General features: G+C 42.0%; 2 protein-coding genes across 9 annotated transcripts; one reads left to right on the top strand and one right to left on the bottom strand.

Moving 5' to 3' along the window:
- Positions 1 to 54169: 54169 nt before the first annotated feature.
- EXOC5 (exocyst complex component 5) lies at positions 54170 to 101693 on the bottom strand. 2 transcript variants are annotated; one of them, XM_050952595.1, is made up of 18 exons: positions 101561 to 101693; positions 90591 to 90685; positions 86866 to 86981; positions 83802 to 83996; positions 78140 to 78204; positions 77709 to 77737; positions 77442 to 77551; positions 77135 to 77179; positions 76872 to 77012; positions 75127 to 75209; positions 73706 to 73915; positions 71119 to 71266; positions 68597 to 68705; positions 66941 to 67061; positions 66265 to 66351; positions 63309 to 63417; positions 62479 to 62694; positions 54170 to 60595 (listed from the first exon to the last, which is right to left on the bottom strand). In XM_050952595.1, exons 2-18 carry the CDS (start codon positions 90667 to 90669, stop codon positions 60407 to 60409), a joined length of 2052 nt encoding a protein of 683 aa, XP_050808552.1. In that variant the 5' UTR covers positions 90670 to 90685; positions 101561 to 101693; the 3' UTR covers positions 54170 to 60406. The 2 variants fall into 2 exon arrangements, with proteins under 2 accessions (XP_050808552.1, XP_050808551.1); XM_050952594.1 differs by having other exon boundaries at positions 86866 to 87013; positions 101561 to 101675.
- Positions 101694 to 101957: 264 nt separating this feature from the next.
- Positions 101958 to 128105, top strand: AP5M1 (adaptor related protein complex 5 subunit mu 1). 7 transcript variants are annotated; one of them, XM_050952648.1, is made up of 9 exons: positions 101960 to 102031; positions 102152 to 102606; positions 108381 to 109020; positions 110598 to 110825; positions 111176 to 111315; positions 112142 to 112227; positions 112319 to 112434; positions 112547 to 112619; positions 127939 to 128105. In XM_050952648.1, the coding sequence occupies exons 2-8, from the start codon at positions 102539 to 102541 to the stop codon at positions 112589 to 112591; spliced, it is 1323 nt and encodes a 440-aa protein (XP_050808605.1). In that variant the 5' UTR covers positions 101960 to 102031; positions 102152 to 102538; the 3' UTR covers positions 112592 to 112619; positions 127939 to 128105. The 7 variants fall into 7 exon arrangements, with proteins under 7 accessions (XP_050808609.1, XP_050808605.1, XP_050808606.1 ...); XM_050952649.1 differs by lacking the exon at positions 127939 to 128105 and adding an exon at positions 113940 to 114035; XM_050952647.1 differs by lacking the exon at positions 112547 to 112619 and adding an exon at positions 112669 to 112765 and having other exon boundaries at positions 101962 to 102031.
- The last annotated feature ends 16074 nt before the right edge of the window (positions 128106 to 144179 follow it).

Here is a 144179-nt window from a genome sequence, read left to right as displayed (position 1 = left end):
CCATGAGGAAGGGTTTGAAGATGATGCCTCTTTCCAGGACAAAAAGAAAAAAAATGTCAAGAAGAAAGATGATATTTCAACAAGCAGCAGGAAAAAAATATGAAAAGGACACTGTCAAGTACCCATTGTGTAGTTTTCAATGTCTGTTTTTCATCCTTTGTTGTTCATAATACACTCTCAGAAGCTTGAAGTAATTTACCACCATTCTAGTTTTATTCTTTTCTACTTGGAAAATACTGAATCTTCCTCCTGTGTTTCAATACACTGACTTTAACAATCCTTTTTTTGTTTGTTATTTTCTTGTTTATCTGTCAGCATCATCAGTGACCCCAGCAAGATCATGCAATGGGGTTTGTGTCTTTTTGTGGGGTTTCACTGCCTGATATGGGGCTTTAATGCTGAAGAGCCACCTCTCCAGTAAAGCACTAATACACGTGTATAACTTTAAATGTGAGCAGTCACATTGACTTCAGTGGGGCTGTTCACATGCTTAAGTACTTTGCTGGATCAGGGTTTCTCTTTTCTTGTGCCTCTCTGTTCCATGCGGAGCAAAGGGCCTTCACCACTGTCTTTCCATCTTTGCTGGTCTCCCACTGCAGTCATAGCTTCTCCCCATGTCATTTTGATACCTCTCGATTCTGCTTCCATTGTGTGTGTCCATGTTATCCTTGGGCTACTTCATTGTGTCTTGCCCTGAAGGTTCCAGTCCAACACCTGTCTTATGTTATGTTACTTGGGTCTTTCCTCCATACATGTCCTTGCCATGTATATCTTCATTCCATAACTTCCTGTCCTTTAGGCTTCTGTTTCGTCCTCCTCCAGAGTTCTTCATTTGTGATTTTTTTCTGGCAATCTGATATTTATGATTTTCCTAAGGCAGATATTTATGCAAAATTGGAGTTTAGATAATAAGGTTTTAATAAGTCTCCAAACATTAGCACCATATAATGACTTTTCAATGGTTTTCAAGATTCAACGTTTAATTTGGAGTGCAAGATTCATATTTCTCCAGATCGCCCTCAGAGTTACAAATGCATGTCCAGCTTTCACTATTCTGGCTTTAATGTCTGTGTCTGTTCCACCTGTTGTACTTACAATGCTGCGAAGATATGCATAATATCGTACCTCTGCTACATCAGTCCCAACAGCGTTACTGGTGTTTCTTGTTGTGTGTTGATTGTCACAGTTTTAGTTTTCTCTATGTTGATTTTCAACCCTACTAACTGTGGCTAGGCCTGGAAATTATTTCTTTAGATTTGCATGTTCCCATGGGTACAGGATAGCAAGGTGATATCATCTACAAAGTCCCCCTCTAATTTCTGTGTGAAAATTCATTGTATGCCCCTTGGTTGTTCTATCATCTCTCGTTACCCAATCCACTACCAGTAAAAAGATCATGGGTGACACAAAACTTCCTTGTCTGCTGCCCATGGTAACCTGAAATATCTTAGTCGGTTCCGTGTTACGCATTACTTGGCATGTCATATATCCACAGAAGCTCTGAATGAAGATCACAGATTTCTGAGAGATTCTGTAGCAGCATAGCAACTTCCATAAAGCTGTTCTATCCACTGTATCAAAAGCTTTTTGGAAATCTATAAAATTCATATAAAATGGTGATGGCCATTTGATCAACAGTTCTATGTTGTCACGTAGGGTTATTATTTGATCTGTACATATTTTCTTCAGTCTGAACGCTGCCTGTTCTTCTTGTAACCTTGAATCTACTTCTTCCTTTGTTCTATCCAGAACAATATGTGTAAATACCTTTCTTGGAATAGACAGCAATTGAATGCCCCTTCAGTCTTTAAACTGACTGAGGTCTCCTTTCTTTGGTAGCTTCATTATATGAACCTTTTCCCACTCGTTTTATACTTTTTTCCTTTTCTGGACCAGGGCCTAGAAAAATAAAAATATTGTGAGGTCATCACTAAACACTGTTTATTTTGTGCTTAATTTCTGAGCTATTGAAAATTGAGGCAAAGATATTTGACAGCTACTACAGTACTCAGCAACCCCAGGTTGGGATTATCCATGTTGAGCAAGATTTACAAAGGTATTTATGCTCCTAAATATGCAGCAAGACACCTTTTAAATCCCACAAAGCATCTAAGCAGGTTGGGCACCTAACTCCAATTGGAAGTCATGGTAGGTAGGTGCCTAATTCACTTAGATGCTTTTGAAAAGCCCACTAGGTGCCCATTTGTATCTTTAGGAGCCTAAATACTTCTGTAAACATAGCCCAAAGGAATTATTTATACAGAAACAGTATTAGCTTTCCTTACTTATTTCTGTGAACTTTTTCAAAGAGACAATGACAATGTATAAACAACTCAAGATTTTGCCACTCATGGCTGGAGAAAAGCACTGAAGAGACCTGGGGCCACTGCTAGCCAAGAATGTCAATGTATCCCCATTCAGAAAGACCTGCCTAGCAGCTATCTTGAAATATACAATAGTCTAGCCAGTGCTTGAGAAGCCATCACGTAGCAAACTTTCTCACTAAGACCATGTCAACACTACCAAATTATGTCAACCTACATTATGTCAGCATATAACCACTGCATACATTGTTTGTGCGTGTGCATACTACACTTCTTGGGTCAGCTGTGCACGTCCTCACCAGGACTGCTTGAAGCAATGCAGGGTTCAGCATGGGGCATTGTGGGACAGCTCCTGGAAGCCAATAATAGTCGACATAAGTGATGCAGTATCTACACTGACATTGCGTTGACCTAACTACGTCAACTCTGAGTCTGTGCAGCTTGGGAAGGTGGCATTATTAAGTCAGCATAATGGGACAGCTATGTCCGTGAGAGTGAAATTTAAGTGTACAAAGTCGATGCAAGATATCTTGAGTTCAAACACTCCAATTACTCTGCTACAGCACCGGCTCTGGTTACGTTGGTGAATGGCCTCCTCTTAGCTATGGACTGAGGACAAATAGCAATACTAGTTCTCTTAGAGCTGACAGCAGTTTTTGATGGCTTGCAGTGTTGTTGGAACCATCTTGCTTCCAGGTTATTAGAGGGACAAGGTGAATGAAGTAATATCTTCGACAGGACCAACTTTCACCCACGGAAACTGGGCCGATATTACCTCACTGAACTTGTCTCTGCCATTTTTGACGCAGATGATCAGAGGGTGAGGCTCACTCGTTTCACAGACCTGATAGAGATGAGTGGAGTCATGCTAAGATGGCTTTGCTCATTCCTCTCAGATAGCTCCCAGGGGGTCACAACTAGCAGCTGTTCCTCCTCCCCAAGAGCTCTCACCTGTGGAGTCTCCCAAGGCTCAGCCCCATCTCCCCTTTTATTGAGAATCTATGTTAAATCTCTAAGAGAATCTACTTAGTGCCAGACGCCTGCCCAGACCACACCAGCATTCTGCTGCTATGCAGGAGCCCTGAACCAATTCTGGCTTTGCTTATAAGCAGAATTTTAAGTGGCACTAATCTTCAATGCCCTCTTTGGACTAGCCCCACTATGGCAGCCACTGCCCGTCAATACACAACCACATGCAAGATCAATGGGGACTCTGCAGCTGAGCAGACCTACGGTTAAATTCTCAGGAGCAAGGAGCTCTCAGAACAAGGCCCTCAGCTGCACAAGGCCGTCTACCAACGTCCTTCTGACCACTGAAATACGACAAGTTTAGGAAAAATAGCATCTTGTGTCCTGCGATCTGAGCATCCCCTATCCTGCTGTGTGGAGTGGAGTGCACTTATGCTTTACACAGTACCATGGGTATGCTCTGCCAATGCTTGCATAGACAACTAGAACTATCATACAATCACATGTCCACTCATTGACCACAATAAATCTAGCTAGTATCTATCCCCGCCAGCCACGGTGTTGCATCTGCAAAGATGCAGAAATCTGCATGCCCAAAACCAGACTAATCCATAGACTTCTCAAACCAAACTGAATCATTACAAGAGAAAAATGTCTTTTGGACATTACTTACTGAGGCAGCAGTTGCAGTGGTGACCTGGAAGTGAAAGGCCACTGGCATGATTGCCAGCACCAGCTTAGTCATATTTTATTTTCTTTCCTTTACCTTTCTTTTGCCTTCAGCCTTGTGGTCATGCCTCTCCTTCTTTTTACCCTACTACCCCTCTACCAGTCGTGCCAACCGTGGTTTGAGAATGATCAGTTACTGTGGGGGGTTTAAGTGCATTTCAGACTCATGGAAGATTCTAGTTTCTGTTAGATAGACACACACACACACACACACACACCTTCACATAATAGCTTGGAAATATCTGATTTTTTCAGCTATATGGTAATGTGCACTGTGCATTTGAGATTAGAACATGGCCCTAAGGTGACTATGCATTTCTCTGTTTTACTGCTGACAACGGAGAGCATATTTTTATTAGCTCTGCTTTTTAAAGTATTCGCTCCATTGTTTGGCTATTCAAGTTTTGGGCCAAATCTTCAAAGCTGGCCTTGAATTTTGATTCTTCAGTCACCATCTTTGGACCCACCGGCTCAATAGATGACTCCATGTTTTGTGCGTATCGGTGAAAGAATAATGGGGCTCTGAAATAGCTGAGGCTTCTGCACGCTGAAAATTTAAACTAATGAAGTTCAGGGCAACCAAACAACACTGTGGTTTTATGGCAAATGCTCATGATAGGCTTGATTAAGCCCATCACCGTTTCATTTGGGACTCACACCGATTTAATTCCTGTGCGAACAGTGTTTTGAAGATGTGAAGTGCTCAGCTCTGTGTGTGAACAAGAAAACATGTCGTTTCATTCTGCATTCAGGGAACACAAGATTTCCTCCCCTGCCCCTCCTTTTTGGAAGCAAGTTTACCACTGAAACCAATAGAGAAAATGCAAATGAGTGGACTGTTTATTAAGGCTGCAGGAGAGTAAGCACAAGCAGTTATTACCATGAGTGTTTCTATGAAAGTGGGAAATCTGTGTCTTTAAAGCGTATTTATTTAGCTAAAGAAAGTTTGCACAGCTTGTGGAGAAGGGGTCTGTAGGAAATTAAATTCCGATTTCACCTCTGCATCATTTCTACACCTGCCAATTCTCCCTGCCAGCTAGACTTCCTACCCACAGTGGCTCAGTCTCTTAGCGATGCCCACAAATGCTAGTGAGTAATCATTGTCCAACTACTTCTATTGCCTATCACCAGAAAAATATGCATTGAATGTGTTTCTGCACAAGATATTAGGTGCTGAACCCTCTACACCCACAAAGCTTCCACTGGCAAGAACAGGAGGGAGGATGGGTTTGAAACACCAACAGGAAGGTTTGTGTTGAACAATGAATGCAATTGCCCCAGGATGGGCTCAAGAGAGACAACGGTAATCACAGTTCGTTAGAACTCCTCCCACCACTTAGGAAATCACCACCGGCTGCTCCATAAAACGACAGTCCAAGCAGTGGTCCAGGCAGGTGAAAATGGGTGTTGGAGACTGTGACGCTGAAGATGTGACCATCCGCCAAACCAAAAGTGTGTTGAGCGCACAGCAGTGTCAAGCGGAGGTTATGAGTTCTTTGAACATAAGGAGGTTAGAATAACGGAAGGTAACAATAGACTTGCTCTACCTGAATGGGTTTGTGAGACTCACTCGAAGGCCCTTGGCACTACTGATTTGCATAAACTGTCATTTGCTTCTAAGAAATTTACTAAATATTGGCAACGTTTCAAAAATTATTTACTATTTACATTATGGTAGCACCTGGCAGTCCCAGCTGAAAGTGCTAGGCTCTGTACAAATCAGTGAGAGATGGGCCCTACCCAAAAGAGCTTAAAAGCTAAACAGACAAGACAGACGAAAGGTGGGAGGGGAGACAGGCACAGAACAGGAGTGACCTGCCAAAGGTCAAAAATCAAGTTAGTGGCAGAGTGAGGATTAGACCCCAGATATCCTGTGCAGTGTCCCAGCCACTAGCCCATGCTGCCTTTCTGAATTAGGTGGATTCATTATTTCTTCCTGCAGTTTGTGATTAGGTTCAACATTAAGAACAAGTCTTCAGATGAAAAATTCTATAATATTTTAAGACAAAACATTAACTTAAATGTGAAGGTCTTCTCACAACTCTACTGAATCCAGCTGGACCGCATTATACATATTCTTGTTTTATTAGCTTCAGTTTGATGTGTCTATGCATATCTCATTATTACATTGTATATACAAAGTCAATGAAACACAACCAGAATAGCATAATAATTTAATCTCCTCTCCAATTACATTTTGTTACAAATCTAAAAATAGAATCAATGGGTTAGACGGACCCACAAGGGTCTTCTACTCTAACCCCCTGTCATGATGTAGGATTCTGTGTGTGTAAGACATCCAATACAGATGGTTCCAGCCTCCTTTTGGAAACCTCCAGCAAAGAAGCTTCCACAATCTCCCGAGGCATCTGTCCCGTTGTCCTCCTGTTCTTACAGCTAGGAAGATTATGCTGTAGTGTAGTTTGAACCCATTGCCTCTTGTCCTGCCCTTTGCAGCAAAAGAAAACAACTTTTCTCTATCTTTTTTATGGTAGCCTTTCAAGTATTTGAGGACCACTATCATATCCCCCTCCAATCTCCTCTTTTCCAAACTAAACATACCCAGGTCCTTCAGCCTTTGCTCACATGGCTTTTTTGGGACCAAAACTGGACACAGTACTCCAGCTGAGGAGTAACCAGTGCTGAGTAGAGCAGTATTATCAGCTCCAGTGACTTGCATGCTATGCCTCCGTTAATGCAACCTAAAATTGCATTTGCTTTTTTGTCAACAGCATTGCGTTGCTGACTCATTATGAGGTTGTGATCCACCACAACTCCCAGATCCTTCTCAGCAGTGCTGTTGCCAAGCCAGATATCCCCCACTCTGTGTCTGTACTTTTGGGTTTCTTCTCTAACTGTAGCACCTTACATCATCTTTGTTGAATTTCATTTTGTTGTTTATAGCCCCTTTCTTCAAGATCCCTCTGAATTTTTGCTCTGTCCTCCCAGTTATTGGCAACCCTCCCAGCTTTGTGTCATCTACATACTTGATCAATGTGCTCGCCATACCTTCATCCAGGTCATTAATAAAGATGTTAAACAACCAGACCCAGAACAGATCCCAGCGGAACCCCACTTGAGACCTCACTCCAATCCAACATCATTCTATTAACAGTTACACTTATTTTGCCATTGTTTCATCAATTATGTATTCTCTTAATGGGAGTTCTGTCAAGCCCACATTTCTCCAGCTTACTTATCAGACTGTCCTGTGGGACTATGTCAAAAGCCTTGCTGAAGTCCAGGTATATTACATCCACTGTATTCCCCCATCCACCAAATCATTTACCTTGTCAAAAAAGGAAATTAAGCAGATTTGGTTACACCTTTAGCCTCCAAGTATTCACAATTTGAATGTTTCATACATTGCTCCAGTTGCTTCCAAGGTGGCAAAATTTGCAGATGATATAAAACTATTCAAGATAGTTAAGTCTCAGGCAGACTGTGAAGAGCTACAAAAGGATATGGCAAAAATGGGTGACTGGGCAACAAAAAGGCAGATGAAATTTAATGTTGATAAATGCAAAGTAATGCACATTGGAAAACATAATCCTAACTATAGATATACAATGATGGGGTTTAAATGAGCTGTTAAGAAAGAGATCTTGGAGTCATTGTGGATAGTTCTCTGAAATCATCCACTCTATGTGCAGCGGCAGTCAAAAAAGCAAACAGAATGTTGGGAATCATCAAGAAAGGGATAGATAATAAGACAGAAAATATCATATTGCCTCTATATAAATCCATGGTAGACCCACACCTTGAATAATGTGTATAGATGTGATCGTCCCATCTCAAAAAAGGTATATTGGAATTGGAAAAGGTTCAGAAAAGGGCAACAAAAATTATTAGGGGTATGGAACGGCTTCTGTATGAGGAGAGATTAATAAGACTGGGACATTTCAGCTTGGAAAAGAGGCAACTAAGAGGGGATATGATAGAGGTCTATAAAATCATAAGTGGTGTAAAGAAAGTAAATATGGAAGTGTTATTTACTCCTTCTCATAATACTAAAACAAGGGACCACCAAATGAAATTAATAGGTAGCAGGTTTAAATACAAGATTCATATGACGCAACATACCATCAACCTCTGGAACTCCTTGCCAGAGGGTGTTGTGAAGGCCAGTACTATAATGGGGTTCAAAAGGGAGCTAGATAGATTCATGGACGATAAGTCTATCAATGGCTATTAGCTAGGATGGGCAGGAATGATGTTCCTAGCCTCTGTTTGCCAGAAGCTGGGAATGGGTTACAGGGCATGGATCACTTGATGATTACCTGTTCTGTTCGTTCCCTTTGGGGCACCTGCCATTGGCCACTGTCAGAGGACAGGATACTGGGCTAGATGGACCTTTGGTCTGACCCAGTATGGCCGTTCTTATGTATCAAAGTCAGGCTGACTGGTCTACAGTTCCCCTGCATCTCCTCTCATCCCCCCCCCCCCACCAGCCCCGGCCTTTTTAAAAATGGACACTACATTCACCTTTCTCCAGTCTTCCGGGACTTCTCCTATCATCCATGAGTTTGTAAATATTTCTAGTGGCTCCGAGATTTATTCTGCTAATTCCTTCAATACCCTGGGGTGAATAGCACCAGGCCTCGCTGATTTGAATTCATTCAAATTGGTCATAAGATCTCTGACATGTTCTTTACTTATCGTAATCTACATCCCTTCCCCTTTATTGTCTGTGTTAACTTCACAAGGTGTCCAGTCACCTTATTTGGAAATAGGTATTAGCCTTATTTGGAAATAGGTATTCGACTTGTCTTATGTGCATTTGTACTGTGCAGTGTGTGTATGTACAAGATATGTGCACATCAATACTGACTCCTTTGCTGTTTGTGTTAGTGCTTATCAAGCGATTCATCTAGCTCCCTTCCACACACAGCAGTAGGTACAGTGGAGATAAATATTTAGCTCCAGGGACCAAGAACCAGCTAAATGTTCATAGATTCATGGTTTCCAAGCCAGAAGGGACCACTGTGATCATCCAGGCTGACCTCCTGACGACACAGAATCTAGAACTTGCCTAAAACAGGGGTAAGAGGTAAAATCTACAAAGTTGCAATAGAAAGGATGGGGCTGGCAGCGATTGACCATTAGCCTTTCATAATAATAACGCAAAACTCAGCAGCAGCACCTTGCACCTTCACATCTGAAAGAGCCCTATTTAATTCACTTTCTGTTATATTCCTAGCTGTTCGATTGCTCCTAAAACCCCTATGAAAGAAAGGCAATCTCAAGAAATTCTTTCTAGTATAAGTAATATAATGTTCTATAATACTTTTGGAGCAGTTGGGTCACTTTGCAGTGGCTTTGAGAGCGATTATTCTCATTAGTTATTGAGCCCCACAGGAACTATTGGATACGATACAGATTTTTAAAGGGTTTTGATATCTTGATGTGCAGGAGTGAATATCTGTGTTTCCATCTAATTAATACTATAGACCACATGCAAATCACTGTCCAGCTATAGACTTTCTACCTCCAGTTCAGTTAGTGATAACCACAGAAATGCTAAACCAAACAAATAAGAATTTACCCTGAAGTAATCAGCAGGTGCCACATCAACCAATCTTCCCTTCAGACAGACAGACACACAGAAAAGATAATGTGACATATTTAGCAAACTACCTTTCTATTCGGTTTCATTGCCATCTCAACAGAAAAAAAATAAAATGGGGTGGGGGCAGGAGGAGATAAAAATAGGAAAGTGTAACATTACAGTCCCTAAAGTCAGGCTTATTGATGTACAACGTAACAGGGAGCAAATCCAAGTATTTGGCCAAAGTCTGCACAGAGACAAACTCCAGCTCACGTCCCTTCCCCAAAACAATGTTTGATTAAGGGCATCGTAACCTGGCAAGAAAAACAAAGAGAGAAAGAAAGAAAGAACGAACCAGAAACTACTGGACATTTTAAAAACAGTCATCTAATTACATAGCCACCGCCTGGTGCTGGCAATAAATGCAAACAGCAACCTGATAGAGATAAATTATAAAGCAGATCTTTAGTCTTCTAAGAGTCCGGGCATTGTGGACAGCTGCTTGGCTGCCTGAGCCATATTTAATGAGATTTATGCACAAAATTGTTTGCACGTTTCAGCGATACATTTCACAATGGCTCTGAAAACAATTGGGTGTTGTGGGATAAGTACCTTTTACAGTATACCAAGGTCAAACCTTTTACTTGATGTACTTAACTAACCATGTAAAATATTGCATCAGCAAGCCTATGAGGCACTTAGAGATATATTCATATTTGCATAATGTCCTCTGTAAGTTAGTCTGCGGTCCTTAAGGGTGTTTAGAATAACTGCATGCAAGAATATACTTAATCCAATCTCATTTTAGCTTTTGCTCTTTTAAGATTTCAAAATTAATAAATCCTCCTGATACTTCAAATTACCATGAGCTTTTATAAGCATAACTTTGTAACTTTAACCCATTTATGAACATACCCTACAGGCATATGTACTAATGAATAAGAAATAACATTAGAAGTTTAAAGATGGTCTCTTTATGAAGTAATGTAAGAAAATCCTGTTAGCTGGATCAAGTACAAAAGTGTGATTTCTTAAAAATAGAAAATCCTTCACAAAATGACTTGTAATTACAATAACCAAAGGATAAAACGTAAGCACAGTTTAAGTATTATGCATTATTTAACTGGGTATGTGAAATATTTTTATGTATATGGATGAAAGCATGCAAATAGAAATCTGATGTAAACTGTGCTTCCATGACTACAGGATTTTTATTTATTTATTTATTATTGTACATGGCCCCTGCCAAGAATACAGATAGCATGAAGGATTTCAAGATACTTCATATACCACAGGGTCCTTGGAAGGTTCTGTAAATTGAAATGGGCTCTTCTCCCTGACAATCGTGCCATCTGAGGAGAGCAGGGGAACTCTTCTAGGTCAGAGAGTTTCCAAAATTTCTACAAGTTCTCCAGGATCCAAAGCTAAATAAATTGACTGGAGAATTTAAAAGGTGGTGATATAACAGGACAATACCAACAATAGTACATTTTAAATCTGTTGAAGGCAGTCCAAGGATGCATTATTGATTTAAGACAGTGATCCCCAAGCTATTGGTGAATCCCGTGCCTGGTAGCCTGCAAAATAAAATATCTTGGTAACCGAGCAGTGGGAAAGCAGGGAAGGGAGTTGGTCCATGAGGCTGACCGTGAGCCTAGAGAACCAATGGCTGAAGGGCATATAGAAACTACATGGGCATGAGAGGACAAGGGCCAGCTCATCCACTTACTAATACCAATGCCACATCCTTGGGTTTGGTCACTTTCTGCTCCAGGTTAGAGGTTGAATGACCAACTTACTGGCTCTTCTTCCTTCACCAAACTACCATTTATTATACCCACGGCATTTTGCACCTGGACCAACCTTAACCACCATTCTTCCAGGACAAATAGAATAAAAGGCTCTTACACAGCACTTTTCATCACTAGATCTTAAAGCACTTCTCAAAGGATGTCAGTAGGGGATTGTATTAGGTGTGGAACAGATCCTCAGGTGGTTTCAATCTGCAGAGTTCCTTTGAACCAATGGAACTATGATAACTTACAGCAGCTGAGCATCTGGTCCTTAAAGTTTATTACAACTACTAGGCTAACACTCCTTGTTTCCGAAGGAAGGGCAGCTCAACAATATGTCCCAGGCGATGCTGCATATATGAGTGCACGTTCCAGACCTGAAATGATTCATTCTTTTATTCCATGCTAGTCAAACCGGGCCAAAAGCTAAAAGTTTCCACTCATCCAATACTGACTTTCACAAGCATCTGCCCATGCCGCACAGAAGCAATCCCTCTGTAGAGTAAGCATAGATCCTTGGTAGTAGCCTACAGGTCAGTGATTCTGCCAGCTGTGGAGACACGAAAGCTCATGCTGAAATAAATTTGTTAGTCTCTAAGGTGCCACAAGTACTCTTGTTCTTTTTGTGGATACAGACTAACACGGCTGCTACTCTGAAACCTGCTATTCTTCAGAGAATGTTCTTCTACTGGTCACCACCCAGACATAGAGCCACATCCAGATCCTACATAGACCTTGAGAAAATGGGCTCTGCCCAGGGGAGCTCTGCAGAAGCAGGTGGGGCGAGTAGTTAAGTGGATTCATGGTTGTTAATGCAGTCGAGAGCTCTGCTTGTGGTTACTGGGTCCTCCTCTGTGGCTGTGGCTAAGTGTTGGCCCTGTATACAGTACATAGAGCACAAATCCCCCAGCCTTGCCACACCTCCCACTCCCCCATCCCTCACTGCTCACTGAGGGGAAGGGAGAGGTGCAGCAGGGCTGTGCACTCACTGGGCACTCTCCCAGGTTTCTGCTGTCTCCTCCATCTTTGCTGTGCTGCATTCAAGGCTTCCCATGGTTGCCAGGGGAGGGGCAAACAAGAATCGCCACCGTACCTGTGGCTCCAACAGATGGCAGCTGTGATGGGCTGACTTTACAGAACCTTTAAATAAGCCTATGGGTGTCCTGGGTTCCCCTCTGTTTCATAATAATCTCCTTTCCTTTAAAATAAGTGTCTGCATCTCAAGTCACTAATCTATGGCTGAGAGGTGGGGCAGAAGATGAAGTGAGGGGGCACAACAATGTTCAGAGCTGGAAATCATTTGCAGGTCACAGCAACAAGGAGTTCTATTGGCCCTACAAAACCCAGAAACTATGCTCTGTAATCTGGGCTGCCACCTATTTACAGGAGATGTTTCTACATAAGTAACAGATTGGGCATGGCCAGGGTAGTGAGGGGAAATCCTGGGCCTACAGACATCAGTGGAAAAATTCCTGTTGATTTCAGTGGGGCCAGGATTTCACCTGTGATGCTGAAATGTCATTGTGTACAACCGCCATAGCAGTCACTACTGCTGCCAGCCAGGAATAGTGGCTCACTCTAGTGCTCTTAAAAGTTGCCCTTATAAGTGACAGAGAGCAGGGCCATCCGTGAGAGCCAACCACTGGCACAGAAATGCTCCACTGAGGTCTAACAGCAGCTCCTTGGTGCCTCAAGGGGGGCATGAGCTAGACCCTGAGTGTGCAGTGACCTCCTCTTACTTCATAACAAGACATTGAATATCAGGATTGGAAGGGACCTCAGGAGGTATCTAGTCCAATCCCCTGCTCAGAGCAGGACCAATCCCCAGATAGATTTTTACCCCAGTTCCCTAAATAGCTCCCTTAAGGACTGAACTCACAACCCTGGGTTTATCAGGTCAATGCTCAAACCACTGAGCTAACCCCCGCAAGCATCATGGGCAGCAGCCCAGTTGGCAGCTCAGCTCTGCTCTCCGGCCAGCCCCATCTACACACTGGCAGGACTGAGACTAAAGCACAAAATTACTCTCGGATTCCTAGAATCTTGTTTAAAAATTCAAAAGTATGGAAAACTTGCAAGTGCAGTTCTGGGGCCTTCCTTTACTTCCAGGGTCTCTGAAGCTTGGTGAAGGCTGCTGGAAAGGGAAGGTCTAGGTGCTCTCCAAAAGCAAAGTTGGGAACAGAACCCAGATCTCCTGGTTCCTTAAATGCCTTAGCACAAGGTCATCCTTCCACTGCTGTAATTTTGCCAAGCAGCTTGGGAGGTGGGGAGGGGGGTGGGGATCACCACCAAATGTTAGGTACTGAGCTTTATAAAATGTGCTGATCAAAACGCATGGACAACACCACACACATGGTTACCTCAGGCAAATGACAGTTAATTCATTTGCACCCCTGTTGCCAAGATTCCTACCCCAGCCCTCTACCTCACCCTCAAAAAAGACTAAAAGCCATTTAACTCTCTCCAATCACCTCCCACAGACAAAAATCTGTATCTAAACAAATGATTTTTTCAGAATGCCTTTACGGTTAAAAAAAAAAGTTACTGTCCTAAAATGAGCAATGACCAAAAAATAAAGCGGGCATACAAAGGATTAGACGCATGTTAGAGTTTAAAGTTGAATACTCAAAGGGGAAAGGAAGAATGGATTTGTCAGAATATGAGTTGTGGTCTGTGTCCTGGCATCCCTTCATTGAACAGCTCCCTCACCAATTTCCCTTTCCATACCATGGCCATTAGCTCAAGGGCCCTCTGATTAGCAAGCAGACAGCAAGGCAGATTCCAAATTAGCCAAGGTTCAAACCATAAAATATTGTCTAGACTAGATCAGCCCTTTCAGTTACCTCTGGAAAAGAGCCGGGAGCCCAATAGAGGTTATGGACAACAGGAATCATGCCTCCAATGAGAAACATCCTAATGAAGCTTCCAAGTGACCTTTGAGTGCAGTCCCAAGAACAAGAATATTGCTGTAGTCCAACCTAGAGGTGACCAAGGTCTGGGGGAACTGTGGGGAGGCCCGTAGTGGAGAGAGGAACTTGCCCTTGTTTCCCCATGGAGGGGCTGGGACCTATGCCCAAACACTAAATGTCTCAATCATAATTGTGTGGTGTGACTACAGGGCAGAGATAAGGTTTCAGCTTAAAGAGAAACTTTCAATTATTATTAATAAAATAAAAAGAAATAATAATAAATAATAATAAATTAACCTTAAATGAGAATTTCCAAGATTTAGTATACTTGCTTTTGCAATGATTATAACACCTCTGTAATGTAGTTTTCCAAAATTGCATCTGTAAACTCCATTTTAATGTAGTTTTTGTGTGGGAATTTCTTTGGGGTTTGTTTCAATTAAAAATGTATATATGAACAAAATAAAGTCAAAAAGAATGTTAATGCAATATTTCTAAAGATCTGAAGTTATAAGGCATCAACCTCGAACCAATTTTTAACTTTAATTTTTAGGATCAGATTCACTCTGGTTGCTTTAACCCCCACTGGAACAGCACAAACAGACCAGATACATTAGTTTACAGCTGCTTTGTCTTATTACTGCAGAGTAAAACAGCTGGCATCTATACTCCTAGTTTCCCCTCGCTGCTGGTCTATCTGTTGAGTGGATCTGGGTGGCTTTAGAAAAGATAGGATTAATGGTATTTTTCCCTCATTATTTTTCACAAAGTTTATCTGTCAGGAAGACTTGCTTCTTTTCAAAATGGCCACCATCTCCCATTGTTCTCAATAGGTCTGATGCCACAGATGCCCTCAGGAAAGATGGCGGCCCTGTACGTTGTGAGCAGACTGGGACGCTCAGTCCCATATGACAAGCAGAAGCCCACGGCAGCAAATCTCAAAGCCCAAGTCTACTGACTCAGGTTCATGTTACAGTACTAAAAATAGCTGTGTAGACACAGACTGGAGCTCAGGCTGTGAAGCCCATGAGACAGATCCTTCTCAAAATTGTCACCATCTGAGGGTAGTTGTGCCTTCAATAATCCTTTTGAGAACAAGAGAAGATGGCAGACATTTAGAAATAAATCAGTTCTTTGTGGAATTCTCCGTAGCCAACCATTGGCATTCTTTTGTCTCTACTGAAGGAGAAACCTTCAGTTACGAAGAACAACAGGAAAAATACTATCAATTAAAAAAAAAAAATCAAGTATAGCCCCTAGAAAAGTTTTCAGTTAGGTTTAGCTATATGGGAAGTTTGAAGAGTCTGTGTAACTGGGATTATTAAGAGCAAAAAAAATGTCTGATGCAGAGAACTACAGTTCTTAAAGGACCAATTTTTAATTTAAATTCCCAAACGAATTAAAAGATTTACTTGTAAATTCTCAAAATATAATTCTGTACTTAAAAAATAAGTGCTGTAATTCTGGGGATGATACACTGTATTTTTCACATGTAACAGATTTTGAATCCTTGCTACAAGTGCAAGACTCAAATCAGCCTCAACTGCACAGTCACTACTGATGCCTCCATAATAAATTAAGGCAGAGATTTGCAAACCACCTAAGAGATTTTGATGAGCATTGTACGTCTATCTCAGTGGAAATTGTGCATCTAATTCTTCTAGGCAGCTTTGAAAACCTCCTGCTAACTTCTTTCCCCCGCTATACTTCCAAAAGTTTGTTAGACAATAAAGTACTGGAAAATAAAACCAAGCAGCAGAAAGATCATTTTACCAGAGCGATGAATGTCAGCAAGATAAAATAAAGAAGACAAGCTTAACTTACTAAGCAAACAACAAATAACCCATTTCTAAAATTGCCATCATGCATGTCCTGTGTATGCAGACCCACTAGTTAAATTATGTAACACTGCGAAGCTGTGTTTAAAAAGAAAAAGTTCAAATATGTATAGTACTTGGCCAGTGATGACAATGCTGCAAATAAATAATAATACACCTCTACCTCGATATAATGTGACCTGATATAACATGAATTTGGAAAAGCAGTGAGCTGGGGTGGTGGGGCTGTGCACTCTGGTGGATCAAAGCAAGTTCAATATAATGTAGTTTCACCTGTAATGCAATGAGATTTTTTGGCTCCTGAGGACAGTGTTATATTGAGGTAGAGGTGTATATGGAGATATACCTATCTGATAAAGCTGGAAGGGACCTTGAAAGGTCATCAAGTCCAGCCCCCTACCTTCATCAGCAGGACCAAGTACTGATTTTTGCCCCAGATCCCTAAGCGGCCCCCTCAAGGATTGAATTCACAACCCTGGGTTTAGGATGCCAGTGCTCAAACCGCTGAGCTATCCCTGCTCCTCAAAAGGTGAAGACCTATTGAATGTGGCCCAAGAAAGATATGTTTAAAAGAAGATGAAGAAAGGAAAGAAATGTATCTGATTTCAATGAACTGAAAGGCGGATGGAGATATTTCAAGTCTGATGCTCCTGTAGAGGATGTGAAGTTTGATGAAATTTAACACCCTAGTGCTGATTACGATAAATGCTCATTAGAGCCTATTTAGGTGGCAATAAGGAGCCATGTGACCTCAGGACGACCCTGTGCTCAAAGGCAGAAACATGCGGTGCCAGGAGCCACACCTTCCTGCAGAAGCAATTCAGCCCTTTTGCAGGGAAAGCAAATGACGAAGCTGGCTCAGTTCAGATACAAAACATCTTTTAACTCAATTACTGGTTTGCAAACACGGCTTGATTCCTGTCTGGGGAAATGGAGCCCAGATACTGTCAAGTCTGATAATGCAATGGAAAACAAAAAAAATGCCTTTCCCTTCTCCTGGCCCAGGTGATTCAGAAAAATACTCACAATCCCACATGGAGACGCAGGCAGCGTCTGCCTCCCAGGAGGAGCAGGCAACAAAGAGGTCTGGAATGTACTCTGCTCTACACCCATCACAGCACGTCATTTGAATATTGGATTTAGTGTTGTGCTTCCACAGATACAAAATTAGGCCGACAGAAGTCTGGATTCAGGCCCTTGCTCCATACTGCTAACTTGTAGACAGCCAGTAGCCAAAAGTATTTGGAACGGTAGTCTCTCTCCAGATGCTGCCATTCATTTCTGTGGGAAAAGGACCACTTACATCTAATTATAGTTCTGCTCAAATTAACAGGACAGAAATGACAGGGAAAAAAAAAAAACCCACACACGTTTCTGGACTAACTGGGAGACCTTTAGCCGAACAGCTTATGAAGTAGTTGGCTTTCAAACACACCAGCTTTTATGTAATTTAGAGTTCACATGATTCAACTGTGCAGTTTGGGCCATCAGCACTGAAAAACGATGGCGAAAGAGGAAGGGAGGGAAAGAGTCATATTAGAAAAAAATACCTCTTGCGCATGAAAAGACTTGTGAAATGTCTATGCAGTCAGCTAGGGTAATTATACTCCAGTTATGACCATCCTGCTATAAATCATTGTCTTCATTGCTGAAACATACAAAAGTGAAACAGCTTATATATTTATGATTTTTATATTACACACACACATATACACTCCTCTATTTGACATTACATATGTCTAGGGCCCTACCAAATTCACGTTCCATTTTGGTCAATTTCACAGTCATATGACTTTTTAAATTATACATCTCATGATTTTAGCTATTTAAATGTGAAATTTCACAGCGTTGTAATTGTAGGAGTCCTGACCCAAAAAGCAGTTGTGTGGGGGGAGGGCAGGGGGAATCACAAGGTTATTGTGTAACGAGGTGTAGTACTGCTACCCTTACTTCTCTGGTGCTGCTGGCAGCAGGGTTGTCTTCAGAGCTGAACAGCTGGAGATAGACAGAGCAGTCACCAGCAGCAGTACGGATGGCATGGTACAGTATTGCCACCCTTACTTCTGCGCTGCTGCTGCCAGGGCAATGCCTTCAGAGATGGGTGCCCTGACAACAGCAGTCACCAGCTCTGAAGGCAGTGCAGAAGTGAGAGTGGCAATACCACAACACTCCTAAAATAACCTTGTGACACCCCCCCTCAATTCCCTTTTGAGTCAGGACCCCCAGTTTGAGAAATGCTGGTCTCCCCAATGAAATCTGTATAGTGTAGGGTAAAAGCACACAAAAAGGCCAGATTTCACTGAGGGAAACCAGATTTCACAGCCCATGGCGCATTTTTCATGGCCATGAATTTGGTAGGGCCCTATGTGTGTGTGTGTATGTATATATAAATTTTATATATATATATTATACATACACACACACATATATATTATGGGCCTGATTCTCTTGTCATTTATACCAGTGGAATGCAGGAGTAATTCCACTAAAAGGCAATACTGGTCACATTGGTATGCAACAAATATATAACACGCATTCCTACACCCACCCACAGAGGATTTGCCATCCCAGATCACAGCAGTGAACCACCTAGTTCAATATCCTTCTGTGTGACAGAGGCCAATGCCAGATGCTTTAGCGAAGGGTGTAATGGAACATCATGGTGGTTAAGTATGCAGTAATCAGCTCACAGGCAAAGTTCCTTCCTAACTCCAGGCACTAAGTAATTGGCTTCATGCTTCCAGGCACAGAGTTGATGTTTGTCCTATCTAGTGTAAACGTAGGCATTCTTAGTAATATTAACGGGTATTAAAAAGCTCCTAAGCTTCAAAAATAGATTGTTGAGGTAAAATTCCACAGGCTAATTATGGGATGTGTAGAAATTATTTCATTTGTTTAAATTGGTTAATTTATTGGGTGCCTCCTTGTCCTTGTTTTAAAAGAAAGGGTGAAAAGCAGGAGTGAAATCCTGACTCCAAAGAAATGAATGGGAGTTTTGCCACAGACTTCAGTGGGACCAAGATAATCTCCTCAGGTCTCAACTGATCTTTCCTAGATCTCTATTGTCTCTCACCTTTCTCATGTCTTCTTCAGACCAAGAAGTTATAATCTTCCTAATAGCACTTTCCTGCAGAAACCTTTCCCTGCTATGATTCATTTTTGTTGCCTTTCTTTAGACGTTAGATATTTCTTGTATATCCTTTTGATATGTGGTGACCAGAAATGGACATCGTACTCCAGGTGAGAGTGTATCATTGATTTATGCAATAACATAATATTTTCACTTCTTTTCTTTAATATTACATTATACTTTGCTCTTTGGAGTGGTTTAAAATCACCACCAAGCAGTTGTTTTCACTGGGCTGTCCCATAGATATTTTTCTGGAGTAGTTACAGTTAACCTAAAACTCAGCAATGTGTATGAATAGTTCCTTCCAGTGTGCACTTGTCTACATATATTTTCATCTATTGCATTGCATGGTCGGTCGCCCAGGCTAGGCTCTTCTGAAGTTCCTCACAATCATCTCATGTGTGTGTCACACACACAGAGCAAATGACAAGATTTAATTAGAATCTTTAAGAAGTGTAATAAATGGAATAAATAATAAACAAATATTTCATGTGCCTTGATTATTGTTTTATACTGGCATTCTATTTGGCTTTGCATACAATTAATAGGCCATCTTAAGAGACCTCTTTTGATATTATGGGATACCTGCAACCACCTTAAATACATCCATTTGAGGAAAACTTAATGAAAGAGCATGTTGCTGATTTCCGACTGGTGTGTGGTTTTTGATTTGAGAACCTGACGTAACGCAGCTTTAATGACTATATTGCCTGTCCCAGATTCTGACTGGGCCCATGGAACTAAGGGCAACTTCAAAAATGGCTACCCACACATTGTAAAGTTGCCCACTCAACTGCATAAGTGCATGCGTAAAAGGCTGTGATGATGTGCATAAAACTAACATGCATCCTCTTCCTTGCACACACCAAGGAAGGCATGCAAAGTTATAGGCCAGGGTTGAAAACGTGGCCTTTAAAGTACGAAAAATTGTGGCTGGTTAAGGTAAGAAATATTTCCAGTTTGAAGCAAAAAACCTAAATGATTTAGGTCTCCATGATAGAATCATCGCATGATAGAATTATTCCTGGCTGCAAAGAAATCATGAAAAATCATGAATTGGGCTTAAATGCAGTTTCTCTACTAGTCCTGTCTTACCTTAAGGAAACTAAAGGCTATTTGCTTCTACTTCATTATTCAGAACACATAAAACATAGTGCTGCAGAACATTACGACTGTGTAAAAGCAATTTAAAAACAAACTGTGAAATCTAATGGACATGCATATTATTCCTTGCCAAGTGTCCAATCCAACCCCTATGAAATCAATGGGACTTTCCATGGCCATTGTTTTCCCAAGTCACTTAGTGCTTTTTAAAATCCCAACTTAGTCACTGCGGGCCTGTTTAAAATCACACTGAAGTCACAGGAAAGACTTCCATTGACTTTGATGGGTTTAGGACCAGGCCATTAGGTCCCTGTGCAGTGAAGCACTTAAGAAAATGCTTAACCTTAAGCATGTGAATAATCCCATTGAAGCCAACGAGGTCATTCACATGCTTAAAAGTTAAGCATGTGCCTAAGCGCTTTGCTGAATCAGCACCCTATAATCTTTGTGTAACGATACCTTCCACCCTACACTTCAGGGGGTTCCCTAGTTCAAGAGAACTCTTGCAGTTCATTTCATAACCTTTTCTTTTAAAGTTGAGGCTTAATCATTTCATCACTTTTTAATTCTCCAACGAGCAACATTTCTCTCACTGATGGCATTCAACCATTGTGCTTTGGAAAATATGAAGGAACAAGAGTTTTTTTTAGCAAGCTACAATTACCTGGTCCCAAGTTATTCTGTCAAAGAGCGTTGCTTTCTAGAAGATCTAAAAGTTCTGTCTAGTAGGAAACGTTAAATGTTGAATTATTACAATAATTAAACAGACAGTTACCAGTTTGTGACCAGCTGAGCCATCCCGTTCTTTCCCAGCAGCGACCTCCCTCCAGCCAAATATTAGGGTTATTGTCAATTCATTCCAAGAAGAAATGCCTGGAATAACACTGTCAAGAATGCTTTGTCTTGAGGGAATATAAATATGGAATGTGCTACAGAACAGATTTTTCATTTGAGACTCATTCCAAGAGCTGCAAAAATTACAACAAACAATTAGCACAATGTAGGTCAGACTACCCCAAGTCATTGCCTTTCACTCAACATGTTCTTCACAGCCAATTCTTTTAAAAATTCACTAGAACATCTTTTGATACTGCTTGGCATGAAATTTTTCCCCTAGTCTCTAATTTTTGGACACAGCATTTACCAATCTTACCATAAGCTCTTCTTTATCTCAGGAGGAAGGATGGTCTCAGCTGAGACTGAAGTGAACTGGGTTTGATTTCCACCACTATCATGGTTTTCTTGTGTGATTTTGCACGGCTCACTTAACCTCTTTTTGCCTCTGTTCCCCACCTGTAGATACTCCATCACTTGAGTCTTTAAATCAAGACTGGACATGTTTTGAAAGGATATGCTCTCATCCAACCAGAGGTTGTTGGACTGGATGCATGAATCACTGGGTGAAGTTCTATGGTCTGTGTTAAGCACCAGGTCAGACTAGACGATCACTGCGGTTCCTTCTGGCCTTGGAATCTACTAGTTTATTGTGACTGATCCTTGCCCAGGCCACTCCAGGAAGGGGGGGGGCTTCTTGTCCCTTCCTCTCCCCCAACATACAAGGCCCCAGTTATGATTTGACCCTCAGACAATTGTGACTAGCAAACGTATTTCTAGGAAATGCAGTTTGTTCACTGAGTATTTGCAAACCAGGAAAAAAAAAAAGCCTAAATTTTGCAGAATAAGCTCTGCAAATTGTTCACCCAGCTCCACTAAGCCTCGCTAAATTACCTCAAGGTGTCCCAGTTAAGCAGAATTACAATCCCCATTAAGTGGCACTCACTGCCATTAAGCATCGTTGGGTTTACCTAATTTCCCTTGTAGATGTCTGGATTAAGCGGTTTTTGCCAATTAAACCATCTCCTCTTTGAGAGTCTGCGGCATGGACTCTACTGTATGTAAAGCAATAAAATACATATATTTCAAACAGCAGGAAAAGCGGCTACCGCTGTGGAAATCAAAATATATTTTATCTGCTGCACCAAATCTCAGTATATGTGAGCTTTCAGGGAAAGTGCAGTACGTTTAATCAGTTACCATGTATGTAATAAAGCATTTGCTTTAAGATGGAATCAAATGGCTTTCTTAGCACTATGCCTAGTCTGAAAACACGCTTATGAAACAATGAAAACAGTCTTATGAAACAAATCACAGACAATGTTGGGAAAACGTCAGTTCACCAACCAAAAAAATAAAATAAATGAAAGAGAATCAACATCCAGAAACCTTGAAGCGAAGTTCCAAGACACTGTCCATCTCAATGGAAAATCCTAAGGCTGGTGAATTTGGCTGTTTTCAGCGTGGCGTTCAGCAAGCAATGCCTCTTTCATCGGACACTTAAAGCTCTAGAGTCACATCTGTTTGTGCCAGCGTGAGATTGGCACACTCCAGTCGGCGGATGAAAGCTGAAGTGATGGTGCCAAGCTGCCGGTAAAAGCACAGCTTTCAGGATTTTCCTCTCTTTACTGCAAGTATTCTAATACAGTGCCAAGCCAGAGAAGGCCTTGAACACACACAAGTTTCCTTGGCCTGGGGGGGAGTGGGGAGGGGGAAGAGGGCCACACATGAAAGCTGAATTGACGGTTAAGACTATTTTCTATTTGATGGTAATAGAACAGATCAAAATCATGGAGCCAATGCTGGCATTGAAGTCAATGGAAGTGGTACCATTGACCTAAATAGGGCCAATTCAATCCGACATGTTTATTAGCAGGCGTGGCTCCAGGCACCAGCTCACCAAGCGTGTCCCTGGGGCAGCAAGCCGCAGCGGGCAGCCTGCCAGTCGCCATGAGGGTGGCAGTCAGGCGGCTTTCAGCAGAATGCCTGCGGGAGGTTTCGGCGGCAATTTGGCGGCAGGTATGGGCAGACCTCCCACAGGCATGCCGCCGAATCCGCGTTACCAGCTGATCTCCCGCAGGCGCGCCACCGAAAGCCACCTGACTGTCATGCTTGGGGTAGCAAAATACATAAAGCCACTCCTGTTTATTAGTGGAGTCTAAGCAGAGGGTGCGTACATTTTCAAGAGTGAAGAGTGGTTTTGGGTGCCTCACTGTTTGGGGCCCAACTTGAGACACGTTCAAAGGGCCTGATTTTTAGAGTGTTGAGCATCCACACTTTAAAAATTAGTTCCCTTTAGCTTGTGGCAAGTTTGGCATCCACAAATTTAGGCCTTACTTAGGGTATGTCTACACTACGGGATTATACCGATTTTACAGAAACCGGTTTTTTAAAACAGATTATATAAAGTCAAGTGCACGTGGCCACACTAAGCACATTAATTTGGCGGTGTGCGTCCGTGTACCGAGGCTGGTGTCGATTTCTGGAGCATTGCACTGTGGGTAGCCATCCCATAGTTCCCGCAGTCTCTCCCGCCCTTGAAATTCTGGGTTGAGATTCCATTGCCTGATGGGGCAAAAAAACATTGTTATGGGTGGTTCTGGGTACAGACTCATCCCTCCTTCCGTGAAAGAAGCAGACAACCCTTTCGCGCCTTTTTTCCTGGGTAAACTGTGCAAACGCCATAGCACAGCAAGCATGGACCCTGCTGAGCTCAAGACAGCAATCGTGGACGTTGAAAACACCTCGCGCATTATCGTGCAGTCTATGCTGAACCAGGACCTGCAAAACCACGCTAGGAGGCAGCAGCTACAGCAGCGCGGCTACGACAGTGATGAGGACATGGACACAGAATTCTCTTAAACCATGGGCCCCTGAGCTTTGGAGGTCCTGCTGGTAATGGGACAGGTTCTAGCCATTGAACGCCGATTTTGGCCCCAGGAAACAAGCACAGACTGGTGGGACCGCATAGTTTTGCAAGTTTGGGACGATTCCCAGTGGCTGTGAAACTTTCGCATGCATAAGGGCTCTTTCATGGAACTTTGTGACTTGCTTTCCCCTGCCCTGAAACGCCATAATACCAAGATGAGAGCAGCCTTCACAGTTGAGAAGCAAGTGGCAATAGCCCTGTGGAAGCTTGCAATGCCAGACAGCTACCGGTCAGTCGGGAATCAATTTGGAGTGGGAAACTCTACTGTGGGGACTGCTGTGATGCAAGTAGCCAAAGCAATCATTAAGCTGCTGCTACGAAAGGTTGTGACTCTGGGAAATGTGCAGGTCATAGTGGATGGCTTTGCTGCAATGGGATTCCCTAACTGTGGGGGGGGGGCGATAGATGGAACCCATATCCCTATCTTGGCACTGGAGCACCAGGGCACCCAGTACATAAACCGCAAGGGGTACTTTTCAATGGTGCTGCAAGCAATGGTGGATCACAAGGGACATTTCACCAACATCCACATGGGATGGCCAGGAAGGGTTCATAACACTCGCGTCTTCAGGAACACTACTCTGTTTAAACGGCTGCAGCAAGGGAATTACTTCCCAGACCAGAAAATAACAGTTGGGGATGTTGAAATGCCTGTAGTTATCCTGGCACTCCCAGCCTACCCCTCGATGCCATGGCTCATGAAGCCATACACAGGCAGCCTGGACAGTGGTCAGGAGCTGTTCAACTACAGGCCGAGCAAGTGCAGAATGGCGGTAAAATGTGCATTTGGCCATTTAAAGGCACGCTGGCGTACATTACTGACTCGCTCAGACCTCAGCCAAACCAATGTCCCCTTCGTTATTGCTGCTTGCTGTGTGCTCCACAATCTGTGTGAGAATAAGGGGGAGACTTTTATGGCGGGGTGGGAGGCTGAGGCAAATCACCTGGCCTCTGATTACACGCAGCCAGACACGAGGGTGATTAGAAGAGCACACCAGGAAGCGGTGCGCATCAGAGAAGCTTTGAAAACGAGTTTCATCACGGGCCAGGGTACAGTGTGACTGCTGTGTTTGTTTCCCCTTGATGAACCCCAACACCCCCCCGATTGACTCATTCCCTGTAAACAACCCACCCTCCCCCTTCGATTACAGCTTGCTTAAGGAAATAAAGTCACTATCGTTTAAAAATCATGTATTCTTTATTAATTCATTATAAAAAGAGGGAGAGAACTGACAAGGTAGCCCGGGTGTGGTTTGGGAGGAGGATAGGAGGGAAGGAAAAGGCCACTAAAAAAATTTCCAAGTAATGACAGCCTTTTGGTTGTGCTGTCCACGGGGGTGGAGTGGGTGGGTGCACGAAGCCTCCCCCCACACATTCTTACACGTCTGGGTGAGGAGGATGTGGAACATGGTGAGGGTGGTTACACAGGGGCTGCAGCGGCACTCTGTGATCCTGCTGCTGTTCCTGAAGCTCCACCAGACGCCGGAGCATGTCAGTTTGATCACGCAGCAGCCCCAGCGTTGCGTCATGCCTCCTCTGATCTTCCTGCCTACACCTCTGATCTTCCTGCTGCCACCTCTCATCTTGAGCATCCCTCCTGTCCTCACGTTCACTGGCATCTTTCCTGTAATTTGATACCACATCTTTCCACTCATTCAGATGAGCTCTTTCATTGCGGGTCACTTCCATGATTTCAGAGAACATTTCGTCTTGCATCTTTTTTCCGCTGCCTTATCTGAGATAGCCTTCGGGATGGAGTAAAGAGGCTTGAAAAATGTGCAGCTGCATGAGGGAGGGAAAAAAGGGAGAGAAGTATTTAAAAAGATACATTTTACAGAACAATGGTTATACTCTTTCACGGTGAACAACACTATTTACCTTACATAGCACATGTGATTTCACTACAAGGTCGCATTTTGCATCTTAATATTGAATGCCTGTGACTCTGGTGTTAGAGATCTCACAGACGCAGGTCCAGGCAGCAGAATTCAGCTTGCATGCAGCCATGGCAAGCCATTGTCTTTCAGCTTCTGCAGGCTTCATATATCCAGTGCCCTCTTTACCAAATAGCAAGCAAAGCCCATTCAGTGCCGCTGCTTTTCTGTTAACATGCAGCAGCAGAAACCACGCTGCCACATCCAATTCTCTGGGATGATCGCTTTACCCCTCCTCCCACCACGTGGCTGGTATCATGGAAGATCACTGCTAAACATCCCCTTCCCCTCCCCACCACGTGGCTGGTAACAGGGAAGATCCCTGCTAGCCAAACGCGAAAAAGCTCAGCGCCAATCACTCGCCCCCCTTCCCCATGCTTGGCTCTCTGCAAGAAGGATTTCTTTTAAGCAACAAACAGCCCAGTAAGAATGGCTCTCTCTGTCCCCTTAATTAAATTCCTGAATTTCAACCAGGTTACCATGAACGATATCACTCTCCTGAACATAACACTGCGAGATAAACAACGGATGTTGCCTGAATGCCAGCAAACACCGGGACCATATGCAGCTAGGCTTTGTCATGCAATGATACCAGATTACTTGCTACATGCATGGTGTGGTCAAGTGTCCTACCATGTAGGACGGAATAAGGCTGGCCTGCCCAGAAACCTTCTGCAAAAGCTTTTGGAGTACCTCCAGGAGAGCTTCATGGAGATGTCCCTGGAGGATTTCTGCTCCATCCCCAGACATGTTAACAGACTTTTCCAATAACCGTACTGGCCGCGAATGCATCCCAAGTCCTCAGGGCAAATTAATCATTAAAAAATGCTTGCTTTTAAACCGTATTTTATATTTACAAAGGTACACTCACCAGAGGTCCCTTTCCATGGCTTCATTGTGTGGGATAGTGGCTTGGGAGGGCTGGGAGAGTAAGTCCGTCAGGGTGAGAAAAAGCTCCCAGCTGTTGGGGAGAACGGAGTGCTGTGTGCTCTCTGAAAGCTCGTCCTTCTCTTCCTCTTCCTCATCTTCCCCATCCGCAGAATCCTCAGCCATGGCTGAGATTACCACCCCCACCTTGGAATCCACAGACGGGGTGGGATAGTGGTGGCGGACCCCCCAAGAATTGCATGCCGCTCAGCATAGAAGTGGCATGTTTTCGGCCCTGCCCTGGACCTTCCGTTTGCTTCTTTGGTTTTCTGGTAGGCTTGTCTGAGCTCCTTAACTTTCACACAGCACTGTACTGGGTCCCTGGTGTGGCCTTTCTCCATCATGGCCTTGGAAATTTTTTCAAATGTTTTTTCATTTCGTCTTTTGGAACGGAGTTCTGTTAGCATGGAATCCTCTCCCCATACAGCGATCAGATCCAGTACCTCCCATGTGGTCCATGCTGGAGCTCTTTTTCGATTCTCAGGAGACTGCATTGTTACCTGTGCTGATGAGTTCTGCGTGGTCATCTGTGTTGGTGAGCTGTCCACACTGGCCAAACAGGAAATAAAATTCAAAAGTTTGCAGGGCTTTTCCTGTCTACCTGGCCGGTGCATCCGAGTTCAGATGGCTTTCCAGAGCGGTCTCAATGGTGCACTGTGGGATACCGCCCGATGGCCAATACCGTTGAATTGTGGCCTCATTAAATCTAATCCGACATGGCAATACGGATTTCAGAGATACTCCCCTCGTCGGGGAGTAGTACAGAAATTGGTTTTAAGAGCCCTTTATATCGATATAAAGGGCTTCGTTGGGTGGATAGGTGCAGGGTTAAATCGATTTAACTCTGCTAAATTCGGTATAAATGCATAGTGTAGACCAGGCTTTACACACATACATGCTGCTCTGAAGAAAGCAAGACAGAGACCGTAGCCTATTAAACAGATCATTAAAATAGATCACACATCTGTTATCCATTTATGAACTGTTATTGCAATTAGAGTGAATTCCCAACACTTTCAAAGAGCTTGATAATCTACAATAAAATATTCTTTGCACACAACTAGGAATATGCAATATGTGCTTCCCTTTATGCACATGAGTAGCGTGCAAGGGGACTGCTCAAGCATGGGGAGCAAGAATTTGATAACAAAAGGCTCCTCAATTTAGCAGAGCAAGGTATAACAAGATCCAATGGCTAGAATTTGAAGCTAGACAAAGTCAGACTAGAAATAAGATGCAAGTTTTTAACTGTGAGGGTCATTAACCATTGGAGCAATTTATTGTGGTGGATTTTCCATCATTGACGTTTTTTAAATCAAAACGAGATATTTTCTAAAAGATATTCTGGTTCAGACTGGAATTAATTCAGAGAAGTCCTGCAGCCTACGTTATACAGGAAAACAGACTCAATCCAGTGTTCCCTTCTGGCCTATAATCTATGAATCTAAGAACCTAAAGTTACGCATAAGTGTTTGTGAACTCAGGGTCTTAATCCTCAAGGGTTAGTATTGAAAGAATTCACTGTGTTTAATACAGTTTATCTGTAGAAGTCACATGAGTAATAATGTGTCATACTCTCAGTAACTTGGCCTCTTCCATCTATTGCAGTTCCTGGATTTTACCACCATTAGTTGGTCAGGAAATGGTGACATTCCCTCTCTGATGCAAACCACACCACAGTTATGGATGTTCCACCACATCCAGGGCTACATTTCAGAAGCACTCAGAAGCTTCATCTAGTACAGAAAGTGGCCACTTATCTATTGGGTCAGAGGTAGGGATGATGTGAGCAAAGAATGCTGATGGCTTCCTTGTTTGCAATGGTTTTTAATCAGTTCTGAGGTTCAGCTCAAGCATCTAACTATGTAATTAGCCAAAGGAAACAACTGTGAGAGTTTCCGATTGGAGTTGGATGAATTCAGACCTTCAGGGGAACTTGAGGAGGCTGGTTTGCCTCCATCTGTAAACCCAAACTGCATGGTTCAGTCCTTATCTCCTTTGACATTTTTAGCCCTATTTTAGTCAGGTACTGGATGATACTCGTGTTTGAGTTAATGATGTTATAATTAGAAATGGGTCTGAGCTGCAAAATTCTGATACAGATTTTGACTCCTCCACATCTGGAGTTTGGTTTCAGTCCATTGTAGAGAAAGATGGGAGATGAGAAATCCAGAGCCAGATCTGGATTCAGCTATTAGCTCTCTCCCCTTCTGCACTCAAATACATCTGTGAAAGTTTAGATGGGGGTTTTTTTGATTAGGCCTACCTCTCCTGAGAGTAGTTCATTTTCATTGTCTTTATTTGTTTATTTTTATAACTTTATTATATTTATCACGCATCTTTGCTTTTCTCATTCATCTCATTTTAACCTCATCTTAAAAATCTCTTTTCCTTCCCTTAATGCTCGTTTTAATGTTGTGATGTTCTGCTGGCAATTTTTTTCTCTCTTTCTAAACAAAAGATCGGTACCCAAAATATGAGTGTCAACTACAACTTGGAATTTGACAAAACAAGCTTTTAAAAGTCAGGAAAAGCAGAATTAAAGACAAAAGCTCATCCTTAATTCGGCTTCCTCTTCTTATGCCTTAATATGATCTCTTTATGCAATTATTTGCCACTTAATACAATCTGGCATTTCTTGTACAGTCATGCATCCAACATGTTATAACAGACTATAGTTTTCAAACTTGACTTGATTTTTAAGTTTCACTGAGATCCACAGAACAAACCAACTTAAAGAAACCAGCTATTCAAACCACTATAAAAAAACCCCTAAACCTGCAAGAAAAAAATGCCTGTTCCTTCGGCATGTCTGCATACAGAAAGTGTCTCTGACAAAACTACAATTGTCAAAGCCCACATATGGCAATATTCAATCCTGGAATAGTGACGGTTTAAAGGGTAAAGTCTGGTGAACCCACAAAGCAAGAAACGATTGTGTTCTAACGTCAGAGAGCTCTGAATTTCCCTTTCCAATGGGATACAGCACTTGTTTCTAGCCCTGACAGGTCATGAGAGCTCAGACATTAAATATGCAACATTAGAATTGGTAGAAAAAGCTGCTTTGGATCCTTTTTAGAAGGTTCTAAGTTCCATTGGTTATAATTTCAATCTTCTGATGGATGCCTTTCAGTACAAGAGTGCTTGATTTTACAAGCAGAGGGGCACATAAAAACAGCACCAATCAAAATAACGTGAATGCTATTTTATAATGGCAGGTTTCAGAGTAGCAGCCATGTTAGTCTGTATCAGCAAAAAGAACAGGAGTACTTGTGGCACCTTATAGACTAACAAATGTATTTGAGCATAAGCTTTTGTGGGCTACAACCCACTTCATTAGATGCATAGAATGGAATATACAGTGAGAAGATATTTATACATATAGAGAACATGAAAAGGTGGAAGTACCCATACCAACTGTAAGAGGCTAATTAATTAAGAGAAGCTATTATCAGCAGGGGAGAAAAACTTTTGAAGTGATAATCAAGATGGCCCATTTCGGACAGTTGACACGAAGGTGTGAGTATACTTTAACATGGGGAACTAGATTCAATTAGCGTAATGACCGAGCCATTCCCAGTCTCTGTTCAAACCTAAGTTAATGGTATCTAGTTTGCATATTAATTCAAGCTCAGCAGCTTCTCGTTGGAGTCTGTTTTTGAAGCTTTTCTGTTGCAAAATTGCCATCTTCTGTGAAATATGCAGCATATACAAAATAGATGAAGGTAATGTGTAAAATATGTTTCATCGGCAGTCATTGGGAGGTCATATTTCACTTCTGAATAATGTAGCTGTCCCAGAACGTAACCAATAAAACCTTTATACCATTTCCCGTTATCCTGCATTCTCTCATGTTATACAAGGAACAATAATTATTATAAGACACATGATAGTGCAATGTGCTATTAAGGTTTTATTGACACGAGTTTGGAGTGACCATGGTACTCATTGGAAAGAAGTGGTTTGGGTGAGCTCTACAGATGGGTTTTCAAAAGCTCCTAAGTGAACTAGGAGCATAAATTCCATTGACTTTCAGTGGGATTTGTCCTCCTATATCACTTAGATGCGTTCAAAAATCCCAGCATACAACAGCAGCATTGTTGGTATTAAACAACTATATCGCAGTAACTCAGTGGCCTCAATCTGTTGTCTGTGCATTGTACTGCCACGAAATAAATTGCAGTCACTGCCCCAAAGCTATTCCAGAAATCCAAACCCAGATCTGTACTGAAATGTTTCCCCTTCATTTGACACTTAAAACACCAGCCAGGGGAGTCAGTGGAAGGTTTACTCTTGACTTCAGTAGGAGTTGGATCAGGCCTACAATCAGGATCACACAGAGACACAGTGAAGTACAGGTTAGTTAAGCTTCATTAACCTAACACTGGTGATCTCTGGAAATTTCAAGTTCTTTCCCTTTCCAATATTTTAAAAATTCCTACCAATGTATTTCAGCAATCAACTACGTAGTGGCCACAAACCCCCAATTCTTTGAATCCAGTGTAAAAATAAATACAATCACAGGTGTTTGGCTGACATCTATGATTACTATTTATTTGTATAGTGGTACTGTCTGGGAGGACCCAGTCATGGATCAGACCCCATTAGGGTGACCAGATAGCAAGTGTAAAAAAATTGGGATGGGTGGGGGGTAATAGGTGCCTATCTAAGAAAAAGCCCCCAAAATCAGAATTGTCCCTATAAAATCAGGACATCTGATCACCCTAGATCCCATTGTGTTAGGTGCTGTACAAACACAAAAACAGTCCCTGCCCCCTAATCTACTTGTATAAATACAGTCTGATCCCTCTTGAATATAGTGAGTTGAGTTGCACTTTGTGAACTGACTCTTTTGCAGGGTCTCGCATTCCATGAGCAAACCTCCTTTGCAGCTGCAGCAGGGATGATATTTCAAGAAGGCACCATAAAGTCAAGGCAACATTGCCAAGCTCATCATAGCAGAGCACCTTGGAAATACAGCATTTAGACTAAGGTAGCATGGAGACTGTGGGAACGTCTACACTACGGGATTATTCCGATTTTACAGAAACCGGTTTTGTAAAACAGATTGTATGAAGTCGAGTGCACGCGGCCACACTAAGCACATTAATTCGGCTGTGTGCGTCCATGGTCCGAGGCTAGCGTCGATTTCCAGAGTGTAGCACTGTGGGTAGCTATTCTGTAGCTATCCCATAGTTCCCACAGTCTCCTCTGCCCCTTGGAATTCTGGGTTGAGATCCCAGTACCTGATGGGGCAAAAATCATTGTCGCGGGTGGTTCTGGGTAAATGTCGTCGCTCATTCCTTCCTCCGGGAAAACAACGGCAGACAATCATTTTGTGCCCTTTTTCCCGGGACTGCCCTGGCAGACACCATAGCACGGCAACCATGGAGCCCATTCAGCTTTTCTTTTTTTTTTTTACTGTCACCGTATGTGTACCGGATGCCACTAACAGAGGCGTTACTGCAGCACTACACAGCAGCATTCGTTTGCTTTTGCATGATAGCAGAGACGGTTATCAGTTGTTCTGTACCGTCTGTTGCCATTGTAAATTGGCAGTAAGATGACGGTTATCTGTTGTTCTGTACTGTCTGCTGCTATCATGGGTGCCCCTGGCTGAGGTCGACCAGGGGCGCAAAGGCAAAACTGGGAATGACTCCCCGAGTCAATCCCTCCTTTATGGTTTCTAAAAATAGAGTCAGTCCTGCCTAGAATATGGGGCAAGTGTACTAGAGAACCAGTGTATCAGAAAGCACAGCTGCTCCATGTCAGATCCCGCAAAAATGATGAGCTGCATGCCATTCACGGGGAGTGCCCCCGCAACAACCCCACCCATTGCTTCCCTCCTCCCCCAACCTTCCTGGGCTACCGTGGCAGTGTCCCCCCCATTTGTGTCATGAAGTTATAAAGAATGCAGGAATAAGAAACAGTGAGTTGTTAGTGAGATAAAATGAGGGGGAGGCAGCCTCCCGGTGCTATGACAGTCCAGGCAGGACATTAAGCGGTGCGGAGGAGAGGAGCCCAGCATCCTGCTGCTATGATAGTCCAGGCAGTACAGAATCTTTTGTTTACACAGGAAAGGGAGGGGGCTGATGGAGCTCAGCCCCCAGTTGCTATGATGAGGACGGTTACCAGCCGTTCTGTCCCATCTACTGGGAATGACCAGGAATCATTCCTATTTTTACCCAGGCGCCCCCAGCCAGCCTCACCCGAGGCCAGCCAGGAGCACTCACGGGCTGATGGTGAAGACAGATAGCAGTCATATTGTACCATCTGCCACCGGGAAGAGGAGAAGAACGGATACTGCTTTTCACTGCTGCAGCATCGCGTCTACTACCAGCATTCAGTAGACATAGGGTGACACTGAAAAAAGTCAAGAAACGATTTCTTTCCCTTTTCTTTCACATGGTGGGGGGAGGAAGTAAATTGATGAGCTATACCCTGAACCACACCGGACAATGTGCGTTTGAACCTACAGGCACTGGGAGCTCAGCCAAATAGTTTTTGGAGACTGCTGTGGACTGTGGGATAGCTGGAGTCCTCAGTACCCCCTCCCTCCATGAGCATCCATTTGATTCTTTGGCTTTCCATTACGCTTGTCATGCAGCACTGTGTAGCCTGGAGATTTTTTTCAAACGGTTTGGCATTTCGTCTTCTGTAACGGAACTCTGATAGAATAGATTTGTGTCTCCATACAGCGATCAGATCCAGTATCTCCCGTACAGTCCATGCTGGAGCTTTTTTTGGATTTGGAACTGCAGCACCACCTGTGCTGATCAGAGCTCCACGCTGGGAAAACAGGAAATGAAATTCAAAAGTTCGTGGGGCTTTTCCTGTTTACCTGGCCACTGCATCCGAGTTCAGATTGCTGTCCAGAGCGGTCACAGTGCTGCACTGTGGGATACCGCCCGGAGGCCAATACCGTCGATTTGCGGCCACACTAACCCTAATCCAATATGGTAATACCAATTTTAGCGCTACTCCTCTCTTTGGGGAGGAGTACAGAAACCGATTTAAAGAGCCTTTTATATCGATATAAAGGGCCTCGTAGTGTGGACAGGTGTGCCATTAAATCGGTTTAACGCTGCTAAAATAGGTTTAAACGCGTAGTGTAGACCAGGCCTGTTACAAGAGCACTGTCTGTCGATATAAACATGCCAGAAGATGGCCCTCAGGAACATCTAGTACATTTCCTGGGGCGTGGTTTTATCAGGACCAATACCACTTCTTGTGCATAGCAAATGGCTTCCTCTGTGCACTCTTTACGTGAACTCTTAACACAGGCAGGTCAACTGGGAAAAAGGAAAAGGAAGCCAAGGACTGGCAGAGAAGGGCCCGAGAACAGCAAGACAGTGAGAGGAAGCAGAGCTGGAGGGAAGCACAACAGCAGAAATGCTGCTTAGTGGAAGTGGTGGGGAACTTTTGTGCAAACCAACAGAGAAGGAGCAGAAGGAAAGACCTAGTAGCAGACCGATGGAGCTGTAGATGCAGAGAATGAGACAAGGGCCCTGATTCCAGGTGGTGGCCAAGCACCTTTGCACCTTCTGGGTTCTGGAGGCAGCCAGGGATCAGGTTGGTCCTGCTATAAATCATAGGTGCTCAAGTGGCTGTCCAGCAGTAACAGCACTTTGGCCTTGTCCCTTCCTTCTCAAGCCCCCCCCCCCCCAACACGGTTCTATGCCAGGTGCTGTGACATACGGTCATTCCACTTACGGTTGCCAACTTTCTAACTGCACAAAACTGAACATCTTTGCCCTGCATTGCCCCTTCCCTGAGGCCCCGCCCCTGCCCCACCCCTTTTCTGAGGCCCCACCCCCACTCACTCCAGCCCCCCTTCCTCCATCGCTTGCTCTCCACCACCCTCACTCACTTTCACTGGGCTGGGGCGGGCGGTTGGGGTGTGAGAGGAGGTGATGGTTCTGGGGTGGGGCTTGGGATGAGGGGTTTTGGGTGCAGGAGTGGGCACCAAGCTGGGGTAAGGGGTTGGAATGTGGGAGGTGGTGTGGGAAGCGGGCTCTGGGAGGGAGTTTGGGTGTGGGAGGGGGCTCAGGGTTGTGGTAGGAGGTTGGGGTGTGGGCTCCATGAGGGGGCTCAGGGCTGGGGGAGTGGGTGTGGGAGGAGTTTCTGACCTGGGGCAGGGGGTTGGGGCGTGGGTTCCAGCTGGGCAGGTGCTTACCTCAGGCGGCTCCCAGCCAGCGGTGCAGCAGGGCTAAGGCAGGCTCCCTGCTTGCCCTGGCTCCGCGCTGCTCCCAGAAGTAGCTACATGGAGGCAAAGCCAGGCAATCTGCATGGTGCGTGCTGCCCATACCCACATGCACTGCCCCTGTGGTTCTTGGCCAACGGGAGCTGTGGAGCCAGTGCTGAGGGTGGGGGCAGCATATGGAGCTACTCTGATCGCCCCTGTGCCTAGGAGCCGGAGGGAAATGCCGACCGCTTCCAGGGAGCTGCATAGAGCCAGGGCAGGCAGGGAGCCTGCCTTAGCCTTGCTGCGCTGCTGACCAGACTTTTAATGGCCCGGTCAGTGGTGCTGATCAGAGCCACCAGGGTCCCTTTCTGACCAGGCGTTCTGGTAAAAAAACGGATGCTTGGCAACCGGATGCCTGGCAAGCCCTATGCCACAGGGAATTCCCTCTGCTATCACTGAGTTATGTTCCCTAGTAATGAGATGCTCTGGTTTTGCAGTTCCTGTAAATTCACAGAGCCCGTGTACAGGGTTAGCAGCCGAGATCAGAATCTGGTCCAAGGTCTTGTGTACAGAGAGCCAGGTGGAGTCTTGCAGTGAGACTGCATTAGAGAGAACCCCTCTGGAAAATGGTAAAATGCTAGCAAGATCACAGTGTAAATGACTCAGTGTGACGTGGGTCCCTTAGGAAAAGATCAGAATGATCTGGAGGTTGATCCTGCACTCCTCACTCAAGCACAGCCAGTGGAGTAGAGAATTTCCACTGTGACAATATGTACTGAAATGAAGCCCTGGTCCACCAGGGCTCCGCCCCACAGTTCAAGAAAGGGCCCCCGGTGCCATTCATGAGAGAAAGACAGAATGAGTTAAATAGCCCCCCTCCTGTCTGACAGCTCAGTTCCAAACACTGGAGCTATGCAACATGAGTTTAATAAAATATTTCATCAGGGTTGAACCCCACGTATCATCTTATAGCGACGATCTCCTGCATGGTCTAAACTCAAGAACCAAATGTTGCAGACCAGGACTTGTGCTTATATTGCATTTGCAATATCAAAATATTACAACGTACAGTACACTGGATTACCGTCTAGTGTAGCCTAAATCCCCAGCTGGTGTGAACTGGGATAGCCCCACCAACATCCATAAAGATGCACTGATTTACATGAGCTGAGAGTCTGGTTCCACAGTTAGGAGATTAAAAATAAATACAGCTCCATCAACTATCTGACCCAATGCAATACATCCAGGATGTACTTGCAGTAGAAAGGGTTATGTAACTGGGGTTTACAGACATGCATCCTGTGGCATCTGACTCTGCTGGTATCCTCTGCTGACTTGAGGAACCAATCTGTGTATCCAAAGCAATTACAGAAGCATGCCTCGTTGAGGCAGTTCACTCGTGCAGATGCATTTTATTTCTCCCACCCAGCAAAATAAAAGGCCAGGAAAGAATAGTCATCTCAGCCCATGTGTTAAACTAGTCACAAGTATAATGTGATTTCCCTCCACCACAGTAGCAGGCATCTCAACACCTTACATATGGACCATTGTAATCTAATATTATCTGGCTGGCTATAAAGAGGGTTTCCCTACACTGCATCTGCTTGTGATTAATGCTCAAATATAGATGCCAGCTTTCAATCTACAGAAGTGTACAGTTTAGGAATCATGTATTTGGTAAATCAACAGCAAAGCACCTTTTTAACAGTCATGAACATTTTTGCGGTAAATCATACCAGTTTGTTTGTATCTTTCTGTAGATTTTCTTTTTAAATATGTGCTGTTTTTTTTTCTATTTCTTTGAAATGAATAGAGATCTGTTACCATTTATCCTTTAAGCAAAACAGCTCTTAAAAGCTGCTGAACACAGAACATAATCAAGTATCACCTTGCCTTTAACAATAACAAACGTTTTGAAATAAGGTCATTTACCTGCTTGTCGTCTTCATTTTGCATTTGTTCACTGTAAACGCCAGCAGGAGGAAGACGACATTTTTGTGGAAACCAATATCAAACATGTTATAGTAAAAAATAAAAAATTAAAAAAAAAATCAATGAGCTTTTTAATGACTAGTAAAGACAAAGATTTTTATTTTATTATAATGATAAAATTAGGATTAATATAATCTCATATATTGCTTCCCTTATGGTGATTTAAATTTTGTAAAAAATTTTCTACTAGTATTCTTACCCAGCAAGAAATATTTTAATTGTAAATTTGCCTTTTGGAGTCTTTAAAGTACACAGACTACAGTGAAGGGCACTGTTTACACACACACACACACACACACACACCCCGATAACGATGGGAACTGTGTATCCACTAATCTGAAAATAGACTCCCAGTCCAAGACTCATCTCTGAAATGTGGCATCAGTTGCACAGGCTCCAATTTAGTTTTAGTTGAATAAAGCATCCTAGATACGCAAATAACATCAAACTTGCTGGATTAGAGAGGGGCACCTCGTACTCTAAATCATGATTGTCAGTCGTCACCTGGGATTAAGGGATATAGTTTAAAAACCTAAAAGCAAGCACTTCCTTTTAACTTCCGCCTACCGTGCATTTTGGATTATTGCCCAAAAATAGTATTACTTGAAACAAGAGTGCCTCCCTTCTACCATCTAAGGGAAGTGCATTGTTACCATCTGCTGCCTTGGATTTGGAATAAGAATCAGCAAGGCGTACAATTTAGATCTGAGATCTATTGCTGACCGTGGATGTATTTAGGATTTGCTTTTCACATAAAAAAAGACGGTTACTCACCTTTGTAACTGTTGTTCTTCGAGATGTGTTGCTCATATCCATTCCAGTTAGGTGTGCGCGCCGCGTGTGCACGTTCCTCGGAAGATTTTTACCCTGGCAACTCCAGCGGCCCGGCAGGTCGCCCCCTAGAGTGGCGCCGCCATGGCGCCTGATATATACCCCTGCCGGCCCGTCCGCTCCTCAGTTCCTTCTTGCCGGCTACTCCGACAGTGGGGAAGGAGGGCGGGTGTGGAATGGATATGAGCAACACATCTCGAAGAACAACAGTTACAAAGGTGAGTAACCGTCTTTTCTTCTTCGAGTGATTGCTCATATCCATTCCAGTTAGGTGAATCCCAAGCCTTACCTAGGCGGTGGGGTCGGAGTGAGAAGTCGCGGCGTGGAGCACTGCAGAGCCGAAGGCCGTGTCATCTCTGGACTGCTGGACCAGGGCATAATGAGAAGCGAAGGTATGAACGGAGGACCAGGTCGCTGCCCTACAGATCTCCTGGATGGGGACGTGGGCGAGGAAAGCTGTCGATGAGGCTTGAGCCCTGGTAGAGTGCGCAGTCACGTGGCCCGGAGGGGTATGAGCCAAGTCATAACAGGCTCGGATACAGGACGTCACCCACGAGAAGATTCTTTGAGATGAGACGGGCAACCCTTTGACACGTTCCGCTACTGCCACAAAGAGCTGGGGGGATTTGCGGAACGGCTTGGTTCACTCTATGTAAAAGGCGAGCGCCCTATGGACGTCCAGTGAGTGAAGCTGCTGCTCCCTGTGGGACGAATGGGGTTTTGGGAAAAAGACAGGGAGAAAGATCTCCTGGTTGACGTGAAAGGCCGAGACCACTTTGGGGAGAAAGGCTGGGTGCGGTCTCAGCTGCACCTTGTCCCTGTGGAACACAGTATATGGGGGAACTACCGTGAGGGCCCGGAGCTCCGACACCCATCTAGCGGAGGTGATGGCCACCAGGAAGGCGGTCTTCCAGGAGAGGTAGAGAAGGGAGCAAGTTGCCAAAGGCTCAAAGGGAGGGGACATGATCCGGGCCAGAACCAGGTTCAGGTCCCAGGTGGGGGCGGGGCGGCGAATCTGTGGGTAAAGACACTCCAGACCTTTAAGGAACCTAGTCACCATCGGGTGAGAAAACACCGAGCGGCCATCCCTTCCTGGGTGGAAGGTGAAAATGGCCGCCAAGTGAACCCTTAGAGATGACACCGCCAGGCCCTGTTGTTTGAGGGACCAGAGGTAGTCAAGGATAGTAGAGATGGAGACTGCAGTGGGAAGGAAGTTCCGATTAGCACACCAGCACGTGAAGCGCTTCCATTTGGCTGAATACATCACTCTGGTGGAAGGCTTCCTGCTCTCCAGGAGCACCTGATGCACTGGGGTAGAGCAACGCATTTCAGATCGGGTCAGCCACTCAGGAGCCACGCCATGAGGTGCAGCGATTGAAGGTCCGGGTGATGGAGCCTGCCGTGGTCCTGAGTGATCAGGTCCAGGTGAAGAGGCAGGAGGTCAGGGTTGGCCAGAGACAGGTCCAGCAACATGGAGTACCAACGTTGCCGGGGCCACACTGGAGCTATCATGATCAAGCAGGCCCTGTCCCTGCGCACCTTCAGAAGGACCTTGTGGACGAGCGGGAATGGAGGGAATGCATAGAAAGGTGCGTCGTCCACGGAATAAGGAAGGCGTCCGCTTCCGAACCCGGTTCGAGGCCTTGAAAGGAGCAGAACATCTGGCACTTCCTGTTCCCTGGGGACGCGAAGAGGTCCATCCGGGGACATCCCCACCTCCGGAAGAGCGAAATGGCAACGTCCGGGAGAAGGGACCACTAGTGGGAAAGGAAGGATCTGCTCAGATGATCCGCCAGCATGTTCCGAACCCCGGGAAGGAAGGATGCGATGAGGTGAATGGAGTGGGCTATGCAGAAGTCCCAGAGCCTCACGGTCTCCTGACACAGGGAAGAACACCTCGTGCCGCCCTGCTTGTTTATATAATACATGGTCGTTGTGTTGTCGGTGAACACCGAGACACAGCGGCCCTGAAGTTGATGACGGAACGTTTGGCAAGCAAGGCGGACCGCCCTCAATTCCCGTACGTTGATGTGGAGGGTCAGCTCGTGAGGTGACCACCGGCCTTGGGTCCGCAGGGTTCCGAGATGGGCCCCCCAGCCTAGATCTGAGGCATCCGTTGTCAGGGACACCGAGGGCTGGGGCGGATGGAATGGGAGCCCCGCGCACACCACGGACTGATCCAGCCACCACTGCAGGGAACCTAATACGTCCTGGGGGACGGTGACAATCGTGTCCAGAGGGTGCCTGGCTGGACGGTACTGAGTGATGAGCCAGGACTGGAGGGGCCTCATGTGAAGCTGCGCATACCCCGTGACAAATGTGCAGGCTGCCATGTGGCCCAATAGAGTCAGGCAAGTGCGTATTGAGGTCAAGGGTGCTGCCTGCAGTCGTTGTATGATGGCCTCCAAGGTCTGGAACCTTGATAGACGAAGAATGGCTCTGGCCAGAGTAGAGTCCAGAAGGGCTCCAATAAACTCTATCCTCTGAGTGGGGATTAGTGTTGACTTTTCTATATTGAGGATTAGACCCAAGCTCGCAAAAAGTCTGTTGACCATGCGGACGTGGTTGAGGACTTGTGCCTCTGATGATCCCCGTATCAGCCAGTCGTCGAGGTATAGGAATACATGTATGCGACTGCGAAGAAGGTGGGCAACGACTACAGCCATACACTTGGTGAACACCCTTGGGGCCGTAGAGAGGCCGAACGGGAGGACCGCGAATTGATAGTGGCGGCGGTTGACCACGAACCGAAGGAACCGTCTGTGGGGCGGGAAGATGGCTATATGAAAGTATGCGTCTTGCATGTCGAGGGCGACGTACCAGTCTCCAGGATCCAAGGATGGGATAATGGTCCCCAAGGATACCATACAGAACTTCAACTTCACCACATATCTGTTGAGTTCCCGCAGGTCGAGGATAGGCCTGAGGCCTCCCTTGGCTTTGGGGATCAGAAAGTAATGGGAATAAAAACCCTTTGCCCCGCTCGCTCTCTGGAACCTCCTCTATGGCTCCTTTGGCAAGGAGCGTTCGCACCTCCTGAGGGAGGAGTTGCTCGTGAGAGCGATCCCTGAAGAGGGACGAGGGGGGCGGGAGGGAGGGTGCGAAACGAATTGCAGATGGTATCCAACTTGCAACGTGCGTAAGACCCATCAGTCGGATGTTAGCCGGGACCACGCAGGGAGGCAAAACGAAAGACGGTTGGAAAAGGGAGGGGACGGATCCGTGAGGGAAACTGGTGCAGCGCCCTCAGGCGCACCTTCAAAATGAAGGTTTTGGGCCGGAGGGAGCCTTGGAGGAGCTCTGGTTTTGTCCTCCTCAGTTGCCTGGTTGTCTACGTCGACCATTTCTACTTCGTCATCTGGTGAAGTCTTGCCTCTGCCGGGGTTGGGGGTAGGGCCGGCGTTGTTGCTGAGGCCGGAAGGGTCTGCGCTGGGTGACGGGTGTATGCATCCTCAGAGACCGCATAATGACCCTATTGTCTTTTAGGCTTTGTAGCCTGGGGTCAGTTTTATCTGAGAACAGGCCCTGGCCTTCAAACAGGAGATCCTGGATGGTATACTGGAGCTCCGGAGGGAGGCCAGAGACCTGTAGCCAGGAAATGCGGCGCATGGTAACACCAGAAGCTAGAGTCCTGGCGGACGAATCTGCGGCGTCCAGAGATGCTTGTAGGGAAGTTCTCGCTACCTTCTTGCCCTCGTCAAGGATCTCAGAGAATTCCTGACGCGCATCTTGCGGAAGCAGCTCCTTAAATTTGTCCGCTGTCGCCCAGGTGTTGTAAGTGTAGCGGCTAAGGAGAGCCTGTTGATTGGACACCCAAAGCTGGAGGGCGCCCGCAGAATAGACCTTTCGACCGAGCAGGTCCATGCACCTCGCTTCCTTAGACTTTGGTGCCGGGGCCTGTTGGCCATGGCGCTCCCTCTCGTTCACAGATTGTACAACGAGGGAGCACGGGGGCAGGTGAATATATAGATATTCGTACCCCTTTGAGGGCACCATGTACTTGCGCTCCACTCCACGTGCAGCGGGGGGAACGGAAGCCGGTGATTGCCAGATGGTATTGGCATTGGCCTGAATGGTCCAGATGAAAGGGCGGGCGACTCGAGTGGGTGCATCGGCAGATAATATGCTCACCACCGGATCCTCAATTTCTGAGACCGCCTCAGCCTGTAAGTTCATGTTTTGCACCACGCGCCTGAGGAGGTCCTGATGCGCCCTGAGGTCAAGCGGAGGAGGGCTGGTGGATGTTGTTCCAGCCACTGCTTCATCCAGGGAGGATGATGAGGAGACACCCGGCAGGAGTGGATCTGCAGGAGGCTCTGCCTGGAGCACTGCATCAGACTCTGGAGGGAGATCAGGGTCCTGACGGTGAGACAACCCCTCCTCTGCAGGGGAAGGGGGAGGACGAGAAAATGTGGCCTCCGGAGCCCTGTGTTCAGATGCCGTCGAATGCGGGGGAATCTGCTGAGGGCCTTGGGCTTGATGATACGCTCAGGGAGTCCAGAAGCCCCACTGTTGTGGTCCATGTTCCTGAGGGGGGGGATCATGGAAGAGAGCAGCAGGCCTGTCAGAGTCTATGGCGTACGTGCTGTCTGCTTTGGAGGAGACAGAGGGCTGTCGGGATGGCCAGGGAGGAGCCAAACTGGACTGATATGGGTCCTTCACTCCCGACGGTGGAGACCTCCTCGGTGCCGGGGACCGGTGCCGGGATCGAGACCAGGACCTGCCACCAGCGCAGTACCGGGAGGTTGACCGGGATCTGGAATGCCGACGTTGGGAACGGCTTCTCGAATCTCGGTGCCGGTAACAATGGCTCGAGCCAGAGCGGTGCCGGGAGTATCGGGACCGGCATGAAGAGGACCGGCGCCGCAAGTACGACCGGTACCGCCGTGGAGAGCGGTGCCGGGACTGCGAGCGGTGCCTTGATCGAGACCGCCCACGGGACCGGGAATGGCACCGGGACAGCGATGGGGATCAGTGCCAGCTCGGTGAATCCAGAGACGGCGCTCGCATGGCCACAGGCTTGCCTTTAGATTGTAGAACCCGCACCGGAGGCACCGGGGGTTGAGGCAGCGTAGACTCAGTTAGTGCTATCAGGTCCCTAGCCGAGGAAAATGTCTCAGGCGTCGAGGGGACCATTAGCTCGACCCCGGATCTTATGGGGGAGCTGTGAGGGACCAGACTCGATGGACGCCCCTGGCCCGGAGTCAACAGAATCCCTGGTAATGGTGCTGCGGCAGTAGTCGGTGCCAGGCGCTCCGTTCGAGTCTGCTTGGCCGGAGTGGTGGACGTCGAAGGTCTTGCGTCGGGGCTCGGTGCCGGGGAAGGTCGGTGCCGAGGCATTTTCCCGGGCCCAGCGTGGTCCGGTGCCGGAGCAGAGCCAGCACTCAGTGTCGAGGATGGAAGGTTAAGCGCTGCTTCCATGAGGAGAGTCTTTAAGCGCTGATCTCTCTCCTTCTTGGTCCTTGGCTTAAATGCCTTACAAATGCGGCACTTCTCGGAAATATGCGATTCCCCAAGGCACTTTAAGCAGGAGTCTTGGGGATCGCTCATGGGCATCGGTTTCTTGCAGGCCGAGCACTGTTTGAACCCTGACGAACCGGGCATGAGCCCAGCGCCGGGGAGGGCTAGAGCCCAAGCCCACTAACTATATACAATAAGTAAATACAACTATCGACTAATATTCTATACTCTAACTACAACTACAACTAAATACAACTAGTAGAACAACGATACAATGGAGAGCTAGGGACGTGGAGGACAGCTATGCCGCGCTCCACAGTTCCAACGACCAACATGGCGGTAAGAAGGAACTGAGGAGCAGACGGGCCGGCAGGGGTATATGTTAGGTGCCATGGCGGCGCCACTCTAGGGGGCGACCTGCCGGCCCGCCGGAGTTGCTAGGGTAAAAATCTTCCGACGAACGTGCACGCACACCTAACTGGAATGGATATGAGCAATCACTCGAAGAAGAATGGGGTTTATTTTTGGCTTAATAAGCGTTTTCTGAACACAGTACCCATTCTTATCACAAAGATGTCAGGCAGTTAAAAACCATTGCAGCCAACCTATTGTCATACAACATTGGCAACCTTCCTTTACACGGGATATTTTACATTGAGGATTTTGCAATAACAGCTTGCAATTTACTTCCCTGCATATCTAAAAACTCAACAACAGCTTCACACTAATAATTCTGCCTGTTTTGATACATACAATACATTAATATAATCTTTCCATTTCCCCTCCGCCCTTTCTTAAATTCTTATGGTTGAATTGAATGATGTTTTTCCACAACCAGAGATGCCATTTAAGTGCGTTGCACATAGTCTCTTCTACTTTACTCTAAAAATATGGGACTATTGACAATTATCAGATGCTAATGTCAAATGCTAGGCATTTTTTCAATGGCTTTATGATCCAGTGATCTGAGATGAGGTTCAGGAGCCACAAACTGTTGAGAAATAATCCTGGCTACTCTGTGTGGCCTGTAGTAACTCAGTGCTTGGGGCTGGATTTTTCAAGCAAGTCAGGCACACAGTTGTACAACTCCCATTACTGTGTGGGCAAAGTCTGATAACTGCATGTGCACATGGTTGATTTTGGTTAATTGCTTCATTCAAACACAAACTGGCATGTCTGCATGTGCAAGTTAGGTGGATGGTTGTGCACAAGTTTGATGACACAATTGTGTCATCAGATTGGCACAGCCCAGTTACCTTTGCAGCCAATGGAATCCTTCTGCTGTAGAACTGGGATCCTTGCAGAGTGCAACTGTATGACTACCTTGTTTGAAAACCCTCCCATTCCTTGTCTTTGTGCTCTAGTTCCCCTATCTGCATCCTGGAGGTAACAGTACTTATATCTGGCTCTCAGTTTCCTCCTATTAATAGGAGGGGAGGGAGAGCTCAGTTGTTTGAGCACAGGCCTGCTAAACCCAAGGTTCTGAGTTCAATGCTTGAGGGGGCTGGGGGGATCTGGGGGGAAGGGAAAACAACCACCACCACCACCACCTGTCAAGGACAGTACTTGGTCCCGCTAGTGAAGGCAGAGGACTGGACTTGATAATCTTTCAAGGTGCCTTCCAGCTCTATGAGATAGGGTTGGGGTCACTCTACCTCATAGGATCTGACCAGTATAATTTTTTTTTCATATATAAAAATTAAAAAGTAACAGATCAGGTCTAATACAGTCAATGTGCAGGTGAGGCACAACAGCCCAAGCAGGGAAAGTATCATTATTGTTATCTATACTATAGGCATACAACTAATCAAAAACCACATTTTTTAAGAATAGCTTCAATTAACCAGATTCTGTCCAGAAATGGAGGACTAAGATCAGATCCTCGGCTAGTGTAAATGGTCACAGATCCATTGAGCTACAATGATTTACACAGGTTGATGAGACGGTCCCTAAGATATAGTTTATGGCTGCACAGAGATTTAAGACAAGAAAATATACACTGGTTCTTTAAACAAGGGGGAAAACACAGCTAAGGCTAATCTTATCAACATATAACCTTTTAATCAGATTATTGAAACAACATGTTAATTTATGAAAAGTTCAGCATTCTATTAAATTGCAAACAACATAGTGAATTGCAACCCAACAGGTTGCTTCATTGAATTCATGCAGCCTCTCCTGGCAAAGGCATTCCAAATTTGAACTTAATTAATATTCCTACTCCTGGTTTCCATAGTTTCTTTTTAAACACGAGTACCAGCAGAAACTGGCAGTAACTTTACCCATATTCTCAATAATAACCCCCCTCTGGCTGTCAATATGTATGAAAGGGAACATTTTTTGCATACCCAGAACAGCCTGTCATTTTCCTGTCTTTTGTCAAAAAATATGTTGGCAACTTTTTTTTTCTTTTGCTTACACAGCTTAAGATGCTTAACTGTTTCTCTCCTCATAGCCTCCCAGATTCCAAGCCCAGAAAGGCCCACTATGATCATCTAGTCTGACCTTCTGCCTATCACAGGCCATAGAGCTTTGCCAAAATAATTTGTTTGAACAAGAGCATATCTTTTAGAAAAACATGCAAGAGTCAAACAATACTACATATTTACGTGTGTGAAATATACAGATTTCATTCCGCACTTACATACTCACGGAGCCACTATAGGCAGTCAGATTGCACCAGCTGGCTCACTCAGGCTTCAATCATAGGTGTAGCCTGACTTATGGATGGGGGTGGGGGGCAGCTCCAGCCAGGCCAACAGGTCATGGGGATGGGGGGAGGAATTCTGCACCTGCCTGAGGCTTGCAGTTTTGGCGGGGTGAGGGTGGGAGGGTGCAACACCCCCCCCATGCCTCCCCTCCAAACTACTCCCATGGCTTCAATCCTGCAATGAGTTCCATGCTGTGGTAAGAATCTGTTCACATAGCGCTCACTACAGAATCAGGCTCTCAGGGGGAAAAATGCTCACCTTTCTCCTGCACGGCCTCCTTCAAGTCTAGTTTAAGGTCTAAAACTATAGAAATCTGATAGCCCCCATAGGAGCCCAAGAGAACAGTAATTGCTATTACCAAGACACTTTCTGTTTGCAGCTGTGTGTCTATGTTCCATCGGCCGCAGCCAAAATGGCCAGTCATCTCACACAGCGTTTGACTGAAACTGGGGCAGCAGAGAGGTGCTGGCTCACTGAGCCTTATTCCAAGCAAGGCTGAGTTGACTGAGGTTAGCCACTGGCCTGAGTAATATCTGTGCCATTGACTGAAGGTTGTGTTGATCAGGTCCACAATCTAAAAGGGCTGCTTGGACTCCTAGTTTCCACTAGCAGATCAGGTAATAGCAACAATCCAGTCAGCTCATTAGCTTTTATGTGCACCTCTACCCTGATACAAAGCGACCCGACATAACACGAATTTGGATATAACACGGTAAAGCAGCACTCCGGAGGGGTGGGGCTGCACACTCCAGCGGATCAAAGCAAGTTCGATATAATGCGGTTTCACGTATAACGCGGTAAGATTTTTTGGCTCCCGAGGACAGCTTTTTATCGAGGTAGAGGCGTACAAGATGGAGGCTCTTCCTTTCGGCTGCCGACCTCGCCACCACCATCCACGCCTCCGTCAGCTCTGAATGCAATATTGCAATGCATTCTGTGGGGTGACATCTTGAACTCAGCCAGAAGCTGAAGCACCTGCACTGGACCGCAGCACCCTGGGTAAACGGAGGGTCTCACCAGGAGTATATTCATGACCTGCACTGGCTGCCTGTGAGTTTCCGGGTGAAATGTAAGATGTTGATCTTGAGCTATGAAGCCTTACACGATTTAGGACTTCGCTGCCTGAGAGTGCACCTTCCCTTCTGTGCCGTACCCCCACTGCTGAATCAGGAGAGTCGTTCAAGGTGCACACCCAGTGATACAAGAAGGGGCTGTTGGCAGTGCATTCTGAATGAGGGTCCTGAGGCTTTGAATTTGCTTCCTCCCTTGGTTTCAAATAGCCTGACTGGGAAGGCCTGCACATTGTAAAGCTGGTCTATTTCCCTGGGGCATTTGAGAACAGGTAGAAATGCTCTGAGTGGTGTCTGGTGGCACGGTGCTTAAAATGCCAGGAGCTGCCTTAAACCTTGTATACGTCTGAGCTCCCCTGTCGCTTTCACCAGTTCATCTCCCCGCAGTTACCACAAGAGTGGGGGGTATTTGAAGGAAAACCTCTTCTTCTGTATAGGCAGGTACATATTTACATATACCTAACATACACACACATTACAGCTGCTTTCCTAATGGAAACAGGATTCACAAAGCATGACTGCCAATAATAGGAATAAGTGATGAAAAACGTTTTTGAGAAATACATTTCCACCATCTATAGAGCTGACAATATTTTATTTGCAAATAAATTTTTAATAAATTCATCGAGGCGAAATAAACTATTTGCAATTATTCCACCAGTTCTGCTACGTACCTGCCCGCCCAGCCACCCACAGAGGGAGAATTGATCTGAACTGACTGGATTTCTTAGGTTTGCATCCCCAGTTCCCTCTCCAACAGAATATTCAAATTGTAATAGAAATTAATTTCCCTAGAAATCACTGGACTACATACATGGTATTAAAGAGATTTCCCCTCCCACCGAACTAATGGGGACTTTCAGGTTAGCAGTGCTGAATAATTATTCATTTGCTCCCTGGAGGTGATCAGGACCTGTAAATACTTGTAAGTGGGCTTGGAAGAAAGACGCAGAGAGCAGCCAGCCAGAGACTCCAGCTGATAGGGGCTGAAGCAGCCAGAGCAGGGACTGCTGCATTTGGGGGAGGGGGGGAGAAATGAGGTTCTGCGAGTTCCACCCCTCCCCTCAGCATCTCCTTGCACCCAAAGCTCCCCTCTATGCCCAGGGGCATGAGGATGGGTTCAGTGTCCTCCTCACTTTCCCCTGATTAGGCTTGAGAGGAAGCTGCAAAGAGGAGCCAGTCTTTGAGATACACATCTACACAGCAATTAAACATCCATGGATGGGACCCCACGAGATAGGAGGGGCCCAGAGCCCAGGCTCCAGCCCAAGCATCTATATAGCAATTTTTAGCCCCGCAGCCTGAGCCCCAAGTCAGCTGACCCAGGCCAGCCACAGGGTCTTTTATTCCTTGGAGAACTTTCTAGTTTTGACTGGACTTTCTCTGCCCTGTGCAGATTGACTTGTTTGCTCCAACCCTCCTGGCTGCATCTCTTCACCTCAGTATCACTCCTCTTGCCCTCTTGTCCCCTTCTCTGCCCCCCTCTCCCTTCCTTCTGAACTAAACCCACCAGAAAGAATGAATCATGGAACTAACAAAGCTTGCCACCATCACAGGGTTCACGCTGCTTGCGTGAGAGATCTCTCCCCCCAGCCTGTGCCTGCCCTCTGGTTGGTGAGCTCCTCTGGTCAGTGAGCTCCTCTGGTCAGGGACTGTTTTATTCTGTTTGTACAGCACCTAGCACAACGTGGTCCTGGTCCATGACTAGTGCCCCTAAGTGCAACGGTAATAAAAAAAATAGATACTTAATCTTATTGAACTCAAGGTGGGACTTACTATCTCCTCCCCTTTGGTGGAAGTAGGCTTGGTCACACCATGCTCACCCAGATCTCAGCAGCCAGAGGCCTCATCAAGATTCAAATGAAGAAATGAACCCCGGAATTCTCCACTAAATCATCCACGCTCGGGCATATAATTAAAACTCGTGGTGGACCCAGCCTTCTATCCCTTGCAAATAGCATTACAAGCGAGCGCTCCTACCACGTGCCATAATGCTAGGACACTTCAGTCAAAGCTGGGCTGCACCAACCGCCAACTGCAATCCTGTATTTCCATTATCCACCAACCTGTTTGTCCAGGGGATGATGCTTCGGCTACAAATCCAAACTGCAAAAGCGGAAGGAACATTCATAAGTCTGGTATAAAGGAAACCTAGTTAAGCAAACCGATATTAACAACCCAGATATTCCCTGGGGATGTCAAGTTCATTGCTTTTGGCATATATAGAAATAAAAGCAGTAAGACCCTCCACATGTCCAAACATCCAGTGGCCACATAGCAAGTCCTGTTGTTGAGATGGCTACAGCAAATTCTACAGGTGTCTGTGCTATATTACATTGGTCTCAGGCTGACAAAGACTAGCCTCTCTTTCAGTATCACATTAAATCGGTACTGGGGGCTAGGGGCTTATTTCCCATCTGGAGCAGGAGCACCCATTGATTCACTGCGCCATCAAATAAGCTCTGAAATGTTACCACGCAGAAAGACCACCCTCTCCCAAAGGATGACTTGAGATCCCAGGATCACATAGCCCCATCTTCAAGAAGTGAATGGTGATGACCTGCCTTGTCTCTACACCATCCACCAACTGGAGATCATAGTCGTTCTATTGTGTTCTGTGCAAAACCTGGAAACAGCTTCCTCTGCCCAAAATGTAGGTGTTCCTTCCTGCCGTGGAATGCACTCCTCAAATGGAATGAAAGGCTTCTGGGCGTCTGGACCAGCCTGGGTGTTCTTTGGTGGCAGAGCTGCACACACAAGCTTCCTACATCCTGCAGGATTGGAAACCTCTCTAAACGGAGTAGCGTAGCCAGCAAAATGCGCACGCACAGCTTCCTCACGGAGTTGTAAACAGGCAGGCCGGCACCGTCTTGATTCACCAGGGTTATAATGAATTAAGCTGTTACACGCTAAGGGGCCAGAGGAACTGGGACATCACCGATGGAGGGACTCAAAGGAATACAAGAGACGCTGACGGTGCTATTGTTCAACAGTAGCATATGCCTAGCAGTGAAAATAATATGAACCTTTTCAGGAAGAAATGCATATTTATCTCATCATCTTGTACGGATCACTAAACTGCCAGTTGTTGGTTAGAACTCAGGCCGATTGAAAAACGCTTTTTCAAATTATACAAATGTCTTCCACAAAAAGCGTTCATATTGTTTGAAGTTGTCCAGTATTTGATTAATGAAAATGTTTCATTTTGAATCAAATTGAATGGAATTGAAAATGAACATTTTTCACTATTTTGTCTCCCCCTCTCACCTTTCTTTCATTACCATTTTTTGACCAGTCCTAATCAAAATCATCAAAACCAGAACCCCTTATCCTCTAGCTCAGTGGTTCTCAACCAGGGGTTCGTGTATCCCTGGGGTACTCAGAGGTCTTTCAGGGGTTACATCAACTCCTCTCGATATTTGCCTAGTTTTAAAACAGACTACATAAAAAGCACTAATGAAGTCAGTACAAATTAAAATTTCATACAATGACTTGTTTATACTGCTCTATGTACGATACACTGAAAGGTAAGTTTAATATTTATATTTCAATTAATTTATTTTCTAATTATATAGTAAAAATGAGAAAGTCAGCAATTTTTCAGTGTGACACTTTTGTATGGTTAGGTCTGATTTTGTAAGCAAGTAGTTTTTAAATGAGGTAAAACTTGGGGGTACACAAGACAAATCAGCCTCCTGAAAGGGGTACCATAATCTGGAAAGGTTGAGAGCCACTGCTCTGGCTTATCCCTCTGCCCCCAGATCAGCACTGCCACGAGTATGTGAAGTTTTCATGCCTGCATCACCCCCTGCTCTGAGCCAGCTCTGGGGACATCACTCTCATTGGAGATAAACCCAGATGCCAGGCCCTGCCTATACAACCAACTGTACTTGAAGTCCTGCTAAAGATGCCATTGAACACTTCTAGGAAGGAGTCCACTCAATCCAAGCCTTCCTCTCTGTACAGGATTTTCTAATGAAATTATGCCAGCTATAGACTCTTCCATTTGCAGTGGAAAAAATGAAACCCAAATGCCCTCCTGGGAGCCAGGCAATTTTCAGGTGTCAAAGCAATGAGGGCAGCTGATTTAAAGTGGCTCTCTTGGCTTGTATGTTAACAATGTTTGGAGGAGGGCCAGTTCCTCACAGAGGGCCTGGATTTATACACCACCAAGTCTACCTTGAAGCCCTGAGGAGTCAACCACCATTTAATGTCCATAAGCTATGGGCAGCCTTGCGTGCCTCTGTGACTGCTCAACAAGATTTTAAACATGATCAGGCAGGTATCGGCACGCCTTTGATTCTTTGCCACCCAAAGAGAGATGATCACACTGCTCAGACTTCAGCCTGCCCTAAAGAAAGGAGTTGAACTTTCATAAATGGTGTAGGAAACTTCATTATTCATTGGCATTGTGTCAAAGAAAAATTGGCTGGAAGAGAAAATTCCTAGCCAGTCAGACTCTCCCACATACTGTACCCAGGAAGAAGGCAGATTTAATATATTTGATATTAGCACTCACTCTCTCCTTGTGTGTCGCATAAAAACAGTAATACACCAGGTCAGAAGCAATACAATTTTAACTGAGCTTTTCTGGGTATGGAATTAATGGTGGTCGGAATTTCTCAATGGCCTTCTTGAGCATAACTTTTAAAGGAGATGTGCCCTCTGACTGGGATCTAGCCAAACCTTTCAGTCAGTGTGGGTTTATATAAATACCTATATACGCAGTACATTTACCTACGATTCAGCAGGTGGCACTCTTCTCATTTTTCAGAGGAGAGGTCAGATGCTGACTTTCCACAGCAAGTTTTTTTCCGGAAGAGCAGGGCTGTTAGCCCTAGGGTCCTGCCCCAGAATACAGGGAATTATATACTCCCTGTTCTTTCAGTGGTTCCATTTCAGTCACACATTGTGGTGGAGAATGTAGCTGCATGCTTTGCATCACAACACATTTCCTCCTTGAGCTGGCTGCATTACATTTCCTTCCTAGAATTCATATAGCTAGCTCTATGTCCAAAAATAAAGCGGAACTAAAAAATCCCTGTTATTCTTCTTTCTTGGTTCCCCAGTACAGCCAGTCTTTTCTATGCTTATTTTTACAGGCTACAAACTCTTCAGGGAAGAGACTATATTCATTTTTGTCTTGTGCAGCACAAAAGTAGATTGTTGGCACTTGAAAAGCCCAAACAATAATAAAGGCTTCCAATTAAAAGCACAACATGTGTGCAAAGTCCTGTATCTGATGCTACATTGTGTAACTAATATACATTTTCTAGGCTGGCTTGACAGTCCAACCCCCACTCTCTCTCAAGAATTCACAAGGAAAAACACTTTTTATAAGCTTTAATGATCCAGTTCAAACCACCAAAAACCTGGAAATAGGGAGTCATGAACGCTGTCCCTTATCTGATGCTGCTGTTCATTTCTGCCCTCACAACATGAGTTCACAGCTGAGTATTAAGCATCCACTTTGGGTTTTTCTTTTCCCTTCTCCTTTTAAGCTAGGCCCCTAATGTTTCTAAAATGCACCATTTTTTGTATGAAACAAAACACGAAGCTGCCCACTTCCATGTACTCTACCTCATACGGTGGGTCTGAATTGAAAACAGCAATGCAGATTGCATTATTAGTTGCACAAAGAATTCCTTGGGTTTTCTCAACACGTGTGGTGTCTTAAAAAAAGTAATGGATAAATTTTGGATCATCTCACTAATGTAAAAGGCATCCTCCCCCTGGTGGTATAATCTGAGTGTACACTTTGGATTAATTTCCTAGAGTCAGTCTTACTGCTTTTTTCCTATAAATCCTGAATCTCCATTCATCCAGGATTTCTTGTGCTCTTTTTTGGACCAAATATTAATTTATTATTAGGTAAAGTGTTTTAACTTCATAAAATCCTTACCTCATCTTTACGGGGACTATTATCTATTGTACTTCATACTGCAGATGTTTGTAACCCCCCAAAAGTAACTTTGAGCTACTTTTCAATTCCCAGAAAAGGATAATTTCCAACTTCTAACTGAAGTACCATCCTAGTATCCAAATCACTAAAAAGTGAGCTGTATCCAATATGCACGTGCTAAGGTTAGCACTATGTTTATGTACCAGCAACGTAGCTGACATTTTGGTAGCTTGTATCTTAGGGTATGTCTTCACTACCCGCCGGAATGGCTGGTAGCAATCGATCCAGCAGGGAACAATTTATCACATCTAGTCTAGACGTGATAAACTGACCTGAGTGCTCTCCCGTCGACTTCTGTACTTGAGCACCGCAAGAGGTGCAAGAAAAGTCGATGGGGGAGCGGCAGCAGTCGACTTACCATGGCGAAGACACCACGGTAAGTTGATCTATGTACATTATTCATGTAGCTGAAGTTGCGTAACTTAGATCGATTCCCCCCCCACACACACAGTGTAGACCAGGGCTTAGTTTGTGGTTTGAGCAGAAGCAGCTAAACAGAAATTGTAATGCCTACATGCTACTTTAACTAATTTTGATCTAAGCTATCGAATTTCTTTAACAATGTACGGGGGGCAGGGGTTTATAGACCAACTTGAAAATGGTTATGCGTTTCTACTAAATTAGAATTCAGCCAAGCAGTTTACTTATTTTATCTCAAATGTGTGGGAATTGTTAAACTGAAGCAGCATTAGTGGTCTCAAAGTCATGCTGGATTTATGCTCCAAAGGAAATCTCCCATTATGTAAGAAGGCCAAGGTTTGTGTCTAATGTGCATGAATATTATAAAATAATTAAATATCTTCATTCCAGTCAATGGAATTGTGCGTGTTACACTACCAATGAATTTGGCACAAATATGCCTTATTTTGCCTAGGTAACAGTCAGATAGTTGCGGTCTCAACCACTAGAATGACACTTAACCCTCTACCTCTATATTATTACTTGTGCTCTCACTGTTACAGAGAAAAAGCAAGTTCAAAAGCAAGATGATTCACAATAGCTAAGCAAGTCTTTATTTGTCCATCTCAGTAGGGTGCTCATTCACACGGATGCTAATAGCAGGCAGTGTTAGATACCGTATCAGGCTGCCATTACATTTTAAAGAAGCTTTTTGGATACATGATGTTACTTTAAGATAAACAAGTTACATAGAACAGAAAAAGAAATCAGCCATGTTCAAAGCTGTCTGCAAGAGATGACTGTATACACCAATACCTGCATATATGCACATGGGAGAGATTTGCTAGTCCAGGTGAGCTGTGGCCAGTGCATGACTGGAGAGAGAAGAGGGAAAGGCAGGTTTGGTAGTCTTTGAACAGTCTCTCTAGCCTGCTCTAAACTATCTGTGTGGTCTTGACCAGAAATTTCCACAAAGCCCCGAGAAATCTTCCTGACTAAAGTTCCATCAAAACCAGTAAGTGTCTGTGCAAAGCTTTAGTTTCAGTGAGTCAGTATTTTCTGATGGAAAAGAAATCGGATAAAACTCCCAACCAGTTTTAACACTGGGTGCCCAACCTGAGACATGTTAAAGGGGCCTGATTTTCAGAGGGTGGGTGCTCAGCACTTTCTAAACCTCAGGCCCTTTTAAGGTGTCTCACATTAAGTCACTTTGGAAGTGAAGACAAACTAAATCGAATTAAGGGCACTTTAATTCTAAATAAGAGTGTCCACACAAGGGTTTTATGCGGTTTTACCAATTCACTTTAAATTTCCAATTTTAGTTAATTTGTATTAATTTCCCTGAGTGTCCCCATTTAGACAAGCCTTTATATCTGTAATAATATTCCTGCTTACTCTTAATTCTATACTTTATTTACCTGTCCCAGAGATAATAGCTTATGTAAGTCACTTCTCTCTGTCTCTTCATACCCACCCTGTCACCCTCTTTTAAATATCCCCTCATTCAGACAGTGGATATTATACATACTTTGCTAATTCCCAATTTTACTGACATTTAAAAAGAAATAGCAAGGTCTTTTGTTTTTTAAAGGAGAGAATTAATTCTAGTCTTTAAATATTTTTAAAGTTAAATCTAGCCCAGCTTTGCAAATTTTACCAATTCATTTTGCTGACTGCAGAACACAGCAATATAAATATTGGTATCACTTTTAAAATGAATTATTGACCATTTTAATACATGTTGCACAGTACATATTAATACAGAAAAATACATGTTATCAGCAATGTAATGTTGACCATGTACTAATCCATTCCACCTGCTCAAATATTAGTGCAAATAATTATATATTTGTAATGCATCATTGCTGTCTAGTTTGAATCTATGCCTCCAGAATAAATGTCTCTTCTGTGAAGCTGTTTGCTATTATGAGTAAAATGTTATATATTCAGACTCAAATTGACTTTGGATGGATAGGTAAGCACAATGAGCAACCTTCAAAAATCCACTTGTCTAAGCCTTAACAAGTTATTTTTAATGAATTGTTTACAATAAAATGAATGTTATAAAAAGGTTTCAGATTAAAGCTCACGTTAACTGGCTTTTCTATGGCTGCACTGTAATAGTCACAGTATTTTGCTAAATTCAAAATTACTGCACTTAAACTGGCAAGATTAGTCTAACCTCGGCTCAATGGAGACCAGTAACACATTCTCCTCAGTAGACAACGCCCAACTCATTTTGATTTAGAAACAGTACGACCTTGCCATATTATGTATTGACTGACTACACCTTCACTCATCAGGTTGGACTACCCACTTTTAGATGTTGCCACCTTCTTATGGAGACCACTAAAATACAAAGGCATTTGGAAACAAGTTTTCTTACAAGCTACAGAAGCAGGCCTGGGAGTTAATCAAAAGGTGACATCTACTCCAGTGATTTAAAGCACAAGAAATTTGGCTCTAATGCAAGAGAAGTAAAGAGGGATTGGGAAGTGAAATCCACTCAATAGCAGCATTGCCAACTCTTGCAAGTTTACTATTCTTTATTAGTATTAGGATAATGCCAACCAAGAGCGAGGCACCATTTACGGAGTAAGAGACAATAGCTACTGCCACGAAGAGCATACAATCTAAATGGGCAAGACAGAGATGGTAGTGGGGAAAAGGGATAAGCAGATTGACCGGTGATGGTCTGCAAAGTTAGTCCCAAGATTTTTTAAATTTATTATTAAATTCACCTCAGAGAGGTGGATTAACTATGCTGATGGCGAAGCTCTCCCGTTAGCAGAGTAGTGTCTTCACTTCAGCAGCACAGCTGCACCAGTGTAGCACTATACATGAAGACAAACCTTTCCAGCAAGGAGGATGTGTGCTGGACGAATCAGTCTATAGCTTCCCACCTGCAGTGCTCAGAAGGGAATTATCCCTGCGAGGTGCAGCCTTACCCACAGGCAGATCAGGGAAGATCATAGCCAAGTGTTGAGTTGTCAGCAGTAACTGAACTCTCAAACTTCCACTCCCTCAGATGAGGTACTTTTGGGGGGGGAGGGTTTTCTTAAGGGTGAAAGAGGAAGGGGGGAGGAGGATAGTTGCCTGCTCTTTCTCCTGATATTTGAGGAGGTGATGGCAATGAAACTGGTGTCTGTCTCCCAACAGCCTTCGCCGGTTCCTCCTGCACTACCGTGTCAATTCAGGAGTCTGATATAGATTGACAAAGCCCTTGCCACAACAGTCCAACGTTATCTCAAAGGTCACCTTTCCTCCAGGAATCCTCCATGGCAGATAAGATCATCCTGCACGCTAGGTTTACTGGCACCCATACACAGACTTGAGGAAGCTGGGGATAGCGCTAGCAGGCCAAACAGGGCACACTAAAAGAGCAGGAAGAGTCCTAGCCTCTCACACATTAATAAGATGCACCTCCTTGCCGTTGCATTCCCCACAGAAACAGAATACAACCTAGCGCAGGAGAGAAACTGAACATCCACCCACAGGGGCACCAGTTAGATACAGACGACGTTGGACTCCCTTTGAGGCACCTCTCACTGTATTTGTAAGTTATGTGCAGCACTTAAATAAAACCATGGTAGGTGCTTTATATGCACTTAGAGACAGGCAGAAAAACCAAGTTATTTTACTGATTGCTTGAGACCCACAGCAAACTGACATTTTGCATGTCAGTATCTTGCAATTCAAACAGCCATGTACCATTCTACAGACCACTGAGAGCCTTGAAAAAGAAAACAAACTTGGCTCCAGGAAAATTTCTTGCATTCCAATTAAACTGCAGATTGCTGGTATATTTCCCACTTCTCACAGAAAGCAGTATCTCATTTAATATAAGGATGGGATCTTGTATAAAGAATTCTGATCACAATCCTGTCTGTTCTCCCATATTGTTGATATGTGGGCCCGGTTAAATCATATTTTAGAACTCTAGCCTTCCCTTTTCAGGCGCTGGCCTTTTTACTTACAAATTGCTTATTCTCCAGATCCTTTTAGCTTATGCCATCTTCATGGTCTTTCTACTATCCTCTCTTTCTAACCACCTAGAACTTCCCTTTTTCCGTCCTCGTCCACCACATCCTCCATTTCCTGATTTTTGTTTTTTCTTTTATATTTGTTGAGTTACATTGTTATGAAGAGCCTGCTTTCTTCTGCCCTCTGCACTTAACGCAAATACAACACAATATCAAGTCATGTTAATAAATTATAGGACTTGTAAAAACATAGCTTATTTTCCAACCTACAATAATTTACTGCAAAACCATTTTAACCAATTGGAGACAGCATAATTACATGCAAGTACACATACCTCCTCTTTAACATTCACTCGGCTGCCAGCCTGTTAAAAGCCAATGTTCCAAGAGTGAACATTAGAAAAGTAGTACTTTTGGCTCATTACATACACATAAAAAAGCATATTTGTATTTTTGATAGTACTGCTATTATATTTAGAAACTCCTGGAAATATTTTCCTAAATTTACATGCTATAAAAGCTATAAACTTTGAAATGTATAAAAGTTATAGCTCCCCCATCCCAACCCAAAATTTATTTTTACAGTAAACTTCATGGTAATAATAGTCTATTATATGAAAGGTTTGTGTTATGTTTTTTATTTTGTTTAAAAGTGGGAAGGGAAGGCCCACACTAATCGATAAATTTGATCAGTAAAATTACTTTTATTGATTTTTTTTAATAAAAGGGATTTATACAAATGCATATAAAGATAAGAATATGGAAATGGAATGGAATGAAAAAGGCATGTGGAGGGAATATTTTTTTATTGAGTGTTTACATGTCTAAGTGTTCACCTATTGTTATCTCATTATCATTATTTTAATAGACATAATAGAGAATATTGCACTGAATTTATGCATGGAAAACACCACAATTTAAGTAAACAATATGGTGAGTACATTTTATATAATTTTAAAATATAATTCAAAACAAGAAATTTACAACATGAGATATTTTGAAGCATTTCTGTAATTTGCAGTCTTAAAATGATGCCTAGTGGTTTTGTTTACTGTTCTGAAGTGTTTACAAATTGATATTTTTTGTACAAAGATTTTATATTGGTTAGTAAAGCCACTATCTTAAAATTGTTGGCTTTAAGTTACAGAGGTAACAGAGAGAGGTATAATTTGAATTCACATCAGAGCTTTGTAAAAATGGCAACACTACAAGCATGTGCCTCCTCCAGTATCCAGAACTCTTTGTGATTCTGCCATGGCCAAGAACAGAGCTATACATCTGGACAAAGCTGCCACAGTTTCCCAGAATGCTTTGAAGGAAAATCTGGCATACTTGATTTCTCTTGTTTACCAATATAATTCTCTGCTCAATATAAAATAAAGGGAAAAAAACAATTTTGACTGAGCCTGGGAAGTTTTAAAAAATTTGGCAGAGGATAGCTGTAATGGAGAGACAAAGTAGATTTTAGGAAAACCTACTCTGAAGAAGAGAGAGAAAGTTCTGTGGAAAATATGCCAAGTCTGCAGAGTAGAATTAAGACAGAGCGCTACAAATGATCCGCACAGCGATAATGAGTGGAACTTAGAACACTGAAATAATACAGTTCATACTCGAGTTCTACAGGAGCTCTCTGGCTCGAAAATGTCACCACTTACTACAGAATTTTCAACAGTTGGGAAATATTACCCCAAATATTTCATCATCCCCATTACTTCACTTCAGCTACTGTACTCAACATGGATCCATCTCAGACTCACCTTAAGTTCCTATTGTTTAAACACACATACAGTAATAGTTATCCACAGCATTAGATATATCAGGAGGAAGAAAAGTTTCTGCACCTGCAACTATTTTATGTTGCTCAGGTATTGAAGATCGTGTCCTAAAGTTAAACTAAGTTTCAGCTTTGGATTTTGGCTAGATTTTACACATATTCTTCCCATCTACAGATGAATGTGTGGGTTATACCTCATCCTTTCATTTCTGTTACAATCTCAATTTGTTTATATACAGAATAAAAAACAAACAAGCTTCTATTATGTTAAACGGACAAGCATCTTCACCTCATAGTAATGAAATCTAAAACAAGGTGGCTGCATTCATTTAGGAACATATTTAAAATTAAAAGTGCCATTATCAGACAGATAATAAACAGTGCCGTGAGTTCATACGAAGTTGATACCTTCCAGTGGGCTCCAACAACAACAACAAAAACCCCTCTCCAATTTAGCTTAGCTTAAAGTTCTATTCAATGAATAAATTACATCTTTCTTGGGATAGTGTTTCTGTTACTCCTACATCTCAGAGACATTCAAAGCTAATTAATTAAAGCAAGAAATTGTATAGCATAGGATAACATTTTGAAAGAATGAAATGATTTAGAAACACCAATCAGCAAAGATAATTTGATTATGATTAGCTGTGCTGAAGTTTAAGTCATTAAAAATGATGAATGTTTTTACACACTTTTAGTCTATGTAATCCATTACCTACGCTATGCTCTGTAGTTAAAGTCTAACAAATGGTATTAGATAATTCAAGATTGAGGACTAAAATACTTTCAATTCATCGCTTGCCTTCCTTCACCAACATTTTTCCAATGGAAAATTAGTGGCAAGTAGTTTTGCAGAAATTTATATCTGGGGGAAATGTCGTTTAAGGAATATGAATTAAGGATTATATCTGCTCACATTCTTCAAATAAATTCTGGTTTAAATATGGCTGCTGTTTTGTTCTGAACAGTCACTGTCGCACAAAAATTACAACTGCTGTTTAATAAGAAATTATTCCCTGTGCTTTCTAACACCCGCAGCCCGGCAATAGTACAACATGTTTGTCTGCATTCTCAGCTGAAGTGGCGAGCAAGGCGAGCAGATCTATAATCAGCTCGCAGCTGAACAAAAGAGTGAAGGATGTTCTTGTCCAGATTAGCAAGTTGTTCTCCTGAGCAGACCTGCTTTAAGTTATCTGGTGCTACCACCAAAAGATTGCAGAGTGCATGCAGGGTGTCAAAAAGCTGTAACACCAATGGAATCTGTTTGAAAGAGAGAGAGAGAAAAAACACAGTAAAAATGCTCAAAGTAAGTATAAGTCTTATAATGAAATAGCTGCTGCACAGTTCATCCAGAATGTCAGTGCTATTTTCCACACAGGAGACTCATTTGTGTCTTCTGTAAAAAACCGACTAAAGCAATTTTCAAAAGCCAGATATAATTTTTAAAAATGTATATGAATTTGGGTACTTTTCTTTTAGAAGAAATGGGAGATGTGACCATTCAGAGAATGTGTGAAAATTGTTCAAACAAAACAAAAAAAACCCACAACCACTCACTAATATTATAGTTACACTACTTATGACTGAGGTGGTATTTTTATAATACCCAATTACATGCAATTATAGCTTTCTGGAAGAAGTTACCCGCTTACTTCTCATTTTTGGTAAAGTTCAGTTTTATTTTTGTTATTCCACCATGAAAAAATAGTTTGCACAAAGAATTTTTTCAGATTTTTTGTGTGCTCTAACATAACATGGCCTTGATTTATTAAAGCTTCAAAATTGCCATGAACTTAATTCTCATTAAGAACAAGTGCTTTTGCTATTTGAAGAAGCTTGGTTTGGAAATAATAAAAATGAGTCAGCTTCATAACGCTTTAAAAGCATGTAACATAATGAATGATATGGAGGTGGCTGGGAGCTTCTGCTCGGTTTCATAAACACAAGAATTAGCGGGTGTTCAGTTAAATTAAATATGGCAAATTCAAATCCAGGCGGAGGAAATACTTTCATATAACATGTAAGTAAACTGTGGAACTCATTGCCACAGGAAGTTGTGGCCAAAAAGTTAGCACAATGGGATGTTTAGGATAAAAAGAATATCCAGAGTTATAATAGTGGATGGTAACAAATTTTGCAAGAGACTAATCCTTAGATGTTTGTGGTCTTAAATCTCTACCTAAAAGGGATTAGGAGGACACCTAATATGTAATATAATCTGTCCTGCATCTGTCTAATGCAGGGTTTCTTGCACCTGCCTCTGACTACTGTTGAGGACAGAATACTGGCTAGATGGACCACAGGTCTTATCTTGTCTGGCAGTGCGTACATTCCTAACTTATTTCAATGTGAAATTCTACACACACATGAAAACACTCAGGTGTGTTTTTGAATTGCATTCAAAATAATACATGTTGGTGCATAGCAGTCATTTGTTACTCCCTGCTGAAATCCCCACCACCACCTTGACCCATTCCACCTGAATATGTCTGTGAGAAAAAAAGCAGCAAGTCTGAATCGGCAAGAACTGTCTAGAGGCCATTCCAGGTCAGCTGCTTGCAGCACCAAAAAGGATTAATTCTCCAGCAGCTAGAAGCAGACAGAAGCCAATCAAGGCCCAGCAGGCAAGATAAAATGGGCTGACTGCTTCTTCCAAGGGCCAGTTTTGGTTGAAGCTGGGACAAGGAGGAAGGATTCCCCCTGCTTTAACCCAAGAGGCCTGGCTTGGTCAGGGATCTAACTCTGACTACAGCATTTGGTTAAGCCACCAAAGGACTTCTATGTTTCAGAATTTTAAATCCCAGGTGGCTATTATGATTTATAAAATCAGGGCAAGCTTGCTTTGTGAGATGCTCAACTGACTCAGGTAAGCTCATCACACAAAGCAAGTGAATTTAGGAGACAGCTATGAGGACTATTTGGAAAAGACGGTCTTGCTGACGTCTTTTATTAAATGATTAAAGCTGCTGCCATGGTACAAGGGCAATCTACAGTCTAAAATGTATGGTAGGTTGTGACTAGAAGGCAAAAGATGTGAAATGTGGCTATATGAACGACACTTTTCAACAAAAATATTGTTTTGCTATCCAGGCATTTTATGTATGCCTCTAAACACCACACATATTAAATATACATACACTAACCTTAAAGTCTTTGGCACACTTCCGGTATTCAGCCACATCACAAATTGCTAACATGCCTCCCATGCAACTGTAGGAATATTGCTGTAGATGTTCATAAATAAGTCGATGAAAACGAACTCCAAGCTCCATCAGAACTGTGTCTACATTCTTACCATCCATAGACTTCCTAATTTTTTCCACTTGCTTTCTGACATAGCCACATACTTTGACACAGGCCTATAAAAAGATTGCTTGTAAGTTAACTGATTAGAGAGAAGCTTTCCCTCTTAAACATTTGGAAAGCAAAGTCTCAGATTAATCACGAGCAATGTACAGAGCACTGGCTCACACATAACGGCCTGTGGATCACCAGCTGACCACTTGCTGCTGGCGTTCCTCATTTTCAGCAGAAAAATTGCATTGAAAGACATCCATAATTCATTAAATACTGCCCTAATATTACTTTTCTGGGTAAGCAATTGTTGCCATTATCACTGGGAAGACTTGCAAACGGGAAGGCAGATCCATGACAAACTCTCTATTAAGTTTTGGTCCATGTTAATTTAGATGGTACTTTAGGGGAGGGGGAGTTTGTGTTTGTACGGCAGCTAGTCCAGTCTGACTGGGGCTGTTGGATACTATTATTATACAACAAAACTGAGAATATTCCCATCAAGTTTAGGATTCACATTGTGAAGGAGTTTGAGAATCCTTGGCATAGAGTGAAACAAGCCTGAATGTTAATCAGATGTACAAGTAATTGGACGTACACTATCAAAATGCCAACACTGCTCGAATTATCTTCAAAATGCTACTGTGTATTACTGACAAATCTCTATTTGTTTACTCACATTAGTATACTGAATCAAAACACTGTTTTCATCTTCTGGTTTAAAATCGGTCTTCTTTTGTTCTGCAGCCAAGATGTGCTTCATCTGACCAATCATACAATTCAGTGTCCTTCAAAGTTAAAATATACGTGTTTTAAAATAAAACTTTTCATTTACTTGATTTTAACATTTAAAAATTCTAAAGTGATCCCACATAAAATATAAGTGATTAGTGCACAGTGAAGTAGAAATCCACCATTATCCACCACTTCTACAAATTCATGAACATTAAATAAGTTTCACCATTTAATATAAAAAAAAAAGATGTTCATACTGAAATGAACTACAAAGACCATAATATTTTTGAAGCTGCTATGCAGTACAATTTTAGTACACAAGACAAGTCTGATTTTCTGAATGTGGTAGAAGCATGAGAGTCAGACAGAAACCTTTGAGAAGTCTCTGCTCCAAAGTTCTCTTTATCTTGGAATGCAACACAGTATGTGCTGGCCAGCTGATTTTAAAGGAGACATATTAACTGAAACATAACCAATTTAAAGCCAGCTCTTCAGAATAGCCAGGCACTCTTCTTTGCTGGGGAAACCAGAAAGATTCTGAAGGGAACTTTCTAGACCTAGTTCAGTAACTTTATAAAGAAAACACAGTTCAAGTGAAACAGCATCACAAAACACTTGCAACAAGAAAGAATCTTTCCATTCACCAGTGCTGGTCACTTGTCTTGAAAGATCCTGTGCAACTTTACTTGCATCACAGTTCTTCTCTTCCCCCTAGCAGTTATCCTTACTGAACATTATCTGAAGTCAGAAATGGTTTATTTTACAGTCAATTGCAAAGCTGATCCAGGGAGTGCTTGAAGAGCAAAGCAGCTACAATACATGGTGCTCACTCTCCCAAGTGACTCTCACTGGAACACTCATTTTTTCGGAACAGATTTTCTCACTGTTTTCTAGGGACCGTAATCAGCAAAAATGAAGCTATATAGCTTGGACTATGAAAACTCCACAGGATTTGAGGGAGGGAAAAATATACCTAATCCCAAAACAGGGAATCAAATTAATTATTTTCCATGCCTATGAAGCTAAGACTCCCATTCTGGCCGTACTTCACTCTACAACCTTGCCTCAGCCAACAACGGAAATCAGAGTTACATCCCTCTGCTCTTCCAACTTCTACTTTTAATATACATGCATGTAAGGCAATCTCTATGGATATATAGAACAGCAATGCTCACTCATTAGGATGGTCCATGGACTAAAACCAGTTCAACTAATCATTACTGAAGAAGAAACCATCACTGTGAAAACTCTTCAAGGGTCTGCTATCAGACATTGTCAGATCCTGGATAACATTTAAACCAACAATGCCTGGGAATCTACCTTTCTTTGTTACCAGATGGTGCCCAAGTCCAGCATGATCTATTCTTGGGGTTCTTTCTGGTATTTTAGTGCTCATGTAAACAAAATGGTGTGCAAGTAACCACATTTTTATATAAGTGATTTGTCTCAAAACTGGTCTCTCTCTTTTACAGAGTCATCACAAACATGTAGTTGTCTGCAACACATAGGGGCTTGTGAAAATCCCACCTTAGGTGACTTGGGAACACAGTACCACTGACTTCCAACTGGACTTGTGCTTCTCCATCACTTAGGCACGTTTGAATATCCCCACATAGTCTTTAGAGATTATTTATTGTACACAGAACTAAATTTATCTCCTCTGACACTGAGGGCTCAGGCAATCCTGTCTAGGTTTGAACCTGTGGCTTCAGAAAGTCTAAGTAGTTCAGACTTAATGTTTAAACCACTACGGCATTTCCAGCAGCAGAAGCTGAAATCTCCATTGTTATCTCTATACTTTCTCCTGTTTTTCCTTTCCTTCCATCGCCACAGCAAATACTTTTACCAAAACACCCCTCAATTCCTTTGAGACTCTTCCTCACCGAGCAGAAGGTAACAGAGCTAGGATACAAGGAGCAATGCTTGTTTTCTCTTGTACAATTCTGTTCTTTGCTCCTTCGGGATGGAGTGGACACCTAATAATTAATGCTTATATGGCACTTTTCAAGGCAGCACAGACATTATTTTCAATTCCCATGGGGATGTATTATTTACATTATGAACGGGAAACCAAGGCATGGAGCTTAAGCAACTGGTCCAAAGTCAAACAACAAATCATTTGGAGATATGGGAATAATACAAATCTCCTTGGTATAAGTAACAATATAGCTACTCTGTAAGTATAGTACTTACATTGTGACTCTGCTCCCTAACATTAAGCATTACCTCTTTCTTGTCTTTTCCCACTGCAAAATGACAATAATACTTTGCATTTATAGTGCTTTTTCCATCCATAAAAATCACACCATTTTATATAGGAGGTAACTGAGGGATGGAGATTAAATGAATCACTCAAGTCTCAGAGCAAGTCAATGTCAAACCCAGAATTACACTCAATTCTCTTGACTCCCAAGATATGCATTACACCACGGTCCAACTCAAGCAAGTCCGTTAATCTCTTTCAGTCTGTCACATATACTGCTCTTTAAATATTTTAAAATTTGAAGTTTCAACATTCTGTATGTGAGCTTTTCCCCCAGAGCCCAAAACATGAAGTGTTTTGGGGTTTTTTTGTTTGTTTTTTAGAGAGACAGAGGAAAATTGTGAATGATCTCATTCCCTCAACCCAAAAGTGGATGAAACATTTTGCTCACTCTTCCCAAAAGTATTAGTTTAAGGTCAAAAATCAATAATGGAAAAATTTCAGCCTCCCAAAATTAGTTTTTTCTTGACAAAAGTTCAGTGTGATCTCTGATTTATGGTTTGGATTTCAAAGGAAATAAATTCCGTGGTTCTAAATGATTACTTCCCGGCAGGAAAAACAAGCTAAGGCAAAACTTCTTTGTGTTAAAAATGGTAAGTAGAGCAGTGATTGATGGAAAGTTTAAAACTTCACTTGCCTATCAATGCCCACGTCCAGTTTCATCTCCATTTGTTCTATTATATCCTTTTTCTTCTGAAGGCATTCAGATAACTTAGGAGAAGAGCTATAAAAATAGTAGGGAAAAATCATAACAGTCAAACATAATGCAAATCAAATCCATTTGCTTTGGTTGCCAGCGAGAACAGGAGTACTTCAGGATTCCCCACCCAGCCTCTCCCAGAAAGTACCAGACTGGATGCAGTTATCTGTCTTTGTAATCAAGGACTAATGGATGGAGCTACTTCAAAAGTCAGAAGACCCTACAACTGTATTTGCTGACCCAGAGGTGGGTGACACTCTGCTGTAGTTCAGAGGGAGTTGCCTCTGAAATGAGCAGTCTGCTTCCATCTTGCTGCCAATCCCCAGTGGACCAAAGAGTGAGCCAAGACTGCTGTGCATGCCAATACACTGCATATCAGCATAACAGACTAAAAGGCTCCTCTTCCAAATTTACTGATTAAAAGTCAGATTTACATAAACACTAAATTTTCTACATCTTACATCATCAATAATTTGAATTATTCTTAAAGTAAATTTATTTTAATAAAAATATTTAACTGTATTAATGGCAACACAAATGAAATTCATAATTTTCTAGCAATGACCACCATACATATTCACAGAAGAAATGCAAAACATAACACCTGACATACCTGATTAATGGCATCAGATGATCATTAAACTGCTTGTCAAACAAGTGGAATATAGTATTGGCCTGGTGTACAACATCCAGGAAATAAAGGTTTGCACTTTTAGAGTCAGGAGAAGGAATGCCTAAGGCGGAAACATTTATTTAGGATCATAAAAAAAATATAGTGCATGTAATCTGTATCACTATCCTTTCTAAGGATAAGGGTAAAATTTTCAAAAAAGTACTTAAGTTAAAATCAATGGGATATAGGCTCCTAAGAACTTCAGTCACTTTGAAAATGGGAGTTAGGCATCTAAGAGCACATCTACACTAGAAACATAAGTCGACCTATGTTAGGGTGACTTACACCCACCACAGTGGTTCATGTCCACACTACCCTGGTGCACATCCTCACCAGGAGCACTTCCACTGACTTGAGGGGCAGTGTGGAGGACTGTTCCCATACAGTTCCCTGCCAGGAGCCCAGCTGCACCCCTGGCTCTCAGTTCCCTGCCACTGGGCAGCACCAGGGCTCCCCACAGGGAGCCAGGCAGGCACAGGAGGAGCAGGGAGCCTGGGCATCAGCTGGGCTGGGAGCCAGGGGGCAGCCAGGCTCTGAGCAGGAAGGGGGCAGCCCAGCTGGAAGTGGGGAGCCTGAGAACAGCTGGGCTCTAGCTGGAGCCCCTCTACCCGCCCCAGCTTTCTTGTCAATTTCATGGCTTCATGACAGCCAACAGCCAAGGTAAGTAATGCAGTGTCTACATAGACACTGCATCAGCCTAGCTACACCAACATAAACTGTATGCCTCTTGCAGAGGTGGAGTTATGATGTTGGTGTAATAGGGAACTTATATCGGGGGGAGCAAGGATGAAGTATGTACACTGACATAATTAGGTCAGCAGAAGCTGCCTTATGTTGACCTAATTCTGTAATGCAGACCAAGCCTAAATCACAGGAGATTTTTTCATAATTACCCTAGAAGTCTATATACAATATTCTTTGTATGCAGATAGTACAAAGGGTAACTTCAATGGACTTCCACTAATATTGATAGGAATTTTGCTTATCAACGAAAGGCAGCAAATTGTACGAAAGACTTATAACTCTGTAACCACATGTAGTTTATTCTTCAAAACAGTTGAAACAGAAAAAAAATTTACTTTGAGAAGTTTCCCTAAAATATTAAAAGTTGCACACACAAACAAAAGAGGTTTTTTTAAAAAGTAAATACGAGAAAAGTCTTTCTATATAACAAGTATTCCTCTATATAACATATACATGTAAAACCACACACTAAATAAACACACTCTAGAAAAACCTTATTCTCTTTTTATGGAGAAGGTGAAAGAGGTAGGAAAGGAATGATCGTGCTCAGATTCTTATGATGCAAGAAATAAAGCCTCCAGATATTTCTGAATAATCATTGTCTGTCAGTCTGTACGGATTTCCCATATGTAGGCTGTGCTTTAGAAGCTTATACTTTGGCTTCCAAATAAATTAAATTCCCTTAATCAACACACTTAGCACATATTAATGTTTCTAATTTCATTGCTCAATGCATTCAGAGCACTTCCTACTCTTCAGTGATTGGCCCTGAGATCTATGCAAGTTAATGTTGTGCAATTTTATAATGAAATACCACACATTTAAGAAAACAAAAGACAGAATTATGCTTACCAGCAAGTCCAGTTTCCAAGGCATAATCAATATGCTCAATACACAAAAACTCCACGAGCATAGAAAAAATTCTGAATGCATTCTTCGGTAAATCAGAATGATCAGAGAGCTTTAAAAAGAACAACAAATATTTTGATACTTAGTGTTAAAACTTGTTGTCTACACTTGGAAGTTTATTTGAATTAGGGTAGGATGTGAATTTAAAGCACACAAGATATTTCAGAATAACTCCATATGTGGACACACTTATTCCAGAACAATGTGACCACGTACAGAGCTATTCGTGAATAACTTCATGTGTAGACAATCCTTTGTACACACTTTTAAAAAATATATAAACAGTGATTGCAGAAGACTTAAAATTACAGAGCACTTTCAAAATAATAAAATAGATCCTCAGATGGTGTCAACTGTTATAGTTCCATTGAAGTCAATAAAGTGAGACTGTTTACACTGGCTGAGGATCTGCCCCTATATATCAATATATAATATAGGACTATAGACAATCATCACATGTAGAAATTTTCATGCATACGTTTGATTAGGCAGTTGTGCTCAGATTTTTAGAGTTGCATGTTTGAATAATTGATACATAGTTACTATGACTGTATGCACTGTCAGGGTAACAGTACACATCTAACTTGTCTTTTCCATGGTCAGTTACCATGTGCACAAATACAATTTCAGTAACTGCATGGTGTGAGTATATTTTTATATGCACATAATTCTAAAATCTCATCCTAGATATTTCTATAGCAAAATCTGATGCGCTGCCTTTTCTTTTTCATAAAAAATTAAACAAAAAAACCACAACACTATTTGGGATTTGAGAACTTAAAAAAGGTGGCTCTTAAAGTTGTCTGAACAGCAACTGGAGTTTGGTCCTTTGTAGTTTAGAATATATGCAGCACAGGAGACTTGGACCACTGGCATTTGGAGTTAAATGTATGCTTAGTTTAGGTGTCCAAATAAAATAAAAACTACACATTCTAATTCTTCAAATGCATTCCTATGAAGTTACTAATTTTGAATATTCTTTACCTTTAGAAGTTTTTATTTTATGTCTCCTTGATAAATTGTGCTTTAAAGTTTCTAGTTTCATCTGTTTTGGTTATGAAAGTGCAACATTTATTCATGCATGCAGAAATACCTGAATTTATTTTGCTCTAACTTTACAAACAAATCAATCTTGGGCTGAGACCAAACTTGAAAAATTTCATCCCAAAAGGAATGTGTTTGGGGAAAAAAAAAAAAGCACAACTGAAAAGGAAGGTTAGAACAGAAGTTAGAATTGAGTTAGAACTACAGCAGTTTTTACCAATGACCACTATAATGATGAAATGATTAATTTGTCTGTGCATCGTGCCGTCACTCTGACATTATCAATGCTAAATCGTCTGTTATCTGAATATTAACCAATGTTGTATCTATTTCTGCTATAACCATGGTTACACTGTATCGTCTCAATATTTAATACACCTCTACCCCGATATAAAGTGACCCAACATAACACAAATTGGGATATAACGCAGTAAAGCAGTGCTCTGGCGGGGCGGGGCTGCGTACTCCAGAGGATCAAAGCAAGTTCGATATAATGTGGTTTCACCTACAACGCGGTAAGATTTTTTGGCTCCCAAGGACAGCGTTATATCAGGGTAGAAGTGTATATTAAAAGCTATTTAACACACAGACGGTTCAGCAAAATATTTGGAGTTCTGTTTTGTTCATTTTAAGGATAATTCTTATAAACAGATGTGTGTATTTGCAAAAAATGATTTTGGCTTCTCTAAATTAAAGTTTGTAATTAAATCTAAGGTTCTTATTAAACCTTTAAAGCACTACACCAACACAGCCAATGAGGCACAGAAAAACCTGTGATTTATATCAATAGTAAAAATTCTATTTTGTATTAGGCACAAACATTTGAAAACAGTAAAGGATTAAATAGAAGGTAAACAATGCAACAGCAAAGATTATCCCCCGCAGCCTCTCATCAATAGTATTAATTAATAATAGAAGACTGACACGTGACAGTTGAATGTTTGTAGGGAAATTATCTTATCTAAATTAATCTTATTTTTGTAACTTCTTGTTTTAAACTCTGACATCTGTACAACATATCAAAGTTGTTATACTAAATGCTAATCAATTATAAGGACTGGTTTAGAAACAAAAAATGTAAAAAGCTATTTTTATTCAATTGGTTATAAAAAGTGTTTTTAAAACAAATGGTCAGATGTTTTATGTGACTTACTTTTGTTAAGAAACAAAGTCTATAAACAATGTCTTACGCTACCTCACCATGACCCTGATTTTAAAAAGGTAATTTATTTCATTAAATGAGACTCAAGTCCTTGCCTCTGCACCAAGTCCACCCACCTCCTATTAGACTTCAACTAATTGTAAATCAAGATGTGTTCTTAAAATTGAGGATGTAAACAGTTCCTTCTTCTAGCTCAATTTTGTTTGTGTGTGCCATTCAAATTATATCTACTCATAGAAGTCACAGAAAGCAGACTTACTCTATGACATCTTTCAAAAGCTTGCTTGGTTTCTTGTAAAAGGTTAACCACCACTTCTTGGGAGAGGAAGGTTTCTCCATGGGTATCAATACTTGGGCCCAATGGCAAGTTTGTACGTTGTCTTATTCTCTCTTTGAGATCTTGAATACTAGAATTCAATACACCAGAGGGAAATCTCACCGAATGGAAATTTTAATGTTCAAGTTTAACAATACATTGGGAATATTATAATAGTTAACATGGTAAACAGAAGCCTAAAACATAACTTAATAGGTGCACATCTGTATTTTGACTAAAACTTAAATAAATAAAACCTTGCAAAGTGGTCAAGAAAAACTTACCAGAGCAGACAAAAACCTACTGACCTTACCAAACGTTAGCATGCACAACCCACTCTTCAAGCCCCATGACCACGACCACACCCACACTACTCTGCCATGTCCCTCCACACCCTAGGGACTAGGTACTCCCCACTGCATGACACAAGTAGTTCCCAGTGAGTTCAATGGTGTATATTTATATCCTGTTGTGAGAGTTTAGCTCCCCCCACCTCCTGAAACTCTCACTTCACACACACACAATCCCATTGGACTCTCTGCTCACACCAATTTTTCTGTCTCTTACACATCCCCATGCACCTGACAATCACACCACCCCAACATTCACTCAATAAGCAGCCCTGGCTCAGTCTCATATGCCCAGACTCACCTCCATGCACACTCCACCACAATTCAGCCAGAACTCCAGTCATCTCAGTCTGTTTATTCTCTCCCCTACAACATCAGATCTCTTCCTGCCAAGGCATTATTTTTCTCTTCGTTCCCTTCCTCCAAATCAGTTCTCTTCTGTGAGCCACCAAATCCATTACACCTCAACAGCAGCTCTTCAAAGATTCAGCAGCCTCAGCACCGCTCCTGCAGCTAAGATTCAAGCATTCTCCTGATGGCAGGCACCTCAACCCTCCCCCTAGCTGCTCCACTTGCAGCACCACAGTTTCCCAGTTCCAGAGGAGGACTCTTGGGATAAGATGGTTTGATTTGATCAGCAAAAGGTCGAGCCCTGCACAGGTACAAAATTTGTATCCACAGCCGATCAACAATCTGCTAACATGGTTTGTGGATACAAAGCGAATGTCGCAGATTTGCAGGGCTCTAGTAATAGGGATGTGTTATTTGAGAACTGAGCTTAAGAGGACTGAAGTCATCATCGGTCACCACTGGGTGACACTTTTTGGTCATATAGCCCACTTTGGAGATAAAATCCCTGCATACTGAGCCCTGAAGATCGGACTTGAGACCAAGAGGGGACATTGCCTGGGCACAGACTGGTAGCACCACAAGGTCATCCATGTTTAACCTGGCTACACACCAGATCAGTAATAACCTTGTGGAGCTTTTAGATGCCTGAAATAAATCTGTACAACGTGGCTATGCACATTCGGTGCTACAGACCCTCACTGTCTACGCATGTGGTTGTTGCTGAGGAGGAGAACCAAGAGCTCAGCTCTAGCCCTCTCTGCTGCTGGATTCTTTGAAGGATTTTAGGGAACTCACTCTCTTCTCCTCCCTTTCTTTTGTCTCAGCATGGGAGCTCAGAGCTGGGCAGAAGAATACAGGGCAGAACAGCAGGACGACTCCAACTCTTACTCCAGCCAGCAGAGATAAAGGAGGGAACAGGCATGACCCAGGGGAGGGGGAATTACAACTGCTGGTCTTCAATCCCCTTCCCTCTATGCACTCAGAAGAGAGAGAGGCTGAAGGATCCAGCAGGGCCTATTGGAGCTCTCCTTCAGGCCAACAGTGTAACTACAGGAGTTGCACTCACCGCATGGCAACTGAAGTATTAGGTACATTCAGTCTGGTTTTGCAGCCATGAGGGCTAACAACTAAAGAGAAAACTTAGATCATGCATCCCACAAAAGTTTCCTATTTGCCCCAGATGAGTGGGATTTTACAAGACTGTCTAAAAACAGACATTAAACAAAATCCGTTTCCTTCATAAACAAAAGGAAAGAATGCATAACTGCTAACACACTTTCAGCTGTGCACAGAGTCTACACTTCAAAGATCCCACTTGGAGTCTGTTCAATTTGATCACCTTAGGATCTTCACTATGTGACAGTTTGCAAAAAAATTCGTAAGCACCAGAAAAAATACTCTGATTCAACTTTTAGAAGTCAATGGTTGCACAAGTGGTAGTGTGACACCAATTTATTTCAGGGTGTGTCAATCTTTAGCCTTATTACAGTAATAAGGCTCAAACTAAGCCTGAGAAAGATATTGGATGAAAGTATTATATTTGGTGCAGAAAGATCTGCTAACCACTAAGGCTTATGTTTCAACTTACTTGTCAAGATATTTAGTTTAATTTCATGTGACTATATAATGGATTTATCTAGCATTTCCTTCGTATCCAGGGGAGCAAACCTTTTAATATATGGTAATATAATGTGATAACACAAGTAATACAGAAAATAATGATGGTTTTGGAAGCCAGCTTTTATGCAGGTGATCAACGTACAGTTTAAGTGATGTTCACTGTATTTTTGCCCTTTATTATATTTTCCCCTCTTTAAAAAGAAACTCACCCTCCAGTGCCAATGGACCTCTTCTGGTGGTTTTTGGAATCATAATAGCGTTGCAGAATCATAGCGCTCCTACTTTTCAAATAACCAATTTCCACCTCAATGTAATTCTCCAAGTAGGAAATGAAAATGGATTTGATAAGCTTAGACAAGAAAGTCTGCTTATCAGTACCCAAGTTAAACTCCATCAATTTGCTTGAAAGATTAGTAGTTCTTTATGCAAAGGAAACAGAGAAAAAAATGTTGCATTTGTATGAGTTACAGTATTACACGTTTGCAACACACCTAGAACAATGGGGTCCCAATCCTGACTGGGATATCTGAGCATTACGAAATTTAAATGACAAAGAACTCTGTATAATTTACGCACATATGTAATGATATAAGAAAATGGCAGGCTATGATTTTGGCGTGGAAACTGCATCTTTCAACACTCACAACTTTTTTGCAATGCCGCTTACTCAAATTTGGCCCATCCATCCCCCTCCATCATGACATGGTGGAGTGATGGGAGAGGTGGACAAGGAGGACAGTGAGGCCTAGGACCCGTGCGGATGAGGGCTGCACAATCCTGGGGGCTCGTCTTGCTTGCTGCCTCCCCTTTGCACCAAGTGCACTCAGCCCCACCAGCAATGGTGCGGCCAAGTTTCGCTTCTGCCAAGTGGAGTGGGCTGGGTCTGCTGACCAGTCATGTCTCCTGTGTGACCTCAAGGATTTTGCCTTCCTCAGCTGCCGGAATGTACTGGGGGACACACTTGGGGAGGACCCAGTGAGTGGCGCCAAGCAGGAGCTTATGCTTTCCGCAGGGTGGAGGGCTGGGACCGGGAGGACCAGCAGTGCCAACCACCCACAGCATCTCCGGGGGTTTCTGAGTTAGGGCTAGCTCTAGGGTGAAGGGATTGGAGGAAGGGGGGGTATCCAGCCCCTTGTGGAGGGTGTGCTTCCAACTCAACATCTAGTCAGTTACAAAGCAAGAGTTTTGGTCTTGTAACCCCAGCCACATACACAGCTGCACCCCAAACCATAACTTCCACAAAATGTGGCCACAAGTTTTGGACACCCCCCCGCCCCCCAAAAAAATCACAACTTTCTTACAGCTTTATACATACGGTACAAGTGCAAATTGTTAATTACACTTTTCATATTACAAGAGTAGGGTGTTATATACTTTGCTAAATAATAATGTCAGTCTCTGATTCTTCAAAAATCTAGATACTTTCTTTAAAAGTACAACAGCAGCTGTTTTCTAAAAGGTCACACAATTTAAAAAGGAAAACTGTCAAGGCAGATAGGCAGCAAAATAGTCGTCCAATTTTTAGAGGAAGTTGTAATTTTCGTCCTTTCTTTCCACCTTTTAACAACAAATGAACCTTTCACAAGATGCTACTTACACAACAAAATGTTAATAATCAAATTATAGCTACCTTGTATACAGCTCATAAAGATTCTTAAGATACTGTTCTGCATCTGACTTCTTGTGTTCTTCTAACTGATCCTTTACATTACTCTATAAAATGGAGGCATAATCTCAGTTAATGGAATAAGAAAAATCAACATTTCATATTATCTACAATAAATAAGGCTCCATGTTAGTCTTGGAGGTCACGGAAAGTCATGGATTCTGCAGCAGCCTGGTGAGGCTGGCCCAGGAGCCACCTGAACAGCTCGGGCAGCCCCTGGGCCAGGTGCACCAACTGCTGCTGGGGCAATTTCAGGCTCCCCCTCACCCGTCTCCAGGAGTTTGGGTGTAGGGGGTCAGGGCTTGGTATTGGGGTGCAGGACAGTGCTTATCTGGAGGGGGGATCCCCCCCTCAGCTCCCCATATTACCTCTGCTGGCAGCCAGGCACTGCCCCCGCAGCTCCCACTGGCTGTGGTTCCCAGGAAATGGTAGCTGCAAAACTGGGCCTTGGGGCAGAGCAGAGGCAGCATGTAGAGCTAGGGTTGCCGCTTCCCAGGAGCTGGGTAGGGAGCCTGCTTCAGCCTCCGCAAACCTTCCCTTCTCCCTTGAGCACCTGCACCCCCCTCCCACTTTTAGTCAGGGGTATTTTTAGTAAAAGTCATGGATTGGTCATGGGTAAGTCCATGACTTTTACTAAAAATACCCCTAACTAAAACTTAGCCTTAACAATAAACCCCCAAGAAAGTATCACATCTTATATAACACAGTCATACATATTTATTTTTTCATCTCAATTTACAGATATCTTACATTTAACTCCAGGGTTTTAGATAAACGTGTTTAGTTTAAGGAAACTAGTTTGAAAATGCAAGACGTCTACTGTTTGAAATATCTTTGAACTGCTTATGTACAAAACCCAAGGTATAAGAGCCAAAGCATCTGATTTTCAGAGCAAAATGACTGGCAGTCTGCATGCATTCTTAGTACACAAACAGAGTAAATGAACACAACTGATGAACAAGTGAATAATTTAGATCCACTTACATGATCATAAGTAAACAGATCACTCCTCCTTCAAGGAAAGCCCAAGAATTAAATCTAAGGAACCTTCAATTTTATGATTAGGCTCTAACAATATTGTTCTAGATCGGAAGGACAAGATCTTACACACCTACAGAGAAATAGCTTTACACACGAGTAGTCACGCTGACTTTACTCACATATATAAGTATTTGCAGAATGAGGGACTGTCATTCAGCTACAGCAGGTTTTCATACTACTACTATATTAGTTGTGGGACCCTATTCCTTGGCATACATTATTTTAGCATATTCAGTGCTAGCCTCACACTGGAAATCTGACTCAAAGAGTAAAAGGATTAAAGATATTAACTAAACAGAAATTTTTCCTTTCCCAAATTTTTGATGTTGGGGCTGCAGAGATAGACCAAGTATGTGCCTGACATTGAATGACATAATCAGAATCATTAGTGAATACATCTATTCTTCCAGTTTAAGTCTGCGCATATTTGTTTTTTATGTATTCTTGCTTACTTGTGCTTATAGTACACAAATGGCTACTTTAACATCCTTAATTGATAGTGTTTGTTGTCATTTTTAAAGAGCAGTCAAAAGTGATTTTTCCATGATTAAGGTTACTCAAAATATTACAAACAATATAGATTCTTTAGGATTTTGTTACTAGAAGTATTTAAGGAATCTTCTTACTCATTCTTAACAACCAATTTTAATATGCCAAATTTTAAATACCTGAAGTTTGACTTCAAATATATTTTGAATAAGTTTGGCCAATACAGTCTCTGGACTACTAAAGATATCTCCAACTTGTTTGTTCACTCGCTGACAGAGGATGGCTGTATCTTCAAATATATCATTCCTCAAGTAAGCTCCCTAGAGATTAAAGGCACATTACAATGTAAGATCTCCAAACCAATAGGTATCAATATTAATAAAATGCATGCACAAATAATTGACCCAAAAATAAAGGTATATCTGGTTTTAAAACACGCTACCTCTTGACATTGCTTTATGTATACATCAACACAGTGGGAATAGCCCTATGGGATGGAAAAAAAATAGAAATTAATATGTTTTCTATGCTTACACTATTGTGAAATATCATTACATAAAGACAATTCAATAAAGAAAATGTAGCAATTATAGAAAACAGTCTACTTAGTTTTAATAGAAGGCTTATCAAAAGGATGAACTTTCTCAGACCCATTTTCTTCAGAAGTCTAGACCAGCTTCATTACTGTATCCATTCAGAAAGGTACTTAATGCAGCATGTGCTTCTAGAGTTAAAAACTCAGTCTTTACCTTGAAGTGAAGTAAAACGGCTGCTACTTCTCGCATTCTGGAGATTTCCCCCCTTCTCTGTGCATTGGTAAACTCCTGAATCAGTTGCAACTCTAAATCATGGTACTTACCTGAAAAGAAAAAAAAAAATATTCATCAGGCTTTGCAAGGAAGTTTTTGACAAAGAAATAAAGACAGCTGAATGTTGTCAATAAAAGCAGATTAGAGAACCAAGCAACACAAGTTAAGATTGAGCAAAAAATTGGCTGAATGGGGGAGGAAACTTACTTGCTATTTTTGATTTTACTTCAGAAAACCTGTTAAATCAAAAAACGTACTATTAATCAAAATACACACAAAAAAAATTCAAACAAGTATTAACATGTTAAGTGAACACTTTTGCTGTCAATTGTAGTTAGGGTTCAACAACATATGGAACAGGAAGACAATGATATTTCAAGCTTTATCTGTAAGAAATTAGTATACAATTTACAAGGAAATAAGCACACTCAAATTAGGTTGTTTCCAGCAAAATTTAGAGTTCTTTGAGGTGTATGTTCAAAGGTGATCCTAAATACATACAAATAAACAAATACACTCTTCATGTCAAAAACTATTAAAGAAATCAGCTGACGCCAGGCACCAGAAAAAAACTGAAGTTACACAATAAAGTTATAGCTCTTCCAAATATTATTTTAAATGTTTGAATTGGATTTTACCTGTCAAAAGGTAATTCCTGTGCAATCAGATGCAACTTCTGAATAATATCAGCTGCCTCTTTAATCTGTTGGGGGAGGAAAGTCATAAATTTACTAAAAAACCCTAAAAGTTATGGCTATAAGATTTCTCTCTTTCTTCACAATTTCCCCCTCCGCTCTTTTTAAAGTTGCTTGGTATCCACATGGAAAGTAAAAACTGCTTCAGAACTCTCAGCATGTTTTTATTATGTCAGATCAATCTTCATTTACATACTAGCAGCTCATACAATTTCATGTAAACACAAGCCTCTTTGTTACAGGATCACAATAAGGCATCTTAAACCTATAAAAACAGCTAGCTCATGTGCCTAGTGCTACTGCAACATTACAGTGTGCAAGGGATCTGAATTCAAGATTTAGCTCAATATCCCACTCCTGAACTAGAAAAGTCTGAGAGTAATGTTGTGATGTTCTGCTAAACCCCAGGTTAAAGTGGCTAATGACCGTTCCAGCCAGGTCAGAAGCAGCACCCTGACTTTTTTTCAACTAGAAAGGGCAATCATGACAATGCCTGGAGGGTTAAAGTAGAGCATCTCTAGAGTTTCTAAAATCATGCTACAGGAGGGTGTGGGGAAGAAATCACATACAAATTATTTCTTCTAAGGCAGAGGCCATGTTTCAGATGAAAGGGAGTTTAATTCTGGGGCTATAAAAAAACAGCTTATAACAAACACCCTTGTCAATATTTAGTTACAAAAATATAACCAGTGCAGTTAATACAGTTTGCAAACTCCTATTTGCCCATAGACAGGAAAACTTTTGAGAGGTGACTAAGATAATTTGTCTTTTCACTGTCAGTCATCATGATAAAGGGTGGCTGTACAGATTTTAGCGACAGTTTTAGCAGGCTGAGTTAAAATTATGAAAAAGCAAATCACAGCTTTTGCAACTGCAAATGTTACAGCTGGATGTTACTGAAGCCCTTTAAAAGCTGAAGTTTGTTGACAGGCCCAAACAAAATGCCTCCATGATGGTTTTTGAAGCTTTATTATTGCAGCCCTGGGGACTGGAGGGCACCTTGAGTGAGGTAAAGAAAATCCTAGCCACTGTGTTAAAACTAGGGTTGTCAAAAGATTTAAAAAAGTAATCGTGATTATTTTTTTTTAATCATGCAATTAATAGCCCTGTTAAAAAATAATAGAATACCATTTATTCAAATATTTTTGTATGTTTTCTATATTTTCAAATATATTGATTTCAATTACAGAATACAAAGTGTACAGTGCTCACTGTTTATTTTTATTACAAATATTTGCACAGTAAAAACAAAAGAAATAGTATTTTTCAGTGCATCTAATACAAGTATTATAATGCAATCTCTTTATCATGAACGTTGAACTTACAAATATAGAATTATGTACAAAAGGAATTTGAACTAAAAAATAAAACAAAGTAAAACATTAGAGCCTACAAGTCCAATCAGTCCTACTACTTGTTCAGCCAATCACTCAGAAAAACAAGTTTGTTTACATTTGCAGGAGATAATACTGCCTGCTTTTTGTTTATAATGTTGTCTGTTCTCACTTTCAGGTATTTGCATAGTACTGCTGTAGCCAGTGTCATAAGATATTTACATGCCAGATGCGCTAAATATTCATATGCCCCTTCATGCTTCAACCACCATTCCAGAGGACATGCGCCGATGCTGATGATGAGGTCTGCTCAATAATGATCCAAAGCAGTGCAGTCTGACCCATGTTCATTTTCATCATCTGAGTCAGATGCCACCAGCACAAGGCTGATTTTCTTTTTTCATGGTTCAGGTTCTATAGTTTTTACATCAGAGTGTTGCTCTGAAGACTTCTGAAAGCATGCTTCAACCCTGTGTCCCTCAGATTTTGGAAGGCACTTCAGAGTCTTAAACCTTGGGTTGAGTGCTGTAGCTTTCTTTTGTCAAATTTTCAGTGAAAGTATTCTTAAAATGAACATACGATGGATCATCATCCGAGATGGCTATAACATGAAATATATAGCAGAATGTGGATAAAACAGAGCAGGAGAGACAACTCTCCCCCAAGGAATTCAGTCACAAATTTAATTAATGCATTTTTTTTTTAAAAAACAAGTGTCGTCAGCATGGAAGCATGTCCTCTGGAACAATGGCTGAAGCATGAAGAGGCATATGAAACTTTAGTGCACCTAGCATGTAAATATCTTGCAATGCCAGCTACAACAGTGCCATGTGAATGCCTGTTCTCACTTTCAGGTGACATTGTAATTAAGAAGTGGGCAGCATTATCTCCCATAAATGTAAACAAACTTGTTTCTCTTAACAATTGGCTGAACAAGTAGGAGAACTGAGTGGACTTGTAGGCTCTAAAGTTTTACATTGTTTTGTTTTTGAATAAAATACGTAACAAAAAAACACTACATTGGTAAGTTGCACTTTCATGATAAAGAGATTGCACTACAGTACTTGTATGAGGTGAACTGAAAAATACTATTTTGTTTCATTTTTACAGTGCAAATATTTGTAATCAAAAATATAAAGTGAGCACTGTACAGTTTGTATTCTGTGTTGTAACTGAAATTGATATATTTGAAAACGTAGACAAACATCCAAAAATATTTAATAAATTTCAATTGGCATTCTATTGTTTAACAGTGTGATTAACGCAAAAAAAATTAATCGCGATTAATCACGAGTTAACTGTGATTAGCTGACAGCCCTAGTTAAAACCACCAACAAAACAATGCTGCTAGATTTGACAGGATTAAGGAGATATGAACATCATGTGGTCTCTCTGCACTTCCTGCCAGTTCTGTTTTTGTGAGCTCGTAAGGCTTGTAGACACTACAATAATACAAATTATATACATATTTTCTCACATTTATTAACCAACTTCTTAACTGAAGGTCCAGAATTCAATAACACCTGTGTACAACAGAAGCCACGACAAATCAATTTTCCATGGTTTCTACTTCAATCCGCACACTTAGTTTTTAATTGAATCAGACCTCAATGAACTTTATTAAATCAAAATAAATACAGATGCTATTAAAAACACACACACACACACACACACACACAAGTTAAAGACTAGAAGTACCTAAAGAATTTAGAAAAATATGGACTGAGATGAACAGGAGGAAGTTTTAAGAAAAAATTCAAGGTAACGTATTTTAATCCGTGTAAAGGACAAAACAGCAAAATGTTGATTACAGAGCAGTAATGCAGAGAAGGATTTGAAGATGACAGCAAACACATTAAACATGAGCACATGCTAAAATGATGTTGCTAAAGAGAAAACACTAATCTGGGTATCACTGATAAAACTAAGAAGGTGATTATTTTATCCATCTTTAGAAAAGTGACATCTGGAGCACTTTGCTCACTTATAGGCTTCTCATTACAGAAAGAGGATTGGTTAACCAGTCCCTCCAAAGTAGGGCAACAGAAGTGATGAGGAACAGAAGATATGCCTTCTGAAGGCTGAAGAAATTGGATACATACAGTTTGGGGAACAGACTGCAAAGCAGAGATATGATATTACAGAAATAAAAATGTGGGAGGATTATTCAGAGCAGTTAACAAGTGGCAAGATTGAAAGAACAATCCAAAAGTAGAAAAGAGAAAAAAAATCCAACTAGACTTCAGGAAAGAATTTGCACGCATGAGGTCAATAAGGCAATAACAGTTTACCCAGGCACAATCATTAAGTGTCCAAGAAAGAAATTATCTTAACACTGTGGTAAAAATGTTAGAGTAAATCCTACATTTATGTGGGGATAATGCAAGGGCAACCCAGGAGGTGCTGTTACCCCAAAAGCAGTGAAATGTACACAGACATTTGGGCTCTAAGATCATATAACAGACAAAGAAATGTTGATATTTTACTTTCAGAGCGCACACAGGATTGCACTTAAAATTGTTGTGGGTACAAGGAGATGGTAAAGCATATATCTAAGCAGGTTCCCCCTTATTCCTATAAATATTATCTCTACTTATGATTTGAATTAGGAGGTAATGTTAAAGTTACAGAGCACAATCAATATTCAAGCACCAGACTTACCTAGTATCTACATAGGATTACTTGTATCTAGAAAATCTAGTTTCTACTCCCAGCTCTGCCACAGGCTTCCTTTGCGGTCTAAAGCAAATCGTTTGGCCTCTGCCTAATTTTCTCCTTCACACCCACACCTGTAAGATGCAGATCCTACTTCACTGGGTGGTGCTAGAATTAATTCATGTTTGTCAAATCTTTTCCCCACCTTAAAATCTATTCAAATATTTTGGGATCTTTCAGTGGAAAGTGCTACGGAACTTCTAATTATGAATGGCATGAAAATACTAGCTACTTAACAATGACACTGCAGTGGGCTCAAAAGTAACTATTCTAACCTGCACTGTACTATTTAAATTTCATGTTATTACATGGGATTTTATATGGAGGTGAACGGTAAGCACTTCTTAAAATAAAATAAAATGTATGCAAGTTTTATCTGTGTCTAGCTTAGAAAGTTACTACAAATAACTTTTATATACAGATCTGGAAAAGGTTTTGTCTGCTTGTGATGCCTTTTTTTTTTTTTTTTTAATTTAAATTTGTTCTCATTTTTCTTGAAGGACAGGAGCACTTTTCCACACACTCTCACTGACTAATGCAGAGTGCCAAACAGCAATTACTGTATACCCACAGACAATGATCCAAACAACACTGTGCAACTGGCAGCTATGGAGTATGGACATATGAAATGGTTAGTTTCTAATTTCCCTATGATATGTTTTCAGCTAAGCAGTAGGGGGATGGCTATTAACCCTGAGCTATGACTCACATCTCTCCCATAGGATGTATTTCAAGTATAGCCAGCCCTCCTTAACATTTTTGCCAGGCCTGCAAAATAAAATTTTCCCATCCCAAATGTGGCAATTCCTATCCACCATGCGCAGTACTTTGGGTTAGCGAGATGATTATTTGGGATACATCTCAAATGTAACATTCATTTTACATACTGCATGAAGTTATCTCTGTATCCTGTTTCCTGCAGAAGCTGGCCTCCACTTCTGCAGTTTGTTCCTTTCAGTCCCACTAGTCAGTTTATACTGATTTATGCTTTCATAGGTATCTTCCTCAGGAAGGACATCTAGAAACTTTCTTCTTTACAGTTCTTTTAAGAAGTCTCAGCTTTCATGCCTATTTCCCCCAAATCTTGGTGAGGGGAGAGAACACACCACCACAGGCTTTACATAGCCCAAAAGCACACCCCAATTATAAGTATCCATGGCCAGTAGACTGGCCCAGCACAACAGAATCTCAGACGTTGTGTTCAAAAACTTTATGGATTATTGAGTGGAACTGAGGTGAGGGAGGGGTTCAAAGAAAAAAAGGCAAGAGATTTCTGTCTGCATTCTAAAGCTGCCCTCTCAGCATTTTTCAAATCTCTTATAATTTCATAAAATGAAAAATGCCAACATTGCCAAATTAAGAATCACTGAATACAAATGCTTTATCAGCAATCTGCAGGCTAGTGTTGTTAATTTACATTTCAGAACAATGAAACTTTAAGAAGTCAGTCACTCACTGGTTTGAAGTCTGACCATGGTAAGTCATGGTAGCAGCTTGCAATTAGGGCAGTACTGCTTATTGCTTTGAACTGCTTTTATCCCGCTGACAGCTCTTACCTTTTCAGAGTTTGTAAAAACATCAGACTTCAGCTCTCCATCCAGAAACTCATTAAAGTATTTCATCAGTTTCTGAGCCTCCACAGCCCGTTGCCGTGGCGTGTTTACCCCCTCCAGTTGGTCACCAAGGTGACAGACCTTAGTTGCTACATAGCTGATGTGCTCATCCAGTTCTTGGAAATGTTGGAAGGCAACCTGGGAGAACACAGACATGCACATACAATACCCAATTTTTCCACTTACTGTACTTAAAAAAAATAAAATAAAAGTAAACTATTGATTCTATCTAATGTGAGTCACAATGACAAGCAAACCAAACTGGACAACTAAATTACAAGCTCAGCGCTCTCACAGCTCAAGAGAACTCCTGTGATGAGGAAAGAGATATAGTAACTCCCCACTTAACGTCTTCTCGCTTAACATTGTTTCGCTCTTACGGTCCTGCTCCATTACAGAACATGCTCGTTTAAAGTTGTGCAATGCTCTGCTATAACGTCATTTGGCTGCCTGCTTTGTCCACAGCTGGCAGCGCCCCTATCAGCTCCCCTACGTCCCCCAGAGTGCCTCCTGCCCGCTTCCCTCGCCTCCTGCCCACTGCAATTAGCTAGTTTGCAGCATTCAGGAGGGAGCGGGAAGGAGCAAGGACTCGGCGTGGAGGCTCCCCCTCCCTCTCCTGCCTCCTGAACACCGCAAACCAGCTGATTGCCATGGGCAGGAGGCAGGGGAGGGAGGAGCAAGGATGCGGTGTGCGGAGTAAAGGGGGGGGGAGAAGGCAGGTTAAGGGTGGGACTTGGGAGAAGGGTGGATAGGTGGGCTGAGGGTTGAGTCCCCTGCCCCTGGCACAGTAGGGGAAGCTGCAGCTGCTGCTGCGCAACGTGCTTCTCCTAGCCTACGGCACTTTCAGCCTCCTTGCCTGCCTCGTGGTCTGCAGTACCAGTGGGCCATGCCTGTGTAGGGTAAGGCGGGGGCACCTCCCATTGCTTCATACTCAGCAACGATATTCCCACTGCTTCATACTCAGCAATGATGATTGTAGTATTAAACTGCTTGTTTAAAATGGTTTAAAATGTATGTAATGCCTTTTGTCCGGCAAAAAAAAATGTTTCCCTGGAACCTAACTCGCCCGCCCCCAATTACATTAATTCTTATGGGGAAATTGGATTCGCTTAACATCATTTTGCTTAAAGTCACATTTTTGAGGAACATAACTACAACGTTGAGGGAGAAGTTACTGTATATGCTTCATTTAGAGTGTAATCCTAATTACCCAGAGTTCACTTACTCTCTTTACACTTTTCTGAAGAGCCATATAACCCAGTGGTTCTCAACCCATGGCTGGTTTACGGCCCAATCAGCACACAGCTGCGGCCCATGTGATTTCCTCAGGGCCATACAGGCAGTATGTATATTGTGTGGATGCCGCCCACATAACACAAAGAGCTACAAAAGCAGCCCACAATGGTAAATAGGTTGAGACCCACCATAAGCAAACACTGAAGATGAAAGGCAATAATCTATAATCTGGACTTTTAGTATTTTAAAACTAATAAAACAAGTTAGTTGGCCAGTGCTCAGCTGATGTAAACTGATGTAGCTCTACTGAAATCAGTGGAGTTATGTTGATTTACACCAGCTGAGGATCTGGCCCCATATCTTTTAGCAGAGAGATATTTATGTAAAATACCAAACATAACTTGTAAAGTATCAAAATCAGATGTGACTTTAATTACAAATGTGTATTGTACCCTAAACTTTGCCTCTCTCTATGCTAAAAGATATGGGGCCAAATCCACACACAAACACACACACTTCATATGTATATGGTTTCAAATGAACATTTTAAGTTATGCATAAGATACTGCAAATAAGATACATATTTTATAATTTTATTCTTAGTTGACTGATACTCACATCCCAGATTAGCACCCAAAAATTGGATTTGTAACAACATAAGAATGTCCAATCTAACACAGTATCTTGTCTTCTGATAATGGCTGCGGCTAGATGATTCAGAGGGAAGACTGGCAAAACCAGCTTCTGGAAATCAGAGGTTTAGGGACACCCAGAGCATGGTAGGGTTGCATCCCTGAACATCTTGGCTAATAGTCATTAATGGACCTATCAATGAACTTATCTAATTCTTTTTTGAACGCAGTTATGTATTTGGCCATCACAACATCCCATGGCAATGAGTTGCACAAACGGACGGAAAGTTATCCCTAACTTTTGTTCTGCATGTTCCTGAGCAGCTCAATAGCAGTGATTTTAATTCTTATATAACTATGCTCCTAATGCTTGACATGGTTGGCTATTGACACCTCACCCTTGTACTCACTTCACTGTGGAAGTATACTAGTCCTCATGCATTCTAGAAAGCAGGGCAGGGTCTGCTACTCAAAGCTTCACCCCATTATAAATGAGTTTCACTGTAGTACATAGCCATTAGCTACTACAATGTAAGTACTGCATTTAAGAGAGATTATTCTCCTCCCCTTTAATCCTCTCCCCTAGCAGATAGTTGCCAACAAATCCCAGGAGAGTGGGGAGGAATTCCTAGCTCTTGGTCTTGGATTGCTGCTCCTGGCCAATGGGAGCGGCTGAGGGACTTACTGGCCGCCGCTTCCAGCTGCTCCCATTGCCCCAGAGCAGCGATCCGTGGCCAGTGGGAACTGCGATCAGCCAAACCTGTGGACAGGGGAAGGGAAAAACACCGGCCCAGCCAGCCAGGGGCTTTCCCTACACAAGCGGTAACCCGTTTGAGAAACCCTGTGCTAAAGCTCCTCACAGTGATTGAACATATGGCCTTCATGAGAACCCCTGCAGTTGGCAATACAACTTGTAGGGGTTGAAGAGCCCACCCAGCAATCCCTGAAGTAAAGACCTGTTTAACAGATAAGACACACACCGCGCCTTTTTTTTTTTTTTTTTTTTTTTTTAAAGGGAACTGTTTACAGAGATCTGATTGCAAATTATGGGCCCACTGTATTGAGAATTTTTTTTATAGGATAATGCATTTTTCAATAGCTTTTATAATTTAATATTGACTATACACCTTAGTTCTTACCTGGTTGCTTTTCTGCAGCTCTTGTACTTTCTTGGCAAATTCCTTGGCTTCTTTCTGGCAATGCTGTTCTAGCTTCTCCACCTTTCTTTGAATCCTTTCATCCATTACCTGTAGTTCTTGGATATGATTTACAAATTCTTCTAATAATCTGATTTAAAAAATGATGATTTGATAAAGCAGATTTTAATACGAAAAGGTTTATCTTACTACTACAGTAAAAACTTAAAGGCACAGGCCTAAGAAATCCACTCACCTGCAGGAAGCGGGAAACTTTCTTTGGCTAGTGATTGAACCTAAGGTATCAATCTCTGTAAAATTGAAGCTTCTGGGTTTTTTTAAACTATATTTATAGCTCTTACACCTGTGCATTTCATATTTTTAGATATAGATATAGCCGCTTGGAAAAAAAAATTGCCAGGCACTTACTAGCCCAAGGACTTGTCCCATTAGGGATTTTTACAATGGTTTACTTATACCAGTGCAAAAATTCCTCATGTAGACAAACACTAGGCCTTCTTACCTAGGTGAAAAATGTCTGTGCCAACTCATCCCCTGCAATTTAAGGAATAAAACAGCCACAGGACTAACCCTAATAACAAAAACAAATGAAAGATCAGGGAACTCTGCATCTGGGGAAATGCTGAATTAGCAGAGGAGAAGGTGATGGCATTTCTTCCAGGATGCTGTTCCTGGACCCTGTTTGGAGGATCCATTTTTTCATATTAGCCTCTGGCAAGTAAGTGTCCAAATAATTTGAAGCCCTTGCAACCTGATCCAACTACTAGAAAGGAGAAGGAGCACACACACTCTGCTCACTACTCCCATCTCAAAGAGTCTCCAGGCAACTGTGAAGTGAAGGGAGAGTGGTATTTCTGCCATTCCACCCCTCCTGTGCCTCCTCCCAGTGAGTAGCTCCAGAGACTACCTCCTCTGAGCCCTCGTCCAGACTACCCCGCCGTATCGGCGGGTTAAAATCGATTGCTCGGGGATCGATATATCGCGTCTAATCTAGATGCGATATATCGATCCCCAAGCGCGCTTATATCGATTCCGGAACTCCATCAACCCGAACGGAGTTCCGGAATCGACACAGAGAGCCGCGGACATCGATCCCGCGCCGTCTGGACGGGTGAGTAATTCGATCTTAGATATTCGACTTTAGCTACGTTATTCACGTAGCTGAAGTTGCGTATCTAAGATCGATTTCCCCCCCCTACTCTGGACGAGCCCTGAGGCTTATAGCTTTTCCACCAAGCAGCTGCATGAAACTGACCTGATTCTTCTCAGTTTCACACTGCTCTCACTGGTCTGAATGTCAGTATTTATTGCTGCTAAGACTGACCAGTTTTCACTAAGCTGCAGCTTCGCAAAACTATGAGCAGCAGTAGTATTGGAGTTGTCTGTGCAGACTGCATTAGTTTATATACTGTTCACATTTCAAAAACCATCTTTGTAACCGTAAGGACTAAAAAAGAATGTTAACTTATTAAATGTTAGATTGTGCAGAAGTTCATGACACTTGCCCATGTAAGTTTATTACCCATGGCAAGCACGAGAGTCATAGTCACAGACCTTAAGGTCAGAAGGGACCATTATGATAGTCTAGTCCTGCACAATGCAGGCCACAGAATCTCACCACCCACTCCCGCAACAAACCCCTAACCTATGTCTGAGCCACTGAAGTCCTCAAATCGTGGTTTAAAGACTTCAAGGTGCAGAAAATCCTCCAGCAAGTGACCCATGCCCCATGCTGCAGAGGAAGGTGAAAACCCCCCAGGGACCCTGCCAATTTGCCCTGGAGGAAAATTCTTCCCGGACCCCAAATATGGTGATCAGCTAAAACCTGAGCATGTGGGCAAGACTCACCAGCTAGCACCCAGGAAAGAATTCTCTGTAGTAACTCAGATCCCACTCCATCTAACATCCTATCACAGGCCATGGGACATATTTACCACTAATAGTCAAAGATCAATTTCCAAAATTAGGCTATCCCATCATACCATCCCCTCCATAAATTTATCAAGCTTAGTCTTGAAGCCAGATATGTCTTTTGTCCCCACTGCTCCCCTTGGAAGACTGTTCCAGAACTTCACTCCTCTGATGGTTAGAAACCTTCATCTAATTTCAAGTCTAAACTTCTTGATGGCCAGTTTATATCCATTTGTTCTTGTGTCCACATTGGTACTGAGCGTAAACAATTCCCCTGCCTCCCTAGTATTTATCCCTCTGATATATTTATAGAGAGCAATATAGTAATGCTGCCACATTACTGTTCTTGAGAATCTAAGCTTACGGTTATGAAAGTAATCTTTAAAATATGGCCTGAATGTAAACCACTGTGACTACTGTTTAAAAATAACTCAGAAGTGTGAACCTCTTCCAATCATTTCAATGGGTAACTTCAGTTCTGAAGTCTAATTCCAGGGACAGCATCATTCTAGAAACCCCCATCCCAACTGTTGCAGCTGTCATGGAGGACAAGTCTATCACTGGCTTTTAGCCAGGATGGACAGGGATGATGTTATTTGCCTTTGTTTGCCAGAAGCTGCAAATTGGCGATGGGGATGATTACCAGTTCTGTTCATTCCCTCTGAAGCACCTCCACTGGCCACTGTCAGAAAACAAGATACTGGGCTAGATGGACCTTGAATCTGACCCAGTATGGCTTTTCTTATGTTATGTCTAAGGGGCTGGGCTTCTCACTAGGGGGTTGTCTCTGAACCTTATTAATGAAGCCTCTATCTTTGTCTTTCATATCTACCTCTGGCTAGTATGGGCTTGTCCACATGTGGAGATACCTAATTCCATGTGCGGACATTCTTATTGTGGAATAAGAGTGTCTTGTTCAGCTTTATCTGCTGCAGATTAAGTTAAACAGGCACAAGACACTCTTAATCCAGAATGAGGGTATTCACACATGGAATTACTTAAGAATAGCTATTGTGTTTTACATACACACTCTACCTTAATCCAAATTAATTTAGGTCCACCCTAAATATAGTCCTACTGAGCACTCCTAAACTGTGACTAAAAAAGGAAGAAGGGACACCCACCCAGCCCCAAAATACTCATACTCTAGTCAATGACGGCTCTAAGAATAGCATTGGTGAGAGTAAAGTCACAATGAACAGCACTGATTGAAACACGGATTCTCTTCAACATATCAGAAAAATCAAAATTGCTTAAGCCAACATGGCCTTTCTAATGCTAACCAAGATAACAAATGAATATTCTGTGGAAGATGCTGAGATACCAGAATGCTCCATCTGATAAAAAACAAAAATGGTACAAAATATTTTCACTCCCCTCCCCCACCAAGGGTATTGCTGCATAGAATTTTTACTTATTTGTGTTTACTTGTTGATTGAAGTTATTAACACATCAGAAAGAAGGCTGGCCTCGTTGCCCTGGGACACTTCTCAAACCAGCTCTCCTTCTTGACCAGAAAAAATTATCACTGTTAAAGCACAAGGCCAAGTAGAAGCCATTCCCTTTTATTTAACAAGGGATTTCCCCGCTCATTTCTTACTGCTATATTTGTTCCCCTAAATAAAATTGTTCTGAAAGTTCATTAAAAATCTGGCTTGTGGTCACATATTTTAGCAATTCTCCCAGTTGGAGATCTTCTTGGATACATGCCAACACTGCATATAGTTCTGTTATAGATGTAAGAAAAAAATTGAATAATTAAAGATTGTTAAAACAAATTACATATTTTCATTTACCTTTTGGGATCAAAAGCTTCTGCTCCACCTTTGGAACCTCCTCCAGGAATTCGCCATGCCAGGCGTTCAATGTACTCATCTGCCACAAAAGGCTCCTAGCCATAGAATAAAGACTCTTTACAATGTGCCACAGTGGGTAATTTACTAAGTTGCTGTTTACATATCATTATGAAAGCGGTTAAAAACTTGCAATAAAGGCCATACACAGTGCTGACTGTAACCATCATCTTTCTTGTTTATATATTAAATCTACAAACTGTATAAGAATGGTATACTGAATGTCTAGTTCAAAGATTGACAAACTGTCGTCTGTGAACTACTGGTGATCCACAGAACACTTGCTGGTGGTCTGCGAAGAGCTGACTTAACAGGGTGCAGGCTCTTCTTGTTTCCGGATGAGACAAAAAGATCAGAGGGAAGAAAAGGATGAAAAGAGCAGCAAAAGAAGACAGTGTGATTAATTTCAACAAAAACAGACAATGCCATTTATCGTTTTTCAAAAAGGACACTATACTTGGTGTACAACAGACAGCTAAAATACAAATTTACTAAAATAACTTTCCCATAAAAACGAATGCTGTACCTGTCAGAGACATTACGCAACTGTGAATGGGCGGGAAGACAGATTATTTCTCTGTTCATTCTATTAAGATACAGTCCCCACTATGTACAACTAAAACTTAACTGACTCACAATTTTTTTTTAAGATACTCTTATAACAAATATTGAAAAAGACTCAATTTGGTGATGCCCACCTTCCTTTCAATCAGTATTATTACTCACCATTTCTACTCCAGTGCTATATTAGCAGCTATAATCTCATGAACCCCAAGAGTTCAACATTAACACCCTATGGGCCCAGTAACTTACACAGGATCAGGATCTTCTCTTATCCCATTTGAAAGCTTTCAGATGATGTATAGTATTGGTTCTAATACTAACATATCTTGAGATAGTCACTCAAATAGAGTCAGAACAAAAGTAGATGGAAAGTATAATTTTAATGTTTAATATCTAAAATAGAAATAAATGTCTGCTTTCCAACTATTAGCTCATTAGAAACTACATATTAAAATGGTTTCTAGTTGTTCAAACTAGCAAAGTTATTTTGGTACCAGTCCAAGACTGTAAATAGCAACTCCCAAAATTCTGACCAGAGTAATGCTGAGACCTATCCATTAAGTAAACAAAATAAGTATTTAGAGCTTTTCTAATACACTGACACAGACTTTACATGTTGAAATGTGTCATCTGACAGAACACACAAGCACCTCCCCTCCCACATGGCACCTAAGTGGTGCTGTGAGTTAGGAGCCTTAACTCTTCAATTTCAAGGCCTGGTCTATATTACAAAGTTCAGTCGACATATGCCATCTTGCAGCGACCAAGCTGTGAATGTGTCTTCACTTAAATGCATCCCCCACTGATGTAAGCATCCCCTTACTTCAATGTAATAACAGTAACATCACCTCCCCAAGCAGCCTTGTGCCATGGTCAATATACAGAGGCTGATGCAGTGTGAGCACAGACAGTCCTCCAGCAACTGTCCCAGAGTGCCCGACACTGACCATTCTGCTTACAATGAACTCCACTGCTCAGAGTCATGAAGACTCAAAGTCAACCCCCACCACTATGCTTTAAAAGCCCCATAAATTTTTTGAAATACTTTGAAATGACTGTCCAGCTTGGCAACCACCCCAACACAATATATAGAGGTGAAAAATAACAGACCTCAACCCTTTTGTCCCTCTGAAAATTTGTGTACACAGAGTCCATTCCTTATCTCTCTCTAAAAGTGCAACATTTCAAAAAGTTCAATGAATAGAAGATTGTTGTGGGCAGAATAGACCCAAACAAGAAGATGATGTCTGGAGATAAATGTGAGAAGGGAGGGACAGGCAGTAGAAACAAAAGTGAAACTATATGAGCAGCATATTCCAGAAGTCTTGAGGTCTTTCCGAGTGTAGCCTTCACTGATTTGAGATCTACCATACCATTCTCTTACTTGAAGGGAAAACCTATAACGGCAGCAGGCCGTAAAACACACCCAGTTTGGGAATATTTTAATGACGTTCCTCTACCTGTGGGTGAGACAAGCATGTGGGCAAAACGCAAACAGTGCCACAAAGAAATGCAAAGCCTGGTTGCCCGAAAGAAACAACTTCATGAGAAGTGTTCCTTCTCAGGAGGAAGCTGCGTTGAAGATGATGATAAGTGATCGGGCAACAAAATGGCAAATGAAATTTAATGTGGATGAATGTAAAGTAATGCACATTGGGAAAAATAACCCCAACTATACATACAATATGATGGGGGCTAATTTAGCTACAACTAATCAGGAAAAAGATCTTGGAGTCACCGTGGATAGTTCTCTGAAGACATCCACGCAGTGTGCAGCGGCAGTCAAAAAAGCAAACAGGATGTTAGGAATCATTAAAAACGGGATAGAGAATAAGACAGAGAATATCTTATTGCCCTTATATAAATCCATGGTATGCCCACATCTTGAATACTGCGGATAGATGTGGTGTCCTCATCTGAAAGAAGATATACTGGCATTAGAAAAGGTTCAGAGAAAGGCAACTAAAATGATAAGGGTTTGGAACGGATCCCATATGAGGAGAGATTAAAGAGGGTAGCACTTTTCTGCTTGGAAAAGAGGAGACTAAGGGGGGATATGATAGAGCAGGGGTCGGCAACCTTTCAGAAGTGGTGCGCCGAGTCTTCGTTTATTCACCCTAATTTAAGGTTTTGCGTGCCAGTAATACATTTTAACATTTTTAGACGATCTCTTTCTATAATATATAACTAAACTATTGTTGTATGTAAAGTAAATAAGATTTTTAAAATGTTTAAGAAGCTTAATTTAAAATTAAATTAAAATGCAAAGTCCCCTGGACTGGTGGCCAGGACCTGGGCAGTGTGAGTGCCACTGAAAATCAGCTCGCGTGCCACTTTCGGCACACGTGCCATAGGTTGCCTACCCCTGTGATAGCGGTATATAAAATCACAAGTGATGTGGAGAAAGTGAATAAAGAAAAATTATTTACTTGTTCCCATAATATAAATTAATGGGCAGCAGGTTTAAAACAAATAAAAGGAAGTTCTTCTTCACACAGCACACAGTCAACCTGTGGAACTCCTTGCCTGAGGAGGTTGTGAAGGCTAGGACTGTAACAGGGTTTAAAAGAGAACTGGATAAATTCATGGAGGTTAAGTCCATTAATGGCTATCAGCCAGGATGGGTAAGGAATGGTGTTCGTAGTCTCTGTCTGTCAGAGGGTGGTGGTGGACAGCAGGAGCAAAATCACTTGATCATTATCTGTTAGGTTCACTCCCTCTGGGGCACCTGGCATTGGCCACTGTCAGTAGAAAGAATAATGGGCTGGATGGACCTTTGGTCTGACTCAGTACAGCCATTCTTATGATGAAAGGAACATGTCTGAAGATGCAGGATCTTCAGGTAGGTAAACTGAGGAATGGAAACCCTGACTTATGAAAGGAGACTCAAAGAGCTTGGCTTGTTTAGCCTACCCAAAAGAAGGTTGAGAGGGGATATGATTGCTCTTTATAAATATATCAGAGGGATAAATATCAGGGAGGGAGAGGAATCATTTAAGCTTAGTACCAATGTGGACACAAGAACAAATGGATATAAACTGGACACTAAGAAGTTTAGACTTGAAATTAGAAGAACGTTTCTAACCACTAGAGGAGTAAAGTTCTGGAACAGCCTTCCAAGGGGAGTAGTGGGGGCAAAAGACAAACCTCGGTTCAAGACTAAGCTTGATAAGTTTATGGAGGGGGATGGTATGATGGGATAGCCTAATTTGGCAATTAATTGATCTTTGATTATTAGCAGGTAAATATGCTCAATGGTCTGTGATGGGATGTTAGATGGGGTGGGATCTGAGTAACTACAGAGAATTCTTTCCTGGGTGCTGGCTGGTGAGTCTTGCCCACACGCTCAAGGTTTAACTGATCGCCATATTTGGGGTCAGGAAGGAATTTTCCTCCAGGGAAGATTGGCAGAGGCCCTGGAGGTTTTTTGCCTTCCTCTGCAGCGTGGGGCACAGGTCACTTGCTGGAGGATTCTCTGCACCTTGAGGTCTTCAAACCACGATTTGAGGACTTCAGTGGCTCAGACATAGGTTAGGAGTTTGTTACAGGAGTGGATGGGTGAGATTCTGTGGCCTGCATTGTGCAGGAGGTCAGACTAGATAATCATAATGGTCCCTTCTGAGCTTAAAGTCTATGAGTCCTTTTACCTCCTGGCCAATTTTGGTAATTTTACATTCACATTTTCCTCTCCCCATTGTTGTGTGAAAGTTACACACACACAAAATACAAAGTATTGATCAATGTAAACTTAAAAAGTAAACTTAGAAAATAGGTTTTTCCTCCAATCTTTAAATTACTGTAACTTCTAAAATTACTATAAGTGAATTGTACATTGATTTCATTGATGTTGCAGTAAGCAATATCTGATTTTGAAACTGATAATTTCACTTTGAGAGTTACGCAGCACATTCAACTGCAAATGTATAAGCTTGATAAGAAAGGAAAACATTTATTAAAATAGATTAAATTATTACAACTGTACTGAACAATAATCTACTGTAATAGTTTATATCCCAGTTTTTTTGGCAGAATGTGAAACTATACAGTGCATGACAAATTGTGCATCCTTTATAGTACACCTCAACCCGAATATAACCCGGTCCTCGGGAGACAAAAAAACTCACCATGTTATAGGTGAGACTGTGTTATATCAAACTTGCTTTGCCCCTCCCATTCCTTGTTCACTGACTGCCCCTTCCAGAGACCCTCATCACTAATCACCCTCAGGATCCCACATCCTACCCAATCCCCAGTCCCCTGACTGCTCCAACCCCTATCCACCCCTTCCCGCCCCCTGACAAGCACTCACCGGCAGCAGTGAGAAGCAGAGCAGCCTGGCCCCAGTCCACTCCACCCTGCCAGCTCCCAGGCATGGTGCTCCACTCCCTGCCATCGGTGAGCGAGGGGTTGGGAAAAAGCCTGCTCCGCTTTCCTTGCCCCAGCCGTGTCGCTGGGAGGTGGCGGGGGAAAGGTCCTGCACTCATCTGTGGCGAGAAGCAGAGCGCCACAGCTAGGAGCTGGCAGAGCGGAGCTGGCTGGAGCTGGGCTGCTCCGTTTCCTGCTGCTGATGAGCGCGGGGAGGCTGGGGAAAGGACGCCTCTCGTACTCACCGGTGGCGGGAAGTGGAGCGCTGCGACTGGGAGCTGGCAGAGTGGAGCAGGCTGGGGCCAGGCTGCTCCGCTTCTGCCACTGCTGGTGAGTGGGGGGGGGGATCCCTTCCCCCATACCCCTCCCCCGAGCGACACGGCTGAGGCCAGGGCAAGGGAAGCATAGCGGGTTGCTCCCAGCCCCCCACTAATCCCCCAGGCCACTCTGGGACTGCGGGGCCCCCAAAAGTGCCCTCCCACAGCTTCTGCCCCCCAGGCCCTGGGGGGGGAGCCCCTGACTGCCCCTGAGACCCACTGCCCCGTATCAAACCCCTCAGCCCTGGCCTGGCCCGACACCCTTAACATGCTGAGCAGAGCAACGTGTCAGAGCTTCACCATGTTGTATGCAAACCCGCATTCTATCGGGTCGCGTTATATCAGGGTAGAGGTGTATGAAGATGGTTAACATGTACTGAACATAAATATCCCCATAAAGCATCAATGTCCAATCTGTCTCTCTCTTTAGAAACAAACAAACAAGAGCTCTTATCATCAACAACAACAAAAAGAATATTATTACTGAATTATCTGTTGCTGCTTCTCTTTTGGCAAGAATTAGAATAGTGGAAAGTATTACATAAAAGCTCACACAGCTGTACAATGAAAAAGAGAATCTAGAGCAATCTGATGGTCGAGAAAGCATTTTACATTTCCTTTCCACAGTTGCAGAAAATAACATTTACTGTAAATGTCATTTCTAAGCACCCAATCTGTAAAAGTGATATCATCAGATGAACTCTAACAGGTGTTTTCTGTACAGCTTTGAACCTCCTTCTAGCACCAAAGCAATATATGGGACCATATCTACAGTGCCAAAACAACCGAATTTGATGACAATTGTGATTGAATTGGGCAATAACATGGTTTGGTCTGGCCTGAGCAAATGGACCCAAACTGGATGAAACCCTGTTAAAATCCAGTTCAGCCATAATCATAATTGAACTCTATTTTGGCTCAGTAGATAGATCGATCCTTCAAGTCCCCTCTGGCTCATCAATTTTCATTAACTCTCTGTCCACACCAGGGCACATAATCAGGTTGAAAATCTCTCTCAAACATAGTTCTGCCCAAATGTGGCAGTAACACATCTTCCTCTATCTATGTTCAACCCAGTTACCATCATAATACGCATCACTTTTCAAATTCAAACACTAGTAGGAGGGGTCCCACAAGCAGCTTATTAACTAACAGTTATTTAAAAAGCTATTACAATTTCTTATTTGCTTAAATGGACAAAAATAAACTGTATACCTATATTAGGGAACAATGTTTCAAACCTGGTATCTACAGTAAGGCTTCTTCATCTACACACTACAATTTCACCATGGCTGCTATATAGATATCAAATTCTGGTACATAACAGATATCAAAATTTGCCATCTGAAAAGGAAATTCCACAACACAAAGAAAAAGGAAGCAAAACTTAACAACAACATCTACTTCCTGGGAAAATGCAAGAATCAATAACAATCTGACCACTACATACCACTCCAAATACACTGAACAGCTCTGCAGAAGGACTTCAGAAAAACTGAGGAACCATCTCTTGTACCTTAAATACTCCAAAAGAGACTATCTCAAAGAAATCACCACATACTCCATTACACTGGAAGGAAAAAAAAACAACAGGACAACTACCTGGGGATTAAGCAAAAAACCTAAAACATCTATCAAAAAACCTGATGACAGCTATCCATCACAAACACAAAAAGCAAAACCAACTACAACTCCTCCACAACCTCAACTCCAGGACAAACTGTGGCACCAGAACTCACCATATAGACACTACATAACACCCCATCATCATTTATCAAGGCCACCCCTAATCGGAGCTGAATTATCTTTAGTCTCCAAGGAACTGAACTTCTGCCCCACCACAGAAACTGATACCATACTAAGATGGAGAATTAGAAGAATTATTTCGCAGACCCATCCTCAAAGAATTATTTCACAACAAGGACACAACCCACAACTAACACATCTCCACCAACAGTAAGAAAAAAGAATCATCTGACTGGATATCCCACAATGATAAAATCACACACTTTATCATTACATTGATTGCTTTAGGAAAATTGATTGTGAAATCCATAAACATCACATCCACCACAATCTCTCTACCGCTGAGAGGACGGCTACACAGTCCCTGAAATCATCAAACAATAATCAAACCAGCAGACAAGGGGGAGACATCGCAGTTATCAACCGTGATGACTACATTAACAAGGCCAAACAACAACTCTCTGACACCACCTACTATAAAGAAGTCAAAGAAGACCCCATACCACAATTCACACAGGTACTTAAGCATATCACCAAATCCTTCCACAAACAACTCCAAGAGAAACTCTACAACTTCATTTCCCATGAAGTCATGTGAGGCACCCTCCACATGCTTCCCAAGATACACAAACAAGGGAACCTATGCAGATCCATCTTATCTGGCCATGGCACTTTTATTGGCAGATGATCAGGACTCAGAAACCATCCTCAACTATCCACCGCACAAAAGGCCAGCTTCCTCCAGGACCCAACTGACTTCCTGCAGAAACTCCACAACATTAACAATTTTCCTCAAATCATCATCCTTGCACCATGGATGTCACCTCCCTACACATCAACATCCCTCATAATGACAGCATTGCTGCCTGCCTCAAATATCTACAAGACAATGGACAACACTCAGATAACCACTCCAAACACACCACCAAACTCATCCATTTCATCCTCACCCAGAACAAATTCACATTCAGCAACACTTTGTCCAAACCATGGGAACAGACATGGATATTAGGAGCAAAGAATCCTGTGGCACCTTATAGACTAACAGACGTTTTGGAGTCTATAAGGTGCCACAGGATTCTTTGCTGCTTTTACAGATCCAGACTAACACGGCTACCCTCTGATAATGGATATTAGGATGTCTCCCCAATGTCATCCTCTTCATGGACCACTTTGAGGAAGAATTGGCGGCCAAATATACCACAAAATCAATGATATGCCTGAGATACATCAATGATATTTTCATCTTCTGGAGAGAGTGTAGGTCATCTATCACAGATTTCCACCACAACTTCAAAAACAACCACTACCCATCCATCAAACTCTCTCTAGAACACTCCTGCACCAGCATCAACTTCCTGGCCACCACAATCAGCTTCAACAATGGAACTCTACAGACAGCTATATAAAATAAACCCACAGATCACCTCGCTTACCTTCACAGATCCTGTAACCACACCAAGAAATCCTTTATTTACAACCAGGCAACACAGAATATGCTCTAAGGAAAAAGTCCATGATATACACCTTAACATACTTAAAACTGCTTTCGTTGACAAGGACATTCCACCAGAGAAGTAGATCCCATCATGGAATGGACCACCCAGATACCCAGAAAGAATCTGCTTCAATGCGGGGGGAGGGAAGGAGAGTGGGAAACCACTCCAACTGCACAAACTTAGTTGTCACCCGCACCTCACACTGCAACCTGTATGGGGTATCACTAAACAGTTACAACCTATACTCAAAGGGGACCACATCTTGAAAGAAATTTTCCCCAGCCCACTCTTCTGGCCTTCAACTTCTCCAAGCTCATCATCAGAAGCAACCTCTCCACAGACCAGGACCAAGGAAAGGCAGCACACAGACCCTGCCAGAACAGGTGCAAAACTGGAAGACATATCTCCACTGCTAGGATGATCAATATCCCCCACAAGACATCTTTTAAGATGCCCATCACAACATGTGGAGTAGCCCATCCAGTGCACTAAATGTCTCAGCAACAACTACGTGGGTGAAACCAGACAATAACTACACTCTCAAATGAACTTGCACAGAAAAATGATGAGATAAAAAAAATAAATTGAGTCACCCATGGGTGAACACTTTTCCAAAACCATCACTCTATAGCTGACCTCTAAGTCCTCGCCCTCAAAAAAAAAACCAAAAACCTGCACAACACCTTCAAAAGATGAGCCAGGGAGCTTAAATTCATAACTTTTCAAGAAACTAAAAATCATGAACCAAATAAAGACACTGCATTTATGGCTTACTATAATTTAATCACTCCTTTTCTGTCCTATGATTGCAGACGTGTTAACAGGCCATCTCCCCTTGAATGGTCTCTGACAATATGTATTAGTTGCTTATACTAAACAATCTGCTCCACCTCGTATTTAGCTGTGACACTCAGAGTACCTTCCTCACACCTGAAGAAGAGCGCTTCATTGCTCAAAAGCTTGTCTCTCTCACCAACAGAAGCTGGTCCAATAAAAGACATTACCTCACCCACCTTGGCTCTCTAATATCCTGGGACCAACAAAGCTAAACCACCACTGCTTGTCATGTAACAACCAATTTCATTTTGTAATGCAGAAAAGACCTAGTGTTTTATGCATATCCAACAGCTACACTACAAAATGCAACTATGCTGTCTTCAGGCTGAGGGGGCAAACATATTTTTCCAAACACAAGTAAAAGGTGTGAATATATGGTTCCTTAATACAGTTATAACATGGTGTTTTAACATTGCTTTTTTGTTTTGATACAAGTCAGAAAAAACTGTGTCATAACATGGATCGGTCATAATAATGATTCACAATGTATCTGACTCAAGTACAGTAGCAGAATAACTATTCCCAGGGCCAGGTTTAATGCAAATGTTCCCAAACTGGTCCACGGAACATTTCCAGGTGATGTATGAGGCACGTGCCGTGTACTTCATTTGCCATTGCATGGAGGCAAGTCAGCATCCAGATGGTCTATAAGAACAATCTCTCTACTACAACAGTGCTCACACCATGGAAAAGTTATATTATTTATAGCACCTAGAAGCCCCAGATTTGGACCACAGTACTAAGTGCTATACAAACAAATAGCAAAGAGACAATTCCTGGCCCCAAACAGTTTACAAGCCAGTATAAAGCAGGCCCCAATAGGAATTTCTTTGCTGGAGCCCACACTGAGGGGTACCAGCCGCTGCATGCCCCACTGCACCTAACCCAACACAGCCACCACGATTTTTCCTTTATATCCAGTTTCCCATCCTTTCATATCTATTCTTCCCCCAGCACAGCAACCCCTTCCCAGCTCTGCTTTTATTTCTCGGTTGTTTCCCATTCCAGCACCTGTGTATGAAGTTGACAGTTGCATGTGTTTGGAGTCGGAGGGGAGGATTTATTTTTGACAACCAAGGCAGCACTGAGTGTAGGCTGAGCTCACAGCACTGGACATCTCCGTTCCTCCAGCAACCAGCTACACCAGGGACTAGCACAGAAGGGAACCAGCCCCCAGGAACCCAAGCGCCTCGGCTCTCACCACCACTCCTCTCCTGAGGGCCAACTATTCCAGCACCCGCCGCCCGCGGGGCCGAGCTCCGGGGGAGGAAACCCCACCCACTGCACCCTCTGCTGCACCTCATCAGACACCGAATGTACCGCAGCGAGACCTCGCCCACCGCATCGGGAAAAGCAGCTTCACCGCCGCCTGCTGAGCCTCGCAACAGCCCCAGGGCGCAAAGACACCGCCCGCCCTCCAGGTCCCACAGGGCCCCTGCCCCACTCCCCCTGCAGCCCCAGGGAACTCCTCTCCCGCCTTCCCCTCCGGGCCCCACTGCCCCTCCAGCCCTAGGCCCGAAAGGAGCCCACGCATCCCGCCCTCCCCCCCCAGACCCGCCCCTCAGCCAGGGCCGCCCCGACCCACCTCGAAGAGCTCGGCAGTGGCGGCCATGTCTGCGGCAGCAGCCCCGAGCTCCTCGCCGAGCCCCTCAAACCCCGCCGCCGCCGCCCATTGTGCCCCTGACAGGCCAGCGCCGCGGCACCGCCCCCTCCCGCCGGCCGGAAACGGGCCTGGCCTGCGCACAGGAGCCGCAGCCCGCGCGCTGCGCAGCGCCCGGCCCGGAAGGGCGGGAACGTCCCGCCCCCGGTTCGCGCTCCGCCACCGCCGGGCGGGGCCGCGGCGGCGCCTCAGTCAGTCCTTCCGCAGAGCAGGGAGCGGCAGTGGGGCGGGGGCGCCCCGCGGCCTGTTCTGGCTTGGGGGCTGCGGCTAGGTAGAGGCCAGGGGGAGGGGCCTGCTCTCAGTTGGGGGGCTGCGGCTAGCTGGAGGCCAGGAGGAGGGGCCTACTCCATTTGGGGCGGGGGCTGCCCTGAGTTGGGGGGCTGTGGCTGGGCAGAGGTCAGGGGGAGGGGCCTGCTCTCAGTTGGGGGGCTGCGGCTAGCTGGAGGCCAGGAGGAGGGGCCTGCTCCGTTTTGGGGCAGGGGCTGCCCTGAGTTGGGGGGCTGCGGCTGGGCAGAGGTCAGGGGGAGGGGCCTGCTCCTTTTTGGGGGTACTGTTTTATTTGGGGGGCTGGGCAGAGCCAGAGTTTAGGTCCATAGGCTTTTACTGGGGAGCAGAGGAAGAGGGTGTTCCTGTGTGGGTGGGGAGGGGACAGAGAGATTGTAGGGGGTAGGCTTCTGCTTTTGGGGGGGGCATTTTCTAGCAAAGGGGGTGGTCCCCTGGGTGGCTTGTGGGGGTGCCTGTTGCTGCTTCAGGCTGGGGAGGGACTTGTTGAGGGGGACAGGCAGGAATGTCACTGTTAAATGATGCCCTTAGCAGCTAGCAGGCCTGGGATGCCAGGCACCTCAGGTAACTGTCCAGCATGATGAACTGAAGTGCAGTGGCCCTGGCCTGTAGCTGGCTGTGATGGCCCTGAGGGGAGTGTGGCTAATCAGCTACGAACAAGGGGCCTGTGGAACCGTGCTGTTCTCCAGGTAACACTGCCTAAATCTGCGTTAATCCAAGTCTCTACTGCTTAAAATGTGTGCATGAGGGTGGCTCAGACCTGGCAAAACAAAAAAATTTAAAATCAAGCCAGGTCATTTACTCTAAATACTGTTTTATTAAAATTACCGCTCCCAGATTATGATAAACCCAATAATTTTAACCATTGTGAATCTCATTGTGTCAGGGAACCTTGACAGGGCTAGTAAATATCTCTCATTGGGCTCTGCTTCATCAGAAAATCAGGTCATGTTGGTACATGACCTAGAAGAGGCACAACCTTGTCAGAGTGTTGAACATGACTTTGCAGTCAGCATAGACAGGGACAAATAGTGTTTAATGTCCTGTGTACTGATCATGGCCCTAATAGGGATGCCCATAACCAGTGGCTCAATAGTTAATGTGATTTAGCCCAGTTTACACTGATTTCAAAGTCCTGTCTAACATTGTATTATTTATCATGACTCCTCAAGGTTATGATCTAACGCAGGGGTCAGCAACCTTTCAGAAGTGGTGTGCTGAGTCTTCATGTATTCACTTTCATTGAAGGTTCTGCGTGCCAGTAATACATTTTAACGTTTTTAGAAGGTCTCTTTCTATAAGTCTGTAATATATAACTAAACTATTGTTGTATGTAAAGTAAATAAGGTTTTTAAAATGTTTAAGAAGCTTCATTTAAAATTAAATTAAAATGCAGAGCCTCCGGACAAGTGGCCAGGACCCGAGCAGTGTGAGTGCCACTGAAAGTCAGCTCGCCTGCCGCCTTTGGCACGCATGCCATAGGTTGCCTACCCCTGATCTAACATGATATTCTAGTGAAGACAAGCTCATTGAAACAGCAAAATCATCCATTCTCCAGAGAATAACTGTAACACGTATGCACTCCCCTGCAAATCCATGGAGTAGGTCTCACTTAAGGAAGAGAGAAATGCTGAAAGGTCATTTAGGTCCTAGTTCTACAAGCTAATATGTACAGGCTGGATGGACCTTTGTGCCTTCACAGAGCCTCACTGATTTCACTAGACCTCAATGTTGGCGCATGGGTCTGCCCATGCAGGGCTGGGTCCATAGATTATAACAAAATGAAATAGTTTTTTTAAATCTCAAATGCTACTGGGAAAAGAGATAAGGATTTATTTTAAAAAATCTATTTTCCTTTGGGGAGAGAGCTGGCACTTTTTTCAGAAATGCATGGAAACTCAAATAACTGCTTAAATGGTAAGAGGCTGACTTGAACAGACAAAAGCAATGAAGTGCTAAACTGAGACTTCCGCTCCATCTTTAACCTGAAGCTTGGTAATTCAGTACATCTGCATTACATTACCCATTATTCGGTACAATAGAGTGAGAAATAGATCTTAATTTTTGTTTATGTTGGAGTCTTTGCATTATTTAAAGACTAGTATTAATTGCATAAGAGTTTACAAAGGATTAAACAACTTATGTGACTGATCAAATGCCATAGTAAAGCTTGGTAAGTATGAGGATAGGGTTAAAAAGTGAATACTGGTAACGAGATGAAATATAGTGAAAATAAAGTGATGTGATTGGATATAGTTATGTCAGTAAAATTTTGGTATTACTGCATTAGTGAAAAGATATTTGATATTTCTGGGCTGTGATTGCTTACTTATGCTTTTGTCATAATTTTATTGCATTTGCTTTATTTTTTAATAATAACTCTTACAAAAAAGTCACCAGTTGGCATTGTAAGGACATCATTATTTTCATAACAGCTTGAATGATGATATATGGAACGTTTCGACTCCCTTCCCAAAAATAAACAAATAAAACCAATCACCATACTGGGATTAAACTGCATAATGCCAATTAAATAATTTTTTATTAATATATTGTACTTCAAGTTGACAGTGTCTCTTTGTAATTTTAGGAATTAATTTTTAAAATTTCCGATTTCTGAGAGAGCAGTAAAATAACCCATACTATTTAGTATCATGGGGTAGCCGTGTTAGTCTGGATCTGTAAAAGCAGCAAAGAGTCCTGTGGCACCTTATAGACTAACAGACGTTTTGGAGCATGAGCATGCATCCGGCGAAGTGGGTATTCACCCACGAAAGCTCATGCTCCAAAACATCTCTTAGTCTATAAGGTGCCACAGAACTCTTTGCTGCCGTACTATTTAAATTCTTTTTTTTAAAAATAGGGGGGGAGTTGTTTGTTTTTTGTTCCTCTGATGTTAATAAGGGTCTTTTCATTAAGAGAGAAACCAACTACAGTGTCTGGCACACAGAAAACCATGAAGATGACTCTTTACAAAATGCTGTCAAATGGTCAAAGCAAACAACTGAAAATGTAGAAGAACATTTTTTATAACTTCTTTGAGTTTTGGTACTCTTCTATTTGTAACTGGAGAGTAGGTAAAATATTTTCAGACAGAAGTGTGATTTTTGCCCAAGTTGATTGTAACCTTCATATAGAGAGAGTTCTTTGGGCACTAAAGGGGCATTTTCCAAGAAGAATTTATTTATTTAGGACTCTTAATCATTTAGAACTGAAAGCACAGAGAGAAGAAAGTCTTCTGACTAGAAAAGCCAGTTGTGTTTTCATGGGAAGTCTCCTGCCTGTTTGAGAGTAATCTGTATGATTCTAAAGGATTGTTGTTCTCCAGAGAATGAAAGAAGGGAACTTGGACATATTGAGGATAGGGAAAAAATTGTGGGGCCTGAAGAAGGGGTAAAAGTGGAGGGATGCAATCTTATACTCAATTCAACACAATCAAGAGAGAATCCAGAACAAGACAAAAAGAAAGTAGTCACCTCCAACCTCAGATGAAGACTGCTTTACCCTAGAAATTCCTCTTCTTATATGTATTAGAGTAGTACTTAGAGGTCTCAGCCACGATTGGGGCTCTGTTGTACAAACACATAGTAAGAAACAGTCCCTGCCCTGAAAACCTTACAGTTTAAACAGACAAGCTGGACAAATGGTGAGAAAGTAAATAGAGAGAGAGAGATGAAGAGCCAGGAAATAGAACTCAGGTTTCCTGAATCCTAGTCCAGTACCCTATTCAGTACTGCTTTCTATTAAAACACATTGTTTCCCAGTTAACTGCATGGAAGAGGACAAAGAGCATCTTAGACTTCTAGTGATGTCCAGACAAAGATCCTGTCAGTTTTCTAGGGGAACTAATAAACCTGTGGCACATAGTTGTGGTGGAATACCCAAGGTCATTGTCATCAGTGACCTTAACTTCAACATAGATAATACAAAGAATGTCTTAACATCCAGTTGACTATCTTGCTTAGAAACCCTGGGTTTCAGAAAAGTCATCTCCAAAACTCATGCACTCAGCTGGATGCATGCTGGATCTGATGTTCAGCGTAAGTGAGGACATTGGAGACATCATGAACATTCCACTCTCTTGGTCTGATCACATCCATGTCCAGGCAAAGATCAGAGCATTCACTCTACAGTATCTTATAAAGATAGGTGCACCACCACAGCTGATTCACCAGTGAAAACTTTTAAATCCATGAAATTGTCAGCATGTCCTTGAAGGAAAAACCACAAGTCTAAGAGACCAGCAAGTCAGTAAAGCAATATAATCTTCTGATGATCAACACTATCAGTGCTTTGAATCCGAGCCTCTACTCCCCATGCATAGAATGAGATCACTGTGGCTTGCTGACAAACTTCAAGCAGATGAAGTGTGCTGGCAGAAGAGTGGGATATTAATGATGCAAAACTTTACACACCAAGCATTTCCTCTTCCTATATTTTCAAAAAAGCATCCAAAAATAAGAGGTAATCCCCAAGGCAGAATTTGATCCCATCCTATTCAATTATGTTTAACAAGCCCCAAGAAAAATTCAGGCTGTGAAACAGATCCATGCCCCCTACTGTTCATCATGCACATGAGACCACTTGGAGAGATGATTCTCAAACTTTTTCCTGTGGCCCATGTGTAAATCACACAGTTCTGGCTTCTCTTTTTGTTATGCTTTCTTATCCAGGCATCCAGGCTCTTCACTGCAAAGGCCTAGATGCTTGTAAAAACCACCTGAAATCAATCAGGGAAAGCCAGCATAGCTGCCTCCAGTGAGGGTTTCTGCCAAGAGAGGAACCAGAAGAGACTGGAGCTGTCTGCCAGTCAATGGGAGAGAAACCTCCAACTAAGGAACAATGACCTGAGGAACAAGGAGTCAAAGGGAGAAAGGGAGCAGAACACATGGAAGACATGTAAAATGAAGTGCAAAAAGGATGACAGTCTCTGAGTCTATCTTTTTAATTTCTGTAAAATCATGTAAATAGTCTGTTTTAAAAAATCATATAAACATATATAGTGTGTATGTATATATGTGTGTATATATATATGTAAAAAATAACTTTTGCTCCCCTGTTGCTTAAAGCAGTCCTAGAGCAACACACACGTACAAAAGAAAAAGAAGTTTGGCCCAAATAGGAATCTGTTTCAGGATGATTAGGGGATGGAGTAAACCAATGACAGCACTCTTCCTCTTTTGTCAATTGTTCTAAAAAGTCAAATCTTCAGTTGTTCCCGGTGGATATAAATTAGCCTAAAAAGAAAATGGGGATTTCCCTCCCCCTCCTAAAACAAATAAATAAACTAATACTGTTTGAGGATAAATTACCAGGTGTAGCATGAAATAGCTGGCTTGGTTTCTCTCAAATTCTCTCACTAGAAAATCAGAGAAAAAAATGCAAAGAACATTGATACAAAATAGAAATTTTAAAATATATAAAATCTTTTAATGCAATATTAAGATTATAACTTTTTAAACAGTTAATGCATATATTACCGTAAGTTGTTACAGTAGTCTTAAATTACACATACTGTACATACAATTTAGAATCCAGTTTTGCCCACATATAAATCCATACAACTCCTGTTGAAAAAAATGGACTTTTTTATTGAAAGGCCTTTGTATATTACAGTAAAGGTTGCTGGCTAACCTTAATATTAGATTAATTTAAGTAATCACCACTCTACAGCTTTTATTATGTAAGCTCTTGCCTGTGCGGTTTTGGAATTACAGAATTATGAAAGTCCACAGTGGAATAGAAATGCAAAACTACATGTATGAACTGATATTGATATTATATATTTATGTTCTTCTGTAGTCTTAAATATTATTATAACAACACTAAAGGTAGCACAAATTTTGTATTGCACAAATGCAAAACTTATTTTTCATTTTTCCTGGAAAATTATCTAGAAACTAGTCCTCAGTGAAGAAGTTCTAGCTTCTTGGAACATTTCAACTTTTAAAGTTCTGTTGCACAGGTGTTATTTATGCTGCTTTTTATTTTAAATAGTCTGCATCTTTTTATAACAGAAAAGATACATATCTTTATTCAAAAATGGGTGAATACTTTTGTTCAAACTTTTCAATGAAAATCCATTGTTGCCAAAAAATCTTCTATATTATTAGCAGTGATTTAGGCTCTAATTTGCAAGTTGCTCTGGGTGGGCAGACCCAGTCACCCACTTGTTTCATTGGGGTGTCATAGGAATCCGTGAACATAGCATAATTTGCAGGATGAGGGCCTTCAAATGTTCGGTCTGTGCTTTTATATTTGACTGAACCTCAACCCTGACTATATCCATCTTCCATAGTTCTTTATAATACTCCCTCTCGGAGCAGCAGCGGAATTTCTGCGTTTGGCTAATTAGAAAAGACAAAGTATAGCTCAGACAATAAATATCAGGAAGTGTGTGTGTTTTGTTTTGTGGGCAGAGTAAGATGAGTAATGCTAATGAATTTCTGTTTCTTTATTACAGGCGTTACCCCACTGTTGAAAAACGAGCAAAAGCCTTCAATGGAGCAAGCTATGTGACCGTACCAGAGGACAGTGTTTTTCTTAAAGCATTGCTTTTTGAACTGAAGCTGACAGATCGAGACAAGAACTTTGTGGAATATCGAGATAGCTGTTCTCGAATCAACAAGACTTCAGTGTATACGCTTCCAACAGGAGGAGACCTCTGGCCTGTCCTTGCCTTTCAGAAGAGTGGTTTGATATACGTTTGTCTTCCCCTAGTTGAGCAATCCTTGAAGCCACGCCCACCCCTTATTAGCATTAGTGGAATCTCACAAGCCTTCGCTCTCTTGTCAGGATTGCTGGTCTTTATTAACTCCAGTCAGAAGAATGAAGCTGAGATGAGTGCAAAAGTGGGCCAACTTCCAAGTTTGCTCATGCAAGCCTGTCCACTTGGCACCCCATTAGATACAGACTTGAATGGCTTATTAGATAACATTCATGTTTCTACAAACCACATGCAGAAACAACCAGTTTGGAGAATTAGCATGTACAAAGGCAAACCTCAGGTTAATGTCTGCATCACTGAAAAAGTCAAGTCCATGCAATATGACAAAAGGGATGTTGCAGATATGTGGCAGGTTTATGGAACTGTGACTTGTAAGGTGAGGATATTTCTGGTACAAGTCTGACTGACCTGTTTAGCATATGAACGCACTAGGAAAAATAAAAATTCAGTTCATTTTACCTTCGCATATGGGGCAATCGAACTAAATAGCTTTTATGCCTAAATGTATACCAGAGGATATTTATTAGATTAATGAACTAAATCAGAATAAAAATGTTGCTTTACTGTTGTTTTCTTGCATTCTTCACACATTTTTTTCACTAGCTATTTATGGGAAATAAAACCTACATTCCTCTCAAGCATCATCCAGATCCAAAGTATTTTACAATGTTCTTATTCTGTTAAATGAAATAGTAAGTGTTTGCATTTAAGGGCAGAGAATGGGAAATAATAATTACAGTGCCAAATTTACCCCAGCCATCTAATAAAGGTTTAGTAATAATCAACAAAAAACAAAATTCTTAAATGAGAATGTTACAAATGTCTTTGCATTAGCATTTTTAAAATTGCTTGGTGGGTTTCTAGTAAATGAAAGTTTAATTTTATATCTTTCTTCTATTAAAACAAAATCATGCATCCACACATGCTGTTTATACAGTAATTCCTAATGTTGCTAAATCTAAGGACATAGATTCTTTTGAAAGAAAACAGGTTTATGATTGTTTTAAATAGCTTCTGTATGTGTTTCAGGTGTTTATTTTTATTAGTAAAAATGAGGAAGCATGTTGGTTAAGTAGATTAATAATAATTTTATGAAACATGCTAATATATGTATCTTTAATAGTGAATCCAGTAGCTGTATCAAATGATTTAAAGTTCCTCTTCTTTGTCGTAAATTGTGCTAGAGAAGTGTGTGACATTATTATAACTAACCACTTTTGTAGCTGCTACTGTTTGATAAGGAGAAAAGAAATTCTGATGAAGTGCATCATGGTAATTTAATTATTAGCAGTAAGTGTCAACATGCTCATCTCATAGGGAAGCTGACCAAAGTATACTGCTCTTGAAGACACTGGGGTTTTTCCCACCAGTTGTGCGGGTGGGGATTATCTTGGTGGAGAGATTCTTGCTCTCAGTAGGGCAGGTTTCTGGGTCACTTCGCAGAGTAGATAGCCAGCCATAAAAAGGAAGTATTGGTGTAATCACGCACTGCTGAGCTGGCGCACCAAGTGACTAGACAGTGGATAGCACTGCAGGCCATCAGTGCGAGAAAGCTGACATGGTATCTCAGTGGACTTTAATAGCATGTTTGAATCTATTAAACTGATGATGTATGAATAACTGAATTAATTGGACAGACAGTTATTGAATATGTCTATCAAATTCTTAATGTATCTGTTACTGCATATGCTTGGTTCATTTGCATCTTTTGCCAAGGAGTGCGTATTAATTAAAAGACTGTTCTATAAAAGAGTCTGTGTTAATACTCCTTAGGATATCAGAAGGTTAAAAATTGGGGAAAAGACAAGGGTGTGAAAGTATATCTGTCAATCTTCACATGCAACCCATTTCAAATTCTTTAGTGGGATTGTTTATTTTTTGTTTTATTTTCAAATGTCTAGTTCTGATTTTAGAAATATTTTTGAGTAATTTCCTGACGTTTTGTGTTCCAAGTGTGATTTGGAAGGAGCTACATCAAATGTGACTGTCAGCTTGAACCTCCCTGCCAATGGCTCTCCACTCCAGGATATCCTGGTGCATCCCTGTGTGACTTCTCTTGACTCTGCAATTCTTACTTCCTGTAGTGTTGATGTCATGGATGATTCTGCATTTAGTGGGCCATACAAACTTCCTTTCACTCCTCCTTCTGACTTATTCAATTTGTGCTACTATACGTCCCAGGTAACTACATTGCCTGATGCATATAACTTACCGCTCTTTCAAGTGGGTGTGGAGGTGGGAGGAGGGAGAAAATCTATATTTTTGAAAAAATTTAAGTGAGCTTCCTCAGGGATTAGCGAACTTTACTCTGACACAGTAGAGCAAAGATAAGGTGCCAATAACTGTTCCTATCACACCACAAATCTGTGTAGCATAAGTGACCTGAGGAGCTTGGCTTGCAGGTTCATTAAAAATACATAGTTCTCAACATAAATTAATCAACTGTCAAGTTACTTACTATTATTAAAGAGCATAACTAACTTCTTGAAGGTATTGCTGAATTATTCCTAAAATTAATGTACTCTCTTCAGGTGCCTGTACCACCAATTTTGGGATTTTACCAGCTGAAGGAAGAAGAATTGCAATTAAAATTAACAGTTAATTTAAAACTTCATGAAAGTGTAAAAAATGCTTTTGAGTACTGTGAAGCTCGTATACCTTTCTTTAACAGGTAAGAGTAAAGAAATCTTAAATAATTTTCTTCACCTCCCTAATAGTCTTCTTAGAATGGGGATCTCATGGATCAACATATCAGGATTAGTTCCCCCTCAAGTTTATGCCCAAGGCTGTTGTAATTGAGACTAAGAAATCATCTAAGATGTATTCAGACTCAAATGAGATACTCAGGATATTCACCTGGATCCTGATTCGGGAGGCCTTTTTTTATCAGTGGTACCAACAGTCAGGACAGACGCTTTCTCCAACCAGATTTATGCTACTACTCTTAAAGGATAACTTAGATCACTTTTATTGACTATCCTATTTCCCTCTACCATTCTTTGTGCCAAATTCAGCCACCACCCACCGGGTGGAGTAAGTCTGGAGGTTGTTTCCAAACCAGGATCTCCCAGTTGTAGAGACTTCTAATCATAGTCAAAAATCAGCTTATCCAAATATAGTTATTTAAAATTAAAACTAGTTTTATTAAGCCCCTCTCACAATTGCTATGAGTGTATTGTCATATAATTATTGTTAAATTATAACAATGAAATTCTACAAAGTTGCTGACTGATCATTGCAGTGGTAAAATGCTGTCAGTGAAATAAAGTCACCAAAAGCTTTACTGCAGTTAATACGTTAAAACGGTAATGATCCCCCTTGGCTGTAATTTCTTTCCACAAGATAGCAGTATGTTCAGTTCAGTGTGATTTGGCTGTGTACACAAAAATAGTGGCATTCGTTTTAATGCATTTGTTGCTTTATTCAATAAAATACCTGTCAATAAATAGTTGTATGGTGTTCGTTCCAATGACATTTTACTCCCTTTTCTACAATAGGGGTCCAGTCGCTCATTTGGAGTACAAAGTTAGTTATGGCCAGCTAGATGTATCTCGAGAGAAAAGCTTATTAGTTTGGGTCATAGGTAAGCTGAATAAAATACATCAATTTTTTTCTAGTCATTTTTGTATACATTTGTTTATCTAAAATTTTACTGAGGCTATCTTTGTTTCTAGGACAAAAGTTTCCCAAATCATTAGAAATTTCTCTTACTGGAACTGTGACTTTTGGTTCTATGAGCAAAGAGCAACCAGTTGATCCAATTTGCAGTGGGAGCACTGCGTATGTAAAAGTGAGTTGTAGTCTGTATGAGAATTAGTAATCACTTTTTACTAACTAAAATTGGCTATAAAACTGCATTGATTTGCATCACACATAATCGGTATCTTCTCTGTTTTCTCTAGAATGCTCCTTCCTATCAATTTTATATCTTTGCACACCAAGGGTGACACAACTTAGATTGTCAGCATTTCTGAAGTAAGAATAAAAATATGCATCTGATCATGTTTTCTCCATATTTTTGAAGCTTTATTTTAGGATCCCAGACTACACGCTTACTGGATGTTATGCAGACCAGCATTCTGTTCAGGTCTTTTCATCAGGAAAACCAAAAATAAGTACATGTGAGTTCAAAATTATTGATTATTTAGTTGAAACAGCAAAGTGGAGTCGTGAAGTACAAATAACTGGCTGAGTTTTAAAATGAGATTATTTTTTGTTGATTTTATTAAATTTGACTTTTAAAGTTAGTGAATTTCAGTGTAAAAGTCACTAAAGCAAAAAGTGTGTATCAACTCTTTTTTTTTTTTAAAGTACCTTTTTAATCAAATGATGTGACTGAGCCTGACAAGAATGTAAAAATTTAGTGACATGGTAACTAGAAATATCATACCTGCTCTTACAGTAAATAGTGCAGTCTTTTTGACAAGATACGCCATTATGAACTACACTTGGAAAACTGAATTATGAACGCCATGTAAAACAGCTACTATATTCTAGCTCCAACCTAAATTATGTCTGTTTTAAAACTGGTACCTGATTTAAAAAAAAAAAAAAAAAGGGTTATAGAAGGAACAATATGCACGTGGCATAAGTGGATAATCTCTGTATTTTAAATACTCATATGGCCCCCATTACCAAAGTATCTGAGTGCCTCAGTCTTTAATATTCTTTAATATATTTATCCTCACTACACACTAGTGATGTAGGAAAGCGCTGTCATTCCCAATTAACAGTGGGCCATTCTTTCTCCAGTGTGTTTGAACACTTAAGATTCTTGAGTGTTCACCCAAAAAGTCCCACTGTTGGGCAAATATTAGACTCTCATTATATGTGAGCAGGCAGTGGTAGCTAATAAAGTCACTGTTCTATTTGCTGCTGCTTTATTTTGTAACTTCTTCCAAGTACCTCAGCAGAAGCCCAGAAATTCCTCATGAGAACTCTAGTGATGCCAAACCATTCATCCCAGCAGTTAATTGTCATACCATATATATTTATGTTGAATACACAGTTTATATTCATTGAACAAAATCCAAAGCATGCGCCTGAATTTGAGTTAACCTCTGTTTGAATTACAAGCTTGTGACCAATGTATTAGTAGAGGTAATTGAAGCTGAGACTTTAAATATCTCCTCTTCAGAAACAATTTTCAAATAATAATTTAAATATTACAATGTGTAATGGTCTCTTTACTTTTTCTGTCAATTAGTGAGAATGGATCAATATTTTCTTAAACTGAATAAAGTAATATCTTAATGCAAGACACCATTTAATGTTTATTTTGTCTATCTTTTTTAGCCCGGGAATTGATTTCCTCAGATTATTACATCTGGAATTCCAAAGCCCCAGCACCTGTAGTGTACAGGACATTATTTTTCTAATTTCCCTGTGAAGAATTTTTGTATTTGAACAAAAAAGACTGCTGTCAAACGTGATGTTAATATATTGTAAAGTGGGGGGAGAGCAGTATTTTTAACGAATATGTTTGTATTTAAGTTCCTGTTTGGGGGGAAAACATATCAGTTTATTTCAATTAAATTAAAATTTATCTTGTTCGATGTAAAATTTTTAGTCCTAGATACTATTTGAAAGAATACACTTCAAAATCTGATTCCACTCCTCCATCGCTACCCCACACATATCTTCCTGCTATTATTAACTTTTAAAAAATAAAGATCCAATGCTGCAAGCTGGTATGGATAAGCCCTGTTCGTGTGCAGAATGCCACTGACTTCAGTGTGTTTCTGCGTAGGCACCAGCATCCATTAACACACACAAACTTACAGGCCCACATAAAGTGCCTGATCTTACTCCTATAATGAAGTCAGTTGGAGTCAGATTGGCCCCTAAGTTAATAGGGCAGTCCAATAGCAATGAATCCTTCTTATCTTTGTCTTCATACAGCTGCTCTTCCCAATTGGTTTTGTGTGTGGTTCTATATGAAGTACATATGAACACCTTAGCTCATTTATATTTTACTAATGGCAAATGAATTGTATCGTGCTTTTAAAGTTGTGAACAATAACTACATAATTACATTAATTGCCAGATTATTGCTATCTACCTTTAGATAGCATTGTTATAGGAGACAGTAGCAACAATGATACAGAGATGCAAATACAGTTTAAAAAATAAATGACAGAATATTAACCAAAAATAGTTAACAAAATTATCCAAGTTTAACATGCTGAGAAGTATCACTAACCCATTTTCGTTGGAAAACTGGGCTTAAAGGAAAGGGAGTGTGAGTTTACAGAGGCAAACTACCAATTTTGAGAAGAAAATTGGTATCTGCAGGAACACAGGAAATGGACTTTAAGAGAGATATCAGGAAATGAGCAAATTGTGAAAGGCTGGTGGAAAAAAATGGGAACCTGGAGAGCAACACAAAAGAAGAGAAGAATGTTGCCTCTAATAACTGAGCACTGTGGCTGCTGCTACAGCACCTCTTGTTTAACTGTACGCTGTGTGATAAATAAGATTAGTGATTATATAAGGATGAAAGTTTTAAGCTATAATTTAAATATGCTTATATTGAGATAGTAATCTAGTTGGTTAAACGTTCTAAAGAGTAGATTAATTTATGTGAACAATGCAGCTCAGCTGAAACTGCTATGCAAACTTCTAAGGGACACCTACAGTATGGTGGAATTAAAATGACCCATTTTACAAAGATGCTGCATTCATTTTTACTACTGGACAAGAGTGCATTCATAAATTTCCTAGAGTTTTGACCCCACCCCTGCCCCCTAAAGACACTGTCATACATACAGACCAACACTGTGCTGAGATTAGGCTAGAGAATTTTTTTTTTTTTTTAAGTTAGGGCATGGTGTGCCCCCCGCCTCCCTATGTACAGGAAAGCTACAGAAGGGCCATGAATCTGAATTTCTACTTTTGGGGATTGCTTTGCCCCATCCCAGTAGAGGGAAAGGGGATTTGTTCACCCTTCAAAGCAGGCATTGCCTTTGTAATTCGCAGGTGTCCAAGAATCTCCAGGACAATCCTGTGTATCTTGGAGCATCAACAGGGGCTGAGGAATTCATTGTGTGATAGGAGGAGCTCCCTTGTCCATGAAAGCAGGGCTGCTTCACAAGCTATGCTCGTTTTGGTTTGCCTCCTGTCCATGCTTCCAAATCTTCCTTAGTGAGGAGGACTTCAGTATGCAAGAAGGGAAAGTGATTGGCAGGATTAATTTACATGCAGATGTCAGTGAAGGTTTGGAGAGGGATGCTGGTGCAGGTGGTCTCTCTCCTCAGGCCATGGCCAGCCTCTCTCACCTCACTGGAAACCATGGACATCCCATGGCAGAAAAATCCTGCATAGTCAGATGACGAAGGAAATACTACTACTTCTCAGTCCCCTTCTGACAAAATGTGGCTCGTTGGCCTTCAGTGGGATGTTTTGAGAGCATGATTTGGCCCATATGTTGGAAAGCAGCTATGAACTAGTCAGTCTGAAAGACAAATGGAGGTAGACCAAGCATGTCTGAGCTAAACAGCTTTGTTTAATAGCCACAAGACCCCTCTCTGGTGTGGTGATTGTGAGATAGCCACAGCATGAACAATGGGAAACAGTGTTGTTGGTTTTTTACTGCTAATTATAACCACCACAATCCCCCATGATATCTAATGGAAATGCTGTCTGAAAATGTCATGCCTACAGCTGAGATTACTATACAGGAGAAGTCAGAGAAAAAATTCTCTGTTTTCTCAATTTGTTTACTTTGTGTTTTTCATGGTATGTTGTGTCTAGCCAGGTTCGCTGTCTCCCTATCAGTTTTCCTCATTTGTGTGGGTCTTTCACACACACTAACTGCGAGAAGAACTTTTTTATATATCAGGAAAATATGATTGTGAACCCACAAAATTTTTAGGGGGACTCCAGGGTAGGTGTTCCTTCAACTACTACTAGCTTGTTCTGATGTTAATTAGACATCAAATTGATATCCCTTTAGTTGCTTAATAATGTACCAAACCTCTTTTTCAAGATAAGGTCATCCATTTAATAATTACTTCAAATAATTATTCAATATTTTCTCTACCAAAGGGCAGTTTTAAGAATATTTTTTTATACACAGTGCTCTTTCTCAGAGGAAGGGCCCTGACTCTTGTAATTCCATATTTGCACCTCTCACAGATACAGCTGCTAAAGCTAGACATTTTAAAATCAGCACATCCAGATAATTTACATCCAAGAGTTTAAAAGAATTGGCCAAGGAGCTTTCAGACTATTAATGTTTATTTTCAATAAGTCTTAGAACACAGGGTACGTTCCAAAGGAGAGGAAGAAAGCTAATGTTGTGCTGATATTTTTAAAAAAGCAAATGAGACAACGTGGGTAATTATAGGCCTGTCAGCCTGACATCCATGTGCGGCAAAATAATGGAATTTACTTAATCTGTTTTGATTACATACCTTTATTAAACAAGCTTAATAGTGTTTTGTAATAAACTTTGTACTGCACATTTTGATGAAGAAACTAGACCAATAGTAAGTCAAAATGGCACACGTTAAATGAACTAAAAACTGGCTAACTGGTAGGTCTCAATGTAATTGTAAATGGGTACTTCTCTATTGGGTGTGTTCCTAGTGATGTTCTGCTGCGATCAGTTCTTGGTCCAACGTTTAATGTTTTTATCAATGACCTGGAAGAAAACACAAAATCACGGGTACAGTTTGCAGATAACACCTAATTTGCATAAGTGTTAAATAATGAAGAGGACAAGTCACTGATACAGAACGACCTAGATGGCTTAGTAAGCAGGGCACAAGCTAACAATATGTTTTAATGTGGCCAAATGTAAAGTCATATATCTAGGAACAGAGAATCTAGGCCATACTTATAGGATGGAGGACTCTATCCTGGGAAGCAGTGACTTAAGGAAAGCAGTAGGACTTTGAAAATGCTAATCTCCCACCGGGGAGCCTTCCTGAGGATGTTACAAACAGCCTCTGTCTCAAGGGTGCTATGGCCCTACAGAGGCATGTGACCAAGTCACCTGGTAGTGGACTCCATCATAATACTAGTGTTTTTCCACTGACCAGGCGTGGGAATCAAACCAGATGACAAAGGGTTCCCACCATATGCTAAAACTATTTAAGGCAAGGGAGTGACATGGTCATGAGTCATTCTTCACTGACTCCCCACCCAAGATCACTGCTGTAAACACATAAGAAAAGAGACTGAACTGGGGGAGAAGGGCTGAACCCAGGTTAGAGTTTCCTAGCCTGTGAAAGGAGTACCTGGAGTTTTAAGCTGCAAGAGTTACTTGCCCTCCAGAATGTCTGCAACCTGCCTAAAACCACATTTAGGATGACAATTTGCTACTTATGTCCAATTTCTTTAGGATATTAAGCTTAGATTGCATTTTGTTTTATTTGCTAGGTAATCTGCTTTGGTTTGTTTGCTATCCCTTATAATTACTTGAAATCTATCTTTTGTAGTTAATAAACTTGTTTTTGTTTTGTCTAAAACCAGTGTGTGGAAATCATAACTGGAGGGGCAGAAAGCTGTGTATATTCCTCTGCACATTGAGGGAGAGGGCGAATCTCATGAGATCACACTGTAGAATTCTCTGTGCAGCGCAAGATGATACAATGTTGGGTTTAGAGCCCAGCGGTGGGGGCGTGCACTTGAGTAACTGGGCAGTTCCTTAGCTGAGCCTTCCCATGCAGAGCTGATCTTAGCATGTGTGTGTGTAGCTGCAGCTGGATGTGTCCCTACCTGTATGTGTGCTGGTAAAGTGTAGTCTGAAGCCTGGGAAAGGGCTTGGCTGGCTTGCCTCAGCAGTACAGTGTAAAAGGAGCCCAGGCTGGTGGGTCAGGTGGGCTCAATGGTACCTCAGTCCCAAGTGGCACCCCAGAGGTAACCCGTCACAGCAGTAACTCCAGACCTCAGCGGAAGAGATGCAGCATTTGCTCTTACGGTCGATAACTGCCACAGAAGGGCTGCATTGCAGCTGCATAGCTTGTGTATGGGTTAGCTCCCGTGGCACCAGCTCTTAATTTGCCACACAGTGTGCAGGGAGAGGAGGATGGCACAATTGAACTCAATCTTGCTCCATAGAAGTCAATGGCAAAACTTCAGTTGACTCCAAGAGCAAGTACGGGCTCTTTGTAAACCACTAAGGTACACACTGAGCAGATTTTCTGCAGTTCTCTAGCATTATTTCCATGAAACCACAAATCTGTTTCTGCTCTAAGATCCACTGATTGAAATATCAGGAACAAGACTGTGACTTCAGATGGGAAAGTGGGAACTGAAGAAATAGATCCTGTTCTCATGTAAATAACTTTATTAATCAATAAACTAAGGGGGCAGAGAGAGATTTCCTCCTGCCCTCACCCCCTTAAACTGAATGCTCTAAGGTTTTTCCAGTGAAGGATAGCCTTCCACATGGAATGAGGCATAGCTTGGCATGGTAGATCTTTTTGCAATGACAATGAACAGGTTTTGACAACAAGGGACCATTGGGCCCTGATTCAGCAAGGTACTTAAGCATGTGCTGGACTTCAAGCATGTGACTAGTCTCATGGATTTCAGTTGAAATCAATGGGATTCCTCGTGTCCAGCTGAAGTCAATGCTTAAAGCTGGGTATTGCATAAGTACCTTGTTGAATCTGGGCCTTGGTCATTGAAATCTCCCTGTTGCCTCCACCCACTGTCATTCTTAGTCACCACGTTTCCCTTCATGATTTCCTAATTCTTGCTGCACATTCACCTGGGTGCCGAACAGCCGTCTTCATCCCCAGTTGATATTTATTCCTCCCCTTGATCAACTGCTAGGCAGAGCCAACAAACAATGCTCCTTGGACTTTTCTCTTGGGAAGAGACCTTGAGGGAAACCATTACCCTCAAGCCATTTCTAGCCCCCACTGGTGGAGAAAGACTTCCTCGGAGGTCATTCTTGAACTAGCATCTCTTGTGTGATAGCGCTGTCAGCAGAGTCATCTGACTGGCTAGGCTAAAGTTTCTCTACCAGCTGAACAATTTTATAGGCAAGTACCAAGGTCAGCTATTGATCTTAGAGGTGGTTTGTATTTCACTGATGCAGATCAAGGGCAGTAAGTAAAAACCATCTTTTTCATACTGAGGCCTTTCCCTATGCCTTAATAGAGCATTCTAGAAAGCTGGGTGAAATCTAGACAATTTTTGTTAATCTTCAGGGTATCTGTAGCCATCCATAACAGTAGAGAACTAAAACCAATGCCCGTTCTCATCCCATTGAGATCAGCTGGTCTCACTGTGTGATGCTTTTTGATTTTGTCTAGAAACCTCTCTCTTCGAGATAATTTTTTTGAAGACAAAGTCTGTTTCCCATTTGGTAGGTGACCTGTTTAATGTTTTCCCTGTGTCTGGGAACTCCTTAGTGTAATTAGTGACCTTTGAACTCCACAACTAATCCTGAGCTATTTTGTATTCCTTACTCATCTTTAAGGCTGGACCTTTCTTTTCTTTTGAGTCCGCTGCCACAGTTAAAGAAGAAACAGCTGCATTTCAAAGGGATTCAGATTCCAGAAGCTTAATCGTGATTGACATGTTCTTATTCTAAGCTATAAGAAACTCCAAGAGTCCTTTCTTGGGTTAAAACTTCAATCATTTTCTAAAAAATTATCTCAATATGGATTTTATTCATTTTCTTTGATAACCATTCTTTGCCATATTTTTTAACTTGAAAGATGCTTTGAGTTTGCAATGAATATGAACTGCTTCTGCTGAAAACCTGAATGGTGTCAAACGTATTCTCAGTGCAAAAGCGGCTAAATTCCATTGAGTGTCAAAATCTGATTATGAAATCTGACGTCTGCCATATATCCAAATTTCCTGCCATGTATCCAAAAGGTGAGAGAGGTGGAAGGCACCTGAAAATGAGCACAGGGAGAGGTTTTCCTTGAGACTGATGGTGAAAGCAGTCACAAAAATTGCACTATTTTTCATATTTTTTCCAAAGTTTTCATAGCGCAGACTCAAAATGCCACAGCAGTCTAAAACCAGTTTAGTCTCCTCATCTTCTGTTCCACCACAGTTGAGTTCTCTGAAGAAAAAAAAAAAAGACAATTTCCTGGCTTTAAAAATCTTTGTATGATTACACATTGAAAGGCTGTAGGTGTCTGAAACTCTTATGATAATACTTTCTGGAAAGTGCTAAAAGCCTATTGTTTTCATTTATTTAACCCTATCCATCCTGCTTCTATTTGTATGAATTCATTAACTCAGCCACACAAGCTTTAAAATAAAAATCTGAAATTGTATATGTAACCCAACTGGTTTTGTAGCTATCCTCCAAAATAAGTCATTAAAAGTAAACGCATTTGAAATTATCAGAAAGGACCCTTGGAGGGTGGCAGGTACAGAATAGTAGTTTCTAAGATAAAGGTCAAATAAAAAAAAGGATGTTAATAAACAGCCCTCAGGTTTAAGGGACTTTTTTTAAGGATTACATCTTAAATTCCAACAAATCAGATTTAGGAGCTACTGAAAGTGAAATTGATCCATCCCTCATCCAAACTTTGCAATACTTTCCTGTTCTGACATCATTTAGATAGTTAGCTGTATTATCAGATTAGGAGCCATTGTACAGGGCTGCTGAAAGGAAAAGGAGGCAAAAAGCTAAACACTGGATGAATTCTGAACCTTTTAACCTGGCTGAAGTACGTTGGTCCCCGTTATGCAAATATCTTCAATCCTCTGCTAAGTTCAGTGGAAATAATTTTCTTGAATGACAGGTTTATTCAGCAAGGATTCAGTTGGTGATTAATCCCCCTTTGATCTAGGGTATTTCACTTAACTACCAGTTACCTCGTTCTGACAAAGTGCAACTGAGATTAGGGAGATCACTAGAACGCTACCAGGGTGTGCGTTTATTCTCCATAACCTTTTCAAGCAAGGGCCAAGAATGCAATCTCTTTTCTGCATTTGAAGTCCTCTCTTCTAAGTTAGAAAGTCAACTGAATACCAAATAAAGTTTGTTTCTTACATAATAAGACAAATAGCTCCTCTTGCTTTGGACAATAATGATTTTAGGAAATCTAGGCCTTTTCTTCCCCAAAACAAGATGGTTGAACTAACTGTATTTTTTGCTACATGTGCTATCTGCATCACGTATCTCAAGGGAAGGGCCTTGTCTTATAATGGGAGAAGTGCTTCTGTTCTGCAAAGCTGGTCCTCCAGTTTCCATTTGATTACCGAGCAGCATGTGGGGTGTGTGAAGGATCCACGGTTTTGAAAAAGATATTGCAACACAGAATTCTCTATCTTAATCTATTAAGCTTTTCCCCCTTAGAAGTCCGGTGTGGTGTTAACCTCTTGTCTTAGGCTGGAAAATCCCTGCTGTATCTACATGGCTATTGTCAGATTCAATACATGCATAGTTCTATATTTTATACCATAAAATATTTTTAAAGGAACATATATTGTGACTGATTAGAAAAAAAAAGTTCATTAAAATCACGTATTTCAAACCTAGAGATGGTGGTGGTCTCTCATCTGAATCTATATTCCCCCCCACCCTTGCTTACGCATTCTCTAACATCCTTCTCTCTGTCTTCTCTTCTGACTTATTAAATAACTTTGTACTAATGTAATCTGCAGACTATGAGATGTGGATGGTAGTATAAGAATAAGGCCTTGATTCTGTAGCTGCGTCTCCCACTGTGGGTTCTCGGTGCAGGCCAGAGGCCTCACGCTGAATCTATTTTTAGTGAAAAGGAAGGCAATATTGTTTATGCCATTTCAGGTAAAGTGGCTGGCAGCATTTTCACTCTACAAGCTCTCATTTTAAGGCTTTACTATTTGCACATAAATGAATGTTAATCATATAGGTTAGCTCAAGAGAACATTTGTTTTATTCCTGATTTAGGCTCTGATCCTGCACCTGCTTAACTTCCTGCCTTGCAAGCCATTCCCATTGAGGTCAATAAATTAAGTTAACCCTGGCCCAGGTCATCAAAGGTTGATTTTTATGGAAGTTAGGAACCTGAATACCTTCAAGGGCCTGGGCTGATGCGCTTAAGTCTTTGCAGAATCAGGGCATTAGAAGCTATGTGTGGCTACTTTTAAGTTCATGGCTGAACTTTTAAAAAGTTCTTAAAATGCATTTTTTGGCTAGTATTCTATTACTTGAAAAAGCCTGAATTTGTATATAGCGTGAGTGTTTTAGGGCACCAGTGAATAAACTTGACTTGGATATTCCATTCCGATTCAGTCCCCCTCCTCATTTCAGGGAAAATTTCATACAGATTTCAGAAAGTAGACTTACTGCATATGCCTCACAGCTGAATCAACACAATGGTTCCTGGAAGGCTCCATCACAGTCTATCAGGTCAATAATACACACACTAAGAAGGATTTACACTCTAGACAGTAACAGCTTCTTAAGAGCCATTACAGTGTAGTGGGTTTTAAAAAGAAATCCCTTTTTAAGAAATGCCAAAATCTGGAGTTACATGAGAGTTTGTAAAGGTGCTGTTAGGGTCGATGGTAAATAAAATGTTACATGCATTCACTATTCAGTTAAAAACGCATGTACGTATCAAAGTATTCTATGTATTTACTGTAATGATCATATCGATTTCATAGCATTCTTGGGAGAGAAGAGAAATTAAACCTAGAAAATAATCCAATAAGAATTTAACCTGCATAATAATTGTGGGACAACAGGGGTGAGGTAATATATTTTACTGGACAAACTTCTGTTGGAGAAAGAGACAAGCTTTCGAACTCCACAGAGCTCTTCCTCAGCTCCGAGAAAGGAACTCAGAGTGACTTAATAATTTTGACATACTTAAAGAAACAAAAACAAAAAACCAAGCCATAAAACCCACACTGACCTTTCTACAGTCTAGCTGATGTTCAATAATTAGTTTCTAAATTAAGATAATTAATTACTAAATCAAACAGTTTAGGAAAATTCATTTTATCTACATGAATAATACAAACGGTACCACTCCAAGATGAGCAGGAAGCAAGGGGCAGTGGCTTCATTAGTTTGTACTGTATGTGTAATCAAGAAGCAAAAAATCTGTTATTGAACAGCTGCATTGCGTTTAAGGTATTTGCATGTCAGTTCCCTACCAACAGAAATACATCCAAACAAATAATAATAAACTTCCAGGAAATACGAGGTTAAGGATAATACTTCATCCTTATTAAGTTAAAAGTTTTTATCCCAATTAATGTTGTTAAAATATTATTTAATTTCTTAAGAAATAAATAGTTCATGACATTAGAATATACCTTAACAAAAATTAGTGTGACCCTGTGTTCTCTGTGTTGATCAGCTAGTAACACCTCCAGATTATACAGGTTGTAAAGCATCATCCTTCACACAGGCCACTGTTTTAACTTTGTAGGATATGGCGGGTCAACACATTATTTGTAAAAGAGGTAGGAGTTACTTAGAAAAGTGGAAAACTTTAGCGTCTTCAGGAATTTTAGTTAGGAGTATGGCTTTCATGGAAAAGTATACTCTTTAAAGGCCTTTCCTGCCCCCTGGCGGTGGTGAAAAAAACTACTCATAAAAAAAAAAAAGTCCACTGCAGAAGTGATGAGAACGATGGAATATTTATTCTTGATGTATATTGCTGTTGTTCCTAAGCACCTGAGTCATGGATCAGGATACTACTGTCCTAGACTCCATGCAAACACAGAACATTTTGTTTTCATGGCAAGTTTATGGTGTCTTTCTGATAACCGAAATGGGCCAAAGTATTCTGCCAGGCCAGGGTCTGCTGTTCAGTTCCCCATCCTTCGTTCATTCATGTATTTATTGCTCTTTCATTTGAAAGGTGCTTGCCTGCAGTATTACAGGCACAGCTTGCTTATCTTTAGAGATAGCTGAGGCTGCAGAAATGCCTCACATCGCCAAGGTTCTGAGCCTGCAGACACTTGTGCATGTACTTAGTTTTGCACCTGCCAGGAGCCACAATGGCTGATGCACACAATTCAGCAAATGTGCGGAGTTCTTGTCAGAGTTTTTTCCAAATCCACTGCCCTCCTCAGCCAAAGGGTGGTGATGCCTTAAGGACTTGGGGACAGTTAAGGCTGGGGTAATTATGGGACTAATTGAGCCTAGGTGAACGGGATTTGTTGAAATCAATGGAAATTAGAGAGCTTGGTGTCTTTGAAATCCCACTAGGCACCTATCTGCATCTTGAGACACCTAAATAACTTTAAAAAGCTGACCATAAGTGATTTAGGAGCATATATTCATTTGATTTTCAATGGGATTTGGGCTCCTAAATAGTTTAAGTGATTTTGCAGATCTTTTGTAGAATTGTTAATTAAATACTGTAGGGCCAAATTCTCCTCTTGTTTACACCTGTTGCAACATGCTGAGAGTTAGAGGGGTTTAGATATTTAATTTGAAGATGATGAGGCTCTAAATGTAGGGGAATAAGTAATGGGCTTAATTTGCAACAGGGGAGATTAAAGTTGGAAATTAGGGAAAATTTTCTATAAGGGTAGTTAAGATCTGGAATAGGCTTCCAAGATCAGCTGTGGATTCTGCGTCAGTGGAGGTTTTGAAGAAGAGTTGGGCAAACACCTGTCCAGGATGGTCTAGGTTTACATGGTCCTGCCTCAGTTTAGGGGCTAAATGATTTATGGAGGTCCCTTCCAGCCCCACAGTTCTATGATTAGGCTCAGCAGAAATTTTTCATATACTTTCAATGGATAATATCAAAGGATATTTTAAAGCATTGTTTTCTACATCTATCTATCTGAATTTTCACAGTTCTGCAAAATTATGGATTTTAAAAGTTTTGTTGTTTTTTTACAATTTTACTGATTTAAATTTACACAGGTGTGGGAAATTATGAGAGAATCAGACAATAGGCAGGGTCAGGTAGAAATTTTTTAATGACCGTAGATGCTGAGATTCAAAAAGTTGAAGCTTGATCACTGTTAAAACACAAATTGTCAACATCACACATTAAAATTTACAAAATAAAGATCCTTAAATCAACCTCTAAGAAGTTCTCAACCAAGATTTTTCTATTTCTTTGCCTATCTGTACATTTTGATGATTATTATTGGTAGAAATGTTTCATCGATTTGTGTGTGCATGGTGAAATTGACGTTTACCGACATTTACCAACAACAATCTAATCCTTCCAAGCCTATTTATGATGTAGGCAAGGGCAGAATTTGGCTGGTTTAATATAATTACTTGTAGTTCTGTGGAAGCAGGATGGACTCCAAGATGAGTTGGCAGAGTTGGCAATTGGAAAAAAAAATCTTTGCATTAGTAAACTGGGCAAATTTGATCTAGAATCAAAGAGAGAGAATCAACATGGAATGACATCTGGCCATTTTTACAGAATCACTTCATTATTTAAAGTGCAATTCTACTAAAAATCTAGTCTATTACATTTCCCTTTTTCATTATGTTTTGTCCAGTCACTAGTGCTCTGGTATAATTGATATTACATAGCATGCAAAACATAAAACACTGTTTTATTGTATGATCTATTGGAAGAGGAAGGGAGGAACAAGCAACGTAAGCTATAGTGTAGAAATGTCTCTAAAACAGTCATTTCCACATTTCTTCACCTTCTCAACAGGTGCAGCGTATCTATTTCTGCAGCAGAGCTGAGCAGGTTTTATATGTGAAACCGTAGAACTGCACACAGGCTACTGGTGGCACTGCTGATTCAATTAACTTACTCAGTGGAACTGCCAGAGAAACTAAATATGACTAGAACAAGAGAAATGACTGGACCAAATTAATAGAACTAGATCCTTTTACCGGCTCTATAGCAATCCTGATCACAAACCTTGAAAAGCAAATTGGAACAAGCAAATTGCTGTTGAAAAATTCTTTCAGCACTATGCTGTTGCTACTCAGCTAGTCATTGCTGGGAGTCAGAGGTTGAAAAATCCAGGTTTGGCATTAACAATAGAGGCATTATAATGACTAACATTTAAATTCTATTTATTGAAGTGTTGGAAATTTATTAGCTGCATCTTCAGATTCACAGAAGGGGCTGCCTTGTTGTGCAGAACTGCTAACAGAAATGAGCACTTTATTTTGAAAAAAACACCCAACAACCCAAAAGCATTCTAATTTTGCTCATATTCCCCGCAGCTAACCAAGTGAAAGCAAACTCAGGTCTGAAGATTACACGTTAGAGAGAGCTTGCCCCAGAAATTATTCTTTTCAGGAGTGCGTATTGGGAGGGAAGGAGATTTTTCCAGACAATAAATCAAGTTATTTTGAAAATAAGATAATTTTACACAAGACTTCACACATGTTTCATGCGATTGTCCTGCTGATCTTCAGCACGCATAGCAAACAATCTGTTCAAAGAGAAAAATTAAAGCCTTACAGAAATGCAAACGAGTGTGTGTTGTTTAAGTGGATGTGTAATTGAATATAGTGATCAAATATGCGTGGGAAAACATTCATAGTTAGCCTGTAGAAAGAATAATTGCATGTTATACTGCAATTTACACTGACCTCTTTTTCTGTAAAAGAGCAGTGGAGGGTTGGATTGTGTGGCAGACAAGAGCTAGCATCTCATTTATATGTTCTTCCACCAAATTCATCTCCTAGCTGTTATTTTATATTGCAATAACATGGTTAGCTTGTAGAATAAAAAAAAAGAGATTAAAAACTAGACAAAGAGAATCATATTAAGTGCCCAAACCAATGGCCATTAATAATAATTCTAAAGACTATTAATTAGGTTGTTTGTAATAAAAGTTCTGAATCCTGCATTGGTACTTATGGCTCTAGAGTAACAATATCTGTTCCTCCTGTCCCATTCTCTCCATGATCTTGCAATGAGAAGCCTCAGCTCTGGCCAAAAGAAAATTACATTCGGGCCAGTTCTCCAAATGATATTGATGAGCACATTTCTGCTGATGTCAAGTGGAGCTAGGACAATTTGCACTAGCTCAAGATCTGGCTCACTGGCGTTTCAGAAGCCCCGTGTCTTGATGCATTAGAGCTTGCCCATCCTATGAGATGATGTGATGTGGTTGGTTCTTCATTAGTTGAACCACTTGTCTCTTAAGGGTTAATGTCTCTTTTACCTGTAAAGGGTTAACAAACAGGGACCCAACCACCTGACCAGAGGACCAATCAGGAAACAAGATACTTTCAAATCTGGGTGGAGGGAAGCCTTTGTTTGTGGGTTTTGGGTTTGTGTGTTGTTCTCTCTGGGTCCTGGACGGGACTAGAGGTGCAACCAGGTTTCTGCCAATCTCCCTGCTACAGTCTCTTATCTATTCAGAATAGTGAGTAAGTAAAAAGGCGGTTATAGTCTTTTAACTTGTTTTTCTTTATTTGCAGATGTGTACTTGCTGGAAGTAGCTTAAATTGTGTTTCTGCAGAAGAAAGCTTCTTTCTATTGTCTATAAGCTATAAAAACCCTGTATATTTACCATCTTGAATACAGAGATAATTTTTATGTTTTTCCTTCTTTATTAAAGTTTTCGTCTTTTTTTTTTTAAATCTAATTGATTTTTTGGTTATCTTTTGTAAGACTCCAGGGAAGGGAGTCTGCACTCACCAGGGAATTGGTGGGAGAAAGGAAAGGGAGGAGGGAAGAAAAACCTGCTCTCTGCGTTTATCTCTGTATCTCTCTCCGGGGAAGAAGGGAGGGGGAAGGTAACATTCCTCTCGGGTGGTGATTCAAGGAGTTGAATCACGGTGGTCTCCTAGTGTACCCAGGGCGGGAAAGAGCTGGGAAGAAGAAAGGAGGCGGGAGGGAAATGGTTTATTCTCCTTTGTTGTGAGACTCAAGGAATCTGGGTCTTGGGGGTCCCCAGGGAAGGGTTTGGGGGGACCAGAGGGTATCAGGCCCTGAAATTCCTGATTGGTGGCAGCGCTACAGAATCTAAGCTGGTAATTAATCTTAGAGGACTTTAGGCTAGTACCCATATCCTGGATGCTAAGGTCCAAAGTCAGGAATTATACTATGACAGATGCGTTAGAGCTTGCCCATCCTATGAGATGATGTGATGTGCTTGGTTCTTCATTAGCTGAACCACTTGTCTCTAGTGTGTTTTGCAACAATAGATCAGAGAAATTTGCTCCTTTTTCTGGCCTTCCTAGAGTGCTCCATCTTCTCCGTTCGTGTCTATTAGATGGCAAGCCCTCTGAGGGCAAGATTGTCTTTGTTTTGCATGTTGTACAGCACTGGGTACATTGTGGGCACTTAACCAGCCATAGCAAACACATACATTTCATATATATATATATATATATACACATACATAGAGAGAGAGAGAGAGAGAGGCAATTTTAATTCTGGCAGTGTCTATATGGATTACCTGGAACACATGCCATTGGCAAAATCATTCTGTGCCCCTAATTCACAGTTAATTTAGGATGTTTTAAAGCAGTGATACTCAGACCTCAGCGATTCAGGCGCAAAATAAACGATCACCGTTGCCTAAAAGAGCCACAGTAGTGTGCAGTCATTGTTTCATTTACTGTATATAGTCATATTTAAACAGTGTGATGGCAGATATTTAGCTTATATGGATATGTATGTATGTATATATATAAAATAAATATTCGCCCTGTCATGATGTTTAAATATATAGATATATATATAATTCTCACAGCAAAATGACTGACCAAAAATTATTACTCTATCAACTACAATTGGTTACTATGAATAGTAAAAGCCTCCTGACTGGTTAATAACTTAGATGGGTTAATAATTTAGTCACACAGTGTTTTAATATCATGTGCTGCAATGAGCCGCAGGAGACTCATTAAAGAGCCACTTGTAGCTTGCCAGCCTCCGTCTGAGTATCATTGTTCTAAAGATTTAATTAATGAAATAGACTGTTAATGAAATAGAATGGTCTTTGCTAATTGAAACGGATGGATTCTGACTTGGTCAGTTTCATTTTCACCCTCTTGATATTTGAGTGTGAGCACAGCTGCGATGCAGTGTGGAGGAGGGGGCAAAAGGAAGCCTCAGCCCTTGCTCCAGCACAGATTAGAGCAGGGAGACCAGATGTCCCAATTTTATAGGGACAGACCCGATATTTGGGGCTTTTTCTTACATAGGTGCCTATTACCCCCCACCATCTGTCCAGGTTTTTCACACTTGCTGTCTGGTCACCCTAGATTAGAGTAGCCTCCGGGGCGAGGGGGGTGTAGTATCCTGTCTGACCCCATCTGCCAGCCAGGAATGGCTAGAGCATTTAGCACTCTGGCCCTGCCTTTACTCTGTTTGTCAAGTGCTTTGAATGTGGAAGTGGGCGTGCTAAATATCTCTGATTCGTCACAGGCAGCACAGAGCTTCAATTGCTCTTGCTTGTGCCAGGGGCTGGTTTGGCTCTCAGCTGGCCCTAGGATCAGAAAGGTGGCTTAGGGCCTCCTTTGCCTCCTGCCCCTTAAGTGCACCCAGCCTGAGGCCACTCAGATGAGGAAAGTTACACAATTCACATTTTGCAGGCTCGGGATCCTAGGAGCTGCACTACAGGTGGGATTACCATAATTTTCCCATCAGAGCTGGATACATGCTGCCAATTGCCCAAATTACATCTTTGCTCAGAGAGAGCTGCTGTTATGCTTTAGACAACAGCAACCCATGTGAGCTGGGCATGCTGAAAATCTATCGGCTGCTTCTTTTCTTTTTTTTTCATTAAACTTGTTATTAAGGGTACAATAAAATGGTAACATATTTCATTGTACATTTCTTATTACTTATTCAGGGTCAGGTTAATATCTAAAGAACCTGACTAATGATTCTGCCTTACTGGCTGGGGACCCCTCCTCCACTGAGTATGCTAGAAAGGGTGACCACATTTCTAAATGCCCATCCTCTTTTTGGCATGTCTCTCGCCTACGTACATGGTGTGAAAGCTTTTCTGTTATAAGGACAGTCCACATTTTGATATACCACACTTCTGTGTGGAAGAGGGCTCACATTTTTTTAATAATGTGCAATACAAAATCTTGCTGTTAACAATAAAAAAGAAATGAATTTGTCATTCTGTTTAAAATGCAGATCCTTTTCTAGAACAATAAGGAAGCAGGTCAGGAATCTCTGGGAAGCTGGTATTTTGTTATCAGACGAATCTCTTTCATAATTTCCCCCACTCCCTCAAATCCATCTTATTCCTGGACACAACCAACATATGTGCAAATATGTCCCCCTTTTCCCTGCAACCCCTCCAACAGAGCACTTCGCTAGTAGCTAAAATACGACGGATCTTAACTGGAGTCAAATGCCACCGCTACAGTAATTTATAAACATTTCTGTTCTGCGCTACACAAATTGAAGATGTGTATCCTCTTTCCTATAGAGAGACCCACTCATCCAGATCAGTTTCTTTGTCTAAATCCCTCTTCCATCTTTTCGTCTGGATTCTTTTCTTTTCAACATCTTTTTCAATCAACATCGTACATATATTAGTAATTCAGCTTTTTGTTTCAGCTTGGTCCTGGGTCAACTCCTTCAGTGTTGTTAAAGGTCTAGATAAAGCTGTCTTGTACCCAGATTTGTGTTACTACATATCTCTTGGTATAATTTGAAATCAGGACCTGGGACCAGCTATTCAAATTGAGTAATCTCAGTTCTTACCCACAAAGAATAGCCATTTCAATGTTTCCTAGGGATAAATTCCTGATTATTAATGAAAGTAGCTAATGGAGAGAGCCTTGGTGGCAGGAGTTTATAACATTTATCCAAAGCTAGTATGGTGGTCTGGATGAATGGGTGTATTACTATTTGGGGTGACCTAAATTTATTTTTAACCCAACAGTGACTATAAATAGCTGTATTTGGGCTCCGGTTTTGTTCAAGTTTTACCCAGGGTTTGGATCATCTATTGTTAAACCAAAGGATCCCATCTTTAAGTGTGATGCATAATAAAAAAAACAGTTTAGGGAAAGCTAGTCCCTCCCGCTCTGTAGGCTTATATAGACGTTTAGAACTCACCCATTGTCTGCGTGACAGAGTGCTGGGAACCAACAGCTGAGACAGCACCCTGGGCACTTAAACAGCAATTCATTCCCCACAGGGTGGACCTGATGGGCCAAATTTGTGGATTAGAACAGGCTGGGGAGGACTAATGAGTAAATTGACCCATTAACACAGGACATATAAGAATGCACAGGAAGGGTTAGCTGGCTGACTCTCTTTCTTGGCAGAGAAACAAGGAGAAACTGTAAATAATATGGTGTATGGCTCAGCAAGGTGGTGGGAAGAAAAAATGCAAATTAACTGCACCAGGGTGTTTAACAACTGAAGGTCTCTGAGTCTGTACAGACACAGCAGAAGGCAGGGGCAGAAGCTTGCCCTGTCACCAGGGCTTTCGAGCTGTGCTCCGGCTCTGCTCCAGCTCCAGGCAAAAACCTGCAGCTCCTCTGCTCCAGAGCTGCTTCATGCTCCAGCTCTGGGCTCCGCTCGAAAGCCCTGCCTGTCACAGACTTTTATGTTTCCATCTGAATTTTAATAGTGCATCCTGCCATGTTTTTAATGTCAGGGATACCAATAGGGATGCATTGAAACAAAAATAATGACTTTGGGAGAACATCCATCTTTACCAAGGCTACCTTACCTAGCCAAGAAGTTTCTTATTTGTTCCCTCCCACCATTTTAAAAAATATTTTACTCCATAGTGGACGGTAATTTGCTGTAAAAAGATTTTTGTTTCTCCACAATATTTATTCCTAAATATTTGGAAGATCCTGTTACCCATTTAAATGTATGTAGCTGTCAACAGTTTGTTTTGACTCTTTCAGGAATATTCATTCCTAACATTTCAGATTTTATTGTAATTTATTTTGAAGCCTCTTGCCTGCCTAAACTCCAAGATCAATTGTTCTGTAATTCTTAATGATGCTTCTCGAGCCTGCAAATATGACAAGATACCATCAACATACAAAGCTATTTTGTGCTCTAATCCCGATGATGTTTTGATAAAATCTATCAGTTTCTAATGTAGGTACTGAGATATGTTATATACTGCAATGCAACTGGATGCAATCCCAGGTTTCTGATGCACTAAGAATGGACGCATTAAACAAGCGTGAGGAAGTTTGTTCCCTGAGTTTCTTTTTCAAAAGTATGATTTCATTAAGAAGAGACTGTAGTGCCCATTTTAACTAATCAATCCTTAGCTTCCCATTGGAGGCCAGTTTAAGATTATTTTAATAATAGATCTTGAAGCATTTTACAAAGGAGGTCAGTATTATTATTCCCTTTTCACAGATGGGGAAAACTGATGCACAAAGATCTTGAACTCCAATTTTCTACATACCTCGCTACTTCCAAATCTACTAAGCTACAGAGCCTCTCTGGTAGCATTTCTATTCTAGTGGTCTAAAGGGATGTTACCAGACCCAGGGCTCTGGCCCGTTGACTTCAGTGGGCCCCAGGTGTGGGACTGGTTAAATAAAATAACATGGAAATAAAATCCATTTTCTGGACCTTTTTATCTCAGTAACTTTTTGAAAAATGTTAGATATTTTTCTAATATTTTTAGTTCAACTTATTTTTAGTTTTTTTTTTCATCCACAAATGTACAGAAGCTGACATAATTAGCCCTCTGCATTCCCCAGAGGCATGTATTTACCTATTTGTTAAAAGGTTTTTTTCCAGGCTGCCACGCTGTTGCTGTGACAAGATGACTTTGAAGGCACAGTAGGTGAAATAATATTGTATATTGCACAGCAACCCCAACAACTGAATGTTAATTTAACCAATAAAGTAACAGCATAGTAATTATAATAATAATAATGTCTTATCTCTTAACTGGGTTAAAAGTGGAATTCAGCTTTACCACGTAGCGCTCACTGGCTCAGAAATCACCACATAAATCACTCAGGGCAGCCAGCTTTTCGCACCACTGCCATTAGCTAATGCAGATGCCAGGAGAGGATTCAGATTTGCTCTCACCACCCACTCCTTCTTTCTGCTCCATCTCCCTCTATTTCTAACTTTCACCCTTGGTCTCTCAGTGGATCACCATTTCTCCAGGTGTGTGGGGACAAGAAGAGGGGGGTTTTCTTTACACCCTATAATTTCTCCAGAAGCTGTCAGTGCAGCTCTTGGTTTTTGCAATATTAGAGATCAAACAAAAAGCTTCCTTTAAAGCAGTATGGCTCCAAGCTGTTAACCTAACACTAGTATGGATGCATTCACTCTTCAGCAATCCATTGAGCAAAGTCTGGTTTCACTTCAGGTTTTCCAGATGTTGGTCCTATGATGAAGTACAAGCCATGTTTGAATTTTTTCAAAATAAACTGTGGGATTTAGGTGTACAACTCCCATTCAATTTGTGCACCTACATCCCTTAGGTGGCTTTGAAAAGCAAACCATTTTTGAAAAATCAGCCAACTGGAGAAAATGAGGTCTGTGAAAACTCTGGGTACAAGCAGATTATTATCAAAGGCTGCACAAAGAAATTAGCATGCCCTGGTCTTTGGTTATTTCACAATGGTGAAGCAGCCACTGAGATAATTACCGCCAAGTTTGAATCAGAGAGGTAGTCTGCCAAGGAAGACCTCAGGTGTGACTCACAATGAATTACAGTCATGCCAGAATATCTGCATAGTTTTTCACAGGGCTGCATGGAATGGTACATGTGCAGATCACCTTGTGCGGTTAGCACTGAAAACTGAACACATTAATTCTGGGGATTAATTGTTGAACCAGTTCTCCAGTTAACTGGCTTGGGAAGTGTTTCCAGTCCCTGCTAAATGCACTGATTTTACAGCCATTGTAGTTTGTCCACTTTACATTTTCAGGGATGTGGAAATAAAGCCATTACAGATTATGGACCAGCTCCATAGCCGATGTAAATCTGGCTTGATGATGCAACCATCCAGCCAATTGCAACTTGTCCCCCGAGTAGCAACTGGAAAATAGGGTCAAATTTATCTTTAGTGTAAATGGGGTAACTTTCCCAACAGAGCTATGCTCACTTACACTGGGACTGAATTTCACCTCAGGGTTTTTAAGTGAAGTACCTAATCCAGTGTGTCACTTAGCAGTCACCATCAAAATGTCAGTTTCCACCAACATTGGCTACACTGTGATATCTGAGATACTGCAGGATTTCCCTGGTTTTATAATAGGTAATAACTGGGGTATGTCAGGTACCATGTTGCGGCCATTCTTGGTAAATGCTAGCTTTTAATCTTGGCTACCATATGGACCAGATTCACTGCTGGTACAAAAGGATGCAACTCTCATTGAGGTCAATGGATATTATATCCAATTATGTGATGGCTGAGATTGTCCCTACATTGTTAATCGCACACATTAAGGGTCCAACTTTTTCCATCTCCTAAGCCTCTAGTCCAGGGGTAGGCAACCTATGGCACATGTGCTGAAGGCAGCACGTGAGCTGATTTTCAGTGGCACTCACACTGCCCGGGTCCTGGCCACTGATCCAGGGAGCTCTGCATTTTAATTTAATTTTAAATGAAGCTTCTTAAACATTTTAAAAATCCTTATTTACTTTACATACAACAATAGTTTAGTTATATATTACAGACTTATAGAAAGAGACCTTCTAAAAATGTTAAAATGTATGACTGGCACGTGAAACCTTAAATGAGAGTGAATAAATGAAGGCTTGGCGCACCATTTCTGAAAAGTTGCCGACACCTGGTCTAGTCCTTCTCTCTCTTGCTTTTCCTCTTTCATAAAGCTATTGCAGTGGCAGTATACACCAGAAAATTACCCACATCATTTCTGTCCACCTTTTCCCTCACTAGGTGAAAATTTAACAACTCTTTTCATCGCTGTTAAATAACAAAAATCTTAACCATCTCTGTGTGCCTTCCAGTGACTCCAGGACTAGCCAGAACATTTAACAACGACTATGGACACACAGTGCTACACTGCCCAGGTCTGATGGCATTGTATAGACATCGTGCACACCTGATCCGGGACGAACTTGTATTTGCTCGCTCTCTCATTGGCAAATGACACATTGTACATTGCCGAAGTTAATGGCAAGAAAATGTAAATGTGACTCTTTTTAATTTTCTCATCAGGTTAGAGGCATGTACATCATAGGGGCCGATTGTCAGGAACTTGAATTGTTACCCTATGATTCCTGCTTCCCTTGTGTGTTAGTGGCACACTGTAGGGGCTAATAGTGAGAAAATTTGACTGTAGCTCTAGTACACTCTCTTCATTAGGCTAATGGAACATTTTCCTCTCATTTTCTCCCTAGGGTGGCTGTAGGAGTACAGCCTTATAATTGTTGCTCTTACTATAATTGGAGGTAGTAGGAGTATATATAATCTCATTGTCTTTCCTATGTGGTGGTAGGTTTATGACCTATTGACGATTCCAAGCCAGCAGCTGCAACTCAGTGAGTATTGCATTAGCCTTCCCTCCTAGGAAAGGAAGGCCTGCACAAAGGCTATTATTAACTAGAAAGAACATGAACTAGAGATGTCCCACAGTACCAAATATTAACAAAGGCAGGAGGGATAGCTCAGGGGTTTGAGTACTGGCCTCCTAAACCCAGGGTTATGAGTTCAATCCTTAAGGGAGGCATTTAGGGAATCTGGGGCAAAAATTAGTGTGGGGATTGGCCCTGCTTTGAGCAGTGGGTTGGACTAGATGACTTACTGAGGTCCCTTCCAACCCTGATAGTCTATGATTAGGAATAGCAAATGAAGGTGCTATGGACCCTTAAGTGTTGTGCGCATTTATTGCCTGATGTAAAAGCCACCCAATGCAGCTCTCCTAATCAAGAGACAGTTCTCTGCCTTGCTTTGCACCACTATCAAACCACAATGGTCCAAATTCTTCTGTGATGTAACTCCTTTAACTTCAGTGGGGTTATATGGTTGGGATTCCCATGAGATCTCTTTCCAATGTGCTTCCCCAGGATTCAGTTTGACCCCAGCCTTTGTCATTCAGGTACAGCACTGCTGTGCTGAGTGGATCAGGCTCAATCATGGTGGGGAAATGGGGGATTCAGGAATCTGGGGCCTCCCTCCATGTGTTAATCACTAATTTCAAGCCAGGTCTCAGCTACATACAGCCAGGTGGGATTTGGCCCATTATTCCTATCTGCTATGTTAGGTTGGGAGTTAGGTGCCTAAATCCCTTTGAAGATCTGGGCATAAGGCTTTAATTAAGCAAAGTGCGGCCTGTGCTGAGCTCCATCCCCATTCAGCAAAGTGCTTAAGGATGTGCTTAATTTTAAGCTCCTGCTTAAGTGCTCTGCTGAAATGGGGCCAAAATCTGTTGCAGATAAATGATATTCTTTCAAGACTGTTGGGGCTTAGCACCTCAGAAAATAAAAGAAGGGATTGTTAAAGGAACAAATGGGATTTAGGGGCCCAACTCTCGTTGACTTTCAACAGGAAGAGGGCATCTGCCCCTTGTGCCTTTGAAAATCTCCCCCTGAAGCCACTTGTGTCTTGATGTAGAGAGCATCTTCAGGTGCTTTATACACAGATTCTGTCATGCAGCATTATTCCAGTTGCAAATATCTCTACATAGTCTGTTGATGTCATCTTTTTTGGCCCCATTACAGGGCCCAGTCCTGCCGCCTTTGTGCAGGCAAAACTCTCCTTAATGTCAATGAAGGTTTTGCCTGCATGACCGGGTCCTTATCAGCACCCATGAAAAGGATGGCACATATAGATAGCATAGATTTTTTGGAACAGGATGGTGTTTTTGCTTATCTTTTCATTGCACACAGATGAGCTTATTAAAGCAAAGTAGGTCAGGCCCATGATATAACAATATGATCTGTGTAAAGGCCTGGAAAGGTGTTCTCTGTATCAAGACTCCAAACTCCTACTAGCTGTTATTCCTTTTTACACACTGTGCCTGACTTTGGGCCAAATCTTGTTCTTATAGAAAACTCCCATTGACTTCCTGGGAGGCCAGGACTTGGCCCATCATTTTAATTTCAGTAAACATTGATCTCTGCAACAATTGCCATATTGGCTCCAGCAATGGATTTACTGTCTAGAAAGTAAGAATAATATATGGAGATAGGTATATCTCATAGAACTGGAAGGACCCTGAAAAGTCACTGAGTCTAGTCCTCTGCCTTCACTAGTAGGACCAAGTACCAATTTTGCCCCAGTTCCCTGAATTGCCCTCTCAAGGATTGAACTCATAACCTGGGTTTCGCAGGCTAATGCTCAAACCACTGAGCTATCCCTCCTCCCTTAAGTGGCTTATTTATATTGCTCAGAAAGGACTGAATTGCTTTCATTCTGTGATACCCAGAATAGAACCAATGTATGCAAACTAGATGGAAGAGGTGATCTCTGTAATTATTTTATTGTGGTCAATAAAGTGTGTGTGTGTGTGTGTGTGTTCAAACGTGGGATGGCAGATTTTATTTCCCCAAGAAGTAGCATCTTACAAAGCTATCTACTCAAATTGCAGCTCAACTAGTCTATCTAACAATTCCGGACTCTTACTAGTGAGCTGACTGTGTTTCAGACATTCATGCCTTTAGAAAGAAATCTAATATATATATTCTTTTGAATCCAATAAGAGTGATTTTAAAACAGGTGGAATTTGTTTACTTTTGAAAAATTTAATCTCAGTAAATCCGCAGCCTCAGCTACTGTGAATCAACACAGTTCCACAGACGTTAATAGAGCAACAAAGATTTATACCAGTAGGGGATCTGGCCTCAAGAGGAGATTGTCAGGAGCAACTGTCCCCACTCCAGAAACGATATTTCTAACTCAGACGGGTTGGCCTGCTTCATCAGCTGCAGTGTGTCTGGAATATTGCTACATTCAGGGTTTATGCTAATATTTAGACAACAATATTTACAAAAAGGCCCAGAGAAGGGGGCCTTGGGTAGCTCCTTCACTTTGTGGTAGTAATGGATGAGTTATGACCATTATTTGAAGGCCTTTTATTTGCACGATGGCTGGTGGCATGCAGCAGCCACAATGAAGTTGTAATGGCTCCACGGAACATTCCTTTGGGGTTTAGGAGCCGCATGGGGCCAGAACACACAGCCATAGACTGCCCCTCCTTGCAAATCCTGCAGCCCCCTCAAGCCTGGAGAGGGGGGGTGAAGGAGCATTTGATACAGTTTTTCATGAGAAATTATTAGTTAAATTGGAGACAATGGGGATTAATATGATAATTGAAAGGTAGATAAGGAACTGGTTAAAGGGGAGACTAAAGTGGGTCATACTGAAAGGTGAACTGTCAGACTGGAGGGTGGTTACTAGTGGAGTTCCTCAGGGATCGGTCTGGGCCAATCTTATTTAACACTTTTATTACTGACCTTGGCACAAAAAGTGGGAGTGTGCTATTAAAATCTGCAGATGACACAAAGTTGGGAGGTATTGCCAACACAGATGAGGACCAGAATATCATACAAGAGGATCTGGACAACCTTATAAACCTGACTAATAGAAATGTGATTAAATTTAACAGTGCAAAGTCATGCATTTAGGGACTAACAACAATAATTTTTTCTGTAAGCTGAGGACATATCAGTTGGAAGTGACAGAGAAGAAGAAAGACCAGCGTGTATTGGTTGGTCACAGGATGACTATGAGCCACCAATGTGATGCGGCTGTGAAAAAGGCTAATGCAGTCCTCGGATGCGTCAGGCAAGGTATTTCCAGTAGTGACAGGGAAGTGTTAGTATTATTATACAAGGCACAGGTGAAACCTCATCTGGAATCCTGGGAGCAATTCTGGGGTCTCTCATTTTTTAAAAAGATTAATTCAAACTGGAGCAGGTGCAGAGAAGCGCTACTAGGATGATCCGAGGAACAGAAAACCTACCTTATGAGAGGAGACTCAAAGAGCCTGGCTTGTTAAGTCTAACCAAAAGAAGGCTGAGGGAAGATGTGATTGCTCTCTATAAATACATCAGAGGGATCAATACCAGGGAGGGAGAGGAGTTATTTAAGTTAAGTGCCAATGTGGACACAAGAAAAAATAGATGATAAACTGGCCATCAACAAGTTTAGACTTGAAATTAGATAAAGGTTTCTAACCATCACAGGAGTAAAGTTCTGGAACAACCTTCCAAGAGGAACAGTGGGGGCAAAAAACCTAACTGGCTTCAAGACTGAGCTTGATAAGTTTATGGAGGAGGGGATGGTATAATGGGACTGCCTATGATGGCATGTAGCTGATCTGCGACTACTAGCAGCAAATATCTCCTCCAATGGCTGGTGATGAGACACTAGATGGGGAGGGCTCTGAGTTACTACAGAGAATTCTTTCCCAAATGTCTGCCTGGCAGGTCCTGCCCACATGCTCAAGGTCTAACTGACCACCATATTTGGGACTGGGAAGGAATTTTCTCCCAGGTCAGATTGGTAGAGACTCTGGGAGTTTTTTTGCCTTCCTCTGCAGCGTGCAGCATGGGTCATTTGCAGGTTTAAATTAGCATAAATGGTGGATTCTCTGTAACTTTAAGTCTTTAAATCATGATCTGAGGACTTCAGTAACTCAGCCAGAGGTTAGGGGTCTATTCCAGGAGTGGGTGGGTGAGGTTCTGTGGCCTGCAAAGTGCAGGAGCTCAGCCTAGAGGATCAAGATGGGCTCCGCTGGCTTTAGCCTATGAGTCTATGAGAAACGGGGGTGAGGCTGGGGGCTGAACTTGGGAGAGGGGCAGAACTGAGGGGTTGGGGGATGAATTGTGGTGGGAAGCCTGAACTGGAAAGGAGCTGCACTGATGGGAGCTGGGGGAAGGGGGCAGAATTAGTTGCTTGGCAGGGGATGAGCAGATTTGGAGGGTGAGAGCTCTTTCAATGGGACCAAAATTACTTTAACCAATACATTTGGGAAAGGGGGCAACACTAATTGTAGTCACACCCCCGTACACTGAGGAATGGGCAGGGGGAGTCAAAAGCCTTCTGTTTGGTCTGTCTTTTGATTTTTGAACTCCTGCCCCTTCCTCAGTGAGGGTAATTAATTAGCCATTAGAACAACCTCTCTAAGAATGTGGGGAATTCTCCATCACTTGAAGTCTTTCAGTCAAGACTGGATGGCTTTCTTTAAGACCTACTCAAACAGAAGTGATGGGCTTGATGCCGTAATTACTGGGGGAGGTTCTAGGAATGTGATGGGGTGCCTACCCCACACAAGACTAGAAAGGGTTAAGATGGGCAGGTGGGCAAATTTACTCCCCAGGCTGCACCTGGAGGGAGAGCCAGGGAGTGGGGATTGATTAAATGAGCCTCAATGGGACAGGAGCAGCAGGGAAGCAGTCTGCAGTCACTCCCTGGGAGAAGGGAGCTGTGTTTAGGGCTCTAGAGATAGGTAGCCTACAGTTACTTCCTGGGAGGAGGGAGTTTGGGCTAGCAAACCCCGGAGAAGGGAGTGAGCCAGAAAGGCTCAGGGGAAAGACAGCAAGGTATGGGGTGGGCAGACCTTGGCAGCTGAAGTGAGGGCCCCTGAGCAGGAACACAGAGAAGAGGATGGGCCCAAGTTCCCCTCCTAGACACTGGGGAAGTGGTGCAGACCTGACAGCAGAGAACAGACTGCCTGGGATAGTTTCCCTTGGAAGACTTTGATACCCCAGAAGGGGAGGACCATAGTGACCTGGCCAGAGGGCCAAGTCACAGACAGGAAGCTGCAGCTCCTGGGGCAAGAGTGGCTACAGAGAAGCAGCAGAGATAGGTGGCCACACCACAAGAGGATGGTGCAGCAACTGGAGTGGAGCTAATCCCCAGAGTGGCCAGGAGGAGTGACCCTTAGTGGTGAGTTGACCCTGTGATGAGGTCAGAATAAATGATTCCTTGTGACCTTACAATGTATGAACTTACAAAATCCAGTCACTCTTTAAAAGGAGCTAAATTACAAAAACAAAGGAACCTGATATTTATCTAGTTCTTTGGGAGTCAGCATTATCTAAAGTTTATTAAGATGAACTCTTTCTTTTCCTGTCCTCCCAGTATAATGCACCAAGCAATATCATACAATCCAGCAGGGTTGTGTGAGTGACTGTCACTCACTCAGTAGCTTATTTAGAAAAGTCACTTTGCTAATTGAGAAAAGTTTAATGAATTTTTGTTGTATAAAAAAGTGATTACTTTATATTACCAATGTGTTCATTTGAGAAATTCATTACATTTGTGTATTGTGTTTTTCAGGTAAATAGCTCTGCCAGAATGCATTAGCAAAGAATATAATATGATGGTTCATGGTTCATGTAGTATCTGAAAGGAATAATTGTATAACTAATCAGTGAAAACAAAGTAAATGTTCCTCTTTAGCTTGTACAATAAAAAAAACTGAATTAAAACTAGTCAGGCTCAAAAATGCAAATATGGCATGTTTCCAGTAGCTAGAAAATAAAAAATTAATATGTAGAACCCTTATATAAGATTCAGAATGTCTTGGATCTTTTAATGATATTTTTGTGAGCCACTGGTACATTCACTGTTCAAATGTACTTTTAAATAAGGAGTTTTTATAATGTTAGGAAAGATTTCAATGCTTGTTTGGGCTAATGTTTTTAAGCTAAAATTATACTGTCAGACAATCTTGCTGGGGTCCGTGAATAATATATGTGACTCAATGCAATGGAAGCAGCCGAGTTGGTACATTAGTATTCCTGAGATTAAATACCTGAGATGTTAAAAAAACATCAATGTTTCTACTGTAAACAGATTAGCTGTCAGCGCAAACCGAGGTTGAGAGTGATCTGGCTGTCGTGATCTCTGCCCTGAGGAATAGAGGGAGCCCCTGCTGGACAGCTGAGGAGCTGATGGATAGTGGAAGTGTTCTGTGCAGGTTTCCATAGATGGCGGACAGAGACTATAGAGAATCTTTTCATTGCTGCCTTGCTTTTCTCCATGTTGCTCACCCAAGGTTCTCCCATCATTCTGATAGGCACAACCCATTTCTCAATGCTTCTCTATGTCCAGGTGCACACGCTGAGGGAGGGGGCAAGGGACATTCTCCCCTTCCCGCGACCATCCTGGTCCTTGCACTCCCAGTTGCGACAGGACTGAGGAGGTTTAGAAAAGACAGTGGCTCCACACACCCCAAAAGGGCAGAAGAAGGCAACGGCAATACCATGGCAACTTCCCCTCTCCCCATACTCCCCTAGGCTCCCATATTCTGGCAGTGGAGCTGGGCTAGCAAAGAGAAAAGCACATACCTCAACATGAGGTGGCAGAGGCTGCTCCCACAGTGCTCCTCAGGCACAATGCTTCTGGGCATGGCTGCCAATAAACAGCCCCTCCTCACCCTGCCCTGAGCAGTGGCCTCAATCAGGGGCGGCTCCAGGCACCAGCGCGCTAAGCATGTGCCTGGGGCGGCAAGCCACGAGGGGCACCCTGCTGGTCGCTGCGAGGGCAGCAGGCAGGTTGCCTTCAGCGGCATGCCTGCGGAGGGTCCGCTGGTCCCGCGGCTTTGGCAGAGCTCCCACAGGCTGCCGCCAAATTCACGGGACCCGGGGCCTCCCACAGGCAAGCCGCCGAAGGCAGCCTGCCTGCCGTGCTTGGGGTGGCAAAATATCTAGAGCCACCCCTGGCCTCAATCCAGAATCTTTCCTACCTACTTAAGGGAAAGATTGTGTCCAGCCCCGTATGAGTGAAGAGGGTTTCCTGAATTAAAGGACTATATGAGACAAGCATCACTGGTTCAGATGAACCAGCTTAAAAACTGATTAGAGATATATGGGAAATTTCCCCCATGTCGGCCAAGCCTTAGCATACCGGACAACAGGGGGATAGATGACTCAAGGTTGCCCTGGTCTGTTCATTCCCTCTGAAGCACCTGGCACTGGCTGCTGTCAAAATACTAGGCTAGATAGACCATTGGTCTGGCCCAGTCTGACCATTCTTATGGTCCAGTGTAACCCCCTGTTGTCCAATACCCACTTTGTCCATTTCCCCAGAAATATATGCTTTGCTGCAGAAATGGAAGTATAATAATTGTGCTGAATTACACACTGGCCTTGAGTGAGTCACAATCTCTGTGAGAACTCAGGTTTCGTCATCTGTAAAATGGGGGCAATGATGCTTATCCAGCTTTATAAAGCATTTGGAGATCTACAGAAGATGGGTGGTGTATAAGCGCTGAGTTATTATAATAATACTACATATTTCTGACTAGCGTACATAACCACTGTTGTCTCTAGCCTTAAAAATCTATCATCTGGTGTTTGCTCAATGGCCTAAATTCAATGCCAACTTACACCCCCTGAAAAACGGAAGACAGGCAGCATTGCATTTGTTCCTGCATATTTATTCCCTTAGTACAGGGGTTGGCAACCTTTCAGCACTGCTGTGCCGAGTCTTCATTTATTCACTCTCATTTAAGGTTTTGCATGCCTGTAATACATTTTAACGTTTTTAGAGGGACTTTTTCTAGAAGTCTATAATATATAACTAAATGATTGTTGTATGTAAAGTAAATAAGGTTTTTAAAATGTTTAAGAAGCTTCATTTAAAATTAAATTAAAATGCAGAGCCCCCTGGACCAGTGGCCAGGACCCAGGCAGTGTGAGTGCCACTGATAATCAGCTTGTGTGCCGCCTTTGGCATGCATGCCATAGGTTGCCTACTCCAGCCTTAGGCCTGGTCTACACTACGTGTTTATACCGATTTTAGCAGCGTTAAACCGATTTAACGCT

The sequence above is a fragment of the Gopherus flavomarginatus genome, chromosome 5 (genome assembly GCF_025201925.1).
Source record: "Gopherus flavomarginatus isolate rGopFla2 chromosome 5, rGopFla2.mat.asm, whole genome shotgun sequence".
Lineage (NCBI taxonomy): Eukaryota > Metazoa > Chordata > Testudines > Testudinidae > Gopherus > Gopherus flavomarginatus.
The sequence above is the reverse complement of the archived record's forward strand: the minus strand, read 5'-3'. Positions and strand labels throughout refer to the sequence as shown.

Coding starts and splice junctions, on each gene's coding strand:
- EXOC5 (XM_050952594.1), bottom strand. CDS start 101,587: ATGGCCGCCACTGCCGAGCTCTTCGAG. Junction 87,014..90,590: donor GAAGCTTTTGATCCCAAAAG/GTAAATGAAAAT, acceptor TTTTTAAATCAG/ATTATTAGAAGAATTTGTAA. Junction 63,418..66,264: donor CTGGACGTGGGCATTGATAG/GCAAGTGAAGTT, acceptor TTAACTTTGAAG/GACACTGAATTGTATGATTG.
- AP5M1 (XM_050952645.1), top strand. CDS start 102,539: ATGGCCCTGAGGGGAGTGTGGCTAATCAGCTACGAACAAGGGGCCTGT. Junction 110,826..111,175: donor TGTGCTACTATACGTCCCAG/GTAACTACATTG, acceptor TACTCTCTTCAG/GTGCCTGTACCACCAATTTT. Junction 112,228..112,318: donor CTTATTAGTTTGGGTCATAG/GTAAGCTGAATA, acceptor CTTTGTTTCTAG/GACAAAAGTTTCCCAAATCA.